The sequence below is a fragment of the Martes martes genome, assembly GCF_963455335.1.
Source record: "Martes martes genome assembly, chromosome: 4".
Classification (NCBI taxonomy): Eukaryota; Metazoa; Chordata; class Mammalia; order Carnivora; family Mustelidae; genus Martes; species Martes martes.
The window spans coordinates 138,270,445-138,414,623 of record NC_137891.1 but is presented as its reverse complement, the minus strand read 5'-3'; the positions used below and the strand labels follow the sequence as shown (position 1 = coordinate 138,414,623).

Sequence of the window (144,179 nt, the reverse complement as noted above, 5' to 3'; positions counted from 1 at the left end):
GAATTCCACAGCAGGAGAAAGCAAATCCTACCTGGACAAAATGACAAGGCGGAAAAACTCACCTCAAAAAAAAGAACAAGAGGCCGTACTGAAGGCTGGAGACCTAATCAATACAGACATAGGTAGCATGACAGATCTAGAGTTCAGAATGACAATTCTCAAGGTTCTAGCCGGGCTCGAAAAAGGCATAGAAGATATTAGAGAAACCCTCTCCGGAGAGATAAAAGCCCTTTCTGGAGAAATAAAAGAACTAAAATCTAACCAAGTTGAAATCAAAAAAGCTATTCATGAGGTGCAATCAAAAATGGAAGCTCTCACTGCCAGGATAAATGAGGCAGAAGAAAGAATTAGTGACATAGAAGACCAAATGACAGAGAATAAAGAAGCTGAGCAAAAGAGAGACAAACAACTACTGGAACACGAGGAGAGGATTCGAGAGATAAGTGACACCATAAGACGACACAACATTAGAATAATTGGGATTCCAGAAGAAGAAGAAAGAGAGAGGGGAGCAGAAGGTATATTGGAGACAATTATTGGAGAGAATTTTCCTAATATGGCAAAGGGAACAAACATCAAAATCCAGGAGATGCTAAGAACGCCCCTCAAAATCAATAAAAATAGGTCCACACCTCGTCACCTGATAGTAAAATTTACAAGTCTTAGCGACAAAGAGAAAATCCTGAAAGCAGCCCGGGAAAAGAAGTCTGTAACATACAAGGGTAAAAACATTAGATTGGCAGCGGACCTATCCACAGAGACCTGGCAGGCCAGAAAGAACTGGCATGACATATTCAGAGCACTAAACGAGAAAAACATGCAGCCAAGAATACTATATCCGGCTAGGCTATCATTGAAAATAGAAGGAGAGATAAAGAGCTTCCAGGACAAACAAAAGCTGAAAGAATTTGCAAACACCAAACCAGCTCTACAGGAAATATTGAAAGGGGTCCTCTAAGCAAAGAGAGACCCTAAAAGTAGTAGATCAGAAAGAAGCAGAAACAATATACAGTAACAATCACCTTACAGGCAATACAATGGCACTAAATTCATATCTCTCAATAGTTACCCTGAATGTTAATGGGCTAAATGCCCCAATCAAAAGACACAGGGTATCAGAATGGATAAAAAAACAAAACCCATCAATATGCTGCCTACAAGAAACTCATTTTAGACCCGAAGACACCTCCAGATTTAAAGTGAGGGGGTGGAAAACAATGTACCATGCTAATGGACATCAGAAGAAAGCTGGGGTGGCAATCCTTATATCAGATCAATTAGATTTTAAGCCAAAGACTATAATAAGAGATGAGGAAGGACACTATATCATACTCAAAGGGTCTGTCCAACAAGAAGATCTAACAATCTTAAATATCTATGCCCCTAACATGGGAGCAGCCAACTATATAAACCAATTACTAACAAAATCAAAGAAATACATCGACAGTAATACAATAATAGCAGGGGACTTTAACACTCCCCTCACTGAAATGGACAGATCATCTAAGCAAAAGATCAACAAGGAAATAAAGGCCTTAAATGACACACTGGACCAGATGGACATCACAGATATATTCAGAACATTCCATCCCAAAGCAACAGAATATACATTCTTCTCTAGTGCACATGGAACATTCTCCAGAATAGACCACATCCTGGGTCATAAATCAGGTCTCAATCGGTACCAAAAGATCGAGATCATTCCCTGCATATTTTCAGACCACAATGCTCTGAAGCTCGAACTCAATCACAAGAGGAAATTTGGAAAGAACGCAAATACATGGAGACTAAACAGCATCCTTCTAAAAAATGAATGGGTCAACCAGGAAATTAAAGAAGAATTGAAAAAATTCATGGAAACAAATGATAATGAAAACACAACAGTTCAAAATCTGTGGGATACAACAAAGGCAGTCCTGAGAGGAAAATATATAGCAGTGCAAGCCTTTCTCAAGAAACAAGAAAGGTCTCAAATACACAACCTAACCCTACACCTAAAGGAGCTGGAGAGAGAACAACAAAGAAAGCCTAAACCCAGCAGGAGAAGAGAAATCATAAAGATCAGAGCAGAAATCAATGAAATAGAAACTAAAAAAACAATAGAACAAATCAACAAAACTAGGAGCTGGTTCTTTGAAAGAATTAATAAGATTGATAAGCCCCTGGCCAGACTTATCAAAAAGAAAAGAGAAAGGACGCAAATAAATAAAATCATGAATGAAAGAGGAGAGATCACAACCAACACCAAAGAAATACAAACAATTATAAGAACATACTACGAGCAACTCTATGGCAACAAATTTGACAACCTGGAAGAAATGGATACATTTCTAGAGATGTATAAACTACCACAACTGAACCAGGAAGAAATAGATAACCTGAACAGACCCATAACCAGTAAGGAGATTGAAACAGTCATCAAAAATCTTCAAACAAACAAAAGTCCAGGACCAGACGGCTTCCCAGGGGAATTCTACCAAACATTTAAAGAAGAATTAATTCCTATTCTCCTGAAACTGTTCCAAAAAATAGAAATGGAAGGAAAACTTCCAAACTCATTCTATGAGGCCAGCATCACCTTGATCCCAAAACCAGACAAGGATCCCACCAAAAAAGAGAATTACAGACCAATATCCTTGATGAACACAGATGCGAAAATTCTCACCAAAATACTGGCCAATAGGATCCAACAGTACATTAAAAGGATTATTCACCACGACCAAGTGGGATTTATTCCAGGGCTGCAAGGTTGGTTCAACATCCGCAAATCCATCAATGTGATACAATACATTAATAAAAGAAAGAGTAAGAACCATATGATACTCTCAATAGATGCTGAAAAAGCGTTTGACAAAGTGCAGCATCCCTTCCTGATTAAAACTCTTCAAAGTGTAGGGATAGAAGGCACATACCTCAATATTATCAAAGCCATCTATGAAAAACCCACCGCAAATATCATTCTCAATGGAGAAAAACTGAAAGCTTTTCCGCTAAGGTCAGGAACACGGCAGGGATGTCCGTTATCACCACTGCTGTTCAATATAGTACTAGAAGTCCTAGCCTCAGCAATCAGAAAACAAAAAGAAATTAAAGGCATCCAAATCGGCAAAGAAGAAGTCAAACTATCACTCTTTGCAGATGATATGATACTATATGTGGAAAACCCAAAAGGCTCCACTCCAAAACTGCTAGAACTTATACAGGAATTCAGTAAAGTGTCAGGATATAAAGTCAATGCACAGAAATCAGTCGCATTTCTTTACACTAACAACAAGACAGAAGAAAGAGAAATTGAGGAGTCAGTCCCATTTACAATCGTACCCAAAACCATAAGATACCTAGGAATAAATCTAACCAAAGAGGCAAAGAATCTATACTCAGAAAACTATAAAGTACTCATGAAAGAAATTGAGGAAGACACAAAGAAATGGAAAAATATTCCATGCTCATGGATTGGAAGAACAAATATTGTGAAAATGTCTATTCTACCTAAAGCAATCTACACATTTAATGCAATCCCTATCAAAATCCCATCCATTTTTTTTAAAGAAATAGAACAAATAATCCTAAAATTTATATGGAACCAGAAAAGACCTCGAATAGCCAAAGGAATATTGAAAAAGAAAGGCAAAGTCGGTGGCATCACAATTCCAGACTTCAAGCTCTATTACAAAGCTGTCATCATCAAGACAGTATGGTACTGGCACAAAAACAGACATATAGATCAATGGAACAGAATAGAGAGCCCAGAAATAGACCCTCAACTCTATGGTCAACTAATCTTCGACAAAGCAGGAAAGAATATCCAATGGAAAAAAGACAGCCTCTTCAACAAATGGTGCTGGGAAAATTGGACAGCCACATGCAGAAAAATGAAATTGGACTATTTCCTTACACCACACACGAAAATAGACTCAAAGTGGATGAAGGACCTCAATGTGCGAAAGGAATCTATCAAAATCCTTGAGGACAATGCAGGCAGCAACCTCTTTGACCTCAACCGCAGCAACTTCTTCCTAGGAACATCGCCAAAGGCAACAGAAGCAAGGGCAAAAATGAACTATTGGGATTTCATCAAGATCAAAAGCTTTTGCACAGCAAAGGAAACAGTAAACAAAACCAAAAGACAACTGACAGAATGGGAGAAGATATTTGCAAACGACCTATCAGATAAAGGGCTCGTATCCAAAATCTATAAAGAGCTTATCAAACTCAATACCCAAAGAACAAATAATCCAGTCAAGAAATGGGCAGAGGACATGAACAGACATTTCTGCAAGGAAGACATCCAGATGGCCAACAGACACATGAAAAAATGCTCCACATCACTCGGCATCAGGGAAATACAAATCAAAACCACAATGAGATACCACCTCACACCAGTCAGAATGGCTAAAATTAACAAGTCAAGAAATGACAGATGCTGGCGAGGATGCGGAGAGAGGGGAACCCTCCTACACTGTTGGTGGGAATGCAAGCTGGTGCAACCACTCTGGAAAACAGTGTGGAGGTTCCTCAAAAAACTGAAAATAGAGCTACCCTACGACCCAGCAATTGCACTCCTGGGTATATATCCTAAAGATACAAACGTGGTGCTCCGAAGGGGCACGTGCACCCGAATGTTTATAGCAGCAATGTCCACAATAGCCAAACTGTGGAAAGCGCCTAGATGTCCATCAACAGATGAATGGATAAAGAAGATGTGGTATATATACACAATGGAATACTATGCAGCCATCAAAAGACATGAAATCTTGCCATTTGCGACGACGTGGATGGAACTAGAGGGTATCATGCTTAGCGAAATAAGTCAATCGGAGAAATATAACTATCATATGATCTCTTTGATATGAGGAAGGGGAGATGCAAGGTGGGGGGGTTTGGGGGGAGGTAGGAAAAGAAAAAATGAAAAGATGGGATTGGGAGGGAGACAAACCATAAAAGACTCAATCTCAAGAAACAGACTGAGGGTTGCGGGGGGGAAGGGGGACGGGGGAGGGTGGTGGGGAAATGGACATTGGGGAGGGTATGGGCTATGATGAGTGCTGTGAAATGTGTAAACCAGATGATTCACAGACCTGTACCCCTGGGGATAAAAATACATTATATGTTTATTAAAATAAAAAATTAAAAAAAAAAAAAAAAAAAAAAAAAAAAGAAAAGAAGGGCCATCTGTACCCCAGTGTTCATAGCAGCAATGGCCACAGTCGCCACACTGTGGAAAGAACCAAGATGCCCTTCAGTGGACAAATGGGTAAGGAAGATGTGGTCCATATATACAATGGAGTATTATTATGCCTCCATCAGAAAGGTTGAATACCCAACTTTTGTATCAACATGAACAGGACTGGAGGAGATTATGCTGAGTGAAATAAGTCAAGCAGAAAGAGTCAGTTATCATATGGTTTCACTTACTCGTGGAGCATAAGGAATAACACGGAGTACATGGGGAGATCGAGAAGAGAAGTGAGCTGGGGGAAATTGGAGGGGGAGATGAACCATGAGAGACTGTGGACTCTGAGAAACAAACTGAGGGTTTTGGAGGGAAGGGGGTGGGAGGTTGGGTGAACCTGGTGGTGGGTATTATGGAGGGCATGTATTGCATGGAGCACTGGGTGTGGTGCCTAAACAACGAATTCTGGAACACTGAAAAGAAATTAAAAAAAATTTAAAAAATGGGAAAAAAAATAAAAGTAAAACTAACCCCCACCCCCACCCCCCCAAAGAGAAATGAAAAATCCCAGGCCCTATGCCAAGCCTGAATCAGAATCTACCTTTAACAGGCTCTCCCAGTAATTCACATGAATATTACAATTTGAGAAGTATGGCTCTATACCTTTTTTTAAAAATTATTGTTCTTATAGTATTGATCTGAAAGCTTACTTTTATAGTAGCCACTCATTAGTCTCCATTTAGTTTCTTGCAATTTTATAGAAGTCTAGGATCTTACTTACTGCACATGAGAACTGTTCAAATCTTTGAAGGCAGAACCCAGGTTTGTTGGCTGGACTCTTTCTGAATTGTTCGAGGCTGGAAACTTTCCTGTCCTGAGCTTTCCCATGGTCCCTTTGTTCTGTTGGATTGCTTTTTGTTTTTTATTTTTAAAGATTTATTTATTTATTTGAGAGAAAGAGAGAGAGAGAGCGCATGAGTGGGAGAGGCAGAGGGAGAGGGAGAGAGAACCTGTAGCTAAGTGAGGAGCCAGACATGGGGCTCAATCTCACAACCCGGAGATCAAGACCCTGAACCTAACCCAAGAATTGGGCCCTTAACCTACTGTGCCGTCCAGGTGTCTCTCCGTAGGATTGTTTTAATAAGAATATCAGGGTCTGCCAACTAAGGGATTTATGAAATGAAAGGCAGGCTGCCTCGTCCTTTTGCCTGTGGAATGGAAATGAACAAGATAGAACATTTGAGCTGATTGTTTATACACTCAAGCCTTAGGGCATATAAACAGGATGCAACCACTTATCTCCCCTTTATTGATTGTTTCCTACAGATTGTGGCATGTTCCTAAATTTGCTATCTTCTCAGGGATAGTTCTTTAAACTCAGTCTTCTCTTTTCTAAACTAAAAATACCCTCTTCGTTCAACTGCCTCTTGCATGGTTGGATTGGAATGTAAACGTTTTGAGGAAAGGGGATGAAGTCTTACTAGAGTATTTTGTTTTTAATTTCAGGTTAGGTCAGTGCTTAGTGCATAATATGCTTTTAATAAGTAATTTTTGAATACACAAATGATTTAATGGGGGACATGGTTGCAAGACCTTGGTTGTCATCTTTTGAAAATATATTAGTGTGTCACTGTCTCTGACAAAATGTGACATCATGGATTGGACAGAATATTCCACGTGTCGTATGACTATTGTAGAGCGGTGGTAGGATTAATTTCCCTAACTTAGACTTTATGCTTAGATGAACTCAGCCTGATCACAACAAAAGAGACCAACGACCCCCAGCACGATGGTTGTTTGGGAGTTTTGAAAGTCAAAGTCAATTCAGTTTATCAGCAAGGTGGAATTTGCTTTAAATGACATCTTTAGAGTTTTTTGCCTTTTGGATCTGAGGGGCTTTCCAAGGTTAGGGAGGCCTGTATGGCTAAAGAACTGTGGTCTTTCCTCATCCCTCCCTTCCATCATTCTTTGCTTCCTGATGCCTCTAGCTGCATCTGAAGCCACTTTCCTTGCCTGAAATCACTTTTTGTCTAAGCTTCACTATGAAAAAGACTGTGGCTGGAGTATTTAATGCAGAGTAGATGGATAAACATAATGATCCAAGAAAGATGATAGTGAAATATGACATTTTCTGGTGTTGGATATAATAATAATGGGTAGAAACAGAGGAATGAGAAAAACAGGCTGGCTCCTTTGCCATGGCAACAATGAGTGCATTTATTATATAAACAGAAGGAGGAAAGGCAATTATTCAGTCCCTGTGCTTTTCTTTCCTAATCCTCCAGTTCTCCTGATTCTAGTTCAGATTCTCAAAAGATGGCAGTCAGTTATCTTGCCATGATGTTGAGCATTTCCTTAAATGCCTGAGATGTGCGGGAATACACTTGACTTCCCAATATTTTATTATTAAAAGTAGATCGAAGATTTCTTTATAAGCTCATCGAAGGGTAGCTTGTGTTCTATTTCATCAAGCCTAGAAGAATGCCCTCTTTAAAAGTTTGTATGTATTTTGATACAATAAACTTACAAACGGGAATCAAGGTACCATTTTCTTTCCAATTCTGTATCATTAGAAAATTGTCTGATTCATTCATGTGTGTCTCAAGGATAAGTGGTCGTCAGTGAGTGTCTGACAGAGAAACACTAAGTGATTCTAGTTTAAAAGGAAACTCAATGTGCACTGAGTAGGAGTGCTTGAAAGGTAGTTCAAAAAGCTACTTTTCTTCCCTATGTCAAAATGCACCTGATGTCCTCAGGTACTGGGGGGAAAAGAAAAGCTATTAAATGCTTATGATAGTGAAACAGCGTGTTTTAGGGACTAGAAAAGATGGGAAAATAGATGGCAAATGAACCGTAGTCCACACAGTAGATTTCCCAGAGAGCATTGCTGTGTTTTCACAATATTCTTCCCTTTTTGGAGGAGGTTGTGCAAAATTGCAAAGAGTGCGGTCTCATTTCATGCTTTTTCCAAATAATGTCTGGAATTCACAACATGAGCTGTAGGATAGATAAGTTGATGAGACAAGAGAGACAAGAGACTAAAATATACCAAATTTCTGGATACAAATATCAGTCCCACATTTATTAGCTTTGTGTGTGACTTTGGTGAGATACCTAACGTCTCTGAGTCAGAGTTTCCACAGGTATACAATTAGAAGCGTAAGTTCTACCAGAGAGAGGAATTGTCAGAATTCATGCAATTGACCCATATAATGCAGCCACCAGAGGACCTGGTACATGACAGGGTTTCAAAAATAGGAGCCGTGTTTCCATTCTCGTTGTCACTTTAGTTCAGATCCTCAGAATGTCTCCTCTGGGTATTCTAGTAGCTTCCAGTTTACCTTGTCTATCGTCTTCCCGTTTACGCATTTTGCTTACTCACTAGTATTTATATAACATTTTCCACACAACCTTCTTAACTTATACTTAATGTTGTGCCATATCCCACTTCCTAGAGAAAAGCTCAAACTTCTTATCATAGCATTCAAGGACATCCGTGATGGGACTCCAGATAGCATCTCCTCTATAAAGACCTTGTGTTCTCTTGGCCTTGTCCTCTACGCGTCCTGAATCTTTTTCTCTCCATAATTTCACTCACTTCTCCCCCTCTAACTGCGATACCTTCCATTTCTGCATATTAAAAACCCTATTTAGGCTTTAAATTCCAGCATCAATGCCATGCCCTTCATGAAATGTTCCTTAATCCTTTAGACAGAAGTGATCTCTCTACTGAAACTGCTTAACAATTTCTTATAACATTAACAATAAATGCCTATGCACCTGTGTAATGCTAAACTCAGTGGATACTTACAATCTGGATATTATCTAACCTGTCTAGAGTAGTTGGCAATACTAACGACTCTCCATCCATTGCCTTCCTTTGATGTCGAAAGGGTGAATTTCTTACTTCCTCTCTGACTTTGCCTTCTTAGTCTCCTCGGTGGATGTATTAGTTTCCTAGAGTTGCCTGGAAAATGTACCACAAACTGAATGGCTTAAAACAACTTAAATTTATTATTTCCCAGTTCTGGAAGCTAGAAGTCAAAATCAAGATGTTGGCAGGTCTGTGCTCCATCTGCAGCTTCTAGAGGAGGATCCTTTCCTGCTTCTTCCAGCTTCTGGTAGCCCCAGGCATTCCTTGGCCTGTGGCAACATAACTCCAATGTTGGCCTCGGTCTTCACATGGCCATCTTCTCTGTCTGTGATATTCTCTTCCTGGTGTCTCTGCTTTCTCTTCTTAAAAGGACCCCAATCATGTTGGATTAAGCCCCATCCTAATTGGGAATGACCACATATTTATTTGATTTTCTCTGCAAAGACCCCATTTTCAAATAAGGTTACAGGTATCAGGTTTTAGGAAACAGCTTTCTAGGGAAAACTATTTAACCCATAACACTGGAGTTCCCACCTTTTGCTTCTTTTTTAAATATTAGGGTTCTTCAGAGTGATTTCCCAGGCTTTCTTCTCTCAGAAGTCACTTAAATAATGTCCAAAATGAAAGAAGTTAGAAGTACCAAATATGGTGACTCACAAAACACAATGATCCAAGTAGGATGCTCGAGCTATAGTCTTCGGACATATTTTCCTAGACTATAGCTACTTTCCCTTAGATTTTCCTTCTGAATCAGAGTTGAGATGTGGTCTTTAAAAAAATTCAATGGATGTTATTTTTTAAAAAGAAGAGATTTTAATAAGGCAACATTAAAAATGTGGAAGTTCTATGAGATAGATATGCAGTGGTCCTCATCTTTTTCTCCTTCATATATAAAACAAGAAATGATTGCCCACTGGAAGCATAATTGTTGTAGACTGAATTTTGTCCCCTCCAACTCTGGTATGTTGAAGACCTAACTCCCAGTACAGCAGAACATGATTATGTTTGGATATTGCCTTCAAAGAGGTGATCAAGTTAAAATGAGACCATCCGGGTGGGCCCTAATCTAATCTAACTGGTGTCCTTATAAGAAGAAATCTGTACACATACAGAGGCACCACCCAGCATGAAGTTAATACAGAGAAGATTGGAGAGATGGAGATGGGGGTGGATAAAGAGGCGAGGGAGGGGGAGAGAGAGGAGAAGAAGATTGGAGGAGCAGAGGGAAGAAAGACAATTTGTTGGTATCATTTGTGCCAGCTGAGACTCAACTACCCTTGCACACTTCAACCACATAAGCCAGTAAATACCACCCCTCCTTTCCTGCTCCCACCCTTTTTTTCCTTAAGCTGATTTGGAATTCTGTTAACTTGCAGCAAAGCATCTGACTAACCCATCCTTCTTACCCACTTTGGGTTTTTTTTTGTTTTTATCTCCCATTTAGATCCCATTTCAGAGAACATCTTTAACAGTATGAACATGTATCTGACCTCTCACAAAGGTAAGTAGGGGAAATAGTGAAGTTCCAAGATTTGTTACCAGTTTTACCTGTGATTTATTTATCCACAAAAATTCCCGACTGCTGTTTATATGATCAGTGTCTTGAATTGTGAGTAGTCTTGAGATGGAGAACACACTGAAGTCTCTTTTTGCAGCCCTCATGATAGATATTCATTTTATCCCCAACTGACTCTCCTCAAACCATTCAGAGTAGAGCATCAGTCCCTAAACTTTATTGTACATTGGAATCATCTGGGAAGCTCTTAAAAAAAATCTCTAAGTCATACACCCACTTTGCAAGACAGTTTGGCGGTTTCTTATAAAGCTAAATATAATCTATTGTATGATCCAGAAATTCCTAGTTGATTTGAAAACTTATGTCCACCCAAAAACCTCCATGTGAAAATTTATAGCAGCTTTACTCATAATCAGCAAAATCTGGAAACAACCATCTGTCCTACAATAGGTGAATGGATAAACAAATCATGGTTACATACATAGAGTGAAATACTATTTAGCAGTAAAAAAGAATGAGGTATCAAACAAGATACAGATGAATGGTAATTGCTATTTCTAGGTGGAAGTAGCCAGTCTGAAAGGCTATCTCCTATATGCCTTTATAGGACATTCTTGAAAGACAAAACTATAAAGACAATAAATTAGTCATTATCGAAGTTTGAGGGGCAGAAAGTGGAATAGATGAAGTACTCACGAGCATAATGGTGGTGAAAACTTCGGTATGATTCTGTAATGTTGTAACAATGCATTTGTCAAAACCCATAGAACTCTACAACACGAAGAGTGGGCCATAATTTATGCAAATTAAAAGAAATCATTTAGGAGGTCAAGGATTCCCAGGATGGAATACAGAATACAACAAAACAATCTATGTTACAAATGTATGAAAAACCTCACCGCCAGAACGAGGGGAAAAGTTGGCTGACCTAATGAGTGGTGACTAGAAGACCAAAGGAAAAAGGGATTGTACATAAGCACTCTATTCTATAAAGTTTCCTATGGGGGCATGGGTTAACCGTTCTGAAATAAGTATACATGTATACCAGAATTAAATAATTAAGTAAATGGCTATTAGGAGCCTACAGGTAAGCAAGTGCAGAGGCAGGAATGATCCCTGTGGTGATGGATAAGAGAGATATTATTATGAACCCTATTATATAGATCTTTACCTGTAGAAATATTTATAGGTATGGGTCTATTCAGGGATTAGCTATATGCACACATTTTTTTTTTTTTTTAAAGATTTTATTTATTTATTTGACAGTCAGAAATCACAAGTAGGCAACGAAGCAGGCAGAGAGAGAGAGGAGGAAGCAGGCTCCCTGCTGAGCAGAGAGCCCGACATGGGGCTCGATCCCAAGACCCTGGGATCATGACCTGGGCCGAAGGCAGAGGCTTTAACCCACTGAGCCACCCAGGCGCCCCCATTTTTTTTTTTTTTTTTGCTCTGGCAGCCCAAAGGGCCTAGAAAGAAGGATACACACAAACACCCATTTATTTGTTTCTAATACTATTGTCCAATAAAAGGAATCAGGAATCCTTCAAGAAATAGCTGAGTATATAGGAAATATACAAGATGAGCCCGGAGCATTTTATAGTGTCAAAGAGTATGGAAGTGCCAAAAACAAACAAGTAACACTTTATAATGATGGAGCAATGTGAACAACAAAATGAAGTAGCATTGGATTATTGCCCAGAATATAAATCTCTATGAATCTCTATTGATATAAATAAATGATTGAATTAATAAATAATTGTGGGAGAAACAGAAATTTCCCATGCAGAACTCCAAATAACTTATGTAGATCCTTTGTCTTCAAGGAGGAGGAGCACACCTCCCTTAAGTGAGGCCTACATATGTGACTTCCTCCCAGAGTACAGAGTGGAAAGGGGGGGGGGGGCGGAAAGCAACTTTACAGTGAAGAAACCTGGTAAACACTGTGTCTTCCTAGTGATCAAAGTCAACATTAACAGTGATAAATCTATTGATAGTATGTACTCTTGACATGGTGTGATGAGAGTAGCAGTTTCCCTGTGCTCTTCCTCCCCATGGAACGCAGAACCAGAGTTTCATCATTAGAAAAATATTCGACAGATCCAAATTGAGAGATGCTGTATGAGATACCTGACCACTATTCCTCATTACCACCAAGGCCATCCAAAACAAGAAAATTCTGAGAAATTATTGCAGCCAAGAGAAGCCATGCTGACTGAAATGTAATATGGTATCCTGGGTGGGATTCAGGAATAGAAAAGGGACAGAAGGTAAAGGCTAATGAAATATGAATAAAACATAGACTTTAGTTTAAAATTATGTATCAGTATTTCAAGATTGGTTCATTGGTGGTGACCAATGCACCATACTAAAGTAAGATGTTAATAATAGGGGAGATCCAGAAGATATATGGGAACTCTGTTATCTTTATGGCTTTTCTTTAAATCTAAAACTCCTAAAATAAAAAGTTATTAAAAAAAATTCCTTTGCCAAGTTGTACCTCTACCAATGAAATCAGTATTGCTGGGGTATAAGCCAGGCACACCATGATTTTTTTTCTAGAGATCCCAGATGATATCAATATACAGTAGAAGTCTGGGGACCTCTGGGGTTGGAGAAGTCTCTGAGGCTGGAGGCTGTTATATTTTGGCATTAGTTCACTCAAAATGTTCTGAACTAAATAAAAATGTTGAGTGATGCTTCCATTTTATACCTATGTGAAGTTGAATTTTTAATAATGAGTGTGATAAAAATAAAGTACTGGAACGAGTTGCCCATTGGAACACCACTTGATGTTACACTGTTAGATACTGAGGCACTAAATGACCAATGTATCAAGCATATAATTACAAGCAGTATCATATCTTAAAATAAAATTTCCCTTGTAATTTTCCCGCAATTGAAGTGAAAAATGACACTTCATGTACACCCTTTCCCCTCTCTTGGCCCTGGCCCCCTCACCAGAGTATATCACTGTGCTCTACTGGACCCACAGCCCAATCCATCTTTTACCCTTTTTGACCTGTTCTGTGCCTGAAGGCTGTCTGTGGACTGCAATGCCCGGGCCCTCTTGCCCTCTGATTTCCCGGTGAGTTCAGGCAGAATGGAGGAGATAGATGTCCTTTTAGCTCCACTCTCTCCATTCCTCATTATGGCGGGCCGTGGCTGCCTTTGTCCCAGATCCAGCTCCTGTTCTCTCCTGTTCTCTCTTGGCTCTGGAAACTGTTCCCTTTCCTCCCCCTGCAGCCCCCAGAGAAGTAATTGCTTCCTGCTGTGGCTATTTCTGGGTAACTCATATCCCCTGTTGGAGTTTTAAAAATTTTGCCCACACCTCTGTAAATAGTCACTTCACTGAAATACTTTTGATTTAACCCTTTTGAGGGTGCCGTCTGCTTCTTGTCAGAGTTCTGATAGAATCAGTGTATAGTGGTCTACCCTCTCTCTTCTTGAGAGCGATGACCTGCCACCACCCCTCCAAACGCCTTTTTTATTTTTTTTTTTTAACTTGACATAATGTACGGCTTTTCCTTGGCCTTAAAAACCTCCTTTGTTTTGTAAAATGATGCTGATGGTGGAGAGCACTATTTTCCCCAAATCCTTTCTTGGCAAAAGTAAAAGTTGGCAGACCTGTGCTGGTTCACCACACATTTTTGAAATTTCATTTTTGAAATCCAGAGTCTGGGAACCATTGATCTCAATGAATATTTGACTTTGAAACATTAAGGGAATTCAGCTGTAATTCTTCTTACCACAAGAATCTTACAAATCTGGGGAAAGCGGCCAATGTGGACGCTGTCACGGCAGGCACTCAACTTACTGGGCTTCGTTGTTTACATAACAGGGTCTCACTCCTGGTAGAGAGGGAAATAATATCAGGGGAAAATCGAAGGAACTATAAAAATGAAATGGTTATTTTCTGCATCGTTCACTATTGTATTTCCCTGCAGATCTGCTGGGGGAAGAGAGAGAGAGAGGAAGAAGTTAAGAATGCATCTGGAAGTTTAAGTGAAAAGTTTACAGGATTCCTCCATGAAGTTTGAGTGAGAGTGACTAAGAACTCTCATGTTCTCAGATCCAGGAACGTTTGTATTTGTACTAATCCACGTTCTTTTTGTTATAAATAATTGCAGAAGTTCATTTATAGATGAGCTCCATCACTAAGCAACACACATTGGACATTTGTGTTTGTTGGTATTTTAAATTCACCATGTTTTATAATGTCAAGTACAGTCAATTTATAATTGAAACAAAATTTTTGAAGTACCCTGTGCTTGGGCAGGGTAGAACACAGGGTACTATTTATCATAGTTTAGTCTCCTTGACTTTAAATTCTTCTTTGTTAAGAATGTAATATCCTCCTTTGTTGTGTCATATCACATTTAATTTTGACTGCAAAGACACTAAGGTATGATTGTTTTTTAATCTTTCATCTATTTAAAAATATATGCTTGTTAATGTTCTCATTATTTTCTTTTTCTGTGGTTAGCTTGAGAAAAGACACATAGCCATCTTTTAAAATTCATTCTTTCCTTTATACACTTTAAAAAAGGAATTTATAAGGGTCAAATAGCTTAGTCATAGGGAGGAACATTTTTTAACACAGTTATAATCCAAACAAAAGCTATTGTCCACATTGCATGGAAGAAGAACCTGTGAACTCAGTAATTTTCTTTCTCTTTCCATTTCCACTACTGAAACAAATTAATGGAAACGTTAAACCCTGACTTATGTCTTCCTTTATCTGATGGTGGAACCCCGGGATGAAAAACCTGGGAATGGTCAGTCACCATGTTTCCCACCATGTGGAAAGGTGTAGTAAGAAGGAATGAGACCCACTCATGCTGAGAAGCAGAGATAAGAGATGGAGAAGGTTAATGGTGGTTTTAGGGTTCCTGAAGACCAACTACATGTCTACTCTTTTTGTTATTTAGTTGCTCAAATCTTCCTGATTTCATGAAATAAAAATTCCCATTTTTTGCTTACCTATTATATCAGGTCAGCCATACGTAGCTTGAATTAGCTTAAGTTGAAGGAGGGAATTAAGGAAAGATCCTGAGGCAGCTGACAGTACAGAAGGGAGAGCTGATCAACTAAGCTTCATGAAGGTAGGAGCAGGCTCTTGAGGAGGGACTCGGAGTCGTGGGCCAGGAGGTGGGTACCATCAGGACTCAGTTTTCCTCATGTGACCCCTGACCCTTCTCTGCTTGGGCATCATGCCCTCTGTGGAGGAATATTTTGATATATTACTCGCTGTGTTTCCCCCCAGTACTTTTCATTAATTTATACTCTAACAACTCTTCCATTCGTGGGCATTTTTGTGTCCCTTGTCATAGGAGATGTGATAACAGACTGTGTTCTGAGTCTCAGACGCAGGCTCAATTCAGGCTCTGAAAACTAACAGAGGTGTCTTAACTTAGGGGAAAAGAAGAAAGCGCGGAGGGAAACAAAGAGAGCTAAGTTGAGGCACCATTGAGAAAGAGGCCCCGTCCCCTGTAGTTGATTCCATCACTAAGCAACATACTGTGGGCGTCGACGTTTACCAGTGTTTTAAACTGAATGTGTTTCATAATATCAGTTACCAACCTATAGTTGAAAAATGTTTAGAAGTGCCTTATGAAGTTTATATCTGAGGACTGAACCGGATAGGGGAACAGCAACAGACACTCCCAATGAGTTTGGAGGAAATCTAAGAGCGTAGAGGATCAGAGTAGAAAGAGCAGTTGCCCCTATCCTGGACAGAAGGTAGGGATGGAGAGAAGACCATCGGAGCTCAGCATCTTGGGGTAGCCTGAGGCAGCAGGTAGGAATGTCTGTGTGATGAAGGTAGTCACATCTGAAGTAGCTTTGAAGAGTTCCAGCTTGACTCAGTGAGGGGTGGGAGCAGCAGCATAATTCCCAAGGGTAAAATAGATGTGGTTTGGGGTTGGAAAGCCTCATCAATGTGGCCACAGCCCAGGGCAGTATTTGGAGAATACTCAGTTCACTTCAGAAAGGCACCAGGGGCAAGCCGGGAGAGTCATTGATCCTGAAGTGACCCCTGGCATGGATCCCTGTAGATCAACATCTGAAAAACAGACAGGATGAGGAGTCAGATGTGAAATTCAACAGATGACCAACGATCAGAACCAAGGATCAGCCTACCTTTCTCTCCCACTGTCTACAGCTTAGAAGTGAGAAGAAAAGTTAGGGAAAGGAAAGGGGAACCTGAATTCATTGACACTTAGCTTCTATCTGTTCATATAACAGGATAGCACAGAAGAAATCAAGTAGAGTTGCATACAAGAAAAATGGCCACACTTTCTGAACACCTGCTTTTGTGGCCTGGAATTCAAATTCTGGCTTCTCCTACAGGCTGTGTTCTTCCCTGTGGCAGAGAACCTGGCTGCTAGTAGCTGCAGTTCACAATCACATGGATTCATCCTCGAGGGGAAAAGGCTCTTGGGCCCTTTGATGCCCACCCTTTGGTCCTCCCCTCCCAGCTTCCATTGGAAAAGTCTCAGAGATCCATCTTCACTCTCCTTCTCGTCACGCTCCTACCCCACTGACCAATTACAGAGCCAGATCTGTGAGATGCTATGATCAATCCAGCTTGGGTCACGTGCTAGGTGACCCCCAGAGCCAAGATGTTGGAACACATCCATGAGCTTGGAGTCCACGGAGCAGTAGTTCCTCCTTCAGAGGAAATACTCCGACCAGAAGAAGAGGAGAGGGGGGACTGGCTGGTAAAGTAGTAAGTCCCCTCCATGGTCTGTCTGTCTCGGGTAGCTGTCTAGTGGGACCGCACTAATAAAGGTTTCCTAGTGTCACATTAATATAATGAAGGCAAGGAAAAGAATTAACAAGATACTGACTGTGCTTTTATGACCCATCAGTTCAGAACTAGAAACTGGGCTCTGAAAACAAAACAAAACAAAACAAAACCCCAATGACAATAAAAACACAACCTTTTCATTGTATATGTGTAAATTCTGTTGCAGCTCAACTATGAGATTTGGCTGATAGTCATGAATAGGCCTGGTGCTTTTTGCTCTCAAATCTCATTGTGTGCCTGCAAAGAAAAAAGTGCTCTGTGCTATGTGAAAATTAGTTTATAGTATGTGTGTACCAATCCTCAGGATTATTATAAATACTGGCCACTCTCCTTTAAGGTTCATAGAGACTTAAATCTGAAATGCATTTCTATGAAAACTTCATTTGGCCGCATAATTCTGAAATGATTCTAGCCCACTGTTTATTCATAGCAGCCTTTTCAGGCCAGAGGCATGGAGTAACTGCTCTACATTTATTTTCTTAACTTTACTTCTTCTTATATTCTTTCAAATTCGAGGAAATAATAATTACTTTGGCTTAAGTAGAAAACCTGGAGAATTTTGTAATCTCCTTTACACCGCGGTACCCATTTCTGATAAAGAGGTAAATAGATAATAGATATAAGAATAGAGCAAGAAGAACTGACAAAATGTAGAAAAGAAATCCCTTGAAGAAAAATTCTATTTTAGTCCATGGTCTGGTACTAATTTGAACCTTGGAGTTAAAGCATACTTATCCTTGGTCCCAAATTGTAAGCAAACAATCCAATTAACTTGCCTTTCAACTCTTAACAGTTTTTTCATCACAGCTGATTTAGCTACTGTGAATTTCATTGTGTTATGTAGCTTTTGAGGCAGGCAGGATAATACATTTCATCCACATGCACACCCGTAGCGTCCTAAGGGCAGGGAAAAGTGTTCCGGCAGATTAGGGGCCTAAATGAGTTACAAATCAGGGCAGCTGGCCAGTGAGCAACAGCCAACGGTAACTGGGCTGCCCCGGGGCCTTAAGGTGTATTTCAATGGGTCTAGCTCCCAGGAGTCATTTCCAAAGAACATGTGATCTTACACAGATATTTTCAAATAGCTTTATTACATATATAATTCCTATAAACAATTCTACAGAAATTTAGAATAAAAATCTCTTTCTCGTACGCAAATTTCAAACAGTACTGTAGGTAAATAATCATTGTAAAGTAATTACTCATAAAATAGAACAGTTTTCGCTTTTGTTCTTTTTAATGATCAAGATGGAAAACTAGATGTTTTGCTTTTTCTATTTTAGTCCAATGCATATTAATTGAGCAATCCAAGATATGGTGATATACTTTTAGGGACTAGAAAACCAAGCATTAATAACATAACATTTGCCCTCAGGGCATTTATGTAGATATAAGCACAACTAACTATGTCACGATAAAATGGATACAACATAGGGGCACCTGGGTGGCTCAGTGGGTTAAGCCTCTGCCTTCGGCTCAGGTCATGATCTCAGGGTCCTGGGATCGAGCCCCGCATCGGGCTCTCTGCTCAGCAGGGAGCCTGCTTCCCTTCCTTTCTCTCTGCCTGCCTCTCTGCCTACTTGTGATCTCTCTCTGCCAAATAAATAAATAAAATCTTTAAAAAAAAATGGACACAACATAAATTTCTAAATGATCGTAGTCCATAGATAGCATAGCTCCAACTGGGGAGCTTACAAAGAGGAGTGCATTTAGTTGGATCTTGGCATTATTGGCTAAGATTGCGACCAGCAGACAGAGGATGGTGATAGGTGATGGTTGAGGGAGAGGTGTTGTAGAATGGAGGAAAAACATTCAGGATGGAACAGCATGTACAAAGGCAAGAAGTGGAAAAAAAAAAAAAAAGCAAAGATCTGTTTAGGTAGCTAAGAGTTGTCCTTCATGGTGGGAAGAAACATTGGTCAATTAAATCTCAGACAGTACACTGGGAATGAATTTGAATGCCAGAGCGAGTTTAAACTTTAATCCGTGGGCAGTGGAGAACCACAGATATTTCTGAGCAGCCCATAAAATGATGAAGTCTGTGTCTTAAGAATATTATGTGAGACCTAAAACCCCAGCAAGGAGTGATATATGGCCATTTGTGTGTGTGGGTAGGTGTTCATGTAATTGTTTTCGAAACATCCTTTTTAAAAAACTGTAAATTGTAGATATGCTTTTGTTTTTCTCTCCGCATCCCAAGAATACCTTTTTAGAACTTTTTAGAAGAGCATAAGGATTTCCTACAGTATTTTAATATCTAAACTTCCTTATTAGTAGTTTTTTTTATCATTTGTAACTTGACAACATAATGTTCATTTGTTCTGTATATATTTGTTCCCTTTGTCTTTCATAAGATTGCTTTATTCACTCAAAAAGTATGTATGCAGCAACTTCATTGAGAATATTATATAATGGGTATTATAGAAACTATATCTCCTGGGGGCACCTGGGTGGCTCAGTCAGTTAAGCGTCTGCCTTCAGCTCAGGTCATGATCCCAGGGTCCTGAGATGGAGCCCCATATTGGCTCCAGCCCTGCATGGGGCTCCCTGCTCAGCAGGAAGTCTGCTTTTCCCTCTCCTACTCCCCCTGCTTGTATTCTTCTCTCGCTGTCTCTCTCTCTCCGTGTCAAATAAATTAAAAAATCTTTAAAAAAAAAAAAAAAAAGCATTGTCTCTTCCAGGGGTCAGCAAACTATGGCACATGGATGAAATCTAGCCCTCCCTTGCTTATTTTTATAAATAAAGTTTTATTGGAACACACAGACACACACAAAAAGAGAAAAGAAAGAAAAAAAAAGAAACTATGTCTTCTGGAAATTTTGGATTAAACTCTGGGCCTGGAGATAGCATTTGAATAAGAGGAATTTTGACTATCACACACTTAAGGATAAACTTGCTAGCATTTATGATGGTCGGACTTCATTAGTTGATACTAATTATCCTGTTTATTAAATATTTGGAAACTCAGGTTTTCTTTATTTGTTCTTCAGTTTCCTTCCTACATTTTTTTTTAATTTAAAGAGGGAAAGAGCGAGAGTGCAGGAGTGATGGGGGGAGGGGCAGAAGAAGAGGATCTCAAGCAGACTCCACCCCCAGGGTGGAGCCAACACAGGGCTCCATCCTACCACCCTGAGATCATGATCTGAGCCAAAATTAAGAGTCACACGTTTGACCAACTGAATCACCCAGGTGCCCCTCCTTTCTACATTTTTAAAGTGTTTTTTTTTCCATTGCTTTTTCCTATTTCATTTAACTTTGAATTGCTAAAACCTTTTGAAAATCATATTTTAAGGGTACCATTTGCATTTAATGTAGAAAATTCAGTTTAGGCTTTCATTAAATTTACATTATCTGCTCTAAACTTTCCATTGTTTAATATATTTCTGGTGTAGGCAGAGGTACTGGCTACCATTTACCCAAATAAGTTGGCCTACTTATTATCTGTAAATGGTATGTCAGGTGACCCCCTACACCCTCATGTAAAAAAGGTCTTCTCTTCTAAAGTTTACTTCGGTCTCAGAAACCATTATTTAATTAAGCAGTTCTATTGTTTATATGACTAATGCAATTTATTATAATCAAATATTGATGATTGTATCGATGAATTATTTTTTCCTATAGCACCTTTTAGGTTTGCAAATAGAGCTCTCTTATTGTTAGATTCAAATGCCTCTGTATCCATTTCACGAAGCCTCATCACATATTCTGAGATTCCATTTTTTGTGACTTCATTAGTTTCCCTTCCGAAGCCATGAAAATCAGAGCAATTGTAGCAACAGGGAAATCACAAAATAAAAAACCAAGCAAAATGGTGCTTTTTAGGACTATGCTAACCAAATCATCTCAAATTACTCTCATGAAATTTTACCATTTGAGTAATCTCCCGTAGTTTTTAGACGATCATAATAATGTCCTTTCACCTCTCGGCGTATTCCCTACCTCTTTGGCATTACTAATGGGGTGTGGAATATAACGTCGGTCAACATCAAGACAACTTTGCTAAATACCCCTATACCTAGAGGCACTAATGGCTCCTGCAGAGGACTGGGACCCTAGACTTAAAGGATTCATATGCATATAATCTGAAAGTCACAGCAGAGCCTATATGGTCCAAGCTATCAAATTACCTAGTAGTTCTTTGGCTGCTTAACTGAACTAATTAAAATCAAAGCTGCATATGTATGTTTATTTTTTTAAATTTTTATTTATTTACTTATTTATTAAAGATTTTATTCATTTATTTGACAGATAGAGATCACAGGTAGGCAGAGAGGCAGGTGGTGGTGGTGGGGGGAGCAGGCTCCCTGCTGAGCAGAGAGCACAATGCGGGGCTCAATCCCAGGACCCTGGGATCATGACCAGAGCCGAAGGCAGAGGCTTTAACTCACTGAGCCACCCAGGCACCCCTACATATGTATGTTTAAATAAGAATCCACATCAATTAATTTTCCTGTTTCAGATTTACTGTTTCATCCCAACTGTCTTGAAAATAAGACCCACAGACACACACGTTCTATGTACTTATTTATTTATTACAATAGAAAACAGATGTAGGCAAAGTAACTAAAGGCAATCCTCGCTTCTGGAGGGAAAAGATTGCTCATGCTCTGTGAATGGTCAGTCAGCTCTCTGTGGATAATAGGTAATGTTTTTATTACAGAACTTGTCATTTACAGCCCAAACCCTCTTCATGGAAATACTCCGAAGTTGCATCTCCAAACCATAGATGGTTTGATATGGTGCAGTCCTAATTACCATCGTTCTGATCTAATCTCTTTCCCACCCAGTGTCGTCCTGCAATATTGCTCTTGGCCAGTCCTTTAGTCTCAATTTAAAAAATATCACCTGATGAAGAGCTCATTGTCTCACCTGGTAGCCCATTCCACTTCTAATGACTATGGCAGCTAGCAAGGGATTCCTTTGATTGGGTTTAAATCTGGCTGCCTGTGCTTTCCATTCATTGATGTTAGTTGGTTTACAGGGGCTGTATAGAAAAATCTACCACATCTTCTTGATTGTCTTCCCAGTGTTTGAAGTAAACTATCATTCTTGCCTTTTTCCAAAAGGTAACGGTGTCCCATTTCCCTAGGCATGCCTATTAAAACACAGAGTTCTGTTTCTCCACTCCAGAGGCTTTTATTCATTAGGTCTACGATGGGCCCCAGGACTTTGTCTGTTTTATAGTACAAACTGTGTGGTTTTATCAGCCTATTTTCTGTATGTAGAATTTGGGGGTCCAAAAGCTTTCTTTGTTCTGTACTCTATCCCTTCAAATCCCAGATGGCAGTATTTCTACTAGTATTGAGTTTTTGAGAACCCTATAGATGTCCTATGTTATGTTAAAAGGAATTCAGTCCAGAAGACAAGGGTCTTATCCATTGATCCTCCCTAAATAATCCCATTTCTATTTGGGAGGTGTGAGGGAATTTATGAGTCAAATACTTAATTTCTTCAAAGAACCTTTATGTGACTGAATACTCCAATTTTTAAAATCTTTAAGTATTAGCAAAAGGTTGACCAGCCATATTCTTGGCTTTTTCTCGACAGCGTGCTTTCTTGGCAGTAAAGCCGTCCATGTTTGTACCCTTCAGAGATGGATGAGCCAAGAATTTCCCAATCATCAAGCCCTGGTTGCTTTTTGTTTGAGAATTCTTTCTTCAATTTATTTCTTCTTCTTACATTTTACTGTCGGCGGCAGGAAGTAACCAGAATACCTCTTCAACACTTGGAAATCTCCTCAGGTATGTGTCCAGTTTACTTGTATACAGCTTATGCTTTCTACATGACTGCCCAGCACAATTCTGGTAAGCTTTCCTCCACTATGTAACAAGGATCTCCCTTCCTCGAATTCCTGAAAACATGCTCCTCACTAGCAGAGTTGTTAACCACCATATTTCTACTAATCGTCTATTTAAGACAGGATAGGTGTTCTCCATTGTGTTTCTCAAAATTCTTCCAGTTTCTGCCAGTTGCCCATGTCTAACACCATTACCACATTTTTGGGTCTTTGTTATAGTAGCGCCCTGGCTTTTGTTGCCAAAATCTTTTGGGGTCCAACTGGAGAAGGAGAACCAATAGGAGGTATATAGTAAAATATTTATTGCAAGGCCTATGTGACTTAGGGACTGCCTAGGCATGTCTAAAATCCATAAAGCAGGGGTCCCCGGGTGGCTCAGTTGGTTGGGCATCTGCCTTTGGCTCAGGTCGTGGTCTCAGGGTCCTGGGATTGAGCCCCACATCGGGCTCCCTATCAGTAGGGAAACTGCTTGTCCCTCTTCCTCTCTGCCCCTCCTCTTTCTGCTTGTGCTTTCTCTCTCTCTCTCTCTCTCTCAAATGAATAAATAAAATCTTTAAAAAAAATAAGTATTAAAATCTGTAAAGCAAACTGTCAGGAGAGGCAGATTAGAGCACTTGGCCATGGGCTGAGGCTTCTGTCACAGGTGGGGTTTCTCCTTCAGGGAAGACTCAGCTCTGCTTTTATAGCCTTTCAACAGAGTGAACCAGGCCCTCCCTGGATATTTGGGATAATCTCTCTTACTCAAAGTCAATTGATTATGGATTTTAATCACATCTACAGAATATCTTCATAGCAACGCTTCCATTAGTGTTTGTTCGTGTAACTGGGGACGATAGCTGAGTCAAGTTGACAACATTAGAAAGACCATCATGGTACCCTGTATTACACTTCCTCCACTCGCCACAACTCATAACCGCCTCACAGATAACCTAGGAATTTTCCTTTGGATGTTCATGCTTTAGAGGGGCTTGTTCTCAGAGATACCCGAAGAATCAAGATAAAATATTTCTATCATATTGGCTTGTTATACACAAGAGTTCTTCAATTAGTCATAACAGCTGTTTGAGCTGCAAATTATTTCTCTATGGGGATTCAAAAGTTGGATGTACACTAGATTTAAATGTCTTTTTCTTGGGAGACAGCACTGACAGTAGTTAGGTAGTCTGTTGCCTTGCTGGGAACCAGCAGCATTGCCATCACCTGGGAGCTTATTAGACATGCAGAGTCCAGGGCCCACCCCTGCACTCTGGAATCAGAATTGATGTTCTAAATAACCCGCATTCAATTTAGTTGCACATTATGGTTTGCCTACTTTCTTAACTGTTATCCCTGGCTCTACATTTATCTCTTCACACACCCAGGATGTGCTTTCCTTCCTACAAATTTGAAAACAATTCTTTTTTTTTTTTTTTAAGATTTTATTTGTTTATTTGAGAGAGAGAGAGCACAAGCAAGGGGAGCGGCAGAGGGAGAAGCAGACTCCCCACTGAGCAGGGAGCCTGATGTGGGGCATGATCCTAGGACCCTGGGACCATGACCTGAGCCAAAGGCATGCACTCAACCGACTGAGCCACCCAGGTGCCCCGAAGACAATTCTTGAGTCTAAAAGTTTTCAATGTTTCTTCATGCATAGAGGTGAAAGTCCAAATGGCCTTCAAAATCCACATGACCTTCAAAGTTCTTCTATTAGACTGCTGTGTACTTTTCCAGGTACTCTTATCTCGACATAATGCAGGGCTTTGATATTGGCAGTCCCCAAAGCTACTATGGCTTCTCTCCTCTGTGCTTTTCCTTCCATCCTTGGTTCCCCTGTATAGAGTGCCCTACACCAACCTGGTTGAACTATGGGAATCCTCACTTGACTCCTCCAGGGCATAAAGGACCCATGCTGTTTATCTTGGTAACTGTACCTGATACATAATAGACACTGACTATTAAGAGAAGAATAAATGATCAGAGTATAACTCCCCAAAATAGTTTCTAGAGATGCTGTGAAAGCTAACTGAGATGAATAATAAATAAATGTAATAGAGTTCTAGGTAACAAGTCCTATTATGAAAGCATAGTTATTATCTCATTACATTGCATGGCATTTCAGAGGGGTAATTATTAAGGACTCCATTTTGCAGTAAAGGATGCTGAGACAGGGGATAGAGAAACTATTCTCATAATTAATGTGCTAAAAAGGAACAAACAAACAAACAGACAACTAAGGCAGTCAGATTCCAGAATCCACATGCTTGCTATATAACTTTGGATGCATATAAAAACATTTTTCAGTCTTTTATAAAAGTAAATTTTAAAGATTTGTGTAATTAGACATGTAATCAATAGTTATAATTATCAATTCATTTCTAAAAACTTTATGGAAAACACTTAGAACACCATAGAAAGGACGAAGTGATGTTTTAATTAAAACTACATTCAGGGGGTGCTGGGGTGGCTTGGTGGGTTAAAGCCTCTACCTTCGGCTCAGGTCGTGATCCTGCGGTCGTGGGATCGAGCCCCGCATCGGGCTTTCTGCTCAGCGGGGAGCCTGCTTCCCCCTCTCTCTCTGCCTGCCTCCCTGCCTACTTGTGATCTGTCTGTGAAATAAATAAATGAAATCTTAAAAAAAAAACACTACATTCAGTTAACAACAAACCTTTTTAAGCGTCTATTGCAGTGGATATCTATGCTTTTTTGCCAACTTTTTCTTAAGTAAGAGCACCCTAGTGCTCTTTTGGGATCCTACTTTCCCCACTCTAAGTTATTTGGTTAGGGTGAGATCAATTCTCCTCTCAATCATGTTTTCCAGGAGCACACCGGTGACTTATACCTGGACGGTCATCATATTCCAACTCACTGGACACCATGACTGGTTCAGGGATGGGCCTATGACTCAAGTAAGCTCAAGAATGAAAATCAGTTTGGTAATTTTTAATATATTGGTTGATTGTCTAAAATTGTAAGAGTGGAAAAGTAAGAAGGAACGTCAAAGAGGGAAGAGGTGAAGCAGGAGAAAGTGGAGTCATTGAAATCATTGCAAGAGTTTCAAGAAATGACGCATCAGTATCATGAAATTACCAATTGAATAATGTTTATGCTTTTGAATGTATCAACCAAATACTTGAATAAAATATTTTATTCACTTCAAGTAACTATAATTTCAGTCATGATTGATTTTTCCCAGCAGGATCTGTATCTGTGTAAATAGGCAATTATTGATTCGAAAAAAAAAAAAAAGGAAGAAGAAGAAAAAGGTAGGTATCTCATTATTTTCTTTTTCAAATCAAAGTTTTCCTTTTAGGGACTTTTCCTTCACTCAAGAAAATGCTGAATGAGTCAGCGTGTTAATCTGTTTTGCTCTGGTAAATCCTATCTTCTTATAGAGATGCTTTTCAATGGGGTAATAATTGCCTAGTTGATTGGTGGTGATTTATTTATACCCATCTATTCATTTAACAGCTCTTTATCAGGCCTCAGATATGCAGCAGGCATTGTGCAGAGAGAGTGAGATTCAAAGTTGTTCCCTAACCTAAAATGAAAGCTCCCTAGGAGCCCCAGACTCAGAGCCTGGTGCCTAGGGGACATTCGGTGTTGGATCACATTATCAGAAACCCATACCTATGCACGTAGGGTATTCGTTTAACGATGGTAGCTGCTGAAGATCCTTCAAGTATCACCTGGGACTCAAACATGAACTTCCAGCTTGGGGCTCTGCACTTTTTTTCCTTATGGCAGTTATTCCTCATAATGCTCAGGTTTAACGATACCTGTTTTTAGTAGCTCACAATGAAATGATAAGTTATACTTAGTGTCAATATGGTTTTGTATAACGGTGCTGAAGCGGTACCCTGATACCTCAATAGACGATGACTTTGGTCCCTATTGGTATACTAGCTTTAGTGGGTTGGATGGTGGCTTCCCAATAAAAATAGGTCCACATTCTAAATCCCAGAGCCTGTGAATGTGACCTTATTTGGAAAAAGGGTCTTTGCAGATGCAACTAAATAAGAATCTCGGGCTGAGATCATCCTGGATTATTTGGATGGTGCCTAAATCTGATGACAAGTGTCCTTGTAGGAGACAGAAGAGAAGATGACACATGGAGGAGAAGGCCATAGGAAGACGCAGGCAGAGAGTGGAGCGATGCAGCCATAACCCAATAGCCTCCAGAAGCTGCTCCAGGCAGGGGAGGTTTCCCTCATAGGTCTTGAGGAAGGAGTGCGGGCCTGATGACACTTAATTTAGACTTCTGGCCTTCAGAACAGGGACAGAAAAAATTTCTTTTAAGCATTTGTTAAGGGAGCCAAAGGAAACTAATAAGCTAGTTCATACAGATTTCCTAATTAAGGATTCTATTGTGCTGTCTTATAACAATTTTGGGAAAGTCTGTATCTCTACTCCAATTCTATCCAATGGAGACATTTGTTTTCTGAGGTTTGATGAAACTCAAAGGTTAGTGCTTCTAGCCACAGATGCCCCAGAAAGTCCATTCAGGGCACAAATATGAAATTTCTGAATGAATTGGTCTCAACAAGTGGTCTGGAGATCTAAATGCTCTTTGTAAAAGTACCATTGGTTCTGAGAGGAAATGCCTATGGGTGAAAAGTTCCATTTACAAAGTTCCACAAATTGACAAAGTGGCTGGGCCAGGGAGCCAAGACACATTGCTTCTGGCCCTATGCACATCTCTGGGCTACTTTCTCTCTTTGCCTCTTCCTATGATGCACCTTCCTATGAGGGCATTAGGCAAGTTCATTTCTAGAGACCTTTGAAAATTAACCATCACCCAATCTGGAGTATGTCCACTCCCCTTTTTTTTTCTTTTCCCTCTTGGTTTCCTCCATGTCACCCATCATAATTGGTAATTTTATGAACACTGGCTTGTCTGTCCTTACTCCAAGTTCAAGGAACATAATAATTGTACCTCGCATATTGTCTGACACACAGTAGGTCCTCAATAAAAAGTATATTTATACACAGATAAGTGAGTGAACATTTTGGGTGTCTATCAGGGGTTGGAATGTGTTCAAGGGCAGATTTTGTTTGCGTCGTCCTGAAATTCAGTGGTGTTAGGACTGAAAGAGAAGTAAATGGTCTTTTGGTCTAACCCCACACAGATACATGAGTGCATCTTCAGCCTTCCTGACAAACATGACCCACATGCTTGGCTGAAACATCCTTGGTGACTTGGTGACAGGAAGCTCACTACCTCACTACCTCTAGTCTTTGCCAATTTGCTTTCCTTTTCCACTCCTGTCAATTATTGCAATCTTTATAGTAGCATTTTGCGCCCGTGATGCAGCAGAGGCCTGGAAATCTGGGAGTGGGAGGAACAGAGGGAACCCCAGTGCCTAGCCCAGAGTCTGAGAACCACCAGCGGCGAGGTGGGCGCGCTGTAGCTGACAGCTGCCTGAAGCAGCGGCGCCGCCTTCCTGCTGGGATCGCCTGGGCTCTCGGCCTCCCCGCAGGCAAGGGGTCCGTTCTCCTTCGCCAGCATTTCTCTTCTCCCGCCAGGCCCGCGGCCACGCGCAGCACCATTCCCCGCGGCCGCCCCGGTCACCTGCGCGGCCGCCCGGGGCGCTGGGGTCCTCTGCTGCCGCCCCGGAGCCGTCGCCGAGGGCGGGGGGCGCGCGCTTGCGGCCACGGGCTCTTCCCTCCCTTCTCCCCACCCCACGCGCTCCCCCCGGCCCCTCCTCCCCACACTGCGCCGAGCTCGGCTCTCGGGAGAGTTGCCAGCACCTCCGGCGAGGAGTTCGGAGCCGCCCCACCGCAGAGCCCACGGCCCGCAGAGCCCACGGCCCGCCGCGCGCGACAGACGCAGGTGTCGGAGCCCCCGCGCCGCCGCCATCTCTGTCTTCCCTGTGGGTTGAACCCCGGCAACGAGGTGGGACCCGCTTCTCTCTCCTCCACCCCTTACTGCCCCCTTTCCCGCTCTCGGCAGCTGGAGGAGCGGGGCGCTGGGGCGCGCGGGGCGGGCGCGGAGCCCGCGGGCCACGGGGGGGCGGGGAGTGCGGGGACGACCCAGCGGCTCCACCGGAGGGGTCAGCGCTCTGGGGTGGCGGGAGGGGCGGCGGGCCTCTCGGTCCCCCGGCCCGGGGATCGGGAGGCTCCCGGGGCGAGGAGGATAAGGGCGCGCGTCTGACCGCAGCCCGCCGCACCCGGGCGCGCACCTGCCTGGTGCCCCCGAAGCGACGCGCCCCCCAGCCAACTTCTTTTTCAGGTCTCCTTCCTACTTTGGAAACTGAAGGGACTGCGACGTAAACCAGTAAGCCCTGGGGCTCCGGGAAACACTTGTTGGTTTGGCTGAGGAGAGAACAAACTTGCGCTGCAGGGGTGGTTTAAATCCCAGCTTCTCTTTTTTCACCCTCTCCCGTTCTCCCCAAAGAAATGTGAAAAACAAAAGAACGAACCCAATCCCAACCAAAGCACTTGTTTAAAGGGATTCGTAGAGGTGAGAAAACTAGACCTAACCGAGGAGTCAGTGGAGACCCCAGGTATGGTGAGCCGCCTAAGAAACTAGCTGTTGCCAGTGCTATTTCTAGGACTTGTGTTTGCAAACAGATGAGCTGTAAGAGTTCCTTCTATTGAGGGCCTGCCCGGAGTGCCCTCTGTTAACATGTATTTCCATAAGTATTAAAGTATATTGAAAGAAATGCTCTTTCAGAGCTCTGGATTTGCAGTCGGAATATCTGGATTTTGGCACGATGGGCCATTTATTTTATTTTATTTTTTAAAATAATTTTTATAAAGATTTTATTTATTTATTTGACAGACAGAGATCACAAGGAGGCAGAGAGGCAGGCAGAGAGAGAGAGGGGAGGCAGGCTCCCTGCCGAGCAGAGAGCCCAATGTGGGGCTCGATCCCAGGACCCTGAGATCGTGACCTGAGCCAAACGCAGAGGCTTAATCCACTGAGCCACCCAGGCATCCCACGATGGGCCATTTATTATCCGTGACAGCTGGGGTTAGCTTAACCTCTCTGGGCCTCATTTTCCTCATTTGTCCGGTTAGAGGGTTGGATCCTGGGGGCCTCTTAGTAATATTTAAGATGCTTCCCAACTTAAAAATGTATAATTCTGTAACTCTTTAACATGTTGCAAACATTGCTAGGTTCATGATTTCATGACACTTTAAAAATCTATTTTGATCTCAACATTTTGTTTGGTATGCCTTTATGACTTGTGTCTTTAGGGTTTTCCAACCAGAAATTAAAGAGAAAAATGCTTACAAAAGAGTTCGGAAATGTATAGTTTATATGTGAATATTTAGATCATCTCTTACTTTGCCTTAAGGAATTATGTTAAGCTTTCAGCCAATATTTGCAACACTACAACAAAAACACATGGCTTTAGCACAGCACTTAATTCTCTCTCAGTACTGTGTATTTGGAGGAAATAAAAATTGTTTTGGAGGAAAACAGAAATTGTACCTTTCCTATCAATAACTGATCTTGACCAACATGTGTTACTTTTTAGCATAGTTGTGTGCAAAATATTTTAAAAAGTGGTTTCAGATCATTTCAAAGCCTCTGAAATTAAGCTCAAAACCAGAGATGCCCATTTTAGTAATGCATTTTAGTTGTCTTGGAATGAAGCCCAGAAAATAGTAGAGGTGAAGCAGATAAACCAGAAATAAGGAACTGACCCCCACAAAAATTTGTACAAGAAGTGTGTGCCCCAAAGGGTCAGTGAACCTTTTGTTTATTTTTTTACCTTTTGTTTATTTTTGATAAAAAACAAATAACTGTTGGTTTGTTGGCAGACAGAGGATTTTAGAATGGCTTTTGTTGTTACTTACAATTTAAAATTATTTGAGACATAGTCATCAGTAGTTAGGATAGGTTTTAGAAGTATTTCTGGCTCTTCTTGGTGGCTTTGATATAAAATAAAATAATGCATTCCCACCTAGCCTGTGCTGTGTGTGTAGTTTGGGAGAGTGGAGTGGATTTCAAGTACAGTACTCTTTTGTGAACACATTCCCTCATTTCCATGGCCTTTTCGGCTTTGGGCTGCAAGTGTCCTTACTCACTGAGGCATTATCTTGCCTCATATTCTCTGGTGAAGCAGGTGATCAGGTCCTTTGAAACCGATGCTCAAGGAGTTAAGTAAATTAGTTGGTGAATCACAGAGAGTAGAAAAACTCAAATACCCTGCCTTCTAGGGGTTTTTGGAAAACAGTAGATGAATCTGACTGCTCAGGGTCTACCCCTGATTCATTCATGGCTTGGGAGCATCACCATGGCTGGCCAAAGCTCTGCTTCTCTTTTGTAATGAATTTACCAAAAGAAAAAAAAAAAACCCAAAACCAAAAAACAGTCATGTCTTCATACTTAGATCACTATTATATAATCAAATGGTTTTTATTTGTGAAGTGCAATATCTGTGCAGACCTGGGAAATAAAACTTAAAATATCCAGAAAAAAAATTGTCTTGGCAGATACTGTACTGCGTTTTTCATACTGAGAACCAAGCACACATACTAAAAAAACATATCCTGTGGAGTTAAAAATGAAGAAAAGGGCTTACGGTCTCCTCTAATTCTTGAGATTTTATGTGATTTACAAATTCCGCTTTTAATTAAAACAGAAAGGCGCAAATGTTCACCTACTGGCCAGACCTAGTACATGTAACCTTTTGGAATTTCAATTCAAATTTGGTCAGTTTATAATCTGGAATATTCCTTCTCACATACTTTTTATTAAAACTTTTTGTGATGCAATAGTGATATTATCTGCTGTCTTTTCATGAACATGATCTTATTAATCTTTAATTTTTGTAACCCTTTGAGCATATATATATATATATATGACATATATAGAGAGGAGAGATACATAAAATAAATGTACTGGTTGACAAATAATAATAGCAAATGATTATAACAGACACATATAAGGTAAATACCCTATTATTCACCACACCAGTAAGAGAACATGCCAATAACTGGAGACCGCTTGCTTGTTCCTTCTTGATCACAAGTTTGGTTTTACCTTGAAAAAATGTTATTTGCACTTAGGAGTCGTTCTTTCAGGTTCTCTTCCATTACGTGTTTGTGAGCTGAAGCCATTTCTTCGCTCTGCTTTATCTAGGGCAGAAGAGAGTCTTCCTAGAACCCTCTCTCACACACATGCTGAACATCCAAAATCAAGGATATTTGAGAATCTATCAGCTAAAGATGGAAGTTTGCTTTTTACCTAGGGCAGAAGAGAGTCTTCCTAGAACCCTCTCTCACATACTCTTCGCTCTGCTTTAAAGCAAAATCTTTTTAAAAGAGTTGTCTGTGTTCGATTCTATAGTGTATCTCTTCACATTATTTTCTTGTTTGTTTGTTTTTAAGATTTTATTTATTTGAGAGAGAGCAAGGGCATGAACGGGGTGACGGAGAAGGGCAGAGGGAGAAGCAGGCTCCACGCCGAGGAGGGAGCCTGACGTGGGGCTTGATCCAGGACCCTGGGATCAGGACCTGAGCCAAAAGCAGACTCTTAACCAGCTGAGCCACCCAGGCACCCCTACATTATCTCTTAAACCCATTTCAGTATTCTGCCGAAACTACCCCTGTCCTGGTCACCAGTGACATCACCTTTCCAATATCCAATAGTTAGTCGTCAGTGTTGCTCTTACTTCACCTGTTGGTAGCATCGTAGCCGTTATCACTGTCTGCTCAGGGTACTCCTTCCTTACTGACCTCCAGGACACCAAGGATGCTTGGTTTCCCTCCTTCTTCGCTGGCCGCTCCTGTCTCCTTTGCCAATCAGGAGCTTCTCTGAGAGGTTTTACTCTTCCAGTGCCTTAAGATGTAGTCCTCGGAAGTTCTTTTCTCTGTATACTCTGATGATTTCATACAGTCTCTTTATTTTTTCTCTTTGATCTTTACCATTGTATACTGATGACTCAGAAATGATAGAGCTCATGCCTGAACTTCTCTTCCTGACCTCAGACCTCTGTATCAGCTGCCTACTCACCATTTCCATTTGGATGTCCAGTAGACATCTCCACTTCTACATACCCCAGCAGAATCTTCATCTTGCCCAAGTCTACTCTATCTGCTATCTTCTTCACTTCCAGCCACGTTTCAGTTACTCTGGCCCCAAACCTTGGCGTCATCTTAGTTTCTCCCATTCCCTCATACCTGAGGTGTAACATGTCAGGAAATCCTCTTTGTTTTCTCTTATGGACCCAGAATATAATTACTTCTCATCACCTCTATGGCTGCCACCCTGGTCTGAGCTGCCATTATACCCCACATGGATTATTGCAAGGACCCTGTAACTGGTCTCCCTGCCTTTATCCTTTGTCTTCTGTAATCTATTCTCACAACTGCAATCCGAGTTCTCCTTTTACTGCATATGTCAAATCACGTCACCTTTCTGCTTCAAAAGCTCCAAAGGCTCTCCAGTTCATATGCACTAAAAACCAAAGTTCTTAGGATCATCGACAAGACCCTGCCTGATCTTTTCTCCTATCCACTTTACCTCTCTGATCTCATTGCCTACTGTTCTTCTCACTGGTCTTGCTATTCCTTGACTGTATCAGAGACTACCTTTGCGTTTCAGTGTCCTCTGCCTGGAATACACTTGAAATGTTCAAATACTTCTTTTTCAATGAAGCCTACTCTGATTGTCACATTTAAAATTACACATCCTCTAACCTTGCAATACACTTCTTTCCCTTTCCTTTGCTTCTCCGCATGGTGCTTATCACCCATTAACATACTATATGACTTCTCATTTATTGTTTTTTTCCTTATTTCGATTAGAATATAAGGTCTATGAGAATGGACTTTTTTCCTATTTTGCTCACTGCTGTATCCCCAGTATCTGAAATAGGGCCTAGCCCAAAAGAGCTGCTCAGTAATTTTTTTTGTTGATTGGAGGTTGTTGCTGACCGTGGCTGTTGTTTATTTTCATTGCTGGATATATTTCACTGTATTCATATATAATATCTTATTGTTTACTGATTCTGATTATGATAATCGGGCCATTTCCATTCCTCCCTACCTTCCTCCTTCTCTTCTCTTCTTTCCTTCCTACCTACTTCTGTCCCCCTCGCTCCCTTTCTCTCTCTCTTCCTTCCTTCATTCCTTCCTTCCACCCTTCCCTTCCCTTCTCTTCCCTTCCCTTCCCTTCCTTTCTTTTTTTATTTTTCTACCATAAATAAACCAATTATGATTCTTCTTCTACAGGTGTCATGATGCATAGATGCAGGAGTTTCTTAAGAATATAAAACTGTTTGTCAAATTACTAGATCACAGGGATTGCAGATAGTAGCTTTGTTAGATAATGCCACATTTTTCACTATGTACTACCAATTTACATTCCTGCTTTCATTGCTCTATGTTTTTGCCAAAATTTAGTATTCTCAGAACATTTAATATTTGTCCATCTGGTGGGTATGTGTTGTTATTTCATTATTTTTTATTTCTAAAGAACTAAATTACTAGTGAGATTGAGCTTGGTATCTGTAAGTTACGCTGTAGTAACAAATGATCTCCAAATCTCATTGACTTAATGCCATAAAACTTAATTTCTCATTCATGCCAAGTTTCCTGTGGATTAAAGCAACTTTCCAGGGCAACTGTCCTTAGTAACTCAGAGGTCTAAATTCAGGGACTGTCCATCATTCTGTAGCTGTACAATCTGCAACAAAGGCCTTTCCCAGTTGGTATGGTATGGGAAGAAAAGCATGGATAATCATGAGCTAATTTTAAATACCTTTGTCTGGAAGTGACATGAATTGTTACCACTCATATTTTAGGAGCAAAAGAAGTCATGTGGTATGTTTTAACTTCAAGGGGATGGGGAGGGTTATCTTCTTTGATGCTAAAAGGAAAACAAATCTGGGAATACTGGTGAGCAGCACTTTTTTTTTTTTAACCTATTGCTGTATAACAAATTACCTCACAGTTTAATGGCTTAAAACAACAAATATTTATTATTTCAAATATCAAGAGTTAATATTTCATAGGTGTGTTTCTGGGCCCAGTATTTGTGCTTTTGGTCTCTTTTTTTGCCCATATCCCATTGTCGTAATTACTGAAGATTTAAATTAAATTTTGCTATCTGGTAAGTGTGGTAGCAAATCCTCTCACTTTGTGCAATTTTTTCAAGAGTGTAATAGCGTATTCCTTGGCCCTTTGCCTTTCCATATACATGTTTTTGAATCAGCGTGTCAAGTTCTATAAAATTTGTTAGGAATTTAATGGAGGTTGTATTGAGATTGTTTTGGGTCTATAAACAACTAAAAGGAAATTGATACCTTTAAGTATTTGGTCCTAGAATCCATGACTATCTCCCAATATATTAGGTCTTCTCTGATATAAGAAACATAAGTGTTGTTTAATATTTTCCTTAGAAGTTCTTGGACAACTTCTTATAAGATTTATCACAGGAATTGCATGTTTTAACATTTATTTTAAATAGTGTCTTTAGAAAAATTCATTGTCTGTTGATACCATATAGAAATACACCTGACATTTGAACATATTTTCAAAATAATAGCTTTATTGGATTGTGATTCACATAACATTCATCTTTTTATGGTATAAAACTCACTGGTTTTTAGTATATTAACAGATTTATGAAATTTATGCAGCCATCGCCACTATGTAATTTGAGAACAGTTTTATTACTCCTCAAAGAAACTCTGTACCCATTAGCATTCATTCCCCAATCCTCCTCCTCCTGTGTTCAAAACCACTGATTTACTTTCTGTGTTTATGGATTTGCCTGTTCTGGATATTTCATATAAATAAAACTATGGGGCCTTTAGCAACCAAATACTTCCACTTAGGAAGTTTTCAAGGTTAATCTGTGCTATAGCATGGATCTTTACTTCATTCTTTTTGTGTAGCTAAACAATATTCCATTATATTGGTATACTACTTTTTGGTTATTCATTCATCAGTTGATGGACATTTGGATAAGTTTCCACTTCTTGGCTGTTATGAATAAAGCTGCTACTAACATTTGTGTAGAAGTTTTTATGTGAATGTATGTTTTTATCTTTTTTTGGTATATACCTACGAGCGGAATTGCTGAGTCACATGGCAACTCTGTGTTTAACATTTAAAAATCTGTCAAACTACATTCCAGAACAGCTTTCATCATTTTACATCCCCCCCAGCAATGTGACCCTTTAATCTACATTGCCAACATGCCAAGCTTAAAAAGATGTGATTAATGCAAGTATATAATTTTCAATTAAATTTTAATAAGTATTTATAGGAAATATTAGACACAGCAATGCTGGATATGTAGTGAAAATTACTGTCCAATTCAAGTTCTACATACTTGGGAGTTTAAAATTTTTTTCAGAATTGTGAACACTCAATATGTTTAAGGTGGACCATGAGAAACTTTTGTGAATATTGATTCTCACTGAAGGAAAGTCAGCAAGCCATGTAGTCAATAAAATTAGTAGGTTAGGCTCTTCCCACTTACACAATTTTTTGGTACCCCAGAAAGTCTCCCCCAAAGTGAATATAGTCCAGTGCAGGAGAGTGTTTGCCTGGCCAGTGCAGTCTTTCAGGGATCTGCTTAGCTGGGCGAGAGCTATGACCCTGGCAAGTACAGCATGGAGACCTCCTGAGGAGAGCACAGAGCTGTAGGGAGCCGCTGCCTGGGGGATGGGTGGATGATCTCCAAGAAGAGAGTCATGTATTCGAATCACGTGAGAGTACTATGAACTAGCAAAAGAAAATGACTTAACTAGAGACCCTCGTAAGGGGCATTGTGATATTAATTTTAAAAGTGTTTGCCAATTAGTGGGGGGAAATCCAGAAACAATATAGACTTACTAATGTGTATACAATATGGGTAAGATAGTGAATGAGAAAGAGAGGAAGAGAAGTTGGGGGCAGAGAGAAAGGCTTTACTCCTGGGCCAGTAGTTTCTGTAAGGTTTGTGGGAACATGTACATGTTTTATCTGTTTGTATTACAGTATAGCTAAAGATTTGAAACAGAGATTCTCAGGAGCTTTTATAATGGTATTATAATGGGCTTTAAGAGTGTGACCTCATGTTTAAGAACAGCTGCTATCAAATATTTGTTTTGTGAAGGCATAGGACAACTTAGTTTTTCTGAGAATCAGATTTTCTCATTTTATTTTATCCAGCAGCTGTTCTTTGGGTGTCTAAACCTATGAAAATTGAGAAACAATGAACATGAGATAATCAAACAATTAGATTTCTGTATGCACCAACAAAATTTCTGAACCAAACTGGTTGGTGTTTAGGAGCTAAAAGAGAAAATAAATTATAAACAGACATAGATAAACACACTATCAACAGAGAGAGAAAACATAATGACACATGCATAAAAAACACCCAATAATTATAGCTGCTGTCATGTTATCAAGATGTTATCTCTTAGAATTATGACATACTTACCATATTAGACCTACCCAGGAGGTAGCTGGCTATTTCTCTAGTGATCTGGGTTCTTTTGGCAACACTGCTAGTCATAGTTTTGATTTGAGGGAGAAAAGGTTTTTACACAGAACGAACAGGATGTAAAAAACGTTCTTTCTGTAAAAAGCAGTCATCCGGGCAAATGGCTTCTTGGTCATTTGATTCGAAATTTGCTAATCAGTTTGCACACTGGAGTTCTTACTGTCTTTTATTGATATTCCTTGGCCAATCTTTGTTTTTACTGACCATAGGTTCTGTGTGAATCTCTTTTGTAATACTGAAATATGCTTTCTATGCCTTCCCATTCTTCAAGGGGACAGTTTAACTCTTTACTCTTCCATGGTATCTGTTATGATTTCCCCAAACTAGAAGTAATCTCTCTGATTTCTCCTAATTACCATCTTTCTAGGTAGTTGTAATTCTGTAAATCTAGATATCATGAATTTTTAAAATATACTATCATTTTTGTACCTCCAAGAAAGAAAAGGCTCTGCCTGTATAGCCATTTTACAATGCTTTCTCAACCTTTAGAATTTTTGTCTTATATCTACAGGAAGAGCTCTTTTAGAATTAGTAAATAAAGATTATTGTTTAAATCGTATCACTTTTGTAAGGAAGATATAAATCAAAGAAATTGGTTAAGGAGTTCTTTTTCACATTCAGAATCTAGTTTTTGTTTTGTTTTTAATTACTTTTCATCTCAGCGCTGTTGGTGTCAATATTTTTCCAAACACTAGCATATTCTGGGTTATCAAGAATACTTGTGATACAGCACTTCATAAAAGAATGCTTCACTGTTGTTTCTTAGATTTTCTACCAGCGTGGTCCATTTTGCAAACTTTATGCTGGCTCTTTGTATGTTCTTCCCGTAAGATGTCAACCTAAGATTTTCAGACATCGCTCAGGGCTCCTTTTCCTTCCTCAAATGGTCTTTAAATAGTTTGTTGCCCGAAATATTGATGGGTTAAAATTGCTCTGTCTGTCATGAGGAAAGTGCCCCAGTTTGTCTGTATGCAATCAATGACAACTCGATCACAGCTGCTACTGGGCTATCGGTAATTGTGAGATAACATCGATTTTAACAAAGATCTTGATGTCAGAGATGTTAACATTTCGTGAACCTTAAAATGGAAGAAATACAGCAGTACTCTCTTCTTTTGTATTTCTTGGAGTTAAACTAAAATATCACTTCTGTGATTCGTTGGCCCCTAGGACTTTGTTAGTAGCTATTTTCTCTGAAATCTCATAACCCTCTATTTAGTTAAAAGGACTCAGTAATAATTTTACATGAAAATAATCCACGCACATGGTTACAAAAACCTACTGCAATCAAAAAAGTCTCACCCCCTGTCCCATACCTTCTCCGTGCTGACCTTGGGAACAACTAACTTGAACCATTTCTGGTTTTGGTTCCTAGACCTGTGGCTTCCTCTGAAGGGCTGGGTAATGTGCTTATACTGATTTCTCTTCATTTATCAACCATAAACAGCGTCATAGAAGAGAATTTAGCTTACTAGTTTTGCCTTCTTTCTTTCTCTCTTCCTGCATATAATTATACCAATTTCCTGAGCTTCTTAATTGGTTACATTTGTAATTCCCTCCACGATTTCTGTCCCATTCACTACAGGTAGTTCCTGTCGACTCCCTCCATCACCAGGTTGGGATATTTCACCCTTTGCCTTCCCAATCTCTCTTCTTATACAATCATACCGCCCAAGTTTTGAGAAGTGTATAGTGAGACTATTGTTAATATTTCACATTTAGTATTGTAATTAATTGAATCTTTCATTTTTGTCTTTTGGTTGAAGCAAAAAGTTGAAAAATCTATAAATAACATTAATGTTATTATGACCATAAATATCATTCACTGCAGAATCAAGAAGTGTTATTTCATTTAATATGGACTCCTTAGCCACCCAAAGGAGAATATTCTCAGAATCAAGGTTAAGGGATTATTCTGTCTTTCAAATGGATTCTTTAATTCTGCACTTAGTCAAAATTGTGCCGTATATGCAGCACCTGGCTGGCTCAGTCCATACAGCATGCGACCTTTGAGTTTGGGGATCTTGACTTCAACCCCATGTTGGGTATAGAGCCTACTTTAAAAAAAGTATGCCGTATTTTATTTTGGTTCGCATTTAGATCCGGACTCTCCATAAAGCTTTATCTAATTAACTTTATTTTTTCTTGTTGGGAGAAGGTAGGTGGGCTTTCTTCATTGTATCTTTAATTTTTTAGGTTTTTATCCAATCTTCTTTATTTTTTTGGGGTCAGTTTTATTCTTCTTTTTGTTGACCATGAACTCATATTCTTATTTGGTCTAGTGGCTTCAATTTTGAAATACGACTTCCTTTTTTCCCTTGTGCTATTCTGTGGGTTCTGTTTTTGTTTTTGTTTTTTGTTTTTGTCACATTTTTGCTGCTTCAGAATCATATTACCCATTGAGTTACCTCCATTCCTGCCTCTCCTCTGGTCATTTCCTTTCAGGGGTCATCTGCTATCTGGACTGGTCATTCTCAAGCCTGTGGAGCCATCAGCTGGGTTGTAGTTCTTCTTTCCTGAATCCTGAATCCTTGAATCCCTCTTTCTTGGTTTACTTCTCATTTGCCTGGAATACCTTGTAAAATTCCTTCTGAGAAAGAGATTTATAGAATATAAATTTTCTAAGTCATTGTGTTATTGAAAATATATTCGCTTTGCTCTGATACTTGCTTGACTGGCTAATAGAATTTTCCACTGTAAATAATTTTCCATCAGTCATCACTGGATTATCTTCTAGTATTCATTGTTTTGGTATAAAACCTTTGCTTCCATTCTCTTTCTCATTCCTTTAGAGACTTTTTTCTTCTCTGGAAATGTTTCCTGTCTTCCCTTCTTTGCTCTTCTGTAATTTCTTAGTGATATGTTTAGCAGTGGATATTTTTTTCCATTCTTACTCCTTGGACTTGGTACACTTTTCTTTTTTTTTTTTTTTTCCTTCAGTTTGAAAACTTGTGTCTCTTATCATCTCTGGAAAAGTTTTTCATTTTATTTCATTGATCATTTTCTCTTTATTCTCTTTTTCTGGAACTACTGCTGTTTGGATATGGATCATTTGACCTTTTTCTTTAAGCATTTCTTTGTTCTTTTTTCCTTTTGGGGAGGAATTAATTAGGCAAAAGTGTTTTCTAACATTTCTATTGAAAAATGTTTTTGCAACTGTGCATATGATTTTCTAAAGCTCTTTCTTCTGATGATGATTCCTTTGTCAGAGCATTCTTTGAATTTATGGGTGCAGCATCTTCTGAAAATGTCCTTGAAGATACTCATGAACATTTATTAAAGCTATTTTTTCTACTCTGATTTATCTATGTCCCCTGTGGTAGGTTTTCTTTTTTTTTTTCCCCCCTCTTTTTACAAAATTTTTTCATTATGCTGAAGTCTTCATGTCTTAGTTCATATCTTCATTCAACATGGCTGTTAAGGGGAAAAATACAAAGAATGTGAATTGTGTGCATATGAGCAGTGTTTGTCAACTGGTAGGCTTTATTCTAGGCACTTGAGTGGGGAGCTGCCTTTTAGCAGAACAGGTAAGTTCTTTACCATGTTCATGTCAAGTCTATACTGAAAGCCCAAGTTCTCCTCAAGTAACTTGTACTTTTTAATTCCTTTAATATACAGGAGTGTATGCAACAATTTTTAAATTCTTCTTGGCTATTTGACATCTTTGGATATTTTATCTATGTTTGGGGATTTCCCTACCTTATAAATCCCTATTTTTTTAAGTTTCCTGGCTGCCTAAATGTAGACTGTGAACTAGGCTGCATCAGTGAGAGACATTCATGCCAAATCTTAGATCGGAAGTGTGGGATATGGAAGAACAGATGAGCTCAGAGGAACTCAGTAGTAGTCTGAGGTTTCAATCATAACATGCAATGTCTTAGCATGGTAGCAGGGTTATCTTTTCTAGAGAAATTTACATGGGATTTTGGGTGAGAATCTTGACTGTGTGCTTTATTAGTCAAGTCCTCTGGCTCTCACTGAGGTTCTGTGAGGTACCCAATAATTTTACTGTTTATTTTCCTATTTAAACTAGCCAGAGTTGTTTCTCTTGCTGTAAATCACTCCTCTGACAGTTACAGGAAGTTAGATTTGGCTACTGTGAATTGTTCATGAGGGGATAAAGAAAGTCAGATATTACATATACAGACCCAAACTGTCTCTCCTTTTGGCCCCATATCACTCTGCCCTTTACCATTTGGAACATCTCCAGAGTTTTGCCAAGTAAATTTGTTTCTTCATTGATGACAGCTCCTTCCCCAAATATCCTGCATGGTCACTTCCTTCATTCTACTTCATTGATCTTTGCTTCATCTTCCAGAAATTTGTTTAAATCTCTCTTTTGCTGCTGCTCCCTTCTCATTCTGTGTTCTATTGGTTGATAATGATTTATTTTACTGTAATACTAGAGACATCTCAGGAGTAAGAGAAGATCAGTTTATTTGTTTAGTTTGTTATCTTGAATGTGAAGTCCCATGGTACTTTACTCATATTGGTATTATGGAACTTTGATATATAAAAAAGTCATAAAATAATGTTACTTATTAAAAATAACAAGTTAAAATTAATGATTTATTATTGATTTTTATATTTCTATTCCTTCATATGGTAACTTATATTTTACCAAATATTTAGCTAATAATTAAATGAGTTAATTTACATATAGATTTTTAAATTACTTTGTAGGTAAGATGCCTATTCTGACTCAACTTTGTTGAGTTTATGGTACCTACGTCTCTGAATCACAGTTTATCCCTCTGTATTTTCAAGGAATTAATTTGCAACAAGATCACATAATTAGAGCCACATCAGAAATTAAAACACTTGAAATTAAGTTTTCAGAGTGACAAATGCTTATATCAAAATGATGAAAGGGTTTTTTTTTTTTTAAATTTTAAAATAATTTAAGTCTTTAACAGCTACTTGATGGGAAGGAATAGCATCACCAATTTCTGCCCTAAATGAAGAAATAAAAGTAAACGTACTTAAAATGACAAGGTTAGTAGAGATAGACCAGGCTATATTTATTTTGACATTTGAAGAAGTAGGGTTTTTCATTTATATTTAAATAAAGTACTTAAATGGTGTTAAGTGAAAAATGGGCGCCTGTCTAGCAGAAAGTAAAAGCAAGAATTAGTGGCAGATGGTGCTCATTGAGTTTACTCATCAAGGCAACAGAATTGTCAGAATTGCTTTTCCTACTCATAAACTTTTCTACAAACCTAGAGACTTTGTGAGATCATTGGAGCAAGTTGTAAATAATTTCCTTTCTTCCACTCAAACACTAATTGAGATCATTCTCCTTTATATTTAAGTAGAATTTGATACATAAAGGTACACAAAAAATTTTCTATGATAGAAGTTGAAGTCTGATTTTCTTCTGAAAACCCATAATATTATAATTCAGGAGAATATAGGTTTTTATTTCTCCTTTTGTTTGAAGTTTATAATAATAACTCCAGAGTCAGTGACATGTGTAATATGCTTACTCTGGTGTTTTATGAAAATTGAATTACTGACCACAGATCTAGATGTTATGGGTGGATCATTTAGATCAATCTATGAATGCATCTTTGTATATTTTATGAAGATTTCAAATAAAACACATTATTTATCTTAACTATCAACATAGAATGACTATATTCCAGAGGGAATGTTAGGCAGTATTATCTCTAACTCCTCATAGCTTGATGTCTATCAGTGGCTCAATTTATAGGAGCTATACTTACAGAGGACTGCAATTTATTTATCTAAATCAGGAACTCTAAATTGGGGAGCTTTAGATGAATTTAGATGAATTTCAGAGTTTGTTAACCCCCTGAAATTATAGCCCTAATTTTGGGTGTATGTGTCTCCTCCTGGCAGTTGGTACCTTGCTCTTACCAAATTCTCAACAATATCCATATTTATTTATTTTTTTAAAAGACTTTATTTATTTGTTTGAGAGAGAGACTGAGGGGGAGGGGCAAAAGGAGAGGGAGAGAGAATCCTAAGCCGACTCTGCTGTGAAGCTCTATGTGGGGCTTGATCTCGCAACCCTGAGATCATGATCTGAGCTGAAATCAAGAGTCTGATGCTTAACCAACTGAGCCACCCAGATGCCCCAATAAGATCCATATTTAAAAATGGTTAACGGGGTGCCTGGCAACAATAGTTTGTTCTCTGTATTTGAAAGTCTGATTCTGCTTTCTGTTTGTTTATTCATTTGTTTTGTTTTTTTTTTAGGTTCCACATATAAGTGAAATCACATGGTATTTGTCTTTCTCTGTTTGATTTATTACACCTAGTATCTGTGTTGTCCATCCATGTTGTCACAAATGGCAAGATCTCATCCTTTTTTATGGCTGTATAATATTCTTCTCTCTCTCTCTCCCTCTCTCTCTTTCTCTCTCTCTCTCTGTGTATCACATCTTTGTTATCCACATAATGCGTCTTTTGAAGATTGTTGTTATTTTCTTGGTATGATGCCACCAGCCTATTTTGAAGAATATTTAAGAAAGAGTCATATCATGCCATTCCTTCATTCACTCATTCATTCAGTTAATATATAGAAAGCACCTAGTAGGTGAGAGGCAGTCTTCTATGGGTGAAGGATATAATGATGAAAAGGAAACAGTAAAAAAAAAAAGAAGTCTTGGTTTAGGGGAATCTACATTCTAGTGGGGAGAGTTAGACAATAAGCAAGAAAAACAAGAAGTCATATTCACATTAGATAGTGTGAAGAAATCAGGAGAAAATTCAGCAGAACATCAGGTATGGCATGTTTGGGTGGGGAAGGTGTTGAACTATTAGATGGGCTAGCAGGGAAGGCTCTGAGAAGGTGACTTGAACAAAGGAAGAGCAGTAGTTGACGAGATCAGAGGGGCAGTCGAGATTCAGGACCTTGTAGTTCTGTGTAGGACTGAGACTTGTACTCAGAATGAAAAGGCAAGTACTGTAGAGTTTGGAGCAAGACAGACATGATCTAGACCACTCTGTCTGCTGCCCGGAGAATAGACTGAACTGAGGCGTAAGGGCAGAAGCAGGGAGACAAGGTCGGAGGTGCTTCTGACTGTCAGGGAGGAGAGGGTGGTGGCTTAGAATAGGGTCTCGGCAGTGGAGGGGCTGAGAATCTGTTGAATTGTGAAGTTCTCGTGAAACTCTGGTATGGTTAGGATGCTCTTGAGGATGTTACCTGTTTTGAAGTTACTCAGGCAAAAATTTCTTTCTGTTCTTAGTGTTGGGATTATTTGAACATTTCCTCTAAGCTGTTGGTTTCATTTTAGTGTAAAAGTACTCTGAATATATGATTGAACAATTTGATCAGAAGAAAGCATAAAGGAAATTAATAGTTCATCTTTAAAAAGTGAATTCAACTTAATGGCATTTTGTATATTACACTTACTTTGGTCATCTTACCATAAGTTTTCGCTTTGCTTGATTTTTTTCCCTCACAGCTTAAAAACTTCTGCCTTTTTTTTTTTTTTCGGTATTATTTGTGTTTCTGTAAACCTCTTTATATATTCCTTTCTGGTACAATGTAGGGTCATATAAATATTTGTCTCATTGAGTCTATATAAGGGACAATATTTCACACTCTCTTCAAGGTTGCATCTATGCCCTTTTCATTGTTGTGCTTGTTTCTCCGTTATGTAAGAGTGAAACCTGCCTGCAAGGATTCAAACCATAAGAATAGTTTGTGTTTTGCATGGAACATTAAATAAAAGAATGCTTGTCTTATATAAGCAAGAACAACTGATCTGTTTGGTCATTTGACTCAGAAGATCAGTTGAGTTAAAAATGAGTCAAATCAATTGTTGGCCTGAATTATTTGCTACCAGTTGGTTCATTCAAAACACTTAGTCTAATGATATGTTGTATCTATGACACATCCTGATTATGAAACTTGCTCTTAGGTTTATTTTAAGAGATATTTTTTAAAGGTTTGAATTTTAAATTCCAGTTAGTTAACAAACAGTGTAATAACTAGTTTCGGGTATAGAATGTAGTGATATAATACTTCCATACCATAGCCCGTGCTCATCACAGCAAGTGCCCTCCTTAATCCCCATCAGTTATTTCACCCAGCCCCCCAGCAACCTCCCCTTAGGAGAAAATTTTGTATTCACGAACAGGTATCAAAAAATTCATATGGGGGTGCCTGGGTGGCTCAGTGGGTTAAAGCCTTTGCCTTTGGCTGAGGTCATGATCCCAGGGACCTGGGATCGAGCCCCACATGGAGCTCTCTGCTCAGCAGGGAGCCTGCTTCCCCCTCTCTCTCTACCTGCCTCTCTGCCTACTTGGGATCTTTGTCTGTCAAATAAATAAATAAAATAAAATAAAATAAAAATGCGTATGATTAGATAATGAGGAGTCAAAAGACCAAATGGATGTTTAGAAGTCCTAAAGACACATTGTGATACCCATGTATAAGGAATCAAACTTCTGATGAAAACTGAGAGGCTGAAAAACAAATTTATCAGACAGCAAAATGTTTATGCTCATCCCTTTTCTTCCCGAGCATCATTAAGTCATGAAATAACAAACGTGTTTTCCTGTTTACTCATCACATGGTACCAATTTGCAGATGTGACTTATGAGACATGTTTCTCACTTCATATTTTATAATATTCTTTGTGGTAAAGCTGTGAGTTCTGTTTTAAAATAAAATCTCTCAGAATCATGGGAAGTTCTGAAAGGGATTATAGAGCTCATCCATCAGGGGGATTTGTATACAAGGAACCTGAGGTCTAGAGTGTTGAAGTCCCAAGTCCTACAGCTGATTAGTCGGAGAGTCTAGATCAACATTCAAGACTCCTGACACCTAATTCAGAGCTTTTTACCTCAGATTAACTTTCTGTAGTGAGGTGAGTCCCCAGTTTGAGGTAACAAAAAACACTGGAACAACAAAAGCGTTTAGGCTTTCATTACGAATCAAAGCCCAATATATTAAAATTATGCTGCCAATCTAATTCATGATGTCCTAGTACAAATAATCTTATTCATGATGTATTTAAAATTGAGTAGACTTCATGGGAAAGCTTATCTCTTGAATTCAGCCTATGATTTGGATATATTAAGCCATCAACCTTTCCTTAGATTACTCTGATAACTCTCCAATGTGAGTATTACTGCCTCTGCAAAAAAACACTAGGGGTTTCCAAAAGTATACAGGGTAATTTCCTCCTCTTTATTGGAAATAAATATACAGTCATTACCTATGCTATAACTGTTTGGCTTTGTAGTATCACAGTGAATGTAATGGCTTTAGAAAATAAGAGAAATTTAAGAGTTGAGTATGAAAAAAAATTAATGTTTGATGGTATACATATTGAATCAACTTTATGAACACTTTTGTTTAGTTAAAATTTTGGTCTTATCCTATGATGCCTGGTTGGTCATGGCATAAAGGAACATTAAAATTTTTTTGAATATACTGTATGTGAATATGTGGCTAATATTTTATTTTAAGCATGTGCACGGGAATGAATCTATAATGTCTAGCTCTACTTTAATGTGAGACACTTCTCTGATATTGATGGCACAGTATTATAGAGGATTAAAATTTAAAGACTTATTCATAATCCTTTTCCTTTTATATTTCCCCAGACAGCTTGTAGAGATCGATGTCGGGTGTTTTTGTGTGTTGTGTGTTATTTGTTTTAGATGTACTGTTTTTCAGGTCTACTTCTCTGAAGTAAGATGACTTGTCAAAAATTCTGTGTGGCTTTGTTACATTGGGGTAAGTAATTTGCTTTTTAAATCTCCACATATAAGAGATTTTGCCCTTAGAGATGCTGTTTCTTTTTTTGGCTAGCAGAATGTCCCATGTCTGTGTTAGAAATTCTCATGCTCATGATTAAAAATACAAGCCAAACCGAAGTGTAAGGGTGAAAATGAAGAAAATCCTTCCCAATCTCCTGGGCACAACCTGATGTGTAACTTTCCAGAACTGTAACACAAAAACACACACAATTTGTATCTATGGTTGCAAAAATAGAATTGGTCTCTATCTATTGTTCTGTTATTCTTTTTCTGCTTAATAGTTTTTCAATTTACCATGACAAGTTTTTTTTTTTTACTGAGTACTTACTGATATGCTTATTCATTTAATGGTTGCATAGCAATGAACTTATGACTGTACCTTAAATTATTAATTTACTAGACCAATTCCCCATTGATAGACATTTCTTTATCTGTTACAAATAATGCTGCATTGAAATCATGCATATATCTTTATATATTTGGGAGGATATTCCCGTTGATTAATTATTAAGGAGGAATTTCTATGTTAAATAGTATGCACATTTAAAAATTTGGTAGGTACTGTGAAATCTTCTTCGCAAAGCCTTGTACCATTTGCAGTACCAACACAAATACGTGAATCCTATCCCATGGTATTTCTGTCAAAGATGTATATTATCGTTCTTCTACCTTTTTGCCCCATCAGATAAGGAAAACATGACATCTCATTTCAGTTTTATTTACTCGATTATTTGTGAGGTTGAGCACTGTTTATAGGCCATTTATATTTCTCATGCAAGTTTCTAAATCATGTACTTTGACCATTTTGTTGCTGGATTTTATCTTCGTACGTTTTCAGAATTTCTAAAATATCACTGATATTCAGCACTGTATTAGTCAGTGTTCTCCAGAGAAAGAACCAGGAGGATTTATAGAGCGAGATAAAGAGATTTATTATAAAGACCTGGCTCACAAGATGGTGGAGCTTGGGAAGTCCCATGACCTTTGGTTGGTCAGCTGGAGAGCCAGGAGAGCTGATGGGATATGTTCCATTCTGGATACTGGCAGGCTTGAGACCCAAGAAGAGCTGATGATCAGTTTGAGTCCAAAGGAAGGAAAAGACTGAAGTCAGTCAGGCAGCTAGATTTCCCTCTACTTCAGCCTTTTTGTTTTATTCAAGTTTCCAACTGATCTATAAGGCCCATCCATTTTTCCATGGTAGGGAGGGCAATCTGCTTTTCTCATTTTACTGATTCAGATGTTCAGTTCATCCACCACATCCTCACAGACACACCCAAACTGTTTGACCAAATGACTGAGCACCCTGTGGCCCTAGACAAGTTGACACATTACCTTAATCATCACAAGCCCTTAACCATTTATTATGTTTTGCAGATTTTTTCTTCCTGCCCACTGTTTGCTACTTTGTTTTCTTTTATAATACAGAAAATTTATTTATGTACACTAACATCCTTATACATGCATAGAAACATGATATGGTGACACTTGAATGTTTTAATTTAGTAAATGTAGCATTATTAGATTATAAATGTATAATATCAGAAGTTAGTGAAAACTAATTCTCTGTACCAAGAAGCAATTTACTTGGTAATAATATGTAAAATATATTGCTATGACACAAAATAATGGATTTATTCTTAAGTAGAAGGGAGATGCCATTTTAAATGCTATTTTACATTATAATTCCAGTAGACAATGACAAGTGTAATGTTATAAGGGGATATTGTCAAGTGATGGTGTTTATGTTGAACATTTCCATCTTGAATATCACCAGAAGAAGACTTAAATGTATACTAGTCTTCCTTCTATCCACTGCAGGAGTATCCTCAAGTGAAAGCTCACAGATAATTTTTTAATGTCATGATTTTAACTATTATAAATCATAGTATGCTTCTGTTTGAAATTAGTCACCCATTGCCAATGACTTTTTAAAAAAAATTTATTTATTTATTTGAGAGAGAGAGAGAGAGAGAGAGAGAAAGAACGTGAGTGGGAGAAGCAGACTCCCCGCTGAGCACCGAGCCCAAGGCCTGGGTCCATCCCAGGAGCTGGATCATGAATTAAGCGGAAAGCAGGCACTAGGAAATGGGCCACCCAGGGGCCCGCCCCACCAATCACTTTTTTTTCTTTTTTTAAGATTTTATTTATTTATTTGCCAGAGAGAGATCACAAGTAGGCAGAGAGGCAGGCAGAGACAGAGAGAGGAGGAAGCAGGCTCCCTGCCGAGCAGAGAGCCCGATGTGGTACTCGATCCCAGGTCCCTGAGATCATGACCTGAGCCCAAGGCAGAGGCTTAATCCACTGAGCCACCCAGGTGCCCATGACTTTTGAACATAGTATTCTCTGACTTGTTTCTTACTGCATTCTAGAGATATTTTGATTAAAAAAAAAAACAAACCAAAAAACTCAAATCATCTAATTTAGGCTGTGTTCCAAGTTTCTAAAAACTAAAGTCAGGCTGGGGCGCCTGGGTGCCTCAGTCAGTTAAACATCTGCCTTCAGCTCAGGTCATGATCCCAGAGTCATGGCATCAAGCCCTGCATCAGACTCCTTGCTGAGCAAGGAACCTGCTTCTCCCTCTCCGTCTACTGCTCCTCCTGCTTGTGCTCTTTCTCTGTCAAGTAAATAAATAAAATCTTTTAAAAAATTAAGGTCAAGCTTTTTTTTTTTTTTTTAACAAAACCCATTTTATCTGGCAACCATATTGGGAGCTTGTCCAGCTGTCCACCTGTGTGTTCTAAGCATCTCCTTGGCTGATCCAATCTGAAGGTGCTCTTCTAAGCTTCTCTCCAAGTTTTCTTCATGCATACTGTTCTTTCTTCTTATAGCCATGTATAGATTTATAGAAAATATGCATAATAACTCCACTGTTGACAGATTTCAGAAAACCTATATTACAAGGAACTATCAAAAAGTAACAACATACTCATTCTCTCCCCAATGAGAGAATTTACTAATTTTTATTAGGCTCCATTCAATGTGTTTCACATTGGCTTTCCAAAAGGTTTGTTGTTTGATGAAGTTTTATGAATCAGGAGAGTTCTTGGGATGTTGTTACCATGATAACATATGCCTTCAGATGCAAATTCTGGATTCCTGGCTGTTTAGGGCTCATCTGGAGGGAAAGAAGTATTATTTGCAAAAGAAGCGTGTAAAATAGAACCATCTTTTAATTAAACTGATTCAATAGTTGCTATGTCTATGACGTTTATTATTACATTTTAAATTTCAAATACTTCTTTGAGGATTTTAGACTCATTTCAGTTCAGCCAACTGAATATTCCATGTGCAGCTAGAAAATGTGCTTTTAGTTAATACCAACAAATATTCATAGTTTTGTAAAACCAAAGAAATAACCTATTTTTATTGACATGTGCTAATTTCAGAAACATGTTAGAAAGATGAAGTCCAAAGGAACACAGTTGTAATGAGGAGTCACTTTTGGTGATGTTATGATACCTAACTGTTATCAGTGTGGGCAAAATGTTAGTCATGTTGGTCACGTTCGCTTTAATTTTTGCATCTGATACCTTTTTATGTTAGTTCACTTTTATGGAAAAGTTTAGAAATCAAACTTTAACAGTCATTACCTATATATTATTTAGATATTTTTACATACATTACTTTAATAATTTAAAGCTTTTTTTGTGAACTGGTTTTTAAAAAAATTGTAATTTTCTTACATTTTTACATTTACCCTAATTCTTCAAAATTCTCATTCCATGCAAATCCATGCAAAATTCTCAGAATTCTCACTCTGCATTGGTTTGTATGTGAAGCAACACAGCTGTTGAATTATATGAGTATCTTGTAAAAGAAAGAATTATTGAGAATTAATTATTTTATTTTCAAACAATTACTGATTAAAAAAACAAGTACCACTCTTCAGAATTTTTTAAGTATGAGATTATATTATTCTTAATTTTTATATGTCTAAAAAGTGAGAATTGTCTTTAATCAGCAGTGGAATTTTCCTGTCTTTGTGCATTGATTCTTGGAGAGTGCATTAAAGACATGTCTTAGACAGTGTCATATATCTGAGGATCATGGGTAGATTCAAGAGATCATCCAGCTGTTCTGATGCTGAAGACAAACTCTTCTAAAAACACTCATAGTGCTAACATTTTGGTAATATTTTCTTTAAGAAATATTAAAACAACACTTTAATATTTGTTTATATAATTGCACATCCAGATATTTCCTACTTGTACTGGAAGCTCATTAGAATATTATTTTTAAGTGCTCAACATCACTTGGCATCAGGGAAACACAAATCAAAACCACAGGGAGATACCACCTCACACCAGTCAGGATGGCTAAAGTCAGGAAGCAACAGGTGTTGGCCAGGATGCGGAGAAAGGGGAACCTTCTTACATTGTTAGTGGGAATGCAAGCTGGTGCAGCCACTCTGGAAAACAGTATGGAGGTTCCTTAAGAAGTTGAAAATAGAGCTACCCTACGACCCAGCAATTGCGCTACTGAGTATTTACCCCAAAGATACAAATGTAGTGATCCGAAGGGGCACATGCACCCGAATGTTTATAGCAGCAATGTCCACAATAGCCAAACTATGGAAAGAGCCTAGATGTCCATCAGCAGATGAATGGATAAAGATGTGGTATATACATACAATGGAATATCAGTCATCAAAAAACACAAAATCTTGCCATTTTCAATGACATGGATGGAATTAGAGAGTATTATGCTAAACGAATTAAGTCAAACAGAGAAAGACAATTATCCTGTGATCTCACTGATATGAGGAATTTGAGAAACAAGACAGAGGATCATAAGGGAAAGGAGGGAAAAATGAAACAAGATGAAACCAGAGAGGGAGACAAACCATAAGAGACTCTTCATCTCAAGAAACAAACTGAGGGTTGGTGGAGTGGAGGAGAGTGGGAGGGATGGGGTGGCTGGGGATGGACACTGGGGAAGTATGTGCTATGGTGAGCACTACGAGTTGTGTAAGACTGATGAATCACAGACCTGTACCCCTGAACCAAATAATACATTATATGTTAATATAAAAAAAGAATAATTTTTAAAGAAAAAGTGAAATATTTAGCTATAATTTTTTTCATAGGCTAGATTAATCAGCATTTGAAAATGCTTCATTTGAAGTGTTTGAATTCAATTTTCAAAGCAATTTTCAGATTTCCAAGAAGAGGTGCTAAAGGGTGAAGTTATCTCAGTAAATTAATGTACCCTTCCAAGTATCACACATTGTATAATGGAAGCCCAGAGCTCTGCATTAGGCACAGACTGAGCTCTACGTGGTTTAATCTCAGGTATTTCCTATTTATGTCTTAATCAAAATGACGAATTGCTTTTCTGTGTGTCTTTAATATCCTAACAGAATTTATTTATTTGACAACTGCACTTAACTTGGCATATCCAATTACTCCCTGGAGATTTAAGCTGTCTTGCATGCCACCAAATACAACCTACGACTTCCTCTTGCCAACTGGAATCTCCAAGAACACTTCCAATCTGAACGAACATTATGAGGCAGTTGTCAAAGCTAAATTGAATTTGAGTACTACCTACTTTTCTAACTTATCTTCCAAAACAACTTTCTACTGTTGCTTTTGGAGCAAGGAAGATAAAAACTGTTCTGTACATGTAGACAACATTGACGGGAAGGACTTTGTTTCAACAGTGAATTCTTTAGTTTTTCAACAAATAGGTAAGTATATTAATGTTCCAAGCATTACCTATTAACTGTGTTTTTGTTTTTGTTTTTTTAAAGATTTTATTTATTTATTTGACACAGAGAGAGCATAAGCAGGCAGAGTGGCTGGCAAAGGGAGAGGAAGAAACAGGCTCCTGGAAGAGCAGGGAGCCGGATGTGGGGCTGGAGCTCGATGTGGGGCTCGATCCCAGGACCCTGGGATCATGACCGGAGCTGAAGGCAGTTGCTTAACCAAGCCATCCAGATGTTCCCCTAGTAACTGTTTTAAACAAAATGTTTTCCTTCTCTGAAACCTATATGAAGAAATGTAATATAGATGGGATTCTTATACATATCATCATTTTGTATTAGTAATAAAATTATGATTCATCATGTGAACAAACTAATGAACCCCAAATTATTTTATATTTTATAAAAATACAATGAGGGGACTCTTTTTTCCTATAAATCTATTACTTGCAATCTTCTAAATTTGCTTTAAAATAGAAAAAGCATTATTTTGTTGAATAGATAAAATATTCAAAATATTCAACTGTTGGGGGCACTTGGGTGGCTCAGTTGATTAAGTGTCTACCTTCAGCTCAGGTCATGATCTCAGGATCCTGGAATTGAGCTCCGCATTGGGCTCCTTGCTTAGTGGGGAGTCTGCTTCTCCACTCCCTCTGCCTTTCCCCAAACCCTGGTTTATGTTCTCTCTCTGTCTATCTCTAATAAATAAATAAAATCTTTTTAAAATATTCAACTGTTGAATTAGTTAAATTTTAAAACACTTATGAATAATGTTTGTTCAAGCAAGGAATCTCTCAGTAGCCAATTACATATTTTAAATCAAGGGGGTTTTGTTGTTTAAGTATAATGTATACTGAATGTAGCTAGTGTAATAATTCTGCATCTGAAAATCAAAACCACAAAGTTATTTCCAAGCCTTCTGGAAAAGCTAACAGAGCAGTGTCAATTAAATCAGTATACAGAGACCTATAGTATGAAAATAGAGGCACATATAAGTATAACACTCCTATAAAAGGTTAATCAGAATTTCTCAATGTCAACATTATTAACATTTTGGGCCAAGACAATTCTTGGTTACAGGGGGCTGTTATGTGCATTGTAGGATGTTTAGTAACATCCCTGGCTTCTGCCTATTAGATGCAAGTAGCTCCTTCCCCCAAACATATCTCCAAATACTGCCAGATGCCCCTGAGGGCCAAATTGTCCCTGGTTGAGTATCACTGATTAGATGGTAGAAACACTCCAGTTCATTGAAATCAGTGCAGGAGTAAGGACAAAGCATAAATATACAATAAAATCAGAGTTTTAAAACAAGTTAGTAGTAATAGCTCCTAGTGTCTCCAAATGAGTCAATGGCCATTAATTAATAAAATTCATTTAATTTTAAATAAGGCATATATATTTTTTTAATTCGTAGGGGAACTTAGCTATTCGGCAATTATTAAATATACCAAGAGTGAACTTAATAAGGCAGGGTCTTTGTGATGAGCTTTGATCAAAAAGTGTTAGTACTTTCTTCAGTTTTCAAGAGGAATGATTATGATGCTGTAGATTTAAATTTTACACACAAATAAAGCTTCCATAACCAGTCGCCTCTTAGTGAGTTTAACTAAAATTGGTAGGTTAAGTGGCGATTGCTGAGTATTTCAACAGGTGCTTCTATCAGGCATGCTGTTTACTTCGTAAGGGCTCAGCAGTGTTGTAAAATCCCAACCAGCTACAAATCCTTCAGGTTTGGGGAAATATGTTAGCGTTGTCTTGGGTTAGCCGTTATTTGTAGTTGTTGCTATTCTTGCTTTTTAAATTACAAATCACCAATAATTTATTACCAGGTGAGTTTTCCAGGGCACAGTGAAGTATATTTGCATCAGTTGTATTTGGGGCCTATGATATTACAATAACAAGAATTCAAGACATGAATCATGGTTCACATGTGAATCACTGTGCTTTTAGTGCTAAAGCAAACTCAGAAATACTGCTCCAATTTGCTCGTCCCTTGATATTGAATGCTTTTTTTTTCCTCTTCGAAAGTGAGCGTGAACTGAGCTAGGTGAGGTCTTTTGTCCTACTTAAGCAGTTGAAGATTTGGAAAAAAAAAAAAAAAAAAAAAGTTTGAGAATTTAACTCCGTTACTTTACCTAAAAGGAAACTTTTAGGTTTAGGGCCTAAGTGACTTAGGTAGATACATACCACTGGTTAGAGCCGGTTCTTTTTCTCTCAGAATAGGTAATGGAAGTTGTATCAGAACACTGGTAAATTTAATTTAGTTCTTCTCTTTCACTGAGTTGTTCCGAATGTTTTTCAGGTTTAATGTAGTTTATTTTTAATTCAGGTGCAAACTGGAACATACAGTGCTGGATGAAAGAGGACTTGAAATTATTCATCTGTTATATGGAGTCATTATTTAAGAATCCTTTCAAGACTTATGACCTTAAGGTCCATCTTTTATATGTTCTGTAAGTGCCAAATAAATTAATTTGGAGATTTCTACTATACAATTTTTTTTTAAATGCAAGAGCTTCCATATACAGAAGTGGATTACGAAAACTCTCCTCTCCCTACATTTCCTTTTGTATGTATGTCCATTTCTAGAGGGCAGTTTTATGTCTTTTTCATGCAATATTAATCTCTATTAGGTTTCCTCTTTGCTCCTCCTGTTGATTAAGGTAGCAAGACACAGCAATTATGGATGGGTGTATATTCTGCCAGAAGGATGAACTCAGTTCAGGGCTCTTAGATATTTGAGTGCAGGGGGAAAACTTGCTATACATTTCTTTGTCAAGCAGATCCTTTTCTCCTCTTTGATCATTTTATTAGCTTAGAAATGTAAGTGTTCAATATTTATTTGTGCAAGGTAGAGAGTCAAGATGGTGGTTTTAAATAGCTATACACTTATGATTCCTGCGAAGACATCATTCAAGTTTCCTAATAACTCCAGTGACAATACGTATCATTTCTAGATGAATTTTAGCTCTTTAAAAATTTTTCCTAATTTGTTCTTTTCTGTGACGCTTAAGGAGAAGGACACTAATTCCCTTCAGTTTTACAGTTTTGAGGGCATACCGTTGAGAGGCAATGTGCTAGAAACTGTCCATGTAAACATGAGTCAAGATAGGAAGTAGAATAGTGGTTGCCAGGGACTAGGGGTGGGGGTGATGGCGAGTTCCTGTTTAATGTACAGAATTTCAGTTTGGGAAGGTGAGAAGAGTTCTGAAGCTGGATGGTGGTGATGATTATCGGACAATGTGAATGTACTACTGTCACTGAACTGTACACTCAGAATGGAAAATTTTATGTTATGTATATTTTAAATAAAATAATTATATTAATTATATATTTAAAAATCATTTTAAGTTAAAATTTATTTTTTTAATTTAAATTCAGTTCACCAACATGTAGTATACCCTTATAAATTAAAATAATTAAAAGAGAAATTTAAAGATGTTTAAAAAAAAAAGAAGGGTTATGCTGTCTGTCTCAGAGGCATCACAGACTACTGTTGGGGCAGATTTGCACATGGCTTCAGTTGGAGTAGTTACTCTTGTATGTTGTTTAGGAATGTACGTGAAACCATGGGAGCACAAGATTGTTGCGGAAGCCGTAGGTGGGGATGGCTAGTGCAGCTGAATTCTAGATGACTCTGGAAGCCTGCTAGCCCCTGCTTCTTTGGGTAGTTCTCATTAGGGCCAACGTTCTGAATGGGACTGCCCGATTGGTGAGAAGGTGCCCCCAGCTGCCAGTGTTTGAGCTGTACAAAATGTTAGATTTTCCAGACAAATGCTGGGCAGCCAGGAAACCTAGATTCATGTTCACAACAGAGATGACTGCGCTATGGATCTCTAGAGGCGAACAAAGTAACGGGTTTTAAAGTGGGAAAGGTTGGAGTAGTAATTGGTGATGGACAGCCAAGGGTGGACATTAAAAGGACAGGAAAGAATGAGCTTGTTTCTAGTCTGTAGATTATGACCCATCAGGGAGAGAAAGGTTGAAGATATGGTGGAAGAGAATCCATTGAAGATCTATGACAGAGAGTGAGTATTTAAATAAGTAAGTTCCAGGAAGAGAGCACAGATGGAAGGTTGGCCTTAAAATGAAGGAGGCTCACTTCAACTTTGAGTAATGAGGAAAGAAAGGAAACCTTCTTTTGGTTGGAGATATATTTGAAGTTTAGAGCAGAAAATTTCCTACTTTTTTGAGCAAAATAGATTTTGGTTTAGAGAAAATAATTCCTTTGCAATGTAGCACATTCCTACGATGACCTAAATATTTTGGATGGTAATTAGAAACTCTCTGGGTGCTTATTCAAGAGAATTTCAAACATCATCAGCAGGGTAGGGCAGTGTGCTTGGTGTTAAAGCTCTGTGACTATCTGTAAGGATTTAAATTTTATTAGGTTTAGATTATATTTACATCTAGAGGTCTGCATTTTCAGAAAAAGATACATCTGAATATATCAGAATATTACAAAGTTGCATAACTTGGCTACAGCTATGAATTTTCATTTCACATCACTCAGCCAAGTAGTCACTGGTCTATTCATATAAATTGTCAGACCCAGGAAAATGAGAAAATTATGATAAATTAATAGATTTTTAACTTGCTCATATGATGGATTTAGCAGATTGTTTTGACCTGCTATTATTATTATTATTATTATTATTATTATTTTTAGAGATGGAGAGAGAGAAGTTGGAGGAGGGGCAGAGGGAGAGGGAGAGAGAGAATCTTAAACAGGCTCCCCACCCAGCACGGAGCCTGACTCAGGGCTCCCTCTCACAGCCCTGAGATCATGACCTGAGCTGAAATCTAGCGTCAGGTGCTTAACTGCCTGAGACACCCAGGCATCCTGAACTGCTTTTATTTTGAACTCAGGCTTCTAAAAATATCAGTACAGGAAAACTTATCATAATTGCATGCAGTTTGAGAAATATTGTGGGGTTGTGGCATTCCCCCTCCCACATTAATTGTTCTCTCCTAAATACAATTTGGTTAATATGTCCATTTTACCCATTGTTACATGCTGTTTCTGTCTTAAATTCTGTTGTGTGCATCTTTGGGCACTATATCTCCAAATAATTTAAATAAGACTTTTCAGATTAGGAGGAAGAGATAGTCAGTATAATGAACAAGACCTCCATGGGAGGGAAAATCCGTAAGGGTGGTTTCTGTAAGAAGAGATTTTAAATCGAAATCCCTTTCTCCAGACATTAGAGAATCCTTGGAAGAAATCTTTCAAATGCTTCTATGTGTAAATAAGTATGTTTCTTAAAGGAACTAAAACCTAATGTTTATAACGGGTTTAAAGCCCTATAAATATGTCCCTTAAGAGAAAGCATTGTTTGAGCTCAGATATTAATGTTTGTAGAGAATCCAAAGGAGAGATACCATAGAAATGTGCTATTTTGGAACTGCTTTAGGACATTTTATCTTTGAGATGGAAGAGAAATCCTTTTCTTCCTTCATGAGATGTCCACTGTGTACACCAGCCACTGAGCTGAGTGTGGGCAACCACGCTGAACAGCTCAGACACACCCCTTACCCTCCTGGAGCTAACAGTGAAGATGAGGAACATAACAAAGTTTGAAAACACTGGTGAAATAAACACAGGGACTTGTGAAAACACATAGAGACAGGCACTAGAAGTATTTGACTGGATTACGAGGGGGACACAGGATGAACCAGGTAGAGTGAGGAGCATTTGCAAGTTCACATCTGGTCATTTGAGGACATGAAAAGGTAAGTATGGTTGTGTTATCAAGTTGGGGAATGGTGAGAAATGGAGGTGGATCAATAAGGGTCATCCAAAGAGTTTGGGCTTCTGTAACTGCTAACACCTAGTTTACTCTGTCTCTTTACTATTCCCTATCAGCATTCCTGGTGATTTCCATGTCCATATGGATGACCTTCAACTTCTTAAAGGCTTTACTTTCCCTATTCTTGCTTCTCCACCCCATCTAGTTCACCCATTCTTGTGGACTTGCTCCAGACCTTGCCATTACTGGTAACCGTGCTCTGTTTGTATTTCAGTCTCAAGCACCTCATTCTCTGACCATCTCCTCCTCCTCCTCCTCACCTTAGGCTTCTTCCCTCTATTGCCTCAATGTCTGGAATAATTCTCCATGTTTCTTGGCTCTGCCTTCTGAATTTCTTTTTCTCCCTTTTCTTCTGTACATCTCCGCAGTGGGGGAATTTTCTCAGAACAATTTTGGGAATCCAGTGGCTTTGTTTAATTTTGTACCCTTTCAGTTTGAGCTAGGAGTGTTTCTGCTACCTGCTCTCTCACGGGAGCCACACAGCCTCCTGTGACTCTCACTGTGATTCACCCCATTAGGTAAAAGCCCACAGGTCTCTTAGAGATAAGCCCTCCTCTGCCTTCTCTTTGATCTTTGCTTGAAAGCCATGTCCTAGCAGCGACATCTATGCCATCTAGAGAGACTAGGTATCTCGCAGCTCTCATCTTGGTTTCTTTTGTTTAACAGCCTTTGCTCAAAATATCTCTCTCCTCTTGTGGCAAGAAGAAGCCAAGAGGCACCTTCAAACACCTCCTTGGCAATTTCCTGCAGCAGATCACCCAGTTCAGGAGGCACATGCTGTGTATAGCTTGCTTTCTGCCCCTACATAAGATTCTCTTTCCTCCAGTTTCCAGTCTACATTCTTCACTTTCTTTTGTACCCTCACTGGCAGTGTCCTCAAACTCCACATTTCCACTCACAGTCTATTCAAGGCAATTTAGGATTTCTTTAGCCTGTGTCTCCAAATTGTTCCAGCCTCTGTCTGTCACCTGGTTCTAAAGCCACTCCCACATTTTTAGGTGTTATTGTATGGCATCATCCCATTTCCATGTACCAATACCTGTCTTGGTTATCTGTGCTATATAATAAGCTACCCCAAGTTTAGTGGCTTAACACAACAATCATTCAGCATTTCACAGGCCCTGTGGTTTAGGAATCCAGGCACTGCTTAGCTGGGGACACATGCCTCAAGGTCTTTCACAAGATTGCAGTGAAGATGTCACCCAGAACTGCAGTTATTTCAAGGCTTAAGTTCAGGAGGATCTGTTTCCCGGGCTTCCCGGTTCCTTATGGGCTATTGGACCGAGGGCCTTAGTTCCTACCAGGCTGGGGCTGGAGGTCTCCTTCCGTTCCTTGTCATGTGGATTTCTCCGTAGGTTACACTACAACATGGCAGCTGGCTTCCCTGAGAGAGAGCCAGAGACACTCCCTGATGACCTTGCTTTGGATTTTCAGCAGGAAAACCAGAGCTAGGGAGGTTCTCTTACAATTGCTTTTCTCACCAAAATCTACCAGCTTGCTCATATCAGTGCTCACACAACATCTTTCTCTTCTCTAATCATGGATGAGTTCTCTGTGTTCCAATCTCAAGTGAACCCTTTCTCATGTGTTTTGAGTCCCATCCCCTGTAGCTTACTCAAGGACTTTGCTCTTGTAGTTATCCCCTCTCTTCCTTGCATTATCAAGCTTTCTTCTCAGCTGATGACACACTGTAATAACTCCCATTTAAGACATAGATCACACATTCCATCAAGTCACCACCCCATTTCACTGCTTCCTTTAAAGAAAATCAAGTTTTAAAATATTTGAATATATTATATTTTCATAAGTTCCTTCTGGCCATGAGGGAGTAATACAGTCTGGGATTAGTCTTCTATCATAAACAATTAGAGAACTGGATAAAATGTAGGAAACATCTACTTCCAGATATGGGACAAAAGCAGAACAGAACTGTGATTTCTTTTTCTTTTTTTAAAATGATTTTATTTATTTATTTGAGAGAGAGAGAGAGTGAGTGAGCAGAGAGCCCAGTGTGGGGCTCAGTCCCAGAACCCTGAGATCATGACCTGAGCCAAAGGCAAACAGCCACCCAGGTGCCCCTGTGATTCCTGAGAAAAGGAAACAAAGTGAATCCTGAATTACTCAGGCTCTCTGGACTAAAGGCAATTTTCAGAACTTGGCACAGGTCTGGGAGACTCAAGTGGAGCCCAGTGATTTTGCTGGATCAAGGAGACAGAAGTAGGAGTTCAGAGAGCATAAGGAAGCTTGAATTTGTGAGGTAGAGTATTTGATGCAGGGGGTTACACAGAATTAGTACTGGGGTCCCCTTGACTGATGACAGATCTGCCCATGATGTTTGGTAAGAAACACTGAGTTGGGTAAGAAATACTAGGGAGAGAATAATCACCAGGAACTATAAACTATAAACTAAATAATCACCAGGAACTATAAACTAAATAATCACCGGGAACTATAAACTAAACAATTATCAAAAGTTATATAGGACCAAGAATAATTAAGTTTCCACCAAGCAGGTTGGTGAATATCAATGACATTAGAAACCCCATAATAGGCACATTCTAAAAGTGGGGCCAAATTAGCCCTAGAGTCAAGGTTACTCTCTCCCCAAAAGAACTTGAAAGAAAAAAGGTTCAAACTGGTGCCTAAATAACTTAACTGACTGCCAGAACAAATTCCAACATTGTTTAAAGCAAAACAATACAATCTAACACTAAATGTAATATTCATAATGTCTGACATCTAGTAAAAAAAATACTACACATATGAGGAACAGGAAAATGTAACCCCTAGCCAAGAGGAAAAGAAAAATCAGTCAATAGAAACAGATCCAGAAATGAAATAATAAAAGTAGCAGACAAGGATGACTATTATAGTGTTCCACATGCTCAAGGATATAAAGGAAAACATGAATATATTGAGAGAAATTGGCAATATAGGAAAGAACCAACTTCAATTTTTAGAGAAGATGAATGCATTATTTATAAAGTAAATAAAAGTGCTCCCTACTAACTGGGACATTTTAGGGCTAGTGTTATTCAGTCAAGAAACATTTGGTGTGGGGCACCTGGGTGGCTTAGTGGGTTAAAGCCTCTGCCTTCGGCTCAGGTCATGATCCATGGGTCCTGGGATCAAGCCCTGCATCGGGATCTCTGCTCAGCAGGGAGTCTGCTTCCCCCCATCTCTCTGCCTGCCTCTCTGCCTACTTGTGATCTCTGTCAAATAAATAAATAAAATCTTAAAAAAAAAAAAAAAAGAAAGAAACATTTGGTGTGTATAGGCTACAGTGCTGGGCTCTGTGAGAAGTACACTTCCCATTCCCTTCCTTCCTTTGTTTCTTTCCTTCCTTCCTGTCAAGATGAACTCATGGATTCTTCTATTTTATGGGCTATAATCAGTTACTATCATTTTTTATTTTATTGCTCAAATTGCCCCATATTTGGCCATTGGGAAATTATTCAGGTTGGTTTCTGTGTCCTTTTGATGTGTCTCATATTCTCATATTTTTTTCTTTTTTTCTTTTTTGAGGACTTCCTTCCTCTCCAGTATTATAAGACATTTCAAGTTGGTTTTATACTTTTCTTGCTTTAAAACTGTAATCAGCCATTTCTCCAAGGAGCCCAGATTCCTTTTTATTGGAGAATGGTATTTACAAAGCAGTATCTGGGAGCTAGATTCTCATGTTACTTGGGGGGCCTTGTTTCTGGGCCCTCTCAGCTACAGAGCTAGTTACATGTATGTGTATCCACAATACACACACAATGTGTATCTATAATAGGCACAAATTTGTATTTCTCTATTTCTGTATACACATATATTAAAAGCATGTATTCATACTAATATCACCCATTTTTAAAAAGATTTATATATTTAGAGAGAGAGTGAGCAAGTCAGGGGGTGGCAGAAGGAGAGAGAGAGAGATAATCTCAAGCAGACTCCTTGCTGAATATGGAGCCTAACCCAGGACCTCATCTCAGGACTTTGACATCATGACCTGAGTCAAAACCAAAAGTCTGATGCTTAACCAACTGAGCCATGTAGGCACCCACAGTATCTCCCATTTTAGTCCCAAACCATAGGATCCATTCTGGCCTTCCTTTTCCTGTCTTCCTTCCCTCCCCCTCCCTCCCCTCTCCCTCCACTTCCCTTCCCTTCCTCTTTCCCATCCTCCCACCCTTCCCTCTTTCTTTTTTCTCCAGCAATAAAAAAACTGCCTTCCCTTTCCCACCATATCAAACCCATTTGCTTTGTCCTAGAACATGTGTAAAGTAATTTTGGAATTGCTAACCTATACCACTGTGAAAAACAAGCATACTAACTAGAGTACAATATTTGTTTCCACTCATTTTACCTTTGCTAAGGCTAAAGGTTTCATGGTCCAAATACCGTGTTCCAAAGGTAATTAGGATTTCTCCCAATGTGGTTATACTGTTAACTTGATATGCATTAAGGTTCATTTGTTTTTATTTGCAGTCTTTTTTTTTTTTTCTTTCTCCCTTTCATCCTTGTTGATTTTCCATTTGTTTGGTAATATCTTACATCTGAAGAGTACTTCTTGTTTTACAAAATGCTTCTTAAACTTGTCTCCTTGATGACATTTATCTAGGCCATTACTTCTTATTTGGGCCTGATTCATGAGATCTGGGGTGGAGCCAGTAATTTGCATATTTTTAAAATATTTTATTTATTTATTTGTCAGAGAGAGAGAGAGAGAGAGAGAGAGAGAGAGAGAGAACAAGCAGGAGGGGAGCAGCAGGCAGAGGGAGAAGCAGGGAGCCTGATGCTGGGCTTGATCGCAGGACCCTGGAATCGTGACCTGAGCCAAAGACAGCTGCTTAACCTACTGAGCCACCCAGGCACCCCAGTTATTTGCATTTTTATCAAGTTTCGGAGGATGCTGATGCTACTGGTTTGGGGATAACTCTTTGAGAACCAATCTATGGCTCTTATTGAAAACAGATTGCTTAGCCCCAGACCTACTGAATTCTTCATGGAGGGTCTAGGAATCTATTTTTAACAAGGTTCCAGGTGATTCTGATGAGACTAGTTTGGGGATACTAATTTGGGTTTTGAAATTTGGGGGGATTCGCAAAGTAGATTTTTGGGGTAACATCCATATAAATTACCAGTCTGAGATAAAATAAGTGACTTGATTAAATTATATACAAAACTAATACTGTTTTCAACAATTCCCACTTATTCATTTGTCCACCATGGTTTGCTCTCAGTTTATGTCACAGTTAGGAATTGGGTGGTGCCCATTTGATGTTATTCCTGTAATAGCTTGGTGCAGATCTTTGCTTAGAGAAGTTTGAATATATTCATAGAAAAGTAATCCTGGGAACAAACAATATGACCAAAGATCAGAGGATAGACTGTGCTCTCTCTATAGATCACTGTGTCTATCAAAAATGTAATTTCAGTACTAAATAATATATCTAACTTCTGAGTAGAAAAGTTGCCCAAATGGTAAAATTTTCAAGGAAGCCAAATTTAAAATTTGAGAAATGTTTTGTTTTGTTTTGTTTTGTGTAACTATTTTCACTTCTAAGTAAAGTTTGCTCACTTACAGAGAGATTAAATAGTGGTACTGAATGTGTGTGTGTGTGTGTGTGTGTGTGTGTGTGTGTGTGTGTTGGCAAGGCATAAGATACTTGGCTGCATAAAAATTTGTGAAGGATTTCAGAAATCCTTACCTTTCGGTTATTTTAAACCAATGTATCTCCTTTCTTATTTAAAAAATTTGATAATCATTTTAATCCTTACACTTTAAAATGATCAAAATTTAGAGTGCTGTTTGATGTTCACAAATACTTCAGACTTCTTTTAGAAGGTAAAGGAAGGTCTGATCCTGACTTTGATAAGTTACAAGGTCCATGTATTCCAGTTTCACACAAAGTTTGCAAAGTTTATGCTCTCATAAATATGAGAAATATCTCATGTTTTCCTCAAGGAATAATCCTTGAAATAATAATAATTATGCAATTATTACATAATTATATAATCCTCTAATTCTTAAAAGTTCTGATGTATGGAAATGTTAAGATGGTTCAGATTATAATTATTTTTTGGTCGTGAGCACTGGTGTATTAATCCCGTAAATAAAATAATAAAGTGGCTACAGTAACAGGGAAATTTATCTTGTGATAATAAGACATCTTGGGTGGCATGCCTGGGTGGCTCAGTCTGTTAAACATCTGCCTTTGGCTCAGGTTATGATCCCAGGGTTCTGGGATCGAGCCCCATATCAGGCTCCTTCCTCCATGGGGAGCCTGCTTCTCCCCTCTCCCTGCCACTCCCCCTTCCTGGGTTCTCTCTGTCAAATAAAGAGATGAAATCTTAAAAAAAAAAAAAAAAGAAAGAAAGAAAAAGAGATAGACATCTTGGATGTAATGAAATGAGCAAGGAACACTGAAGCGCAAGACTTCAGACAAGTTTCAGGTCCACATTGTCTCTGAGCCTCTCTTACTTATAAAGTAGGTGATATTAGTTCCCTCATAAGGTAGTTTGAAAATTAAATTAGTGATTTGCAAGGTGTTTGTGTAAATTGTAAATATGCTATACAAGTAAATGTGATGTTATATTTAATGTGGATTTTCTATTTTTGTGTCCTTTGTCCATCAAATTCCCACCAGTAGGGAGTACAAAATGTTTCTGGCCAATAGCCAGAATAGCAAATAGCTTGGGCCAAATAGCAAATATTTCAGACTTTGCAGGCCATATAGTCTTTTTTCCAAACTTGTAGTCATAGTTAATATGTATAAATGAATAAGCATGACTATGTTTATGGACACGGAAATTTGAATTTTATGCAATTTTCATGTATCATGGGATATTCTTCCTCTTTTTCTTTTCTTTTTTTTTTAACTGTTTGAAAATGTAGGAAACCATTCTTAGCTCACAGGCTGTACAAAAACAGGTGTATTTGGCCTGTGGGATATAGTTTCCTCACTCCTGTGTAGAACATTTGGAAATTAGTTTTAGATTGATTTTTAGAGTTTCATAATGGGATTGTCTGTTGGAGTGGTATGGGAAATTTCAGAATGGAGATGCCTTAAAAAAATCACAACTAATGAATTATTAAAATAAACATATATATGGTCATTATTATAGATATACAGTAATATATTTTATGTATATTGATATTATAAAGAAATTAACAATGAAATTGATTAAATAGAACACACAACAGTGAAGTGATAGAGAAACCAGATAGTTAATCTAATTGGTAATCAGCCCAATTCTACAAATATCTACTCTATTTAGAAAATATGGCATTGGCAAGACTATCTACAGTAAGACAGTGTAATTCTAACTTTTCTTTTTGTTTTAAAAAAGAAAAATATCACTAGAATTTTCTGTCCTTTAAAAAGCATTAGTGAAGAATGTATGCCTTATTTTCTGTTTACTTCTATTTTTGCTGTAAACTTTGGGAGTTCTTCAAAGCATAGTACTGTGCAAGCATATTTCTAACATAAAATACCACAATTTATTCAATTTGTTCCATACCCTTTTCATAAAAGCTTTTATTTTAATATTTGAAAAATACCTAAAAGGCATAATATGATTTTTTTAAAAAATGACATATCATTGGCTTTGTTTAAAGGTTTAGATAAAACTGAAAGTGCTAAGTCATTCCAATTCTAATTCAAAATGGTATTTTATGGGTGTATAGCACTTTAAAGTTTTCAAAAATACTTTTATGTAATCATCTTTGATTACAACAACCTTGTAAAGGGAGGTGGTACAGGCATTTTCTCTGTTTTACTGATTATGGAAACTGAACCTCATAAAGAAGAATGTACCTGTCTATAGTCTTATGGCTCAGAAGCCAATGGAAGGACTTGATTTTAGGTCTTGGTGTTAATTTAGGGTGCTTCCTACAATAATATTACCCTGACACAACGTCCAGTAGACTGCTTTGCACACTAAAAGGCCTGTAACTGTTGTTTCTTGATTGATTTCTTTTGGGACTAAAGTAATGTTGAAGTCTATCTCAGAAGACTCGAAAATCTATCAGAATTCACACTTACTACTGGTGGTATATGTGTGAAAGATTCGGGTCCATTTTGTTCACGTTGTACTTATATGTGAATTCTCGGGGATATGCTAGTTAGCAGAGTTTCTAGAACAGTGCATTCTCGTTAGTATATTTAGCACTTACAGTTTTTTCTCTGCAAAAGGACTGTGAGAATTCTGAAAGCAGTGATCCTATCTACATATTAATACTCTCTTCCTCTCCCCAAGTTCTTTAAAAAAAAAAAAAAAACCAAAACAGAGTGGTTTAGGTAGAAGGCAGCAGGTGTTTATGGACTATTGGGGTGGCTCAAGCAAGACAGGGAAATGTTAGTTACCGCTGTCCCACCCATAATTGCCCCCAATGCAGTAAGTCTTCTTATTTGCAGCTAGGCTTAGACTCTCCAGGCAACCAGACAGATGAAAAAACACAGCACTAATAAATCGGAAATAACAACTCTGTGTCTTGGTTGCATACTATTATTCTCTGTGCCTTGAGTTACGTAACTCAACCCAGCTAGTTACAGGCCGTCACCCACTTACAATGGTTTGATTTATGATTTAATGGTGTGAAAGCAATACTCATTCAGTACAGTTTTGAATTTTGATCGTTTCCCAGACTAGTAATATATGGTAGGATGGATACTCCCTCGTGATGCTGGGCAGTGACAATTCCCTGTCGGCCATGTGACCATGGGGGTGAAGAGCTGATACACTTCGACTATCCTCTCTCTCTCTTTTTTTTAAATTCTGGGTATGATATTCAGTAAATTCCATGAGATGTTCAATATTTTATTATAAAATAGGTTTTGTGTTCAATGATTTTGCCCACCTGTAGGCCAGTGTAAGTGTTCTGAACATGTTTAAAGTAGGCTAAGCTAAGCTATGGCATTTGATAGGTTAGGCGTATTAACTACATTTCAACTTAGGCTATCTCTAATTTATGATGAGTTTATCAGGAGGTAACCCAACATAACTCAAGGAAAAACTACAATGACTTTTTTTTTTTTAAGATTTTATTTATTTATTTGAGAGCAAGAGAGAGCCCGAGCAGAGTGGGGGCATGTTGGGGGTGAGCAGAGAGGAAGAAGCAGGCTCCCCGCTGGGCTGGGAGCTGATGCAGGGCTTGATCCCAGGACTCTAAGATCATCACCTGAGTCAAAGGCAGAGACTTGACCGACTGAGCCACCCAGGCACCCCTGCAATTACTTTTTAAGGTTAGCTCATTCATTTGTAGGTTTATAGTGAGAGCCAAAGTATTGCTTATAAAGTTTTTCCTAAATTTTTTTTTTTTGGGTAAACAGCTTTATTGACATAAGGTAGACAATAAACTGTACATATTTACACAGTTTATTATATATTCAAAGCATAAATTTGAGAAGTTTTGCCATATGAAATTGCTCATAAAATCATCACCCTAATAAAGAAAACAAATATATTGCCAATCATGAAATTGCTTCCTGACCCTTTGTAACTCCACCCGCTGCCCCTGTCTGTGGTTCCTACCGTGCTCATTACCCTCTACTGTCCCCATGCAATGAATGACCTGCTTTCTGTTACTGCAGGTTACTTTGTATTTTTCTAGAATTTTTTTAAATGCAGTCCTATAGTACTTTTATCATGCTTTCATATAGCATGATAATTTTGAGACTTATTAATGTTGTGTGCATCTACTAGAAGTTCATTCCTTTCCATTGTGAAGTAGCATTCCATTATATGGATATACCACATTTTGTTTATCCATTCACCTGTGAATGGATGCTAGAGTTATTTACAGCTTTTGGCTATTACAAATAAAGCTGCTACAAGCTTCTCTGTTTATGTATGAGTCTCTGAGAGGACATATACTTTCATTTCTCTTGGATGACTACCTTGGATAGAATGTGTAAATCATATATAGGTGTAATTTTAACAACTTAAAAATTACTAAGCTGTTTTCCAAAGTTGTATCATTTTACATTCCCACCAGCAATGGATTAAAGCTCCAATTTCTTCACATCCTTATGATTATTTTAAAAAATTTTAGCCATTCTAATATGTGGATAGTGTTATCATTGTGGTTTTAATTTGCATTTCCTGAATAACGAATGACCTTGGGCTTCTTTTCACATGTTTATTTTCATTGATTTATCTTCTCTGGCTCAGTGCATGGTGAAATCTTTGCCTGTTTTTAATCGTATTGTTTGTTTTGTTATTGTTGAGTAATGTTCTTTATATCTTCTAGAGACAAGTCCTTTATCAGATAGATAATTGGGAAATACATTCTCTCCGTCTGTGGCTTGTCCTCTGATTGTTCCGTAGTGTCTTTCTTTCAAACAACAATTTTCAATCTTGATAGGAATCCAGCTTATCAATTTGTTCTTTTATGGATCATACTCCTGGTGTTGGATCTAAGGAAATGTTACCTTACTCAAGGTGACAAATTTTTGTCCTTGTGTTCTCTTCTAGAAGTTTTATAGCTTTAGGTTTTACATTCGAATTGATGATCCATTTTGAATTAATTTTTTAATCTGGTGTGAGTATGGATTGAAATTTGTTTTGTTTTGTTTTGCGTGTAGATATTCCATTGTTCCTTGTGACTTAATGAAAAGATTGCTCTTTCTCCACAGAACTGCTTTTGTACCTCTGTAGAAAGCTGGTTTTCCATATATATGTTGGTCTCTATTCTGTTCCATTAATCTATTTTTCTGTCTTTATGCTAGTACTCTGTTGGCTTGATTATTATGGCTCATTAGCTGTAACTCCTTGTTTTATTATTTTAGTGGTTGCTTTAGGATTTATAATATAGATTTTTAACTTATTACAATCTAACAGATGTACCTCTAACTAATATTGTACCACTTCGTGAATGTTATGAGAACATTAAAACTGCATACTTATGTCACAGCTCTCTCCCCCAAGCTGGGAGCCAGTGCCACATTATACTTCTACCTGTGTTATAAACCCTACACTACATGGCATTATTTTTGTTTTAAGCAGTCAGTAAATATTACCCTTTTAAAGTTCTTTTCTTTTTTAAAGATTTTATTTATTTATTTGAGAGAGACACAGAGACAGAGATAGCAAGAGAGAGCACTAGTGGGGAAGAGAGGGAGAAGCATGCTCCCCGCTGAGCAGGGAGCCCGATATGGGGCTCCATCCTGCGACACTGAGATCATGATCTGAGCCAAAGGCAGACGCTTACCCAACTGAGCCACCCAGGTGCCCCAGTTATTTTCATTTCTTTGTGTGGAATCGGATTTCCATCTGCTGTCATTTTCTTTTTGTCTGATGGACTTTCTTTGGCACCTTTTGTAACGCAGATCTGATGGTGACAAATTCTTTCAGCTTTGGTATGCCTGAGAAAAACCTTTATTTCATGTTTATTTTTATTTTTATTTTTTTTAAAGATTTTATTTATTTATTTGACAGACAGATCACAAGTAGGCAGAGAGGCAGGCAGAGAGAGAGGAGAAAGCAGGCTCTCCAGGGAGCAGAGAGCCGGATGCGGGGCTTGATCCCAGAACCCTGGGATCACGACCTGAGCCGAAGGCAGAGGCTTTAACCCACTGAGCCACCCAGGTGTCCCATTTCATGTTTATTTTGAAAGGTATTTTCTCTGGGTGTAGAGTTTTAGGATCACAGTGTTTCTTTCCTTTCAGTTCTTGACTGTTGCTTCTCTCTCTTCGTCCGGCTATTATTTCTAAGGCTAACCTGCTTGAACCCTTATTTTTGCGTCTCTGATATAATGTATCCTGTTTTTTCTAGATGCCATTTAAGCTGGATGTTCGGAACAGTTCACCTCGGTTTGGATTTTTGTCATATATTTTAGGTAAATCCAATCCTGTCGCATCTATGCTAATATTTAGCTCTTCCTTTGGCACATAGGCCTCAAGTGTTAGAAGAGTCACCTCCAGTCCCCCAGAAAAGCAGTTTTCAGATTGTCCAGTGCAACTGCAGTATTCACGACAGCTGTGAATGCCACGTGCCTGTACCAACAGCCAAACTCAACCACACTCTCCTTCTGTATCTGAAAATCACGTCTGGTGGAATAAATTTCCAGTCACCTCTAATGTCAGTTCAGCCCATAAATGTTGGTAAGTCACGCATAAAAAAAGGTATTATATCTAAACATCAGCCACACAAACAGGTTAAACATTGCTCACAGAAGTTTTCAGTAGCTTATCTTGCTTGGACCCATGTGGTCAGGACAGCAAATGTAGAACCGGGGAGTATTAAAAGCAGCCTCTAGAATGTTGTAACAGTAGTATACATTATCTCTGCAGTTGTGACTTAAATTCTTTCCTTTTTAAAGACTTACCCATTTATTTTATTTTTTTATTATAATTTTTTTGATTTTTGATTTTTTAAAAGATTTTATTTATTTATTTGACACAGAGAGAGATACAGTGAGAGAGGGAACACAAGCAGGGGGAGTGGGAGAGGGAGAAGCAGGCAGAGCAGGGAGCCCGATGTGGGGCTCGTTCCCAGGACTCTGGGGTCATGACCTGAGCTGAAGGCAGATGCTTAACGACTGAGCCACCCAGGCGCCACCCCCCCCATTTATTTTAGAGAGAGAGAATAAGCGAGTGAGTGCAAGCATGAGTGGGGGGAGGGGCAGAGAGACTCTTCAAGCAGACTCCCTGCTGAACACAGAGCCTGATGAGGGGCTTGATCCCATGACCCATGAGATCACGACCTGAGCCAAAACTAAGAGTCAGACGCTTAACTGACGGAGTCACCCAGGCGCCCCTTAAATTCATTCTTAAAAACCGCTTTTCTTTCACTCCTGGATCTATCCAATGGATATATATCCATATATATCCATATATATCATTTGGGTATTAACTTTTTCACTTCTCATATAACAGTTTCCAAAAATAATTAAGAGCCTGTTTTTTACCCTTATTTATTTATTTATTTATTTTATACTTTTACTTATTCCTTCAATAAATATTTCTTAGAAGCTCATGTGTGTCAGCCACTGATCTCAAAGCTGGGGAAACAATGGTGAATGAGACAAAGTTCCTCCCTCATAAACTGGAGACAAACAGTAGTGAGCAGAGAGAAACAGAAAAGTAAACACCTAAATCATTTTCTATATAAATCTGATTATAAGAAAAACTCAAATAATAGATAGTACCCAATATTTTTAGTGCAAAGATTCCTAGTTTCTTTTGATCAACTCGAACATATGATTACAGATGTGAATAATATAGGCATTGTTCACTTAAAATTTATTAACTCAGTTTCTTGTATTTATTTTATATATAATATATAATTTAACAGCATTACTATTTTCTACTTATATTTCTTGAAACCATTATATACCAACTCTTTACATGCATCTTGGCATGATTGTTTTTGACATCTCTCGAACCACTTTTCCAGGTATTTCACACACAATTTTCCGAACAACTTCACCTTCACTTCTCTCTAAGTTCCTGGGGATATACCACTTTTTGAATCTGTATATGACATCATATTTCAACATTAGGACTTTCAAATAATTTGTCCTTTCATAATTACAATGACATCCAAGCAATTCTGTGATGAAATTATAGCATAGGAAAAAACATATGTAAAATTTATAAAATATCATTTTGTTCTCTTTTTAAAACTAATTCTGTCAGGTGATTGTTAGAAGCATTTAGAACCAGAGTTAAATGAAATATTTACAAAAATAAGGCAGTTAGAAGGTGTTTATGAGAGACTTTATAAGAAACCTAAAAAGAATTTTGTCTTTTTTTCAGGGATAATTTTTTGAGGAAAAAAAAAAATCTTTCCTTATACTTGGGTATATATGATAATGTCCTAAAAATGTTAAGTTCCACAAAAGAAATAATATGAGGAGAGGGTTAGGTAGGTGTAAGGACTATTATTATTTCAGCTGTGGAGGTCAAAGAAGACCTGTTTTTGGAGAGAGCATTTGAGCTGAATGAAAAAGAATAGCCATGCAAAAATCCAGAGCAAAAGGTGCTCCAACCAGGAAAAATAGCACCCATAAAACCTCTGAGATGGAATGAGCTTGGAAGTGGGAGGACCCAAGACAAGGCCTTTGTGCTTGGAGTGAATGAGTTGGGGGAATATTTGGAGATGTGGTCGGAGGTATTGGATTCAGGTCATATGGTAGGCCAGGGTAATAGAGTTTGGGTTTTCTTCTAATTACAGTGGAAGCTTTTGAACTAGGACAGTGATATGGTCGTATGTGTATGTATGTATGCATGTTTAAAATTTACTCTGCATGTGGAGAGGGAAATTGATGGGGAAATGAAAAAGGATAGTTACAAGAATAGAATCAGAAGGCTCAGATAGGAGGCTATTGGAATGATCTAGTTGGTTTAGAGATGTAGCACTGGAGAAGTAAAGAGATGATCATAGCTGGGATTCATTTTGGAGATGTGCTAACTGAAATTTCTAGTGGATTGTTTATGGAGTATGGACCGAGAAGAACCAAAGATAACAGACTTGGCCCTGGGCATGCCAGTGAATAGCGGTACCAGATATTTGGGGAGGATCAGATGTGTGACATATTATTTTGAGATGCTTATAGATACCCAAGAGATGCTGAGCAGGCAGTTGGACATATCCTAGAGTTCATGCGAGATATATATGGGACTATCTGGCGTATAGATGTTTATGGGATTGCCTGAGATCATCCATTTGGAGTTAAGTGAGAGAAAGACTGAGGCAATCAGAGAAAAGAGGAGTGAAAGAGCGTGGTAGCCTGGAAGCCAAGTGGAAACCTAATGAGCAGCTGTGTGGAATGCCGCTGAACAGTGGAGGGAAATGCATCAGACAACTGACATTGGATTTGGCAAAGGATGATGACCTTGATAGAGTGGTTTCAGTGGATTGGAAGAGAAGACCTACCTGATCAGAGTAGGTTGGTTAGGAAAATGGAATACGAAGTGAGTAGTGCCAATTCTGCCAAGGAATAGTGCTCTGAAAGAAGCAGGTAGATGGGGTATATCTAAGACAGGGGACATGGGTGGTCCAGAGAAAGATTTATTTTTGGATTTCTAATATTAAGGCATATATGTATGCTGGCAGAAAATGTACAATAGTTATAATTTCAGGATTTCTGTTTGGTGTTTTTGTTTTGTTTTCTTTTTGGTCATGAGAACTCAGTGAATTTCACCTACTGTTTCTAGACTTTAGTGTTTATCTGTCTCTGTTTAAAGTAACTAAAATTTGTAATATGTCACATAAAGTAAAAGCTTTATTAACTTTGACTCAAGGAAAGGAGAAAAACTATGTCTAAATTCTTAAAACATATAGTATGTTATTTATAGTAATATACCATTTTTAGTTCCTGAAAATAAAATTCAAATCAGTAAACATTCCAATGTAATGATTATTTCATTGTGCATAATTCCTGCTAGTTAAAATCTTGAAAAGGTAGAGATGCACTGAGAAGAAAATTGCATCATCTGTCTTCTATCATTCTGGCTTTTTTTTTCTATTTTAATATGTAGTTATAAATATTCTTTCATTAACTTCAACAAATTAACTCAAGTATAGATGATTAATAAGCTTTTAAAACTAACAATATTAACATTTTCAATATTCTTCTGTGATATGATTTTTAATGACTGTATAGATTTCCCTATGGTGATGAACCATTATTTATTTAATCAATCCTTTATCATATGTTTGTATTATTTCTATGAATAATTTAAAGGATACTTGAGTTCAAAACCACACACACACACAAACACACACACACACACAACTTATGCACAAATGCATATTCATACATGAACACATGCACGTACACACGAACTCAAATGATTCACTAAGTTAAACGCATTGTTAAGCTAAGAAACTCTATCCCCATTTCTGGTGGCAAGCTAGGGCCTGCATGTTTTATTGCATGTAAAACATGCATGCTGTGGGTTTTGAGTAGGTGTGTCTAGATTATTATATTTCAAAGTTAATAGATTTGCTGAATTTTATATGCATATTTACATGAATTTTTGCATGCAAACTCCATATGCATTTTCAGAGTAGTGTTCTGCAAAATGCTGTTTTTACTTGTCACCTGCTAAACCAGCGGGTGAGTGTGGTGGGGGAGGCTTCAAAGAAGTTTGGGGAGTGATAGGTTAAATAAAGTTAGCAGACTTTTTTTTACAGCAGGAATTCACATTTATCAAAACAACCTCATTACCGATTTATAGTTTTTGCCATATGCGGAGAGAAAATGAATATATGTGGTTTGCTATGGAAGGGTACAAGGAGTAGACCTAATATTTTGGTCTGTAATTAACCTTTGAAGAAGATCACCTTTTGAGTTGTTGAAAGAACAGGATACACTAAAAATTCATTTTGACTGTTTTGTGATTATCTTGAAAACTTCTTGACTTAAAAATGTTCTCTTTTTTCCTTAAGTGAAACCTGATCCCCCATTAGATTTACATATGGAAATCACAGATGCTGGCCACTTGAAGATTTCTTGGTCTAGCCCAACATTGGTGCCATTTCAACTTCAATATCAAGTGAAATATTCAGAGAATTCTTCAACAAACATGAGAAAAGTAAGTATATTTCAATAAATAAAATGAAAAGTTGAGAAGTAACTAAAGTAAAGAGGAGACCCCTTCCACGTCCTGTAGAAAATGCCCTTTGCATGCCAAACATTCATGGTCCTTCTAGACCAGAACCAGCTCTATTTTAATATTATATCACTGGCTTTCATTTAAGATCAGCATAGGAAATGATCACATGAACAATACGTCCTCATCTTCGGTAAACACTTTCAGAGAAATTGTTTGATGTTGCACAATATCTCTTATGTATGGATCCGTGTTATGTATGGAGTGTGACAAATTCCTCCCAGACTTTAGTATCAGAGAAAGTTCCAAGGTCTTCTTCCAAAAAAGAGTTTATGTTAGATTAGTAGGTTTCCCTGTCTCTCTCCCTCCCTCTCCCTCTTCCTTACACACACACACACACACACACACACACACAGCTGAAAGGCAACAGGAAGACCAGTTACAGAAACTTGAATTCATAATTATAATTTTCTCACCTACAGACCTCTGATTTCTGATTTTACAATTCCAACTGTTGTTTTATTGGTCAACATATTTGTTTACTTGCACCGTGTGCATTTGCTGTATAAAGTCTGTCAAATTCTTTTTGCATTCTTTCTGTATTTATTGAGCACCTCCTAAGTGCTAGGAGCTGTTCTATGTGCTTCAGGATATCCTGAGTGGTAGAGCTAATGGGTGCTGGTGGAGCTAGTAGGTTGTAATAGTCAGTGGAGTTGGGGAAGGCCTCATGGAGGAGGTGACACTTGAGCAAGGATCTGAAGGAGGTTGGTGACGTAGATATCTAGGGGGATTAGTTTCCAAAAAGAGAAAACAGTAATTCAGACGCCCTAAGCCAGGGGAGAAGTGGGAGGCAGTGGAGGAATCAAAGAGAAGAGCGAAAGGAAAAGGAGGAAGTCATGAAGAGTATGGGCCATGCATGGACTTTGGCATTTTCCTTTGTGAAACAAACTGTTATATAATTTAGAAGTAATATAATTATTACTGTTATATAATTTAATATAATATTATAATATAATATTATTATAATATAATATAATTATAATATAATATAATTATTATAATTATATTATTATAATATAATATAATTATTATAATTATACTATTATAATATAATATAATTATAACTGTTATATAATTTAGAAGTAACCCTGTCTTTGTAGCTCTGGGCCAGTTTTTTAAAAGGACTTTATTTTCATAAAGAGCAGAAAAGGAATCCTTGGTATCCTGTGTGGAAAAGCAGAATTAAGGCTTCTCTGGGCTTCAGTTTTCTCATCTGTAAAATGGAGACAAGAAGATTTGAAATCTAGGTGGCCTGCTATTGTATAATACATTCGTGGTGCTTCTCACCCTTTTGGTCTCTGGTACCCTATGGTTTAAGAGGCCAGGGAGTTCAATCACTTTGGAGTACATCATTGGAAAACAGTATATTTGCTAAGCAATTCTTATTAGTGGTTATTTTATGCAGAATTAGGTCTCTTAGATATTTGTCCTCTAGTTTATAAACTGTATTTTGATTCAGTACAGCTTCTCAGGTTCAGGGCTCAGGTTCTTAAAATTCTTCATGCCCTCCTCGGTGACACTTTCCTCCAGGAATGTTTATAATTCTGTGTCCGCTCCTGCTCATGATTTTTCTACCACGTGTGTATTATAGATGTCAGGAGTGGCTTGAAACTCCCTGCTGACTAGCTGTACCTCTCAAATTTCACAAGGTCAATATTTGTTATCATTCAGTAAAAAATATCTGCTGATCATCACTGTGTTTTTCTTCTTGGAGTTGTGGGTTATTTAAAATTTTATCGACAAAGATGCAAACATTTGTTATTTTCTCACTGTTTTCTGTTTAATGCTACCGTGATCCGGCCAACTATTCTGTTAAGATTTTCATTCTTTGAAACTTGTTGGGACTGCTTGTTCTCAATTTTGATGAAGGTTCTATGTCAACTTGATGCTCTGATGTTTTCAAACAATATTTAACAGGCTGATGAGATTGTCTCAACTACATCCCTGCTGATAGACAGTGTGCTCCCTGGGTCTTCATACGAGGTTCAAGTGAGGGGCAAGAGACTGGATGGCCCAGGAGTCTGGGGTGACTGGAGCACCCCTCTTATCTTTACCACACAAGGTAGGTTTTGTAATAGTAGCTCCTATCGAGAGAATATGCTTCCTGATTTTTCTTTTGGCTTATTGTAAGCGTCTTAAATTTTGTGGCAATAAGCCAGAAGGAGGGACACAATATTGACATTGTATTTAAGTGTCGGCAGGTAAATTTGTGAATGAAAACTTGTAAAAAAAAAAAAAACAAACTTGTGTAAGAGCTCCCAAGTTTATGTGCGTCCATATTAAGTGTCTTGCTGAATTACTCTTACCTATTCAAGAGATAGACTTAATAGAAAGGTTCCAGACTCACAAATTCAGAACGTTACTGGTATCAGTGTTTCCTTAATTTACATTTAAAATCAGATATATTTATTTGACATAAATTCCAAATATTCAAATTTCATTTATTATATTTACATAATATAATAAATAATAACATAATGGAATAATTCTTTTCGCTCAAGATCCTGGCTTTTAAGAGTTTTCACTGTCAATTTTCATGTTTTTAATCTTTAACATCAGAAAACCTGAGGTTTATTCAAAACTTCCTCATGAAGTTGAGGTGGTGTTTTACAAAGGGCGCAGACATCTTGGAATGGTCCAGCCCTGTCATATGCTAACTTGTGACCCGGAAGACACTCCAGGGTCTTTTGCCTAGTTGTCTGATCTTTCAAAAGAGCAAGATTATTCCTACTGAAACTCATGCAGGGTGAATATGGATATGTAGAGACAGCAAGTGCCCTGTAAGTCATTAAGCAGATAGTCAACACATTTAATGAATTAAGTCCATTTATTGATTACTTCCTATTTAAAAAGCATCAGTTAGTCAAAAAGCCAGTAACATTAGTGGTTTAAGAGCACTGACTTTGGAGTCTGACAGTGTTTTATAAAAGTTCTGGCCTCACCACTTATTTGGAAAGTTTCTTCGCCCTTCTATGCCTCAATTGGCCCATCTGCAAAATAGGGGCATTCTTATTTGGATAGAATGAAACAGTGCGCCTGTTGTGCTCACTCTAGTGTCTGAGCCTTAGTAAGCACCCAGTAAACAGTAGATGCAATCACAGTTTCCAAATCCACAGTCTCAATTTTCAAAACCTCAGCATCTAATGAAGGTGACAGGTTGACATGATACATAGCTAATTGCATGAGCAAGGTTGTCAGAAGAGCTAACAATGTTCTAGGCAGCAGGAAGGATTGGTTCTACCCAGGAGAGCCAGGGACCTTCTGTGAACAGATTTAGAAGACATGGATTTCTCAGATAATTATTGAGCATCACAATGTGTGTGCTGAGGACTCAGCTTCTGGAATTTTTTGGAGGAGGGTCACCTTTTCTACCTTCAATTATTTATTGTTGATAAATAGGTCTTAACCACCAGCAGTGAATTATGTAGAGGGGAATAAATTACAACACCAACTTTTAAAGAATGTCCCGTGGAGGTTTTTAAGAGAGTGGGATGGGGTGCAGAGGGGGCAAGTAACCCTGACCCCCACTCTGAGAGGCCTCTGACTTGCTGCCTTCACTTACCGTCTGGTGAAATAGTTCTCTTTCACAAGAAGGTGGCTTTCTTCTTTGTGATTTTACTTCTTAATTAGATCTGAAAATCCACCCCCTCCCCGAAGAAGAGGGAAATTCTAAAAGAATCATTGTTATTTTTAAAGTTTGCTAATATTCAAATTGTAGATTATACCTTTCTAGAATAATGATTCTTAGCAATTCTGTTTTTAGTGGGGTTAAGATGAACATTTTGATCCAGCATAATATAATAGTTATTTGTGTTACCTTTCATGTAAGATTTTATTTTGGATTTTTCAGCTTAGGTTTTTATACCTTTGGATGGACATAGTTTTAGTTCTGTTTTACTTTGTACAAGACCCTTTTAGACTACTAGAAAGTAACCTTTTCTTAGGGCACATCAATATCTGTAGGATTAAATTTGCTTAGGTTCCTCAATATGTTGGACCATGTTTATATGCTTTTATACATAATATAAATCAGATTTATAAATATACATTATAAAGCACATACATATGTGTATATATATGTTCTTCCCTATGCAAATATTTAGTGTTTTATGTATGTGAATAATAATAAAGAGAATATAATAATAAATATAATAATAAATAAATAAATAAAATAATAATAATAATAAAGAGTAATAAAGATATGCTTCATTGAAAAGAAACTTTGCCAGTTTACTTGCTTGTAGTGTCTAAATATTACAGTTAACACCTGGCCTTTTACTTACTTGCCTCAGGTGTGTCCCTCTAGTGACGTTAGACATTCCAACCAGAAATATCTGATAGTAAGTGAGAAATAAATCCGGACAGTGAGTAAGTAAATAGTCCCCAAAGGGCAGATTTGTTGATTTAGCAATGAGTATAAAGGTAAGCTTACTATTTTAACAGGCTTGGATGGCTTAGATGCCACTGAGAGGTACCAGGTGATTATTAAGGGAAAGACAGAAACTTCCCAAATAGGAACTAGACCAGGGACACCAAGAGCGGAGAGAAAAAAGCCTTCACACTTCAGTAGCTCCCAAGCACATTTCTCTGTTATAGGATCGTCTGCAGTAATGGCGTAATGATGGGTACTGAATCACAAATCAAAGGTGTACCTAGCTTCATACTTCCCTACTGAATAATAATAATAATAATAGCAACAACAATAATAAGACAGTTATGGAGCGCTTCCTGTGTTTCAAGCACTGGCCTAAGGGCTTTACATGTATTATCATTTTATCTTTTCGATCCCCTGTGAGATAGGTATTGATATTCCCCTTTTATAGACAGAGAAATCGAGATTTAGAGAGGTTAAGGAAATTGTAAACGTTGGCCCAATCTAAACTGGCAGTCTAATTCCAACGTTCATGTTCATACACACTAATACTGTGATTAAGCGCCTAATGTATGTTTATACAAGATTTCTGGTGTCACTAAAAATTGATCCTGGGGACTAATAAGCAATAAGCTTAATTACATAGAGCACTTTCGTAGAACACCTCATTTCCTTCGTGATTCCTGATAAATGAGGCTTCAGCATTGCTTGGGTTTTTCAGGTCTCAGGTTTGCTGAGTTTCCTTCACCGCAGTTCCCGCATCCCCCAGTGCTTACTGCGCGGGAGGCTTGTTCTTGAACCCTGTGCACCAGTGAAGTCTGTTTTTCTCCAACCTTGGGAGCTTCCTGCTCTTGTGTAAAGGAGTTGGATCCTTCTCCCTTAAACCTGGGTATTTGCTATCATTAGATTATCCCGTGCTGTTCGCTGCTAGGTGCTGGCATCCACCAAACAGAAACAGTCTGTAAGACTGAGGCATTAACTTATTTACAGTGAATTAGCACACCTACTTTATCACTTCCAAACACTTTGGATTTTATTGATTTTTTTTTTTTTTTGAACAGAGGCTGTCTGATGTATTGGTGCCAGAACAAATAGATGCTAATTATCAGTCCCTTTATAGCTACTACTTTTTGTTGATTTGTTAAAACTACGTACCAAGTGTACAGTTAATGAAGCATTGACATTTTAATCAAGGAATTCTTAATAGATTTTTAAAAAATGAACTGGCTAGGTTCTTTCTTTAGCTGTTGGGAGATCTTGGACTTTTAGAAGAAAACCCAGGACCTTGCCAGAACTTAAGAAGTCCAAGAATATTGCAATTAAGTTATGCTATATACTAAAAATAAGTTTAGAAGTGCTGACTTCTAGTAATACCTTTCTTAATTGCACTCTTGTCCTGCCAGAGGAAAAACAGATAATTTCTACATTTCATACTCAACAGTGCTTGTAATGTATTAGAGAAAATATTTTCCCATTAGATAAAAATAGAAAATCTGCTTTGAAAATTTAAAAATTTATTTTCTGGTCATATAATAAACATATTTTAAAATAACTTTAACTAAGATTTTTTTTAGCTAAGGTGTTTTATAATTTATGTTCATTGAAGTAATTCACTAATATTTATCAATAGAATTTCTTTTAATGAAATTCGGTAGTATAGATTCTGCAAAAGTATTGGTACTTAGTCACGTGAAGAAAATTATTTTCTTATTTTACAGATTAAATGTGTATCTCACATGAGAATAAAATATATATTTTGAAAATTAAGTATTTAACATTTACTTCATATCAATTTCTATATATTCAGTGTACATTTTACAAAATCAGGTATTTAATAACTTGTTTTTATTCTTTTTAAGCTAATATTTTAATATTTAATCGTGCCAAAATACTATGACTTTAACTGTATTTCTCAATTTAGCCTTACTTAGTCATTCAATTTTGAAATGAAGTGCTTTGAGATTTTTATTATCTTTAAAAGATTCAGTTTAACTTTTGAAATCTTATTGTACTCTTTATAAAAATAAATTACTCTTGGACTTCTGAAGCAGTTCAGTAATGAGATGTGGAGCATACTGAAAGTAGGTTAATGATCTTTCAGATCTGTGCTACATACTTGTGTGTAGTAAGTAATGTTCCAGTGAAGCTTGAGTGCCACCCTAGGCTAGTGTTATGAATCTGATGGACTGACTTCTGTCAGTGATTTCATGCTACTAAAACTTTTCCTGTTTATGCTTGACTGTAGAAATAACAAGTAAAATATTTTGTAAGGATTATAAATATAAGGACAGGGGAGTTTAGCTAGCTATTACAAAAGAAGAAAAACTTAAATAATAAAAATCAAGGAAGTTTTGGGGCACCTTGGTGGCTCAGTCGGTTAAGCATCTGCCTTTGGCTCAGGTCATGATCCCAGGATCCTGGGATTGAGCCCCCATCAGGTTCCTTGCACGGAGGGGAGTCTGCTTTTCCCTCTGCCTGCTGCTCCCCTTGCCTGTGCTCTCACTCTCTGTCAAGTAAATAAAAAATCTTTAAAAAAAAAATCAATGAAGTTTTTTGTTTTTGTTTTGGGGGTAATCAGGATGATATGTATGAGAACAGATACTCACATTCTTTCAGTAGAGAATGGCCTACCTTAAATTGCACAACTGAAATATACTGTTTTTGTAATGCATTGTGGCAGAAATAATTTCTTCCTATGTAAAGGGTCATTTACTTTTATTTTCTTTCTAATTAAAAATATAAGTAAACTATGTTTCCAACAATAAGGGACCGAAAAAATAGTATAGAGTAGTGTAGAGGCCTTAAAAATAATATTTTAGAAAAATATTGGTTCCCTTTGTCTGTAACCACACCATACTGGCATTAAATAACTTGAAATATTACAGATCAGTATTTACAGTTTTTCCTCTTTTGGTGACTTGACACATCATTGATTTTACATATCCTAACTAGTTTTCTTATTTAAAGTTTACTTTTCTACTTTACCTGCTAATTTGAAATTTTCCTATATCCAAATGAAACAGTAGCAACCACCATTTAGTCTTTGGGATTTTGCCTTAGAGTGATTTGATTCAAGAACTCGCCCTACATTTCACTGATTCTTAAAGCGGAGTCTGATGGAAAGCATGTCATTGTGGAATTAGATTATATTTCACTTGAATTAATTTTCTGCCTATCAATTAGTAAGTGACAATTATGCAAAAAAAATTTTTGTAGTAAGTCTCTATGTTTAGAAAATACTGGACATTTTTGAAAGTTCAAGTCATTTTGGAATGAGAGTGCCTGAGATACGATGTAACTGTCCATAAACAGGCAGGTACAGTTGCACAGTCTCTTCGTACACTCATTTATTTTTGGCAGTGTGAAACTGAATGCATTGTGAAGCCTTTCTACATAGCCTCAATTCCTCACAGGATGTTTTTGGTCTTCATCCCATATTCTCCCCTTCTCTTATTGCAGATGTCGTATACTTTCCGCCTAAAATTCTGACAAGTGTTGGGTCTAACGTTTCTTTTCACTGCATTTATAAAAGTGAAAACGAGATTGTTTCCTCAAAAAAGATTGTTTGGTGGCTGAATTTGGCGGAGAAAATTCCTCCGAGGCAGTATGCCGTGGTGGGTGACCGCGTTAGCAAAGTCACGTTTCCACATTTGAATGCAACCAGGCCTCGTGGGAAGTTCACCTATGACGCCGTGTACTGCTGCAACCAGCAGGAATGCCACCATCGCTATGCAGAACTATATGTGATCGGTAAGAATACCGCCCTTCTCTCCGTTTCCTTCCACAAGCAGATGTTTATTGCGGACCCTGTGTTAGAGTCCCATTGATAAAGTAAGGACATGTTGTTTTCAATAAAAATTGCTTTGGTGTTTTTGCTTTGTATTAATATTTTAATGTGTTTTAAATAGATGTCAATATCAATATATCATGTGAAACTGATGGGTACTTAACTAAAATGACTTGCAGATGGTCAGCCAATGCAATCCAATCACTCATGGGAAGTACTTTGCAGTTGAGGTATCACAGGTACGTGTTGTTCTTGCTGTTTTATTGTTCTGTGGATAGGGTGAGATAAGACTTCTGGTAGAGATATCATAACAGTTCTCTAGGAGACGTTCTTCCTGAAAGAGGAAGGTAGAATCTACTTGATTAGGAAATTTTTGAGGGATCAAATAAAAAACTCACATTGAGGTAAAAATGTATTTTGTTTTCACCTCAAATTATTTTTTCTGATAATCAATTAATTTTCCATAATTGCATTTTAACTACTGAATGAAATCCAAGAAAAACTGGTTTCTGTACATTTTAATTTGACTTAGGGAATTGACCAGAGGAGAATATCAGCGATTTTAGAAGTCCAATATTATCTGCTGAAGATTAATATTTTGGAAAAAAATCAGAGGTAGTAGCACAAAGATTGTAAGATACAATATGAATACTTTTAGAAGTAGGAAAGATTAAGAAAGAAACACTTAATAAGGAGTGAAGTGTTTTATTACTAAAGAGTAATTTGTGCTTGTTTAATTTTACCCTTCCCTGTTTTGAAAAGAATTCAAGGCTTCATCTTCCTTTAGTATCATCTGAAATAATAACACTCTTGTTTAGGAGAAGGTAGATACATTTTTATTTTTATAATCTCTCATATTAGTTTTCAGTTATGTGTACTGCTCTCAAACACCCTGTGTCAATTTGTGTTTTGTATTGGGGTCTTCCAGTTTGTTTCACTTGTCCTCATTTATTCTTAAAATCTTAATTTTCTGCTGAAAAACAAACCCCCTTCCTGAAATACTGCAATCTGAACTCTATACCTAAAGTGACCAGTCTATTCTTATGTAGTATTAGAAAAAGAAATAGGACAATTTCTTACCATTTCTTACATAGGAATAATAGTTGGCTTCATTTTACCTGGTAAGAGTATTTTGAAATCAATAGAATATTCATGGCTGCCATTTTACTTTTATAATCTGTCTTTATTTTCTTTCCATTGCATTTTTCACATTAAAAAAAAGGTGTTTGTGGCTGACCATCACAAAATCTCTGTGTCTCATTTGTCTTGCTAACATTTATGAAGAACAGCGAAAGTCCCTGCATGTACTTGGGCAGGTTTTTTTAACCTCTCTAAACCTCGATTTCATTGTCTGTAAACTGGAGAGAATGATAGGGCTTATAAGGTTTCCGTAAGAATTGATGATATATTGCATTTAACTGTAATTAAGTGATAGAATTTCTCTTAGTAAATATTCAGTAAATGGCTCTTGCTCTCATGATGACAAAGACACTAACATCTGCATTCCAAGTGGCGTATAACTGTGCTTTGGTACATGGTCACAGTTCTCCTTACCCACAGAGGAAGCCTCATGCCTGGTTCTCATCTCTGCCCCTGCACCCTGCCAGCACTCATTCATATACACACCCCAATGATTGTAATTTTGGAGGGGGTAAGCAGGAAAAGTCACAAAAAATAGAAAATGAGAAACAGAAAAATACAGATTTTTCACATTCTTGTAACCTCTTAGCTCCATTTTTATGGAAATGGTAATTGCTACTTTAACCACTTAAATGCTGTATTCAGAGCAAATAGTGGCATCAGGGCTATTTCAAGGAAAAGGACCAGTGCTCTGTAAGTTCTGAGGCAGAGTGTGGATCAGGACACAGTTATAAAAATTACTTTCTTAAATTTCTTCTCTGAGGAAATGTGTTAAATGTGTTACATATTTAATCATATGACTCAGGTATGAATCAAGAATTGGTATTATTATCATTATATTGCTTTGAACTAGATAATATTAGGACATTGTCAATTAGGCTATAATTTACTATCAATTGTATCTTCAATTTATGGTGGAATTTAATTTGTTTCTAAAGCGTAAGAGATTTATCTTCCTTCCCATTTCGGGAGTGTCCCAATACTACTTGTAATCTATACTTCTAAAATGGTATCACTTATGTATAACATGAGCTTGACTTTCAAGGTGTTGTAGGTTTTATCTCTAATTGGATCCTTATCTCCTTTTTAGAACAATGCCATTTATTTTACTTGCATTTCCACTTACTACCTAATAAAATATTTAGTACGGTTTATTATTTACTTTTATGGAAAGAGATAAAATTGTGATATAGCTGGGAATTCAAAAATGTCTTTCCAATAAGAACATTTGTTTTAGATGAACAGAAATCAAATATCTTATTGCTCAAATATCTTATTGCTTTCATCACTGTTGCATATTAACTGAATATTCTCGTATCTTTTAAGGAGCAGCCTTTACTGTTCTGATGTTCCCTCTATTCATCCCATATCTGAACCCAAAGATTGCCATTTGCAGAGAGATGGTTTTTATGAATGCATATTTCAGCCAATCTTTCTCTTATCCGGCTATACAATGTGGATTAAAATCAATCACTCTTTGGGTTCACTTGACTCTCCACCAACGTGTGTCGTTCCTGATTCCGTGGGTATGTCAAACTCTGTGTTGTGTCTTCATTTTTATTAGCAGATTTGGATTCAGATTGATTCATGAAAACTGCTGTGTTTTACCATTTCCTGATCACACTATATTTAAACAAAATTTTTTTTCGTGTTTACAGTGCAATTGGGAAGACAATCAACTTTAGAAAGTTTTGCCATTTTTATCTTCTTTTAAATTACTTATAACACAGTATTTTTGCAATAAGAATATTTTTAGCATATAATCTGACAAGTTATATTGGTCATTGGGCATAAAATTTAGCAGTAAGAGTATTCTAAATAATGCATTGCTTTGTTTTTCTCCCAATATACTTAGGAAAACATTTGGTGTTTTTAATTTAAAAAATTAACTTTGGGTATTGTGATGGGTTTTACAATCTAGTAGTCATAACCCAAGGGTTTAATTTATGAGGCTGCATAGGATGCAGAAGGATTCAAAATAACTAAATCGAAGAAGAGAAAAATAGATCAAGCATGATGATATCCATCATGAATTTTAAATACTCTTCTAAAAAGATATATTGATTTCAAAGTTAAGGGAGTTCTTGACATATATAATATATCCCTCCAATATTAATGTGAAATCTTTGGGAAATGACCCATTTATAATTATACAACAGAGGTAAAGGAATATCTTTTGGTGCTATATTTTGTTTTGGGAAATTATGCCAAAAAACAGTATTTGATTCATTACATTTTCAAATAATTAGTATACATATGAATTAAAACCTTTATTTTGTTAAATATAGCATAAAGTCATAATTTTTAGTTTTTTAAATCACCATAGCGTCCCAATTAATTGACTCCCCCTGGGCCCCCCTACCCCATGCTATTTAGTTTGGCTCCATTTAAAGTGATTTTACTATAAGCAGTACTTCTCTGGTACTAAATATCTTGGGACAGCAAAGAACTCTCCTACCACTCTCTACCCCACAGACATGCACAGATATAACCTCACATGTACTAAAAGACAAATGCAACATGGATTTAGTTCTATATGCTGTCCAAACAACCCTCGATATTATTCTTTTCAGTACTAAAATAAGGAGTTTAAGTTGGGCTTCTATTAACTACTTAGTCCTAGGAAACAATGTGGAGATTCAGTTTTAGGATCCAAATGCTAGCTCCACCTGTTACTAGCTTTGTAAACATGGGCTAGACATGTAAGTGCTCTGTGACTATTTTATCACCTATAAAATGTGGAAAGCTCCTCTTAATGCCCCAGGGTGTGTGTTGTGGGTCATGCAAAACTCTTATCCATTAAGCATCCTTTCTGTAAACTAGATATTCATGGAATATATCCATATGACAGCCATATGATTCAGTCAAGGACAATCTTAACGTCTCTCAAACATACGTACTTCCTTTTCTGAAGAGGAATTATCTTTTCAGGAGATGAAATGCATGTCTTCTTACTGATTGGTAAAGAATGTCTTCTTCATATATGAAGAATTGAATAAGTATGAGAAACTGTGTAGTAGTGAAAAAGTTCAGGGGTTTGGTCATCAACAGTCTAAGGTATTGTTGAAGTCCGGAGCTGCAGAGTTCGCACTAGTGTCCTGGGGGCTTGGGACATTTAGTTCCAAAATACATTGAGTTTGCGTATTGTCTTTTACTTTTTTTTTTTTTTTCAAGAGTCCTTGCCATTCTGATCATCTTTGCCTCATTTCTGCCCTTCAAAAGCCTGTTTTCCTCAGATGATAGAGAACCAGGTCTTTACTCTGTAAGACTATCTCTGACCTTAACCTACAAATACTTAATAACAGTAGGACAGTGTGAATCTCATACATGTGGAAAAGAATGCAGTGTGTGTTTTCTTTTTCTTTTTATTAAAGCTCTGCATAGAACAGATATGCTATGGACACTTACATGTTCAGTATGAGATCTTTTGCATGCGGAACTGATGGCTCAATTTCTAATCAGATCTTATTATTACTTGCACGTGACATGGTCAATGTATTGATTTTTTTTCAATCAGACTATTTGCAAACTAGAAATAATCCCTTTCTTACACGTCACATAAAATTGTAGGGGATCAAGTGAGATAATGAATGAGAAAGCTTTGAAAAGGAAATACTGTTTTATAAATATTGAGTATAAAACTTATCATAATCATGTTTTAAAACTGTTATCACTGTTTAAATTGCTGTTATAGTATACTGTTTTTAAAATTTCTAGTGAAACCACTGCCTCCATCCAGTGTGAAAGCAGAAATTACTGTAAAAATTGGGTTATTGAAAATATCTTGGGAAAAGCCAGTCTTTCCAGAGAATAATCTTAAGTTCCAGATTCGCTATGGCTTAAATGGAAAAGAAGTACAGTGGAAGGTACATTTTACCTAGAAATGTCTCCAGCTTGCCTCACTAAATATTGTTTCTTACAGCTGTTTTAATAACTGTATCAATTAGGCTTTATTTTATTTGCATAAAAGTACCTCATCGTGTATTCTGTAGCTATTTTTGTTCAATAGATTGCTATAGGTCTAACCCTTTTAAGGAATGACATTTTCTGCAGGCCATCATTTCCCAAAATGAGTGTGACAGAACTTTGACCCCATAAAATATTCCTTGAAAAAAGATTGCATGGCTGAATCAACTTAGGAAAGACTGCATCACTGTGTGTTCCTGGTATAGAATTGCTCTCTGGTACATACTAACGGTTCAGAGAGGTCCTGCATTAAAGAAACATTTGTGGCTTTATATGTGACCTTTATTTCATCCTGTGTGTCTCAAACTTATTTTACCGAGGAACCCTTTTTCCTTTAACATCTAATAATAATCTTTAGTACCTGTATGTTCATTGGGACATATTTTGGAAGAAGCTGCTTTTATCAAACAACCAAAATCACACCCATAGTGGCGAGTGTGCCTATGATGACTGGCCACGTCGGTTTTCAGACGGCGGTCTGCGAAGACCCAGAAACATCAGGAACCCTAAATAGGACATTAGATGCTGATGATTTTAGCTGAAAGGAATGTGACCATTTACCAGCTTATTGAGGAGACTGAGAAGAGACATGACTGTGTAACCACCAGGTTAAAATTACTGAGAGTTTTTGTGGATAGGGAATTAGTGGACAGAGATTAGGAACAGAGTGAAGAGTGACTGGGGAGCGAGATTCGAGTAGGCCAGTCCAAATCTTGTCCTGAGGAGGAAACAACAAGATGATTAAGACAATCCTTAACTTGAGGGAGCTCAGGATCCAAGTCTCGTGCAAGCTTTTCTCAAGCCAGAAAACACAACGTCAGTTCACTCTTAATTTTGGAATTGTATTAAGGTTTTAAATGCAGTTCGGGGCCCGCCAGCTACAGAGGGGTTTGTGATGATTCGTCTACCACTTGGTCTTATTTTACAGATGTACGAGGTGTACGAGGCAAAATCAAAGTCGGCCAGTGTCCTCGTGCCAGACCTGTGTGCCGTCTATGCGGTTCAGGTGCGCTGCCGGAGGCTGGACGGGTTGGGCTACTGGAGTAACTGGAGCAGTCCCGCCTACACAGTTGTCATGGATATAAAAGGTCCGTGGAGATTTTGTAAATGTGTCTTAAGAATGCATGCAGGTGCTTTCAAATACGACTCCAGCATGTTCCTCCTGAGAACACGTGTACGACTTGGGCTTCTTATCATTCTGCAGTTCCTACCAGAGGACCTGAATTTTGGAGAATAATAGATGAAGACACCACTAGAAAGGAGAGGAATGTTACTTTACTCTGGAAGGTATTCCTGCTTTTTACATTAGTCTTAAATTTTATTTTCACGCTCAGGAAAGGTTGACTTGGTTTCTGTTCTGAGATGGGATTGCAGAGAGCTACGCAGACGGGGCCTTGCCCTGGGTGAGGGAGTTCACTCTGTTCTCAGCTGAACATTAATTTGGCGAAGTCACTTAGACTCTTCAGCCTCAGTTTCCTGATCTGTATAAATGTAAGGCTGGACTGGTTGATGCCTGCTCAGATCTTACTCCCACCTGCCCAGATGGTTCCACACCTTGCAGGGACACATGGATATGCATTTGTATTTTTTTTCCCCATTATTTCTGACTTAGAGGAGTCTCAATGACAAAAAAATACATTGAGAAGCACTGTTCCAGTCTATTGTAGAGAGTCATTATCTATTAGGTTTATAAGAGATTGGTTTATCTTATTTGAAGATTATTTATTCATTTCAGAGAGAGAGAGAGAGTGTGAGCAGGGGGAGGGGGAGGGGCCAGTGCGTGGGGACAGATGGAGGGGCAGAGGGAGAAGCAGGCTCCCCGCTGAGCAGGGAGCCCCACACGGGGCTGGATCCCAGGACCCCCAATTCATGACCTGAGCCAAAGGCAGATGCTTAATCAGCTGAGCCATCCAGGTGCCCCTAGCTTATCTTATTTGAAACAGGTAGCAGTAGTGGAGCAGGTAGAGTATATTGTTAATACTCTGTAAAGTGAAAGAGTAGAATTTGACTAGACTTTATACTGGAATCATCAGTGATCTGGTATGATTTTTTTTTAAACTATGGAGCAGAAATTCTGGGGTGCCATATACATGGTTCTGATAGCTTCTGTTACTTGAATTAGCAACAGATCAGAAGAAACAAATGATTAATCTTATTGGGATTAACATAAATGATAATTAACATCTTTCCAGCTTTTTTGTTGTTGCTTGACAGAACTAGGGGGTTATTATTCCTTGTTTGCTGTTTCGATAAGGAAACTCTTGATTCCCTGCTGGTCCCTCTTTTCTCTAAAATTACTGTGAAATTTATTGGCAGGAAAGTGGCCTAATTGTATCCATGTTTAATTATATTTGAATGATTTATTCTCCGAGTCTTAAGGAAAAAAAAACCAAAGGAAGAAAAGAAATTTCCTATGTTCCATACCCACCCAGACACCTTCACTGTATCTGTGGTCAGAGATGGGTGCTATCTCCCCTCACCTCCCTATACCTCAGCCTTGAACTAGATGGGGCTTGCCCTGTTCTGACCTTGCCTCCCAGTGGGAATGTATAAGAAGAGTTCATGGGCTTGGTTGGTATAAAAAGCACTGGAGCCCTTGAACTAATCAATTTTTGTGTTTACTACAGCCTCTAATGAAAAATGACTCATTGTGCAGTGTGAGAAAATATGTGGTAAAACATCATACTTCCCGCAATGGAACATGGTCAGAAGATGTGGGAAATCACACTAAATTCACTTTCCTGTGGACAGAACAAACACATTCTGTTACAGTTCTGGCTGTCAACTCAATTGGTGCTTCTTTTGTGAATTTTAATTTAACCTTCTCATGGCTTATGAGCAAAGGTAAGAAAGGATACACGGTAGTAAACCTGTACCCCTTTTTAGCATTTAATCTTTACATATTCCTCCGCTTCCAAAGGATCTTCCAAGAAGCCTGCAATACTCTGAACTTGGAGAGCTCTCTTCCTTTATCTCGTCTTTTCTGAAAAATAGCAAAACAGATTGCATCCTGATTATGTAATATGGTCCTTGGGTTTTCATATAATAGAATCATGTTGAAATAGTATTATGATCAATGAGAATATTCTAGTAAATCTAATACTTAAATCTCTTGGATCAATGGAAGTTGTACATAAATCAGTCTCTCTCCTTGTCTGTGTGTGTGTGTGTATGTAAAAATAAATACATGTATATGTGTGTTATCTTTATTACACATATGTAACAGTATTACATACTATATGGATGCAAGTAATTGATCGGACTTGCAAATTAACCTGTACTTCATTTCATATGGGTGATGAACCTTCTTTCCTTAATTTTGATATATTTGATTAATTAGAGAATCGAGAACTACCTTTAATAGGAGTTCCTAATCTGGATTACATATTCAGAGTATAACTTTTTAATGGAAAATTTCAAATCTACCCTACCTCTACTAATCTCTTCCATGAAGTCTTTGCTTATTGCTTTCATTAGATATGTCCTAAATCAGGGTGCTTTCTACCTTTCTTAAGGTTTTTTATGTCTTCCTTGTATTATGATTACTTTTGTACATATGGGGTAAGCTTCTTGTAAGTTCCATAGTATCTGCACAATGTTTTACACTAAAAATATTTTCTTTTTTTTTTCAAAAACTTTATTTAAAAATATTTTCAACCAGCATGTTCTAGAGATATTTACTGAATGCTGCGCTGTGTTAGGTGGTGGGAATTCCAATGAGAGAGAAACTATAATGGTCTCAGCATTTGGAAACCATTCAGAAACCATGCAGACCATGAGAATGGTCTCAGCAATCACAAGAGTCCAGTAGATGACACAGACATTGATCAAATAATCATCCAAGTTCATGCCTATTTATAAGCTGAAATCAGTGTTCCCAGAAAAGGAATGTAATTTTATAAAAGAAAAGAAAATAGAACCTGACTTGGCATTGAGGGTTAGAGAAGCTTTCTTAAGAAGCAGTGTAGGAATTAAACTTCCCCCAAAAGTGGGGAAAGAGCACAGGCTTCTGAGACAGGAATAGTCTGATTGAAAGTCCTCATGGCACAGGAGAGGACCTGAGGGAAGAAGACCAGGGTGGCTCTGGTGCAGAAAATCCTGAAAGGCTGGGGGGCTGAATGAGGCTTGGCCCTGGGCCTCACAGACATGCTAGGCAGTTCTTCCTCACATGTGGAAATCCAGTGGAGGCTTTTAAGTGGGGCTCTGTGAGGAGGGTGTTAAGTTATCAGACTTGTCCTTTGAAAGCACAACTCTGTCAGCAGGAGAGGAAATTTGCATGGAAGCAGAGAGGATGATGAATAAGCTTGTGCGGTGTTCCAGTGGAGATCAACTTTTTTGACTCTATCCCAAAACCCCATTTTGGTTTCTCCTCAATGGCGTATGTTCCCACATCTTTCTGCATATATGACTCCGTGGTACAAAAATAATTGTATTAAATCAAAACCACAATGAGATACGACCTCACACCAGTCAGAATGGCTAAAATTAACAAGTCAGGAAATGATATATGTTGGCGAGGATGTGGAGAAAGGGGAATCATCCTATACTGTTGGTGGGAATGCAAGCTGGTGCACTCTGGAAAACAGCATAGAGGTTCCTCAAAAAGTTGAAAATAGAGCTACCCTACAACCTAGCAATTGCACTACTGGGTATTTTCCCTAAAGATACAAATTTAGTGATCTGAAGGGGCATGTGAACCTGAATGTTTATAGCAGCAATGTCTACAATAGCTAAACTATGGAAAGAACCTAGATGTCCATCAATGGACATGGAATGGATAAAGAAGATGTGGTGTATACACACACACACACACACACACACACACACACACACACACACAATGGAATATTATGCAGCCATCAAAAGAAATGAAATCTTGCCATTTGCAACGACATGGATGGAACTAGAGGGTAAAATAAGTCAATCAGAGAAAGATGATTATCATATGATCTCTCTGATATGAGGAATTTGAGAGGCAGGGCAGGGGTTGTGGGGGTTAGGGAGGGAAAAAATGAAATAGGTTGGGATTGGGAGGGAGACAAACCATAAGAGACTCTTAATTTTTTATTTTTATTAACATATAATGTATTATTAGCCCCAGGGGTACAGGTCATAAGAGACTCTTAATCTCAGGAAACAAACCGAGGGTTGCTGGGGGTGGGGGGTAGGGATAGGGTAGCTGGGTTATGGACATTGGAGAGGGTATGTGCTATAGTGAGTGCTGTGAGATGTGTAAGCCTGATGATTCACAGACCTGTACCCCTGGGGCAAATAATACATTATATGTTAAAAAAATGAATAAAATAAAAAAATTATATTATATTTATCTATATAATTGTGAGCCTTCTCTAACATCTCCCTTTCTCCAGTAGGTCATATGCCCCTCAAAGTGTTAGGGGAATTTTTTTATTAGTTTTGAATTTAAAAACAAATTTTCTTCTTTTCCCCTCAGTAAATTCCGTTCAGTCGCTCAGTGCTTATCCTTTAAACAGCAGTTGTGTGCTTCTCTCTTGGACGCTGTTACCTAGTGACTACTCTCTGATGTATTTTGTTACTGAGTGGAAAATTCTTAATGAAGACAGTGAAGTTAAATGGCTTAGGATCCCTCCATCAGTTAAGAAGTATTATATCCACGGTAAGTTTGGTGTGCTTTCATAAGTTTTTCTTACAGTTTAGCATGAGAGTGATTATTAATTTAAATAAGATAGCCAGTTAATGAAAACTTCAAAAATGTAAATGATACTACCATCTTACCACATATAATCCTATCACTTTATCATAAACATTCAGTTCTGTTTCATTTGATCCTTTCTAAATATTTTACAGTCATAATCATGTCACCTATTGCTTTTCTTCTGGTTTGTTCCTTTGATATATCACAAGCATGTTTCTATTTTCTCCCCAGTCCTTTTAACGATGATTTTTAGTGATCATATAGCATTTTATTCCCAAGTCTACTTAAACCATTTATTTATTTGAGAACATTTTTTGTTGCTTTCAGCTTTACTTTTTTTTTTCTAGGACTGTTTTTTAATGGCCTTTGATATCTGCCACCAGATTGTTTTCCCAAATCTGTGTACCAACATATAATGCTACTAGCAGTGAGTGGGAATGCCAGGCTGAAGGTCTACAAATGTAGGACTAAGTGATGTAGGCAGTATAAACTCCCAAAGTAGACCAGTTGCCCCAGGAGGGGATTAAAGTACAAAGTAATCGTGTACAATACAGTATCTCCAAGTCTGAGTAGGGTTTTAGTAGGGAAGCTAACAATTGCCATGACCCTATTATTGTACAATATCACTCCAGAGACTTGTACTTCTGTTTCATTCCAAAGACCCTAGAATTTAGCATCAGGGCAAATAGAAATGATTGATAGAGAACGAAATTCAGTTCATTACCATTATTGTCCAGATGATTATTCTCTATGCTTTTCTTTAAACCATGTAAATATATAATCTAGGCCTCAACAAGATTTATCCCTTGTGGGATACTTGTATGTTGTTAACATTTATAAAAATGATACATCACTGATAGATTCATTTTGAACTTTGCTATACAGATGGTTGTCCCCCTGACAAGGGGATCCCTGGATAAGCAAGGGGACGCCTGGTCCCCACCCCCACTTCTTTGCATTTCATAAGACTTTAGTCTCACAGCTGCCTTGAATGAGGAAAATAAGGAAGTTAAGTGCCCATGAAAGGGGAATATTGCTGGCTTTGGGGATTTGGGAGAGGAGGTAAGACATATTGTCCTGGAAAGGGAAAGTATAAATTCATATGCCATGAGCTTGAACAAACTGGCTATCATTAGAACATGCTCTTGAAAATTGCAGTCTTGTGTCTCTGGGTAATATTTTCAATTTGAAAATTGTCATTACTAGGAGAATTTGGAATGCTTAGGTGGTTTTTGAAACTCCCTCAATCATCAGTATCAATCCATAAATAACAATCTATTTCTATGTTTGGAAAAATAAGAGAGTCACCTAAATTTTTTTTATATAGGTTTCACTTGTTAGTGTTAATTCAGTAAGAATGACCTTTAATATATTTTTCTCCTCAGATCATTTTATCCCCATTGAGAAATATCAATTTAGTCTTTACCCAGTATTTATGGAAGGGGTAGGGAAACCGAAGATAATTAATAGTTTCCCCCAAGGTAAGAATTTTCCTTCTGGTTTCTTTTTATACAATGTGTGTTTTCCCATTCAGTTAGCAGTTATGTTGCCATCTGATTATTTTCTTTCTAATGGAATCATGGAAGAGTCTAGAATCTTACATAGATGTGTCAGGGAGTGATTGCAGAAGGGGTACGTGGACCCTTGGTGGTTTAAGAAGAATAATCAAGCATGGTATTCTTGTATTAGAAATTAACATTTTCGGTCTCAAACTGGATAAAAAGTTAATGGAAACAAAATAAAGGAAAATATGCATCAGTGCAATAAAACATATAATCAGAAAGACTAATTAGAAAAATATTAATTTTCTATATAATTTATATAAATGCATCTACCCCAAACAATATGTCTGGGGGATATATACTTATGAGCCTTTAAATTTTTTTTAAAGATTTTAATTTTATTTATTTGACAGAGAGAGAGAGAGAGACAAAGCACAGGTAGACAGAGCAGCAGACAGAGGGAGAGGGAGAAGCAGTCTCTCTACTGAGCAGGAGTGTGATGTGGGACTCGATCCTAAGACCCTAGGATCACAACCTGAGCTGAAGGCAGACCCTTAACCGACTGAGCCACCCAGTTGCCCAGGCCTTTAAATTTTAATTAATCTTTTAAAGGAAACACTTTTCCTCTAAAAATAAAACTGGAGAAGTAGTTATAGAAATAAATTCATTGTACCTCTTAAATTTCTAATTCATTTTACCATACTTGGAGTATCAACATTTTGATTTTGCTATAATGGCTCAAATTGTCTTCAAGTCCAAGCAACCTAATAATGAAGTTTCAAGAGAGAAATATTTTCCTGGTTTTAGCATTAAGATGATTGTTAAGAACCCATTCATTTATTATTTGATACATATGTGCTGGGAACAAGAACTGGGGATACAACAATAAACATCTGTCTCCGTCCTTAAGGAGCTTAACCCTCATGCTCTAATGGAAGTGAAAGTAAACAAATCATGTATAATATAATGGCAGATAGAAATTAGTGCCATGCTTGTTGTGATGAACACTGGGTGTTGTATTTAAGTAATGAATCACTAAATTCTACTCCTGAAACCAATATTACACTATATGTTAATGAACTAGAATTTAAATAAAAACTTAAAAAAATAACTTGCACTCAAAAAAAATCCCAAATCAATAAAACATCATCTAAGAGTGACAATTGGTAATAATTAATAAAAGGACTAATTTAATAATAATAAAAAATAAGTGCCATGAAGCAAAATAAATGTAAGATGAAATGATAGAGTTAAAATGTGGTGCTTTCGTTAGGATGGTCAGAATTGGTCTTTGTAGTTCAAGCCATGCAAGTACAAAAGAGAAGAACATTTTAGACAAAGGAATAGCAAGTGCAAAGTTTCTGAAGACTGAGCATGTTTGGTGGCTCAAGAAAAGCAAGGTCAATGTGTGTGGAATGAACAAAGTAGAGAGTGGCAGGTGATGAAGGTTGGATTCTCTAGAAGCAGATACTGAGACAGAGAGTCATCAGAACAACTTTAATTGGCACTTTGACTCATATAACCTAAAGTGATCACATGGAATTGGCAGAAAATAATTTTGAAAAGGTGTTTTGTTAACTCACTGTAAGCATAATTCTGCACAAAAAAATATTTCATTGTGTAAACCTGGCGATTCACAGACCTGTAACCCTGGGGATAAAAATACATTATATGTTTATTAAAATAAAATTTAAAAAAAATAAAAAAAATATTTCATTAATGTGATCATAACTATACTTTTAGCTTCTTTTTTATTTTTGTATCTTTAAAGGTAGTACAGATTTATGATGAAATCAGAAAAAAGTCTGCTGTAATTTTTGGTACAGAAAGATGTTTTTACTTCCTCAACCTTCTGAATCATGTGAATTCTATTTCTTTTCAGATGATATTGAAAAACACCAGCATGATGCAGGTCTATATGTAATTGTGCCAATAATTATTTCCTCTTCAATCTTACTGCTTGGAACACTGTTAATATCACACCAAAGGTATTGTACATGGAGTTACGAATCTTTATGGCCAAAGCTCTTGAGCATATTTAAACCTTGATTTAAAACCCAAATCAGAAACACTATAGTATCCTAAATATGTTTATGTGGTATTCAGTATACAGTTAAGATGGCCTAAAAAGAAAAGGCCCGTTTTTAGGAAACCACATTTTGTTTTGCTAGTACAACACAAACATCATGGACGAGATTCATGTTTTAAATGTAAATACATTCAGGAAATAACAAGCTTATAACAGGAAATCTGAGGCAGTATGTCCTCAGAGATGGCAACAATGGCTTTTAGAGCTGTATAATTTGGGTTGAGGACTTTTAGTGGTGAAGATTTACCTGGAGTGGCCAGTTCATTTAGGATTAGGAAGCACTCCAGTTTTTAAAAATCAGCACTGTGTGGCTTCCCAGTCTGTCTAGTTTGCAAATGGCCTTGAATTTCTTGTGGCTCTAGGGTGCCATATCACTGTGTGCTGAGAGGCCCAGACCTATGAAATTATTTCCCACGTGTCAAATCTCTACAGAAACTTTTGTCTTATAACAAAAAAGAGGGATGGGAGATTTTAGAATCTGAACGTGTCTTTCAGTCAGGTGAGCCGGTGGGGCCATATCAAGTGGAATTATTTCTGAAACTCAACTGATGGCCCCTATTTTTCCTTTTTGAGAGGGGCAGGGAGGGGCAGAGGGAGAAGGAAAGAATCTTAAGTAGTCTCCATGCCCAGCATGGAGCTCGATGTTTGGCTCAATTTCATGGTCCTGAGATTGTGACTTGATCCAAAATCAGGAGTTGGATGCTTAGCTAACTGAGCCATCCAGGCACCCCGATGACCACTTTTCATATATTGTTTCTCCAAGAAAGATCCACTCAAAGTGTTTAGCACAGTGCCTGGCAAAGAGCTTTCAGTAAGTGTTGGTTATTTTATTATTATAGTGATTATTAACTTTAATCTAGATAGAACATTGGTGGAAATCTTCATGGGGTAGTGTGTGAAAATGAATCAGGTTCTACTGAGAAGTAGCTGATCTGGTAGATTAATTTCTAATTTGTGCATTCATTAGCTGTGAACATTTTCTATATGAATGTTTTTTGTTTCTCCTTTATAGAATGAAAAAGCTGTTTTGGGAAGATGTTCCAAACCCCAAGAACTGTTCCTGGGCACAAGGACTTAATTTTCAGAAGGTCCCTTTTTCAATTTTTTTAACCCAAAATATGTAAGATTGTGCTTTAGGTGCTGTATGCCTTATATAGCATCCAACATTTTTAAGGTTTAAAATAGTTTAAGGATAAGGTTTAAATCTTATTTTATTCAATTCATTTAAATTTGAGTTCTGTTTAATCCATTACGTATTTTCAAGAATAGCAGGATGCAGAGATGTGAAATTAGGATGAAAACAAAATTTTGTAGGTAGTTCATCATATGAAAATTAAATACATAGGTATATATATATATGAAAAATATAGATGTATATATTTATATATATATCTTCTGGGTTTTAGTATATAATAAAATAAATATTAGAATATTAAGGGTTAAATCTGATGGAGAACAGATATTTAGCTATACTTTTCTGGTGTAAATTGATTGTCTTTAGGTAAAGGCTGGAATCAATATAATATTTTTAGTCCCTGTAATTATATTCATAATTATTTCAATCAGTTAAAAGCTATATAAATAATCCTGTCCTTAAACACTGCAATCTGAAAAAAGCAGTTGTCCTAATGAAGCTTACACTTAAGCACATGGTTTTTTTCAAGCTAAAGTACTTTATAAATTAATCAGCTATAATAAAATAATTTATACATATATCTTGTAATAGAATTCCCCAGAAAACTGTAGAGTTTAACTAATGTTTTATTAATTCTTATCATTTCCCCTGCAGCAAGGTTAGGTTTCCACCCATAAAATTGAGAAAATAGAATTCAGTTTTCATGTCAAAATATCTACACAATGTTTTAAACCGTAATCATATGGAGGTTTTAAGCAGTCTCAACAATTTCATCTTTATCATTAGTCACTGTTAAAAGTCTTCAGTGGTTTCCTTTTAGCTGCGAGGTAAAGTTCAGTCCCTTTAAGCCAGTATTCAATGACCTCTCTCTGTAATCTGTTACCAACCTATGCGTCCTATTTCTTCTGTCCCTGGGCCTTGATCATGCCTTTGCTCTTCCCTTTACTTCTACAGACCCCACTACGTTGGTGAAGACTTCACTCTAGTCCCTTTTCTACAAATTTTTCTTTAACAAAAGTAGTTCAGAAGATTTCTCTCCCTCTAAGTTCCCAGAGCATTTTACTGTTCAGTGTATTGTGAAGAGCTTTCTGAGTTCCCAGGGTATGTCTTACTCCTCACAAATATTTGTTGAACTCCTACTGCATGGGAGGTATTAAAGTCAGAATTAATTAAAGCCGTGCTGGTAATTCATGATCATGTCCATTCATATATGTGCAAATCACTGAGATACATTAAGATTTTTGCTTCAGTCCTCAGTATCTCAGCTTCCTTTCCTGTAAAATGAGGTTTAATGGAACTTGCATCATAAGGTTTGTTTGGGGGATTAAAGAAGATGGTACTTGTAGCGTAGTAAAGCCTCAATAACTATTAATCATCATTATTTTACATTTTTAGATGTTTCAAATTATTATTCTTTCAATGACACTGTGGGATAATTATCATTGTTTTCATTTGATAGAAGAAAAAACCTGGGGCTTATAGTGGTTAAGTATCTTGTTTTAGAACCAGGCGTGGCTTGCCAATTTGTCTGACTGTGGAGCCTGTTCGTTCCATTACTCATTCTTCTCCATAGTAGTGGCTTTCAATTTTATTTTATTTTATTTTTTTTATTTTTATTATTTTTATTTTATTTTATTTTTTTTATTTGACCATGACCCACAATACATGCCTATCTATGCCCAGTACATGCATAGGTATAGATATGCAAAACTGAAAGGATTTCAGTATATGTAGTACTCTCTATTTTCAAAATTCTATTTTCTTTTAAAAAATACTGGTTGCAACCCACTACGTTGATTTCACTTACTACTGGCCTATGACTTGCAGCAAGAAAAGCACTACTCTCCAGTTTATCAATGAACAAATGAGCAAATATATTGTAGATATAACAGTGCAAACGATTAAATTGTGATCTTTCAGCAGAAACGACACGGTCTTATCTTCAGATGAGACAGCACAAGATGATCATTCTCTTTATAGAAACTTTGCTTTGTTTTGAGTCCAACCAGCCCCACACCACACAGCTCTCAGCTATGGCATCAGGCACTGTATGCCACGGAGTCTCCTTCCATTAGACAGAGCTCATGATTTTTTTCAATTAGTAAAATATTTATTCCTGTCTTCTCTCTTCCATTATGAATTCACACAGTAACATTTATTGTCGCTATAATGATATTTCAGCCATATATATTTATCTGTCATTCATTCATTCATTCAATAAGCGCATAGTAAGTATTTACATGTAAGTCTAGGATGTGACTAGGATCTTGGGAAACAAATTTTTCAGAGATTTTCCTTACTATCTGGGAAATAAGACAGTAAGGTTATAGAGGAGTGGTTTGAGTGGAAAGTGGAATAGAAAGAACTTGTCTTCTTTATCATCTCTAAAATAGTTTATTCATTTTAAAATTCATTAGTTTGTTTCACTCATTCATTCACAGCCTATTTATTGAATACCTGTCCTGTGCTAGTCACTGTGCTATACCTTCAGGTTGTACTGATCAGAAAAACAAACTCCTGCAGTGGATGGTCAAGCAGGGAAATAAGCATTAATCAATGATAATGGAAATAACAATATGCTATGGCATATGTAACCAACTAATAATTATAAGCTACATGTTGTGAAAAAAAAAAAAAAAAGATCCAGTGTGCTGAGCTTAGTGTGTGGGATGGGTGGGGATGAGTGGTGAAGATAGGAAAGCAACAACTGAGCTAAGCTCTAGAAGATGATTAGTCATTAGCTAGGTTTTGTGGTGGAGTGGGGAGAGCCCAGGCAAAGCCACCTTCAAACACAAAGACCTGAGGTAGGAAGGACCACGGCACATTCATAAACTGAAAATAGGAAGATCAAAAGACAGTGTAAGGAGGAGATTTTTCTTATATATGAGGAGCTCTTTATTTTAAGATGAGCATTTTTGGGGGGGGGCACAAAAACTAGATATCTATGTAAACAAAAATTTTAAAGCTTCACCATCCAAGTATACATAAGTGCCGGAAATAACCATCTTCTTGCCTCTTTAAGAGAAGCTAAAATACTCTCTTCAACATGTGAAGCTCTTCAGATCTCCCCTCTGCACCACCATGAAAATGGTTTCTAAATGTTTCCCGGGGTAGGGAAATGATCAGGCCCACCTTCGCAAAGGAAGTCTGAGCCTGCACTAAATGATCTCTCCCCTTTCCGGAAGATGGCTGGCTCAAAGGAACCACTTGGTGGATAGAGGTTGGATCAGTGAGCGTTTGTTACAGACCGTGTTCTCCTGCTGTCTCACACGCATGCGCTGAAGATGAGCATAGTGTCATGTGCAGCAGATCATGTGACAGAGGTTAAACACAAGGAGACTGAAATCTCACTCAGTTTTTCCACGTTCTAGTAAAGTGAAGAAGTGTGAAGAATTTTTAAGATCCTTGCAGTGGGTGTGGATATCATTATCTTTATTTCTTCCCCCCCTGCCAATATTTGACTTGGTAATCTTACAAGATAATTTTTTGAGCATAACCAGTCCTCAAGATGCCTAGTTTATTTCTAGAGCTTAACAGGTACACAGGTAACATAGTCTAGGAATAAATCAGTTTGGGGAATATAACTGGAATATTTGAAAAGTGAAGAAGAATATAAGAAATAAGAATATAAGAATATAATTTCAAAGATTTTTACTAATGATAAAAATCAAACCATCTAAAATGCAATAACTTAAAAAGATCTCTTCTACTTTGATTTCCTAAATAGCTAAAAATATACTTTTTAAGGGAAAAATGGTGTTGTGTAATTCATGCTATATTTCTAAACCAGGTAAGGCAAATTTACTATTGACTCTTTGCTTTTATATTCATTTATTTTCTTTAGTTTTATCATAGTCTTCTATTTTCTGATGACCAAACTGAGTCTCAGAGTGGTTCAGTGGCTTGTCTTGATCATCTATCCTGTCCTTGTAAAAACTTTGGTTAAACCCAAGTCCATAGGACTCAAACTGCCACTCTTGCTATCAGTCCCATCTTAGTGATATATTTCTTTATGTAACTTATGCTACTAAACTGTATACTTAAAAACAGTTGAAAGACTAAATTTTGTTATGTGTACTTTAACAAAATTTAGCAAATGAGTAAGAAATCTGGGTGGACGTTTCTGCAAGGAAGCTATATAAATGGCCAATAAGCACTAATGAATATATGCTCAACATCATCAGCTATTAGGGAAATACAACCCCAAAACACAAGATACCACTTTATACTGGTGAGGATGGCTATAATCAAAAAGACAGATACTAAGTGTTGGTGAGAACGTGGAGAAATTAGAACTTGGAAGCTGCCAGTGGGAATGTAAAATGCGGCAGCCCTTTAGGAATATGGTCTTTACAGTTCTTCAGTAGTTCAATATAGAATTACCATATGACCCAACAATTCCACTGTTGGGTATATATTCAATAGAAATGAAATAACGTATTATGTGGAGATTTATACATGAGTGTTCATAGCAGCTTTGTTCATAGTAGCCAAGATGTGGAAATAAGCCAAATATCTATCAAATGATGAATGGGTGAGCAAAGGGTGATATATCCAATTCTGAAACAAAAGGAAACGACAAACAAACAACATAACCCACAGTGTATTGCAAAGCAAATGGACCATGACAGCCCATCATTGTTAAAAATATTTACAGTGCGGGCACTGGGTGGCTCAGTGGGTTAAGCCTCTCCCTTCAGCTCAGGTCATGATCTCAGGGTCCTGGAATCAAGCCCCGCACTGAGCTCTCTGCTCAGCAGGGAGCCTGCTTGTCTCTCTCCCTCTGCCTGCCACTCTGCTTGCTTGTGCTCTCTATCTCTCTGTCAAATAAATAAATAAAATCTTTAAAAAATATATTTACAGTATTTTTAAAGGAGATAATAATTTTTTCCATAAAGCATTTCCCTTAATTATCCTCCAAATTCAGATTATTTCGAACTTTGGTTTTTGTGAAAGTAACCCTATCCTTGTAATTCCTTCGACATCCAACCTGATTTCTTAAATGGTCCCTAAAATCAATCTCTTCCACTTTTTGAGCTGTCATTCTCATTCCCTTTGGTTTATAATGAGTCTAAATGCATATTTACCTATTTACCTCATATTTTTAAAATAAAATTTACAGTTCAAGTTCGTTCTGCTTGCTCCCCTCAGTAGTTTCAGTGCCCCCTTCCCTTCTGAGGGGCACCCGCTTTCAAGAATATAGTGTGTATTTTTCCAGTGTGTGCTTTTATACTTCCCTACACCTGCATATGTGCAGTTATGAACAGTGAACAAAAACACTTTGGGTTATATGAATGTGAACCTGACTTCATAATTATTCAAAAGTTATTTTTGTTTTCAGCATTGTTTTCTGAGATCTCTCCATGTGGATACAGTTAACACAGTTTACCCATGTGGACAGGCCTATGGTATCCATCCTATAAATATATCACAATTAATATGTCTATCCCCCTACTGATGGATATTTAAGCTGTTTAAAAGCTTTTTTCTATTTATCACAAACAATGCTGCAGGAATCAGGATCGTATATGTCTCTGTGTTCTCTGGAGCTATATCGGTCCCATTATTTTAAAAAGTAAGGTTTTGCATTACCAGATGACCAGTGTGCATGGTTCACTGGTGAAATAGTATGGGAGAAGATTTATTGCAAAATACAGTGTCCTCCTCTACCCCTAGCTACCCTTAGTCTTGCTCTCCAAATGCCTTTGCTTCAAACTGGTTTGCTTTTAATTTCTCTGGGAGGTCATCTTTATATTTCTAAAAATAATATGTTTATACCACTATGAAATGTAGTCATCATATATTGATTTCTGGCAATAATGAAGATTTACTCGTACACTTAACTTTTCCTGCCCTTCTCCTTTCCCCACAGTCCTACCACATACTGTTTTGTCACTTTTATCAATTTTTTCAGTAATTACTCTGCAACCTCAGAAAAATCTTCTTAGATTACATTTATTTCCATCAAATAGACTACTTCTTGGAGCTCCCTTCCCTCCCCCTTTTTAAAAATAAAATAAAGACATTAGCACTCTTGCCTTTCCCTACATTTCCCCCTCCACTTCCCAATCTATAAATATAACTCTGTGTGTTAAGTCAGGATTTATAGCATGTTTTGTGCTATAATTGTTTAAAAAACAGAAAGTCAACAAACTGCATTTACACTGCTATGAATATGTAAATACTGTTATTTGCAGAACAAGTAATAGAGTGGTGAAACTCTTGGGAGTTCTAATGTCACAGGAGAATCTATTTTTTTAAAGATATTAGAAATATTTCACCTGTTTATCAAAATTGTGCCAAATTTTAGTTGGCTTCATTTTTAGTTCTTATGGGTTGTCGTTGCTTTTTCTAGAGTTTCTAATTGCTTCTTTAAAAGTTTTTTGTGCTTCTTTTACATAAGCTTCTTCACTGGATACCTTCTCCCAGTGTGCTCTGCCCAGGAAACCTTCTGGATGGGGCCTTTTCTAAAATTTCTATAAGCCATCACTCCGGATTTTCCTTAACCGGTTTCTAGTGACTGCTGCTTCCTAAATTCCTTTTCTTCTTCTTTCTTGATGAACTACATCCTTACATAACCTCCTCAGAAAGGTTTTGTGTGAGGTCAGAGTCTCTGCATGCCTGAAATTCTTCTTATGGTGCCTTCATTGATTGCTGGTTTGGTGGAATGTCAGTTTCTGGGTTGGGCAAGTCTTTCCAGTTGAACTTTGAAACGATTCCTGCCTCATCACCTAGTACCCAGTTTTGCTTCCAAGAAGCCAGATGCCATTCTGATTTTTATTCCTCACTGGTTGCTTACAATTTTCTTGGATTTAAAATATTCTCTCCATTTTAAAGAAGTATTTATTTATTTATTTATTTGAGTGAGAGAGAGAGAGAGAGAGCATGAGCAGCGGGGAGGGACAGTGGGAGAAGGGAGAAGCAGACTTCCCGCTGAGCAAGGAGCCCAGTGTCAGACTGATCCCAGGACCCCAGGTCATGACCTGAGCTGAAGGCAGACACTTAACCAAATGAGCCACCCAGGCATCCACAAAATATTCTCCCCATTTTCAATGTTCTAAAATTTCAGTGGTGGGTCTAGGGACATTCTTTTTCATTTAATTCAGTCACCATTTGAAGACAATTTCAATTCCATGACTCTGATCATATCCAAGAAATTATGTTATTTCTTTGCTGATTTCCTCTCCTCCTGTTTCTTTTGTTCTGTCTTTCTAGAATTTGTATTGGTTAGATGTTAAACCCTCGGCATGGTCTTCTGTATGTCTTATCTCTATGTTCTTTTTTGTTTTTTGTTTTATATTTGAGACTTTGCCATATCCTATTTTAATGCTTCTGTTACACTTTTATTTACTGATATACTTGTAAATTTGCAAGGTTTTTTTTTCCCAGAATATTTTGTTCTGGTTTTATGCATACAACATTTTCTTAAATCTTACTAGAAATATGAATTAAAGGATCATAGTTTAAAAAATTCTCTTTTTTCCTATTCTCTGAGTTTTCTTTGTACTAGGATTATGTTTTCTTTTGTTTATCTTGGCTTTTCTTTTCTTTTCTTTTATCTCCGACTTTCCCCAAATATCTAGTAATTCTTTGTTTTCCTTTAATATTTTAGAATAAACAGTAGATGAGCTGACTGGGAGCCCAGTGCTTATAGGCAGGAATTATTGCTTGGTTGTATAGATAGGGCTCTGGCTAGATGAGGAAAAATGTACTCACAGGCACTAATACTTCATAGCTGCTTGGTAACTCCCAGGATAGGTCCTTAGTTGATTTGGAAAACAAAACCTCAACTTGGGTGTGGAAGGTAGTTCTAATATGAAGGATTTTCTGTGTATAGCAGAGTAATGGAAGAGCCCCATTCCACGTGCATAGTTTCTGGTTTTCAGTCTCAGTTCTCATATATTGCTGTGTTCTCACCTGCCGTTTCTTCCCGCACCATGTCTACTGTATTCAGCTGTGCAAACAGGCTTTCTCTTCAGCCACAGCCCACTCTAGAAGTACTTTGGTCCATAGCTTCCTTTGCTAATCCTCTTTGGTTTACATTCTTCCAGTTGTTTTCCGTCTCCTAGACATGCATTCAGAATCTTTTTTTTTTTTTTTTAAGATTTTATTTATTTATTTGACACAGAGAGAGACAGCAAGAGCGGGAACACAAACAGGGGGAATGGGAGAGGGAGAAGCAGGCTTTCCGCAGAGCAGGGAGTCTGATGGGGGGCCTCAATCCCAGGACTCTGGGATCATGACCTGAGCTGAAGGCAGATGCCTAATGACTGAGCCACCCAGGCACCCCAGCATTCAGAATCGTATTCCCTCTTGCCTTCTCAGGTCATCTTCTGTGTTGTGGGTGCGCATTTGGTATTTGTGTACTTTCATTCTAACAGAGTCTCTTCAGAGATGAGAAAGCAACACATTCAACCTGCCATCTTGAACCAGAATACCCCCTCTACACCCTTCTTCTTGATACTTTAAAACTCAGAATCGTAAAAAAAAAAAAAAAAGAAAAAGAAATATAGAAATCAGAATCCAAAAAAAAAGGGCTGAATTCTTGTAGGAAAATGTAGTGATGCAATAGACTTCCTTTTCTTCTAATTCAAATTTCACGGTGTTTAAAACCCTGCCACCAATTTGGTTTTTTACTTTTTTCTTTAGTATTTTTGCCTAATCTGTTATTTTCTTCCTCTAAGTCTAAATCATCTGTAATTTTTTTGGACGATGAGGGGGGGGTGTCTAACCCCACTTCTTTGTTTTCTACGTCGATGTCCATTTTCACAAGAGCACAGTCCAGTTAATAACCTACCTTAGGAGTGTGAAAGCTAAAACCAAATGGATTTTTGCCATGTGATTCAAAGACACAGTCTTTGAAGATTCAATGTGATTCAAAGACACAGTCTTTGTCAAATGGATTTTTGCCATGTGATTCAAAGACACAGTCTTTGAAGATTCAATGTGATTCAAAGACACAGTCTTTGAAAGATTCCACAGTCTGCTCTATGCCTCCAAAGCAGCTCAGCAACCTGCAGGTTCCAAGAACACCCGTCTCACAGATCTGGGGCAGAACACCCCTGAAAATGCTTGAATGGTCTTGCAGAAGTGGGTAGAATTGGTGCAGTTTTGAGTGGGAAGTTCTCTTTAGAAGTGCATTATTGGGCTTTCAAGTGCGTATCTCATTCCCCTAAATTAGGACTTCCGTTTTGTTTATTTTTGTATTCTTAGTATTTATGATATGCCCGTGGGTTCTTAAGAACCAAAAGAGAATATTAGCTGAAATCTATCACAGCAGTACTAAAAGCAAAACCAAGAACACGTTTTCCCACCAGTTTGCATTTAGCATGTCTTTTCATCCTTCCATGGTTTTATAGAAAGATGGTTGGGCTGGAAAAAATTGAAGAACTAAGTCCGGGTCCTCACTGTGCTCTAATTAGCTCTGCAACCTTAAGCCCCACTTGCTTTGTTTTTTTAAAAAAGGAAGCACATGGACCAGAAGGTTTCTTAGATTTTTTTTTCTAGATTAGGAAAATCATGGTAATGATCTGTCATTGTATTATTCACTGTTTTAGCTCTTCTCTCTCTCAATTTTTAAATTTTTGCTTTTACTGTTCTACTATTTTTTACTCTTTCTTGTTTCAATACTTCTCTCCAATACTTCTGTTGCTCCCCATTTCCTCCTTTTTAATTTTCCAGCTCTTTGGTTTTTTTCCTCCTTACTCTGTTATTCTTCTATAGTTTTTCCTTGTCTGGGGTCACCAAGACTATTCCTAGAGCGTGATGTTAAGGCATGCTTTACGAAAATAGAAGAGACAACCTCGGTTCAAAAGCTTACTCTTCTATAAAAAAGATGTATTAGTCTAGTATAACAGAAGAATTCATAGTCCAGAAGCCATGCCTGACAGAAAATGTTTTTGAAATCTTTCATCTTTTGCTTTGTGAGTGATTTTTTATTTTGCTTTCTTATTTTGTTTTATTTTATCTAAACAGAGAACGGACATTCTTTGAAGTCTAATCATGATCACTACAGATGAATCCAATGTACCACCTTCCCAACATTCTGTAGAGTATTAGAAGATTTTTACATTTTGAAGAAGGGGAGACAAATCTAAAAAATATTTGGTTCAACTATTAAGAACTAAAATATGGTGGATGATGTTGATTTAGAACTTAAAATAGAAGGGTAAATTTGGGGTCAAGAGATAGGTCTGAGTCCAATTCAGTTTGAATGTATGATTACTTTTTGGGTCACCTAAAGTTTAAAAAATAATATTCATGGTATATGACTTTTGATTTGTCATTTGTGTGGTCATAAAACATTAAAAACTATGACTGTTCTAACCACGTATCTATTCAATATTGTCAGGCAGGTAGTAGACAATGCCGTAACTAGGTGAAAACTGTAGCTTCTGACAAATGACTTTGCAAACACAATGAATCTAATTACAGGATAAAGTGAAACTATCTAGTTTATATCTTTATGTCCCAAGTTTTCCATTTTGTATTCTTTTATAGATACCTGAGCTTATAAACGTGTGTGTTCTTTCGACTGTCTTGTAGTTTTTATGTCTGTCTAATTTGGGTCAATCTGGAAATTCCCATCTTCAGTAGTCTTGCAAATGACTTAGGCACTAACTTTGATTTCAGTTCAGGGAAAGCCAGAAGTTAGGGTGTGTGCTGGTCAGAGGCCAGTGGAAGTTACAGTTCGTATCAGGATGACCTGACATATCCAGGTCAGACTGACCAGATGAGAAAACACATCAGTCTCCAATTCAGCCTCTTTGTGAAATTCTTGCCTACATTCAATTTATTTACACCGAACCACCCAAAGCTTCTGGCAGGCAGAGAGGTACACAGTGATGCAAAAAGGGAGCTTTTACAAATAGTTCATGGCAAAGACAGGACTCTTCTTCCTGAAAAAATACCCTTGCTATTTCTATGATATCAGCATACTAAGTGTGTTATGTTGCTCACATTCAAAATAAACCAAACCTTCTATTTGATAAACCTAAATAATATTCAAATTTAGGGAACATATTGATCCCTTACATTTAGATTTCATTCAGAGTTTTATTTGGCTATGAAAACAACACTAAAAGTAATGAAGAATGGGTCCTTTTCCCCCCTTCATTGACTTTTAATTGATACTACTGGAACATAAAATCTAAGTGTGAGATTATGAAAGGATATTCTTTCATTCCTTCCAACAGAATACATATTTAATATGTTCCCAGACCATTCTAAACTCTTGAAAAATTAGATGCATATAATGATTGAAGTGATTTTTTTAATGAACATTCTTTTAATATAGGTTTATGAGCCATTGATAAAATATACATCAATAATATATGAGTATGTGACTTCTTATTAATTATTAGTGAAACCTTCCATCTGAATGCATTTGAAGACATGGACATTATTCAGTATCAGTAGTTAGTTACCAATTATAAAGTTTTAGAGAGCATGTAGTATGCCAAAGATGACATCTGAGGAGCATATGTGAGTTTGTGTGCTATTAGCTATTGGTGTGTATATTTTCTTTTCATATTGACAGCATGTAGTGCCTTTATTTGGTGATCTTAATTTCTAGGTTCATTTGAATTTTAAGTAATTCAAGACATATATAGTAGTAAGTTTAAGAAAAAGCAAAATGAGCAAGTAAATATTTGAAGGAAATCATAAATCTAATGATAGATTTATATCAGAAAGAGGAAAGGCATAGGAAGTTTTCATACATTATGCTCATAGAATAACAGAAGAGGTTGTGTTAACATGGTGTCTGTCATTATGCAGTATTTTAATATCTATATAAGCCTATTCCATTTTTATTATATTTAGTGTTTGGCATATTTATTCTTTTATAGTTATAATCACCAATATGTTTTCTTTAAGAATTTAAAATGCTAATGAAAAAAATTGTGTTTTTATATGGAATATATTTGTCATTATGAAGAACAGTTGGGGAAATTGTTATTTCAGGCAATAAATTTGAATTCATTCTAGTAGTTTAAAAATTGTAAAATTCAGAAGTTCAACCATAGTATATGTCTTATGAATTGAACCACATTTTCAGTAGCTCTTCATTTATTGCATTAATTTTTAAGTGTGATGTGTCCACGGTATTCCTTATTTTGCATTTATTTTTTCAATATGTTTACATTGTATGAGTTGAGCTTATGCACAGATTCTTTATTTGTGGCTGCATAGCAGGATTTTTTGTTGTGATGTAACCAGCATTCTTATAAAAGATACGATGTGCATTTGTTTTGCGTCTTTGTCTTCATTCCACATGTTCCATAGTATGTGTTTTTATTTGAAGCTATTTAAAAGGAAGAGTAATTTAAGAATCTGTGATCATATCTTTCACCATCACTGTTTTCAAAACATTGGTATTAGTTCTTCTTTTCTGAAAGTCTTAAATAGATTTTCAGTATGATGTAAGGCAGATAAGTCTTAACAGTCACAAATAGTTTACCCTCATACCATATCTTATGTCATGGAGTAGTTATTTTAACTGTCTTTGCACTAGTTGGTTTGTTCATTTGACTTTATTTCAGTTCCTTTTTTTTTTTAATTGGAGGTTTAAATTTTCAGTTTGTGGAAACCTAATTTGCTGTAAAATATTAGGAATTCTTCAGAATACAGCTCTTTTTAATTACAATAACCAGTCTTTATTGAGAGCTAAGCACTTTCAGACACTCTCTAATTTATTCCTCACCACAATGCCAGGAAGTAAATACTGAACATATTTTTACAGATGAAGAGACTAAAAGGCAAAGAGGTTAATGTACTTGTCCTGGTCATAGAAGGGCTCAAACCAAAGTCTGTCTCATCCCACTTTTAAACCATCTTCTGCTGACTCTCCCTTATGATTTTTGACATATTCATTTTCAGTCCAAAAAAAAAAAACCCCCAGTTAATTTGTGGTTGACTTATGTCCTTTGGTAGTAACTTTCACACTTTCATTTCTGCGATGATGTCATAATGAAGCAAAAAGAAATTTAATACAATTGAGCATTAAAATGTGTCTTTTCTTTTAGCCAGAAACATTTGAGCATCTTTTTATCAAGCATACAGAATCAGTGATATTTGGTCCTCTTCTTTTGGAGCCTGAAACCATTTCAGAAGATATCAGTGTTGACACATCATGGAAGAATAAAGATGAGATGGTACCAACCACTATGGTCTCTGTACTTTTGACAACTCCGGATCTTGAAAAGGGTTCTGTTTGTATCCGTGACCAGCAGAGCAGTGCTAACTTCTCTGAGCTGGGGAGCACCGTGATAGCCCGTGAGGATGAAAGCAGGAGGCAGCCCTCTGTTAGATATGCCACCCTCCTCGGCAGCTCTAAATCAAGTGAAATTGATGAAGAGCAGGGGCTTATAAACAGCTCAGTCAGCAAATGCTTCTCTAGCAAAAATTCCCTACCAAAGGGTTCTTTTTCCAACAGCTCATGGGAGATAGAAACCCAGGCATTTTTTATATTATCAGACCAGCATCCCAATATAATTTCACCACACCTTCCATTCTCAGAAGGATTGGATGAACTTTTGAAACTCGAGGGAAATTTCCCTGAAGAAAATAATGGTGAAAGGTCTGTCTATTATTTAGGGGTCACCTCAATCAAAAAAAGGGAGACTGGTGTGTTTTTGACTGATGAGTCCCAAGTGTTGTGTCCATTCCCAACCCACTGTTTATTCACTGACATCAGAATCCTCCAGGACAGTTGTTCACACCTTGTAGAAAATAACTTCAATTTAGAAACTTCTGGTCAGAAGACTTTTGTATCATACATGCCTCAGTTTCAGATTTGTTCCACTCAGACTCAGAAAATAATGGAAAACAAAATGTGTGACCTAACTGTCTAATTTCATTCAAGAAGCATCTCAGATTTATGTTAGAATGAATCATGTGAAGTGTAATATATTTCGCTGTGGTTGTGGCTATGGGAGAGGAAAGAAAACCGTCAAAATTGGAAATGATTGTCCCCAAATCAGTGGTATCTGTCCTCACTCAGTAAGGTAGACAAAAAGTGTGAGACACCCTTCAAGAGCCTGGCAATGTAGACTGACTCTTCTAATTCCATTAACAAGCTACACCGGGAAGGTTTCCAATGGCTTGTTTCTAGCTTTTTAAAAGCTTTTTAAAAGCTAGAAACAAGCCCAACAGATATCACATTTGGGAACAGGAGACCTGTGTAGAAAGAGCTAATCTTCTCAGTTATACTTAAGTTTGAAAGAAGACTTCAAACTGATAGTTGCGAAATATAACTTGCTTCAAGGGTGTCGTTGTTTTACCTTTTTATCTTGCGTTGTCTTTGCTTTCTACTGATTCGCGCACACACCGTTTGTACCCAAGAGGCATCCTCATACATTTTTAAAGTATGTGTTGTATTTGTATTTTGTGCTACTTGACTGTGTCATTTTAAGATTTTGCAATTTAACAAACTTGTCTTGAGAACTTACTCTGTGGTAGGCACTCCATTAAATGTTGCTGATTAATAGAAGATTTAGCTCTGGCCTAGGGGATATACTTCTGAAGACTGACAAGTAAGCCAATCTTTATGTGTCAAATATAAGATATGTACCATTGAATGAAACTATCTATTAGAATGGCAATACCCACAATTAATATTTTGATGACAACAAAAGCACTTTTGAAGACATCATGTCTGTCTTAACTCTTCTCTATGAAAGATGTCGCAATGGTCACTTTCGGATTCAGTTCGATTGCCACATGTTATTGTATCTCACTCCAGAATCACGGTCTTCCCTGATTCCCATTTGCTTGTGTGCTATTTTTTTTTTCTAACTTACAGAGCATTCTCTCTCATATAATCAACCACTGCATTAAATCTTTCCAAACTTTAACTCAACTAATTATTAAAGTAATCATATGGGACATGTTCCTCTATAACACCCATTTTAAAGATTAGAAGATTAAGTAATTTTCCCAAGGTCACAGAGTTAGTGGGTGATGGAACTGGGATTCAGATTTAAATCCAGATCTTTTAATGCTAGTGACTGTGTTTGAAACCTACACCTTACTTTACCATTCATTAAAAAGATGGGTTGTAATCAAGTAAAATTTATTAAGCGGAAATAGAACGTGGGATGAAAATTAAGTGAGAATTACACAGATGTTGTTTTTGCCCTTAAAGACTTTAATATTTATTGTTGGTTTCAGTTTCTAGTACGGCAACAAAACTCAAAGAATATTGAGCAACAAACTAAATTAAGAAACCTACAGAGATCAATGTTGAATGGCAATAATTAAGAATGTCAAGATGATCGGTATGATCAAAACAAATACTTCAGTCCTTGCAAATATGCCTATTGGTTGTTAAACATCCCCAGTTTCATACTTAGCCTGAGAGAGGATCCTGCTGATTTTACTGTTACCCGAAAGAAAATCCTGCTCTCTATCGCTATGCTAGCTGAGGCCCTATGAAATGAACAGTTCTAGACAATGACAAAGATCTCAGACCCCAACCAACAGGTGTTTTTTCACACTTCATGATCATTTGCCAGTTAGAAACCAATAAAGCTGTTTCCTATCATAGGCATCATTGAGCTAGCTTGGGATCTCATACTCTGGTAATGACTCTCACCAGAGAAAGGTAGAGGGCTCCTATCAACTCACTGAATAATTAGTATGGAATGAAAGCCTTAGTTCCATACAAAGATAAATTGAAAGAATATTTTTCTTCACTGATGTTTTAAGTGGTCCACAGATTCAGAAACAGAGGAAATTATTGCATGTATGGAAGCTCTGGTAAAATTGGCCATTATTTTGAATGCTGCTTATAGAATATAGACATTTAATTGAGGGTACCATATAGGAGAGACAGAAAAATTACATTTTGCTCCGGTCTGCACGTGGTTAGAGATTAAACACTGGGCATGTCCACTGAGACACAACATTTTCTTGTGGTCTGGGACCTGTAACTGTGAGGAAGAAAAACTGATAGAGGTTCCAATCAGCCCAAGATTTCACCATGCTATACATACGCTGTAGTGAATTCAGAAGTCCCAGGACCACTGTTGTGCTGTAGGTCTGTGTGAAAAGAATTTAGTAACAGCACATTAAGTTGAGAGCATGACCAGCAGCCTGGCACAGCTTGATTTCCTAAAAACAAGTGAAAACATCTCAAATATCAATATGCCAAGGGAGTTTCTTTCACGGAGAAGGCTAAAGCATACAGTTTGGCCTATTGGTATGTATAGATTTAGTTCTCTTCTATAATCAATGTGTTAGGGCTCTGATTTTCACTTTTGAAAGTTTGTTTCACTCTATGTATTACTATATATTATTAGGTCTTTGTGAGATTTATCTGTTATTAAATAGCAGGTTTTCATTAAAATTTAGAATTTTTATACTACAGGAGGTTCAGGTATTCTCCATTTCTTCCCAAAGATTCCTTAAAAAAAATGTTAGGGGAGAGAAGAGCTGAAATATGGGTTTGGACTTCAACATTTGGGAAAAACCTGGAATTTTGAGTATTTCACTGAAGGCCTTGAACTGAAAGACAAGTTACTAGTCAGTCTCTCTAAACCTGAACTTAATGAAAAGAAACTCAGAAGTTACTAATTTGAGCTAGGGCCGCAAGTTTCAACAGATTGTCTGAAGGTAAATCATTTGTCAGGGTTAACATGTCTCCTAGGTTAAACCCCCAAGAACAAAGACGAAGAAATCAAATCAATGTGCACTTACCAGCAGTAACAGCCGAGGCCTCCTGTTGGAGACCCGGGTTCCCATTTGGAGATGAACTACATCTGGATAAGAGAAATGGGAGCAGATAGTCTTCTATTTTTTAACCTAGTCTCAAGTAGTAAGAAGACTTGGATTACATTCGCAAACCAGTGGGTGATCCTGGACCTACAATAAGGCTTGATGACGCAGAGCCATGAGCTGCTACCTTCTCTCATCCCTTTCCAATAAAGCCAACTCCCTCTTTCCAAACACCAAACATATGGTCACATTCCCTTAGGAATATTCATCTTGACGCCTCAAAAGCTGAGAGAAGAAGAACTTCCTCCACAGATTGATACCAGATTCCAAAGCCACTTTGGTTGGCACGGGATCCAAGCTAGGCTATGAGAGCTGTGCCCACGGGGCTCACATGGGGTTGGACAATATGCTGAATGGATCAGGCCATGCTGCAGCCATATGTCACCTAGACGTGATGAAAGAGACCCCTTTCCAAATTCTTTCCTGTAGTTTCTAAAAGACATTTGCTCCACTTTTAAGGGTCATCTTGATAGTTACGGATTTTGCCAAACTATTTTTTATTGAAAAAACACGTTCTCAAATTTAAAACACAAGATGAAAAGGGTCTCTACTATGATGAATAGAAGCTGCATTTGAGGGTTACCCAAAAAATGTGAAGAAACTTTTACAAAAGGAAACTAGAGAAGTCACTGGTTTTATTTTTTCTTGAACAACTAATTTAGAATGGTGAAGCATTCCCGCACTGAATCACAGGGGAGCAGCTGAGAATACAAAGGTCTGGATTAGAACTGAGATATTTTCCCATGTATTTGTATGAGCATCAAGAAATGGTTTTCATGGGTTCTTATACTGAACAAATTATTTTTATACAAAGTCTATCACTCAGTGTTTATTTTGGAAAGCTGCTGAAGATGTCTATTTTTCAAAATTTTACTTAAGATGTTTGACATTGAATTCAATTTTGTGAGGATCTTTGACAGGATATTTTAAATAGCATTCATTCAAAACCCCTAGAACGGAGAAGAATTTGGGAAATTATCTAATTTTGTAGTGAAATACCTAGATTGCAGATATTGTACTTTTAAAACTTGTTATTAAGTATTTGGCATTCAGTGAACATTTTCTCTTTGGTCAAAATTGGTCAAAATGTTATAAACACAAGTGTTGAGTGAGATATGGTCACCAATTATTTTATAAAATGTAATTATTCTAATTCTCCTTTATGTCCCTAAAGTCATGAAGAAGGAAAGTAAATTATGACTGAATATTTTCATTTTTTATCATCACAGATCATGAGCAATTTCAGAATTTTGAGAAATCAAATGTCCAAATGGAGTTATTATGAGTTTAAGTTATTTTATAATTATTTTATTATTATATGATTACTTTCAGCAAAGTTTTGAAAATACAAAGAAGTAATCGTTGTAGTTCATTTAGTTAATATAAAATTTTTATACATTGATAGCCTTTATATCTTCAAAATACTTATATAATGCCTTTCCTTTGAAAGGGGTTTGGAAACATTTTAGATGCAAGTATCTCCCTTTACTGTTACTGTCTTGGGTGTCTACTCAATGCATCACTTCATACCAAATTTTTCTGGCATTATAGCCACTTGTGGTGAAAAATTACTCATTTTAAACATCAGGAGCTCTTTAGTTTGATTCTTTACTTCCTTAAGAAATCTTGATGTAGTGATCTGTGAACATTTGTTTTGTCATTTAGGTTTCCAGCAATTTGAGTTTTTAACCCCTTTTTGGGCTAGGATTCAGACACTTTCACTCTCTTGCTTTCTAATTTTAAAATGTAAATGAACAAATACACACAGGAAAAATTTCAGACAGTACAGAGAAATATAAGATAAAAGGTCTAAATATCTTTCCCTACCCAGCCCCCAGTTCCTATTCCCCAGAATAACCTGTTAGTATGATATCACATATCTTTTAAAAAATTTGTATTGTTGGGATTGTATTCCACCTGCTGTCATAAAATTATTCTTTTCCCTTAATAAATCATATTTCCATATAAACCCATATATACCTATTTCTTTTTTTGTAATGGTTTCACAGTGTCCCATTGTATCAAAGTACAATGATTTATGTTAACAGTTTACAGTTGGTGAACATTTAAGTTGTTTGCAATCCTTTACTATAACGGACAATACTGAAGTGAACATTCTTGTACATAATTGTCTTGGCATACTTTTGCAAATCTACTTGTCAGGAATCTTGGTTACAAGTGTAAGAAATCAACTCAAATTGAAGTATCTTTTTGATATTCTAATTTCATCTTGATGAATGAAGTTGAACCTATTTTCATGTTTATAAGCCATTTGTTTTTCTGTGCTTTCATATTTGCTGAATTCTCTTGGGTTATAATTTTAATAATTTCTTACCATTCTTTTTTTACATACATTATCTTGGTTTTTCTTAATTGAGATGTAACTTATATGCTGTAAAAATACACAAGCCTTCAGTGTATAGCTTAATGAATTTTTACACATTTCCCCCTGAGTGTTTGTCCAGGAGTAACATTGCTGAATGCAGGCTAGGTTCTAATTTAGCTTTAATAGATACTGCCAAATAATGGTTGAACTGATTTACACTGCAATCAGTAATGCAGAAGAGTCCTGCCGCTTCAACACTGATATTGTCAGCCTTCTGAATTTTAGCCATTCTTATGGTCGTGGAATGGTCTTTTGTGGTTTCGGTTTGCACCTCTGTAACATGTAATGATTTTGAGTAACATTTAATTAATTCTTCTCCTGCCATTTTTACTGTTTTGTCATAGATCTTATTTCTATGTGTTTCATAAACATCTAAAGTGTTGTTATATTGTTGCCTTAAGCAGTAAATAGTCTTTAAAATTTGCCCTTTGTAGTGTAGTCTGTTCCTTCCTGCATCTGTGTGTGCTTCCATCTGGGATAATTTCCCTTCATTCTAAAGAAATCTCTTGTCCTGCAGATCAACCGTAACTTCCTTAATAACTATTTTTTTCTGATATTTTGTGCTGTCATTTTGGGGTTCATATTTTTAATTATTTGGAATTAATTTTGCTGTAAAGAGTGATATAATCTAGCTTTTATATTTTGCAAGGGCCTAATCTGTTGTCCCAATGCAATTTGAGTCTGGGGGAAAAACCCTTTTTCTCAGTCACATAAAATGTCATGTTTATCATTAATTAATTCCCAAGTATATTTGTGTTTATTTCTGGGCTCTCTATTCTTTTGCATTGATTGCTCAGTCTGTTTTCATCTAGTACTAAATTTATTAGTTACCACCATCTACCCGATATGTTTTAGTATCTGGAGGGCTGGATTCCTCAGCTCTGCTCATTATGCTACATTGCTATTCTTTCCAGAACAATTTTAGTATCACTAAGTTTTATAAACAACAATTCTGTTGCTATTTCAATTGTAGTTAATATGAAAGTGTTGTAGCAAAGATAAAAGTACTGAAAAATGTTATCAAAACAGTGTTTTGTTGCCCAATGTTGCCTATAAATTTAAAAATTTGGGGAAGGAACTGTTACTTGTGTCTTCCTAAGTGAGACAAATAATTCGTATCATATCTGCAATATTAAATTCTTCCCAGAATCCACCTTTGACACTATGGAATAGAAATGTGGTAGATGCTCTAAACTTCATGCTTTCGATGTGGGGTTATAAGTAGCATGATTATCCATCCCACTGTGCCTGTCCAAATCTTTCTTTAGGTATATATAATGATCCCTTTCATTCTTATAAGTGCCCTAGTTTTGACAAACAAAATACGTGGTTATCATATAAAGGACTAGCCCTCTGACAATAATTGTTGCTTTTATCTCTTTAACGTACCAATGGTTATCAAATTTGTTCAAGTATAGGGTATTTGGAAATCATGGTGAACTTTAAAGACCATGAAAGTACTGCTTTAATTCTCCCATTGTAACACCTGAAAACAACTATCTAGTAGCAAATAGCATTATTTGTATATACATGTCTCTTTCTCAAAAGTAACGTAAAATCTTTCTTTATCCAGCAATAAGGTATACTAGATGTTCTGAGAAATCTCTCTCAGTATAGCATATCTAAAAATTGGTAGGTTAAAAAATCATCTTAATCTATGGCTACATTGAAGGAAAAGGAAGGAAATTCCAAATAGCTTTGGAATCACCTGATCTCCATGACCTATAGCCTAGTTTTGAAAGGGAAATATGATGGAAGAAAAAGAGTGGGGAGACCTCACAATAGAGGACCTCAGAAGTGAACAAGAAAATCATGCCCAGCAGAGGAAGATGTTGGGGCTTATGGTCCTATCTCAGCCACTACTCTGGACTGAATTGAAAAACTAAAGGGGGGGGGGCAGAAAAAGCCACCTACTCTCAGGTTTGTATCCATTCAGATTTCTATCCTCAGATTTTCATTCACATGGATTTGGGGCCCGAATTTATACCACTTGTGTGGTCCAGAAAAACAAATAGAATATTCACTTTCAGAAGCCCCAGATTGGCTGAGCCTTTAAGGTCCACCCTAGAAGCGGATACAAATGGTCAAATGGTCTCTGGGGGAATCCACCTTCAGCCTAGACCCAGAAGACCTCAGAGTTCCAAGGAACATATGGTTATTGACAAAGTCACTTACACAAGGACACAGATGCCATTAGTGAGAGTCAGCAGGAACAACAGATGACAGTATCAGAACCACAGAGACTGGAAAACCAAGCCAATATTCTGAGGAAGGTGGAGGAGGAAAATGGAAAAGTTTGGTCCTTAAAGACAATATTGAGCAGCATATCAAAATTTGTGAAATGCAGTTAAGGTACTTAGTCTGTAATATACACAATAATGTGGGTGAATCTCAGCATGACTGTACTGAGTGAAACCAGCCAGACCAAAAAAAAAAGAAAGAAAAAAAGAAAAAGAGTACATGCCAAATGATTTTATTTATTTAAAATTCTAGGAAATTCAAAATAACTTGCGGTTCTAAAAAGTAGGTCGCAGCTTGCCTAGGGTTGGGAGGGGTAAAAGGAGGGGTTGCTGAGGAGCACACTTAAGTCTAAGTTCTTACCCATATAACTCGGAGAAGATGTATACCACCCCTGGAGAGAGACGTATACTACTTGCAGGAGGGAGGTGATACCACTCCCAGGAAGGAGATGGAAGGCCTAGCCACACCTCCTCTGTTTTGTCTTCTCCCATCTGACTAGGGGAATCCAGGATAAACAACTCCCTAAAATTTAGGAAGAAGTAAGGGCCTAGAGGATAACGGAGCAGCACATTATATCCTGAATGGTCAAATGAAGTGAGTTGAGTGTGTCCCTTGAACTTTCCCCAGACTTATATGAGAAGAAGATACACTTGTCTCCTTTAAGACATTGAGTTATCATTGGCTGTTTTTGTTAGAGCAGCCTAGCCTTACCAAATATTTACTGAATTTTAAAATTTCAATGACATCTTTTAATTTGAGGAAATCTTTTTCAAATGTGCTGGTCATTTTCAAAGATTTTTTTTTTTAATCTATTTATTTCACAGACGGAGATCACAAGTAGGCAGAGAGGCAGGCAGAGAGAGAGACAGGAAGGGAAGCAGGCTCCCCGCTGAGCAGAGAGCCTGACGCGGGCTCAATTCCAGTTCTCTGGGATCATGACCTGAGCCGAAGGCAGAGGCTTTAACCCACTGAGCCACCCAGGCGCCCCTCTGGTCATTTTCATTATATCTGTTCAATGTTTATTTTTTTGAAATTTCAACACCTATTTTTTTTAAAGACTGTATTTATTTATTTAAGAGAGCGCAAGAAGGAGCATGAGCACTAGCAGAGGGATGGGAGGGGCAGAGGGAGAAGCAGACTCCCCGCTGAGCAGGGAGCCCAACAAGGGTCTTGATCCCAGGACCCTGAGATCATACCCTGAGCAGAAAATAGCCCCCTCAACATCTATTTCTAATGTAACTTTTTAGTAATCATCTTATATTCTGTACCAGATAATACCAATATTTGAAGTCTCAGTTCTCCTAATTGATTATTTCTGCTAGCTGTAACTCATAGTGACTTCTTTACTCTTATATATATATATTTTTTTTTAATTATGGGTTTTTAAATTATGGAATCAGTTGGCTGAACTTCATTTTTGGAAAATTTAAAAGATCTGAGTTAAGGATGCTTTCTTTAGAGTGGATTTGCATATTCTTCTCTCTAGCACCAGGGGTCCAACCAATCTTCTAGAACTTCAATTTCTCAGCTTGTAGTTTCACCCCACATATTGTAAATACGAATTCGAATCCCAGTTCCATGTTCTCATGGGGAGAGTTATTAGAGCTACATATTTTTTTTTCCTTTATCCAGAGATGTAGGAGATATAGGACAAATTTTTACGTTAGTTTCCCTGGACAGAAAGAGGGTCGGAGCTTTGCCTGAAGTTCTCGGGTTTCGCTCCCACCGTTTGTAGTGACAAAGCCCCATTTCCCAGTTACGTGTAAGCATCAACCATTTGGCTCAGGGATAGGGTTGTCAGATGAAATACACACCACCTAGTTATATTCGACTTTCGGATAAACAATGAATAACTTTTTTATTACAAATATGTCCTGGGAAATATACATTTTTCCCTTGAAACTCAAGTGAATATTAGCTGGGTGTTCTATAGTTTTATTTTCTGAATTTATTTTCTGAATTTTGGTTTTCATATCTTTCTGGTTTCCATTCCTGTTCAAGATTTTTGACCTTGAATATTTCATTAACTTTTCATTGAGTGGTAGATGTTTTGCAGTTGGATGTCTGTCTTCTTGAGAATATCTAGTCTACCCACTTTATGCTTAAAGTGTATAGATAGCTTTGGGTTGTACTTTATTCGGTCTTCAACCCCATTTTCTACTTTAAGATGTTGCATTTTTCTGAGTGAGGTAAACTCTTCTGATTTCAGAGGATATTTATGTCAATTTAAAGAAAGAAGTGTTTATTTCCAGAAAATAACCTTAGCCAGCTAGATCTTCTATGGTATGTTGCCCTATAATCTGGGAATAATGATGTTGCAACAGTCACTTTATCAGCCTGTTTCAAATCTAATACACACCTCCCAAACTTAAGAACGTTTTACATGCTAAAATCTCCCCTACTTACTACTTTTAGTTGGTTCCAACTGAGTGTGAAATCTTCCACCTTTGCAGAACCCACGTTATTTCACAGAATGAATGACTCTACTTCAGATTTATTTTCAAAAATTACCTTCTTAATTGCCTTAGGACAGCAGGGCTGGGCTCCACATCTGCCCCTCTTCCTTCGCCAGTAATGATCCATGAGCACCCACCCAGCTGGCCAACTATTTCCCATCTAGGCTGGAGCTATAACCGGAATCGGCTATCTGTCAGACCTGTGGCAGGTCCAGGGGATGACAAGTTCATGGTTTCTGTCCCAACCCCCGACTTACCCCCAAGCCTACCTCTTGTGGCATCTTGTGTTCCAAATACGTGTAGATTCAAGGTCTGCTCTGTATTCCCCAGTCTAGGTAACAGAAGAAGAGGGTTTATTGGTTTCAGTAATTCCCAGCACAACTAATACATAGTCCTTTAAGCTTGTATGCCTGTCACCTTTGCCACTGTCAATCGCTATGGAAAGAATTACCTGTTGCCTCTTCCCTGGCCTGGGGGGTGGGTGGGAACTTGAGGTGGGAGGTCATCTTGAGTGCCCTGTGCTGAAAGCTCCCTATACCACCGGCATATCAACGACATACCGCACTGGTACATCCTGTCAATTTCACAGTGTTGTCCAAACATTGGAGGAAGAGATGATTTATATCTAAAAAGTGAGGCCATCTAAGTAAAAAATGGCTGTAAGGAAATAAAATCTTGGTGAAGTAGATGAGAGCTACACAGGAGGTGGCTATTCCTTCTGAGCTGGGGTATGTTTGATCTGTAGTCGAGGGCACTTGAAGGGAGAAATGTTAATTATTATCTCCAAGGCAACTGACCCATTAGAGTCCTTGTAGCAAATAGATGGCTTCCGATTCCCTAGATTTTCCTTGCAGCATCTTCAGCAGTATGTGCCCAGCATCGCCTGGTTTACAAGACTGTGTCCTGCAGACTCTGGTCATAAAAACTGGGCATAGAAACTGCTCTGAGTTGAGATTTCCAGCAGTTTCAATAGCTCAGCCAGATGTGTAGGGCAAGAGTGCTGGAGAATGGGATTAATAGAGGTGGAATGGCTGTGGGGAGTACAGCATCGCAGAAGAGAGAAAAAAATTTTTTTTGGAGTGTGAGCCTTTTATTTATTATTTATTTATTTATTTGTTAGCATATAATGTATTATTTGTTTCAGGGGTACAGGTCTGTGAATCTTCAGTCTTACACAATTCACAGCACTCACCACAGCACATACCGTCCCCAGTGTCCATAACCGAGCCACTCTATCCCTCCCGACCCTCTCCCCCCAAGCAACTCTCAGTTTGTTTCCTGAGATTAGGAGTCTCTTATGGTTTGTCTCCCTCTCTGGTTTCATCTTGTCTCATTTTTTCTCTCCCTACACCCATGACCCCCCCCCCCGCCCCTCAAATTCCTCATATCAGAGAGATCATATGATAATTATCTTTCTGATTGATTTATTTCATTAAGCATAATATCCTCTAGTTCCATCCATTGCAAATGGCAAGATTTCATTTTTTTAATGGTTGCATAGTATTCCACAGTGTATATATACCACACCTTCTTTATCCATTCATCTGTTGATGGACATCTAGGTTCTTTCCTTAGTTTAGCTATTGTGGACATTGCTGCTATAAAAATTTGGATGCACGTACCCCTTTGGATCACTACATTTGTATCTTTAGGGTAAATACCCAGTAGTGTGACTGCTGGGTCGCAGGGTAGCTCTAGTTTCAACTTTTTGAGGAACCTCCATACTGTTCTCCAGAGTGGTTGCACCAGCTTACATTCCCATGAACAGTGTAGGAGGGTTCCCCTTTCTCCACATCCTTGCCAACATTGTCGTTTCCTGACTTGTTAATTTTAGTCCTTCTGACTACTGTTGGGTGGTATTTCACTGTCGTTTTGATTTGTATTTCCCTGATGCCGAGTGATGGTGAGCACTTTTTCATGTGTCTTTTGGACATTTGAATGTCTTCTTTGCAGAAATGTCTGTTCGTGTCTTCTGCCCATTTCTTGATTGGATTATTTGACCTTTGGGTGTTGAGTTTGATAAGTTCCTTATAGATTTTGGATACTAGCCCTTTATCTGATATGTCATTTGCAAATATCTTCTCCCATTCTGTCAGTTGTCTTTTGGTTTTGTTGACTGTTTCCTTTGCCATGCAAAAGCTTCAGATCTTGATGAAGTCCCAATAGTTCATTTTTGCCCTTGTTTCCTTTGCCTTTGGTGATGTTTCTAGGAAGAAGTTGGTGCAGCTGAGGTCGAGGAGGTTGCTGCCTGTGTTCTTCTCAAGGATTTGATGGATTCCTGTCTCACATTGAGATTTTCATCCATTTTGAATCTATTTTTGTGTGTGATGTAAGGAAATGGTCCAGTTTCATTCTTCTGCATGTGGCTGTCCAATTTCCCCCCACACCATTTGTTGAATAGATTGTCTTTTTTCCATTGGACATTTTTTCTTGCTTTGTCGAAGATTCGTTGACCATAGAGTTGAGGGCCCAATTCTGGGTTCTCTATTCTGTTCCATTGATCTATCTGTCTGTTTTTGTGCTAGCAGCATACTGTCTTGATGATCACAGCTTTGTAATAGAGCTTGAAATCTGGAATTGTGACGCTGCCAACTTTGTTTTCTTTTTCAACATTCCTCTGGCTATTTGGGGTCTTTTTGGGTTCCATATAAATTTTAGGATTGTTTGTTCCACTTCTTTGAAAAAAGTTGATCGCATTTTACTAGGGATTGCATTAAATGTGTAGATTGCTTTAGGTAGCATAGACATTTTCACAATATTTCTTCTTCCAATCCATGAGCATGGAATGTTTTTCCATTTCTTTGTGTTTTCCTCAATTTCTTTCATGAGTACTTTATAGTTTTCTGAGTACAGATTCTTTGCCTCTTTGGTTAGGCTTATTCCTGGGTATCTTACGGTTTTGGGCACAATTGTAAATGGGATCAACTCCTTAATTTTTCTTTCTTCTGTCTTGCTATTGGTGTATAGAAATGCAACTGATTTCTATGCATTGATTATATATTCTGACACTTTACTGAATTCCTATATGAGTTCTAGCAGTTTTGGAGTGAAGTCTTTTGGGTTTTCCACATAAAGTATCATGTCATCTAAATAGAGTGAGAGTTTGACTTCTTCTTTGCCAATTTGGATGCCTTTATTTATTTATTTTTTTTTTGTTATTTGATTGCTGAGGCTAGGACTTCTAGTACTATGTTAAACAGCAGTGGTGATAGTGGACAGTCCTGCTGTGTTCCTGACCCACAGAGAATGATATTCACTGTGGGTTTTCATAGATGGCTTTTATGATATTGAGGTATGTACCCTCTATCCCTACACTGTGAAGAGTTTTAATCAAGAAAGGATGCTGTACTTTGTCAAATGCTTTTTCAGCATCTATTGAAAGTATCATATGGTTTTTGTTCTTTCTTTTATTAATGTATTGTATCACATTGATTGATTTGTGGATGTTGAACCAACCTTGCAGCCCAGGAATAAATCCCACTTGGTTGTGGTGAATAATTCTTTTAATGTAATGTTGGATCTTATTGGCTAGTATTTTGGTGAGAATTTTTGCATCCGTGTTCATCAAGGATATTGGTCTATAATTCTCCTTTTTGATGGGGTCTTTGTCTGGTTTTGGGATCAAGGTAATACTGGCCTCATAAGATGAGTTTAGAAGTTTTCTTTCCATTTCTATTTTTTGAAACTGTTTCAGGAGAATAGGTATTAATTCTTCTTTATTTTTTTTAAAAGATTTTATTTATTTATTTGATGGACAGAGACCACAAGTAGGCAGAGAGGCAGGCAGAGAGAGGAGGAAGCAGCTCCCTGCCGAGCAGAGAGCCCAATGCAGGGCTCGATCCCAGGACCCTGGGACCATGACCTGAGCTGAAGGCAGAGGCTTTAACCCACTGAGCCACCTAGGCACCCCTAATTCTTCTTTAAATGTCTGGTAGAATTCCCCTGGAAAGCCTTCTGGCTCTGGGCTCTTGTTTGTTGAGAGATTTTTGATGACTGCTTCAATCTCCTTACTGGTATGGGTCTGTTCAGGTTTTCTATTTCTTCCTGATTCAGTTTTGGTAGTCTATACATCTCTAGGAATGCATCCATTTCTTCCAGATTGTCAAATTTGCTGGCATATAGTTGCTCATAACATGTTCTTATAATTGTTTGTATTTCTTTGGTGTTGGTTGTGATATCTCCCTTTCGTTCATGGTTTTATTTATTTGGGTCCTTTCTCTTTTCTTTTTGGTAAGTCTGGCCAGGAGTTTATCAATCTTATTAATTCTTTCAGAGAACCAGCTCCTAGTTTTGTTGATTTGTTCTACTGTTCTTTTGGTTTTTATTTCATTGATTTCTGCTCTGATCTTTATTATTTCTCTTCTCCTGCAGGGTTTAGACTTTCTTTGCTGTTCTTTCTCCAGTTCCTTTAGGTGTAGGGTTAGGTTGTGTACTTGAGACCTTTCTTGTTTCTTGAGAAAGACTTGTATTGCTATATACTTTCCCCTCAGGACTGCCTTTGCTGCGTCACACAAATTTTGAACAGTTGTGTTTTCATTTTCATTTATTTCCATGAATTTTTTCAATTTTTCTTTAATTTCCTGGTTGACCCATTCATTCTTTAGTAGGATGCTCTTTAGCCTCCATGTATTTGAGTTCTTTCCAACTTTCCTCTTGTGGTTGAGTTCTAGTTTCAGAGCATTGTTGTCTGAAAATATGCAGGGAAATGATCCCAGTCTTTTGGTACTGGTTGAGACCTGATTTGTTACCCAGGATGTGATCTATTCTGGAGAATGTTCCATGCACACTAGAGTAGAATGTGTATTCTGTTGCTTTGGGATGGAATGTTCTGAATATATCTGTGATGTCCATCTGGTCCAGTGTGTCATTTAAGGCCTTTATTTCCTTGTTGATCTTTTGCTTAGATGATCTGTCCATTTCAGTGAGGGGGGTGTTAAATTCCCCTACTATTATTGTATTATTGTCAATGTGTTTCTTTGATTTTGTTATTAATTGGTTTATATAATTGGTTGCTCCCATGTTAGGGGCACAGATATTTAAAATGTTTAGATCTTCTTGTTGGACAGACCCTTTAAGTATGATATAGTGTTCTTCCTCATTTCTTATTATATTCTTTGGCTTAAACCTAATTTATCTGGTCTAAGGATTGCCACCTCAGCTTTCTTTTGATATCCATTAGCATGGTAAATTGTTTTCCACCCCATCACTTTAAATCTGGAGGTGTCTTTGGGTAAAATGTGTTTCTTGCAGACAGCATATCAATGGGTCTTGTTTCCATCCTGATACCCTATGTCTTTTGATTGGGGCATTTAGCCCATTTGCATTCAGGGTAACTATTGAAAGATATGAATTTAGTGCCATTGTATTGCCTGTAAGGTAACTGTTACGGTGTATTTTCTCTGTTCCTTTCTGCTCTGTTACTTTCAGGCCCTCTCTTTGCTTAGAGGACCCTTTTCAATATTTCCTGTAGGGCTGGTTTGGTGTTTGCAAATTCTTTTAGTTTTTGTTTGTCCTGGAAGCTTTTTATCTCTCCTTTTATTTTCAATGATAGTCTAGCTGGATATAGTATTCTTGGCTGCATATTGTTCTCATTTAGTGCTCTGAATATGTCGTGCCAGTCCTTTCTGGCCTGCCAGGTCTCTGTGGATAGGTCCGCTGCCAATCTAATATTTCTACCATTGTATGTTACAGACCTCTTGTCCTGAGCTCCTTTCAGGATTTTTTCTTTGTCATTGAGACTTGTAAGTTTTACTATTAGATGATGGGGTGTTGACCTATTTTTATTGATTTTGGGGGGTTCTTTGCACCTCCTGGATTTTTTGCTTGTTCCCTATGCCAAATTAGGGAAATACTCTGCTATAATTCCCTCCAATATGTCTTCTGCCCTCTCTCTCTCTTTCTTCTTCTTCTGGGATCCCAATTATTCTAATATTGTTTCATCTTATGGTATCACTTGTCTCTCAAATTCTCCCCTTGTGGTGCAGTATTTGCTTGTCTCTCTTTTTCTCAGCTTATTTATTCTCCATCATTTCGTCTTCTATATCACAAATTCTCTCTAATGCCTCATTTATCCTAGCAGTAAGAACCTCCATTTTTTATTGCACCTCATTAATAGCTTTTTTGATTTCAACTTGGTTAGATTTTAGTTCTTTTATTTCTCCAGGAAGGGATTTTATTTCTTCAGAAAGGAATTCTCTAGTATCTTCCATGCTTTTTTTGAGCCCAGCCAGCCCCTTGATAACTGTCATTCTGAACTCTAGTTCTGACATATTACTAATGTCCACATTGATTAAGTCCCTAGCTTTCAGCTATCAGTACTGCTTCTTGTTCTTTTTTGTGTGTGTGTGTGGTGAGTTCTGTGGTGAGTTTTACTAAAAGGATAGCAACAACCCCAGAAAAATATACACTAACAAAATCAGAAGAGACTTGAAACTGGGGGGAGAAGAAAGGAGGGGGAAAAATCCCCATATATATATATCAGTAGACTGGTGAATAGAACATGACCACACACTTGATTTTGGGTATATTTTGGTCTGTTAGAAGAAAGTGCCTCCCAAAATTTTAAAGAATGAAAAACTTATATATAAATAAAAATAAGGGTAAAAACAATGGAGGGATGGAATATGACTGTAAAGATGAAAATTTAAAAAGACTGTAAAAAAGGAATTGATAAGATAAGAAGTTGGTTGAAAAAGAAAAAGAAAAAAGAAGAAAGAATGTGATCAGGCTGGAGACTAGAACAAAGCCATGTGCTAGATTTCGGGTATATTTTGATCTATTAGAAGAAACTGTATCCCAAAATTTTAAAGAAAGGAAAAAAAAAATATATATATGCAAAAAAATAAGGTTAAAGACAATGAAGGGATAGAATATGACAATAACAATGAATATTTAAAAAGATTTTTAAAAAGGTATTGATAAAATAAAATAGTTAAAAAACGTTAAAATAGGAAAAAGGAAGTTTTAAAAAATAGAATAAGAAAAAAATAAAATTAAAAAAATTTAACTTTGAAAGACTAAAGGATCATGGGGGAAAAGCCATGAATTCTACGTGGTGCTTTCCCCTAGCTCTGGAGTTCTGCAGTTCTCACTGATTGGTAAACTTCATCTTGGCTGGATGTTCTTGGTGATCTTTTACAGGAGGGGCCTGTTGCAGTGATTCTCAAATGTCTTTGCCCAAGGTAGAATTGTACCACCCTTGCCAGGGGCCAGGCTAAGTAATCTGCTCTGGTTTGCTCTGGGGAGCTTTTGTTCCTGAGAACTCTTTCCATACAGCTTCGGAGGACGGAAAGGAAGATGGTGTCCTCCCAATCTCCAGCCCCATAGGAGCCAAGAGCTCAGGGCCCCACTCCTCAGTGCAACCTCAGAGAAAAGCAGTCAATCCCTCACAACTCCCTGGTCTCGGGCAGCACTCTGATCTCACCTGGCCTGTGAACAAGCATTTCTATTTCTGGCGCCCAGCCCCATTTGGAGTCTCCAGTCCCAGCAGTTTTGTGCAGTACACTCCTGCACTGCCTCTCCCAGAGGAGGAAGGAGGGGGTCTCTCCGGATCTGCCATTTATGCGGTCTTTGCTCGAAGAGCAGTGGCCCAACTGTGGCTTGGATCATAGTTTAAGGTAACCCTGAACTGAGAGCTCACCCTTCGGCTCTGTCTCTGTAGCCAGCTTCCCTGCTTCGATACCTGGCAGCTCTGCCACACTCAGGCACCCCTGGTCTTTCTGTGACCCCACTGAGAGCACACTGTCCTACAAGGGCTCCACCCCCTGCCTAGCCTCTGGAATGATGTCCCTCAGTGGAACAGACTTCTAAAAGTTCTGACTTTGTGCTCTGCTGTTCTACCGCTTTCCAGGTGCCTGCCCCTCCTACCCTGGTCTCTCTTCCTGTATATCACCTCGGATTCACTTCTCTGCACATTCTACTTTCCAGAAAGTGGTCAATTTACTGTTTCTAGAATTGCTGCTCTTCTTCTTTTCGATCTGCTGTTGAGTTTGCAGGTGTTCAGAATGGTTTGAGAACCATCTAGCTGAACTTCTGGGTCCCGATGATATTTAGGTATCCTACTCCTCCGCCATCTTGCTCCTCCCCCCTGCCCCCTGGAGAAAATCTTTAGAGAAAAATCAGGCTCAGAAGGAAGGGACTCATGCCAGAGACTACGTGGGGGTGTAAAAGAGGCAGGTAATCTATATCACCCTTAACTTAATCAGAAGACTATCCACCCAAAGCCAGAAGAACATTATTCTAAAACAACAGTACACATGGGACAATTCATTTTCTAAAATAAAAATCCCTTACAAATATGTATCCCTTGCAAATATGTTCATCCTTCTTAAAACAGCTAACAAATTATGATCATTACTTTTTGAAATGTTAGGCACTTAAGGAGTAGCAGCTTTTGGGAGGCATATGCCAAGGAATGTACAAATTGAAAAATGTTGCCATCAGCTTTGTAGTAATGGTGAGATGTTAGCAGAAGCTGAAATTTAGCTTTGGATGACTTGGTTTGAGTTAGGCCACGATGGGGTTTCTGTAGGTTTGCGTTGTCTGCTTCATGACAGCTAGGTTATGCATCAGCTCTCTAGACGAGCTCACCTGAACCATGGTGTGGCTTCTTCAGGAGTTGGCTAAGGCAGGGGTTCATGCATCATGCTGGGGAATGAAAAGCATGAAGTTTAAGATCCAGGGATCCCAGGCCCAAATTGTGAATTAATGCCATGAGAGAAAATAACAGTGTACCTGGAATTTGCCATGTGTGGACGTACCCTGGAGGAACCATGTGTGATACCCAGAAGAAATGGAACCCAGGGCAGAGTGAGATACAATTTGTATTCTTCAGCAGATAAATTGGTAAGCATGTGTATAAACTGACTGTATCAAACAATAACAAAAATGTCACTTAACTCACGAGGAGAAATTTCTATTTTTTTAAAGTTTTTATTTATTTATTTATTTGATAGACACAGTGAGAGAGGGAACACAAGTAGGGGAGAGGGAGAGGGAGAAGCAGGCTCCCCATTGAGCAGGGAGCCTGATGTGGGGCTCGATCCCAGGACCCTGGGATCATGACCTGAGCTGAAAGCCGATGTTTTAATGACTGAGCCACCCAGGCACCCCAAGGAGAAATTTCTCTATTCAAGGATAACCTTGAACATTTTTTATGGATATAGACACTATCAGGTAAAGCTTAATCCTTACCACAAATTCACCACTTCTCCCTCAAAATCAACAAACCCAAATAGTGTGGACCTCTAATAATCCTCAGAGATTTCTCATGTTCCAGATTAACCCTCAGCACATCCTCAGATCTTTAACCAAAAATATTCTTTCCTCCTCTGTGCTATCCTACCTGTTAACCTGATAGGGGATATGGAACTGCCAGGTTGTTCTAACCACGGGGTTCTGTAGTGGTGGCTAATTGGTCACAGGGTCTCTAGAAATAGATGGAGAGCCTCAAAGGTGGGGCTTGACATATATAGAAAGGAAAAACGGGGGTTTGCTGAGAAGACATGAGGATGTATTGTAGAGATTCATAGCTTCTTACTGAGTTCCTAGAACTAAGTCAGTTTGCAGAACCGAAGATCCTCAACGGAGAGCAACTGCAGCCATTTACCAAACTAATGGTGCACTGGGGACAGGGAAATACTGTCCTTCCACGGCTCTGAATTTGCACTGATTCCCAGAGATCACAAACACTCTCATGTTCCAACAGGTGAGAGTTGATGGAGCTCAGTGAGAGAGGGAGTCTTGGCTTGAGCCTCAGATTTGTCTTGTGTGTTTTTTTTTAAGATTCTTTTTTTTAAAATTTATTTGACAGAGAGAGATCACAAGTAGCAGAGAGGCAGGCGGAGAGAGAGGAGGAAGCAGGCTTCTGCTGCTTCTCTGCTCCTTCTGTCTGCTGAGCAGACAGCCCGATGCGGGGCTCGATCCCAGGACCCTGAGATCATGACCTGAGCCGAAGGCAGAGGCTTCAACCCACTGAGCCACCCAGGCGCCCCTGTCTTGTGTTTCTTTTCCCAGTCCCTGATTGTATAGTGGGAATAGACTTTCTTTGTAACTGTCAGAATCTGCCACATTTGTTTTCTGGCCCAGGAGGGGAGCCATTATTACGGGAAAGGCCAAGTGGAAGCCCTTGGAACTGCTCCACCCCTAGGGACAAAAGCAGAGATAAATGTCACCATCAAAGACCTGGGAGCTGCCATGGGTGCTCCTACCAGACCTCAAGCTGAGGGTTCTTATCTTCTAGAAACTGATGGTCTCCCAGAAGGGGACAGCTCCCACCTATGACCTTCCAACCAAGTGGATGACTGCATGAAATATAGACAGCTTCCCCCCCAAATTCAATGAAAAAAAGACACAGAATGTCATGCCTTCATCTTCATTCTTTTGTTCTTTGTTTATAATCCAGGGTATCTGCTTTGTATTGCTAGTTTAAGGCCACTTTTAAGCACTCTGATTAACATCCTGTCTTTCCTTCCTTCCTTTGGTATTTGTGCCACTTTATTGCTGACTGTTATGTGCCAGCACCTGGCCCCTACCATGCCGGTATCCTCTTCTCCCCATCAGAGTCAGGAACCCAGTTCCATTGCATCATGCTGCACGGTCATCTCCAGCCGCGGCCTCAGAGGACAGTCACCACAGAGGTCTTCAGAGATGCAGGGGCCCCTTCATGAGGCCATTTTTTCACTGGTGAAGGGACCATCCTCTGGTCCTTCGAGGACCAGATGGTTGAGCAGGTTGCGTGTAATAGATCCGTTCCAACTTACCAGTTTCTCTAAGGCTTTGGACTCTTTTTTTTCTCATAAGGATGTCAGGAAAGTAACAGCCAGACGGTTACCAGCCCTAAGTCCAGAAAGATGAGTGGACTGAGCTCCCTCCAGAGAACACAGTAAAAGAAAGAATCACTTTGAGAGGAGCGGTGGGTTTCAGTTGAGGGGCACTGACCTTTGTCTCCAGACAGGGAGAGAGTCGAAGGAGTCATTACCTCAACATCAATCTCCTCACCTCCCTCCAGTTTCCTTCCAGAGGTTCAGCTACTCAAACTCTCAGGCAGAGAAAGAAGGCATACAGAGGCCTCTTGATAGAGTCCGGACGGGTTAGCTTTCTGAGGCCAAGAGAAGTGCGACAAAGAGGGAAAGAGCAGACAGCGAAAGGCAGAGAGTGTATTGTTTCCCCTCAGCCAGAAAGAAGTGGAGATTCCTCAGTAAGTTTAGTGTTTTTGTAGAAATAAAAATTTCTGCCATGTTGGCAGAAATGTATAGATGTAAAAATGAGTGGCACTAGGATTTTCTCGCTTATCCTAAAAACGTAAGGAATCTAAAGAAGCCCCCGTACAAAGAAGGACACACCCAAATCCTTGTCCTGAGGGCAATACACTGAGCTGGATAAAGACATCGTAGAGTCCGACTATCAGAACATGAGAGCCTGGTTCTCACTTCATACCTGTTAACTGCACAAGCTGTCCCCTGCCCCTCCCCCACCCCCCAAGTTTGCCGGCCTCACTGACTCACCCCAGGCACATCTCCCCTCAAACTTATTTCCTCACCCAGAGAGACCATCCAAGACCAAACTACTAAAAGTTGTGACTTTTTCTTCCTTTAAAAAAAACAAAACTATTCTCTAAATAGAATCATATGAATATTTATTTTGCTTACTTTTTTTGTTTGTATATTTCACTTTCATATTAGCTTATATGCTTTAGGAGGGCATGGCGTTGTTTTTTCAATTCTATATCCTTAATGCCCAGGACAGTGCTTGAAACAAAGCAAACCCATCATTTTCGTTCCCTAAATAAATACATACTGAATTCCCAGAAGCCTAATTTCAGAATCATAGGGCTCCTGGCCACCTCTTCAGCCAGATGCATTTCAAAGGCTTCTTTTTCTAGGTGTCATTTCCTGTCCTCTGTGCTCTGTGTTCAAGAGCTCAGAGTGGCACAACACAATCAAAATTTGGAGACTTACATCCATTTAGCCAATTTCTTGAAAGACACAAACAACTACTAAAGCTTAGTCAGAAAGAAAGAGTTAACCTGACTAGTTTTATATCTCTTAAAGAAATTCAGTTTGGTCTTAAAAATCTTCCCACACATGCACACACACACACAACTCTTGGCCCAGACGGTTTCACTCGTGAGTTCTAGAAAACTTTAAAGGAAGAGATAATACCAGTTCTGCATCATCTCTTTCCAGAATTAAAAAAGAAAAAAAAAAAGGAGAAAATACTTCCTAACTCATCATAAGAGGCTGAAAATGCCCCAATACCAAAACCAGACAAAGATATTACACGAAAGAACACTACAGACATAAATATAGACACAAAATCTTCAAGAAAATTTTAACAAATCAAATGTTTTACTTATATTTGTACCCTACTTGTACCCCTAGTATCTGTGATACCCCTGGGTCCTCATAGGTCTTTGATAAATTTTTACATGTGACATTGAACAAAATCAATTTTTGAGGGAAATGTTTAGGACAAAGAAGCGTTGACATTGCTTGCATTGCACAGGAAAGTTAAAAATAAATTAACAAAATTCTGATTTGAGAATCATTTTCTCTTTGTCTTTCAAACTTGAAACGACACCCCTCCCTATAATGGATGATCTCTTTATTCACCTCACTTTATATTGTCTTGGACGAGGCAAGATCACTGGCGTTTACTGAGAACTTTCCATGTGGCCAATGTGCTGGCGGTTTAACTTCATCTTCTCATTTTAATCCTCAGAATGGTTCATAACCCCAGCGAGAAAACGGGGGCTTAGTACATTTTCCAACAAGTCAGAACTAGTAATTGGCTGAGTAAGGAATGGAGTCGGGTCTTAAGGCGTATAATCATGGAAAGCAGCTTATCAAAGAGTGTGCTTCTCATAGGAAAGCTCTGCTAACTGATGGCAGTGGGTGAGCACAGAAGATCCCTGGATTGCAAACCCCCCAAAGAGTTAGGGAACAGTCCCCGGCTGGTCGCGATTTTTGCGTTGTGCTCTGCTGCCACCTGCTGGTCCTCTATGGGAAGGCTCACAGAGCTTCACACGCGGTCCGTGCTAGGCCCCCTGCCGGCTCAGGCCTGCAGTGACTACAGCGCCACCTGCAGTTCTTCTGAAGGAGTTTGTTTTAGACCGTTGGCTTGGCTCTGATCTCACTGGCTAAAACTCGCCCATGCACTTAAGAGAAAGCTCCCTCGTTTGGGGTGTGTCTGCAAGCAGCTGACCTGGTTACGCCAGGGCCTCTGCTCGGTGGGTTGTCAAAGTCAGCAGGCTTCTCGGACTCAGACTCCAAATTGTTCACGGAACAGTTATGGAAATGGTGAATGGAAACCATTAACGACGGCCCATTATTTTTCCACCCCAAATCTGGAGAATACATATATATTCACACATGTACAAAGAATATCACATTTCTGATAAAAGACCAAATACCGAACAGCATTTCTCTGGGGCTGATGAGAATATTTCTCTATAGCGAACATTTATGACTGGTGTTTTTTTTTTTAACTTAAAAATGCTTCTTAAGCAGAGACCTATGTTCCTGGGGTTTTTTGCTGCCGGTAGGGTGGATGTGGGTCTCCCAGGCAGAAGAGGGGAAGGTGGAAAGGAGCAGCTCTGCTTCATTATTATTTCTCTCTCTCTCTCTCTCTCTCTCTCTCTCTCTCCGTTCCTTTTTCCTGCTGCATTATTGCGGCTCACTCACATCAGCAGTCTGAAGACACAGGCCGAGCTCTCTGCCTCTCTGATGCCATCCTTGCTCCCCGGGCTGGGATGGCAGGCTGCTGGCTCTGGAGTCCAGAGACCTGGCACTGTCCTCGTGTCCCTCCCCACCTGTTGTCATTCCTGCCTCACCCATCATCTCCCGCCAAGACTTCTGTCGCTAGCCCTTCTTGCTCAGCGCATTGGTCCCACCCTCACCCCAACCTCTTTTTCCTTCGCCATGAGAAAGGATCACAAGCACCTAGCTAGAAACAGACATCACAGGTACTCCCCACTTTTCGGAAGTCTGCGTTAGGCCGCCTCACTTTTATGAAAGACCAGTGTTAGTATCTGTTTTTAAAACTGAAGGAAATCCGAAGAGGATTTTCGTGTTTGCAATAAAATTTAAAAAAATTAAAAAAAAATAAAATAGAACAAAATAAAGTGAAATAAAATAAAATGACAAAAAACCGAAGCCAGCCTCAACAGAGGCAGTGAGCACCGTGAGCGCGGAGAGTGGCGCCACCAAGCGCTTCCCCTTGGAACTACACTCAGAAATCTCAACAGCCAGCCACCATAGTTTTGAACTGTGTTTGTGAGCATCGGTGCTTTGTCTCCATTTATTCTAGGCACCTGTTAGCACCTTATGGGCACATCTTATTAGAACAACCTAATAGAGGTATTTTGGGGTCTGGGAAAGCGCAAAAATGCTTTCATGAAAGTTCATGGTAATTGCTTCTTTGCTTTATGCTGTTTTCCATTTTAAAAGGTTTTCATAGGAACTCTCTACTTTCGGATAGTGGGGGAAACCTGTGTCCATTCAGTATAAAATCAAGGGAGAGGGGGAGGGGGCCACAAGGACTTTTATTATTTTTTTATTTTTATTTTTATTTTTTATTGTTTGTTACTGGAGAGGCTCCCAGATGTCAAAATTTAAGAATTATTAACCTAAAATCTAGGCTCTCCCCATTAGCAAATTAAACACCACCTGAGTGAAATCAAACCCAACTTCTCCCCACTCCCAGTGAACTCTTCTCTACCCACCCCCCACCCCCCCCACCCCCACCGCCTTGCTGAAAACAGGGCCATTATCCTTCTAGAAACCTAAGCATAAAATCTGGGAGTTGCTTTTGATTCTTCTCCCATCTAAACAAGTGTCCCATCCCAAAGATTCTGTCTCTGGGACACTCAATCTTCGCTCCTTCCCCCTGTGGCTTCCCTGCTCCATCCCGCTGCCCTTCCTCAGCTGTTTGGAGCTCCCAGTCTCTTGTCTCCCCACCCATCTGACTCAGAGATGTTGCTTTCATCCATCTGAGGGCCAGTTTTGACTGTTCCTCCCAAAAACATTCACACGTCATCCGGCATTAAATAATAAGATAAATCTGAATAATAAATAAAATAAAAATAAAATCTGAATTCCAGAAGGTGGACAGGTAAGGCCCTCCATAGTCTCATTCCAGGCTTATTGTCTACTACTCCCCTCCTGGTAACCTAGTCAGCAGCCAAATTTGCATCCTTTGTCCCTGGGCCTATAGAGATGTGTTAGACACAGTGCTAGCTCTCCAGTGCTCCAAATCTGGTTGGAGAGGCATCCAGGAGTGTAGTAAGTGTTCAAGAGAGAAATGCCCAGAGGTCTTCAGGAGCCTAGGCTGGAGAGCTTCGGGGGAATGGGAGTTAGCCAGCCTGCCTGGGGTGGGGATGGCGGGGTGGGGAGTTGGCAGACAGGCAACAGCCAGGCAGATGTGTGGAACTGCCTGGGTCCAGGAAAGGTGCTACTACAAGTAGTCTAGGTCGGCTAGAGCTTAGGCTGCCGGAGAGACAGCAGTTGAAGAAGATGCTGGGCGCCTAAGAACAAGGGCACTAATGCCAACAGCATCTTCAGGGCCCTGTGTTCTGCCTGGCATTTCTCATAGGCTTTCCTATTTACTTTTCACAAAATCCTGGATATGGGAAGAGTCTGTTTTGCTATAATATGTGTTACGATAACACCGAACTCACACCTGATTGAAAAAAATAAGGGAATGATTTCAGGACAATGAAGCTGGGTTGGTTGAAAGGCAATTTTCTTTCCCCCCTGGGGAAGGGGGATTGGAAGAGCTGGAGTGAAATTAGAACTTTCAGCAGGAAATGAGAATGCCTTTGGCTCAACTATGGCTTCGGCTGGGGCCTCTACTGCTCTACTTTAAGAAAATTAAACATGAGAGCCTACCCCAGGGCTCCCTCTCCCGGGAGGCTGGCTCACACAGGCTCCTCACTCCTAACAGGTACCAGTAGGAGCCAGTCCCTCTCTGTCTGCCCTCACTGCCCTCCCCCAGCTCAGAGCTCTGCTTCTGTCTGTATTTGCTTCGTTGCTACAGGATAGCATCTCCACTCTATAATTTTATGTTTTAAAAATATCCCCCAAAGCAGCCTTCACGTGCACTGAATGACCTGCCTCCCGCGTCTGACTTACCTACTGTTTTCTTCATGTTCTGGTTACCATGTTTCGCAGCTTTGGAGAGATCTGCCCAATTTGTGTCTCCCTTCAGTCCTTTTGTCCTTAGTGTGTGATTTTGGCAGAACAGGAGATTTTTCAGGATCATCTATGGAGTGCAATCGGAGATACGAACGATTGAATTCCCATTTTGTAGAAGAGAAAAGAGGAGCTACCATGCATGAAACTCGCTCTTGGTCCGCCGAGCTGGTCAACGGTAAAGCTGCCTTTTCCAGCTCAAGCGACATCATTTCGCGGATGCGGATTACACAGGCTCTTACATGCCAGGAGGGCTGGGCTTTAAAAAACCTGTTATCTCTCAGCATCAGCAACGAGTCTAGCCTTTTTTTCATGATCTGTGGTGCTGGGCCAGGGACTTTGCAAATTGTATCCCCCACCCTCCCCACCCTCTTTGCCGGCTGCTTTTCTATGAGGTTTGGCCACTGGGAGGCGCTAGAAAGAGGCTGGAGAGTTGAGAGCCGGAGCGGGCGATTTCCTCCCCCTTGGCGTTGGGCGTTCACGTCTCTCTGGGTTGGCCCTGCCATTTGCGTGCCGCCGGGATGCCAGCAGCCGCTGGGGAGCAAGTCCACTGGCAATCAGGGACCCAGCCTCCTCTGGTCCTTTACCTGATGGGCCTGAAAAGCCCTTGATAATCCAAAGCGCTGCTGGATTCTTCTCGCACGGTGGCCTGAGTGCCAGCTTCCCAGCGCTTCCTCCAAGAAGTCTGAATCCCCAGCTCTTTAGTTCTGGAAACACTTCTTCCTCTGGGTTCCTCGTTCCTAGGAGGGAGGTTTGCACTCTGCAGTGTTTGTTCCCTAGAGGTTGCTGTATTCCCTCCTTGCCCCTGCAGCCTTCCAGCACTGCCATAACCAATAATAACCAATAATAACCATAACCAATCCCTAGCATGAAATGCCCTCTCTTTAAAACACTTAACGTGTCCTCTGATTCCCTGAGCAGTTACCGGCTGTTACATCATGCTTATGACTATTTCTCTGTTGGGAAGGGTGATTCTGAAGGCGGTTAGGCAGGAAACGGACCCCTGGCTGCAGATCGGACTTGATTTCATTGTTTGGTGACATTTGACTGTTGACAACTTCTCCTTTTAATCATTGTACCATCTTGTCTTCTGCAACGTTATGCTCTCGTGGATACTTCCTACCTTTCTAGGCATTCTTTCTCAGTTTTTAATGAAGACTCTTTCTCCTTGATCTCATGTTTCTTAGGGCCCTGAGAGTGGCTATTTTATTTTTTCAATCTACCTATTTTCCCTGGAATAGCTTCTTCATTTCCCGTAGCCTCAGTCAGTATTTGTTTCCTGATAATGTATAGATTCATGTTTTCAGCACAGACATTATTATTTTGTTCCAGACCCGTTTATTCAACTGGAATGTCTGCACGGATGTTCCTTCAGTTAGCGATAGACAACCTGTATTACGATTTCAATCCAAAGCATGGCTAGGAAGCCCTCCTGCTTCACCCAAACCCAAGCATCCCAACTGAACGGATCATTACCTGTTTCTCCTACCAACATCGTTCCCCCACCCCATTCCTAGTGTGAGTGGCTAACTTGAGTTTGTCCAGTTATCCGAGTCAAAAACCTGGGTGTCTATTTCTATTCTATCCCTACTTCTCCTTCATGTCCCTGAGACAAATAAGTCCTGTAGATTCAATCTCTTCACTCAGTTCACTTATTTCTATCATCTTGGTCTCTCCACACTCATGGGTCCGACCTACCATAATTCCCAACAACCTTCTTACAGATACCTCGGCTTCCAATTATGATACTTTAAAATCCAAATTTCCACACAGCAGTTAAAAGAGTCATTTTCCCCCAAGTAAAAATGTAAGCAGAGTCTTCCTTCTAACTCATATTCTCAAGTTCCAATTCTACCTTTGGAATGAAGTACAAATTGCCTAACAGGGCTTATCATACTTTTTATGTTCTTGTAAAGATGGTAAAGTGGAATGCCTCCAGGTGAGGACTCCTCCTTGTTTTTGTTCCCATTTGTTTGTTTTGTTTGTTGAAAGAAAGAAGAGTTGCCATTGAAAGGCTTCCTGTTCTAATATGTCTGGGGGTCGAAATGGAAGGCATCATGAGGAATAGATACTGCTTTGGGGAGAGTCACCTGGGGGGGGGGTTGGGTAGTCTCTCTTACTAATGTAAATATAGGTAAGCTTGTGCCCATTGTCTTGAGGGAAGGCATAATGGGAGTTTTGAAATAATAGGGGTCACTGAGTTTCCTGGAAACAAAGGGAAAGAACTTGACCTCTTCCCTGTTGAATTTCAAATTTATTAGAAAGTCTTTGATGAATGGATACAGTCTCAGCTGATATCACCTGGCAGCAAAGCTCACCAAGGGAGAAAAGTGAGTTTGAGTGCTAGAGGGCCTCCTATGGAAGCATATTCCTACCCAGGGAGGACTGGGATTAGCAGGAGGATGGAAGGACTCATCTTGTGGATGTCAGGCCAGCTTTTGTCTACAACCACATCTGTGCTTATGCAATGGGACCGTGAACACTTGGGCCATTTTTGCAGGGATGGATGATATTCTTGAAGCCAAGGACATGGACTTCTCTCCAGGACTAGCCATAGAAATAGCTACATAATTTGTGAGGCCCAATGCAAATGGAAATGTAGGACTCAGTGTTCAATTCAAATTATTGAGAATTTCAAGACACTGGAATATCAAATCAAGTGTGGGTTCTTCTGAGCATGGGGCTCTGTGTGGCTGCACTGACTTTTAGCAGGCATCCACTCAGTCAAGTGTTTACATTGGACACCTTCTAACATGGAGTGTAGAGCATTTGGTTCTTACAAGAATTGATGCCTGCTCCAAGTATGGATTTGTCCATGTCCCCTGTGCTATCTCTGTCGGCACCACGATTATGACCTCTTGATATGATATCTGGATATAATATTTGATGCAGTGTTGCTTCTGACTAAGGAACCCAATTACTGAAAAGAAAATGCAACAGGGGACATAGGACCACATGATTCATACCGTTGCTGTAGCACTAAGAAGCAGGTGTCCCAGTAGCACTAGAATGGGCTTTTGAAGACTTAGCAACACCACCAGCCCTGGGATGGCACCATTCGCCAGTGGTGCACAGTCACTCAGGCTGTGCTAAACAAATCAATGGCTCATATGGTGCTGTGTCCTCAGTAGCTAGAATAGGTGGATCCAGAAAGCAACAGACAGAAGTAGGTTTTACCTCATCACTTCCTGTGACTTAGGTGGGGTGTTTTTACTCTCTGTTCTTAAAACGTGGAGTTCTGCTATGCTAGGGGTCCTGATTCCCCTTGGAGTGAGAATTCCTCTTCCAGGGCAAGCCTCTGCTTCGTTTTCTGGATTGGAAGCTGCCACCTGGCCACCTGGGGCTCCTCGTGCGTTAACCTACCTAGCAAATAAAGGAGTTACTTCATTGTTTGATGTATTGGATCCTGATTCCTGTGAGGGGCTTCACGGCTACACAATGGGTAGCAGGAAGGAGTATGTTTGGAAACTCAGAGAATTCACTGAATTTGTTCAAGCCTCTAGATCAGGAATTGATAATTTTTTTTTTTTGAAGGGCCACGTAGTAAATATTTTCAGCTTTATAGGCAATATGGTCTTTGTCATAACTACTCAAGTCTGCCCTTATTGCAGTCATAGATAATACATAAATGAATGAGCATGGCTGTATTCCAAAAAAAGGTTATTTACAAAAAGAGGCAGCTGGCCCAAAGGCTACATTTTGCTGACCTCTGCTCTAGGTTTAACCTCAAGCAACCAAGAATTAGCATAGAGGATAGACAAGCATACCAAGCATAGAGGAAGATGTCAAATCATACCACAAAGGTGCCATCAGCTGAATCCAGAATGTGGGCAATTCTATAAAACAAATGATTTGTTTTCTTCAACAGATAAATGGTTATGAAAACAAAGAAAGGAGAAGAAGAATGGCTGCTTACATGTTAAGAAAGATATTAATAAAATCCATGAGGCACCTGGGTGGCTCAGCTCATTAGGCATCTGGCTCTTGGTTTCGGCTCAGGTCATGGTCTTAGGGTTGTGGGATCCCACCCTGCATTGAGCTCCATACTCAGTGAAGAGTCCGCTTGCAATTCTCCCTCTCCTTCTACCCTTCTCCCTGCTCACGGTCTCTCTCTCTCTCTCTCTCTCTCTCTCTCTCAAATAAGTAAATAAATAAACAAATCTTCTAAAAAATTTATTTTAGATCATCTGGGAAAAATCAAACATAGGTTGGGAGTTACATGATGTTAAGGATTTGAAGAAAAATGTATTGGGTATTATAATGGCATTGTGGTTGGAGTAAAGAAAATGCCTCATCTGTCAGCCGTATATAGTGAGGTATTTAACATGAAAGGATGTGATATCTAGGATTTGCTTTCATGAGCAAAAGAAAAAAATATTGTGTGTGTTTTGCAGGGGTGGGTATTGATAAAATACTAACGATAGTATGTTGGCATTAGTTGAAGCTGTTAGATACATGGAGTTTCATTATACTGTTCTCTCTGCTTTTGTGAATGTTTGGAAAATTCCATAGTGAAGACTTTAAACCGTAGCAAAAAATAATTTTAGTTGAATGAAAATAGTGATGGCATTGCCATGCCAACTCATTTATTATTTGGGTACCCACTAGATGAAAAAACATGTTGGATGCCCAATTCTATAAGTATAGAACTTTCTCAGGTTGCCCTGTAGTAGTTTCTGATCCAAACTTTTGGGTAAATAATTTTTCCCACAAGTTGGATTTTCCACCAGGCATTCTTTAATATTTTTACTAAGCTAATATATGTCTGCTGAATATGTACAAGAGTACATAAGAGACAACACCCTATGTTTTCCCTGGTTCTCTCAGTGAAAAATTTAGGGGAAAAATGTTAATTCATTTTCTTTTTTCCATTTAAATATTGAACACATAGACTCCATTTGCCACACACACCACACATCCAATGGCCACTCCCAGCATTAATGTTATGGGCCTGATCCCTTATACCATCTGAGCTTAGAACTGCCTGGAACACTACCT

The 144,179-nt window shown here is 38.2% G+C and overlaps 1 protein-coding gene across 2 annotated transcripts; it reads left to right on the top strand.

Annotated features, from left to right (window-relative positions):
• Positions 1 to 28,946: 28,946 nt before the first annotated feature.
• Positions 28,947 to 112,985, top strand: LEPR (leptin receptor; the record flags this gene model as incomplete). Of its 2 annotated transcripts, none has more annotated exons than XM_080801355.1 (19): positions 28,947 to 29,040; positions 47,261 to 47,320; positions 52,703 to 53,032; positions 55,380 to 55,503; positions 70,741 to 70,949; positions 75,244 to 75,389; positions 77,385 to 77,529; positions 83,299 to 83,589; positions 83,748 to 83,865; positions 86,093 to 86,292; positions 88,484 to 88,632; positions 89,661 to 89,820; positions 89,937 to 90,019; positions 91,360 to 91,576; positions 94,185 to 94,367; positions 95,792 to 95,887; positions 97,791 to 97,896; positions 99,010 to 99,085; positions 112,158 to 112,985. In XM_080801355.1, exons 2-19 carry the CDS (start codon positions 47,281 to 47,283, stop codon positions 112,983 to 112,985), a joined length of 3,501 nt encoding a protein of 1,166 aa, XP_080657481.1. In that variant the 5' UTR covers positions 28,947 to 29,040; positions 47,261 to 47,280. The 2 variants fall into 2 exon arrangements, with proteins under 2 accessions (XP_080657481.1, XP_080657482.1); XM_080801356.1 differs by lacking the exon at positions 112,158 to 112,985 and adding an exon at positions 109,108 to 111,377.
• Between the last annotated feature and the right edge of the window lie 31,194 nt (positions 112,986 to 144,179).